This window comes from Marmota flaviventris, chromosome 2 (assembly GCF_047511675.1).
Source record: "Marmota flaviventris isolate mMarFla1 chromosome 2, mMarFla1.hap1, whole genome shotgun sequence".
NCBI classification, from domain to species: Eukaryota; Metazoa; Chordata; class Mammalia; order Rodentia; family Sciuridae; genus Marmota; species Marmota flaviventris.
The window spans coordinates 62,574,773-62,714,569 of NC_092499.1; the positions used below are offsets into that span (position 1 = coordinate 62,574,773).

Consider the following 139,797-nt stretch of genomic DNA (forward strand, 5'->3'; position numbering starts at 1 on the left):
AGTTTTTTTTTTTCTCTTTTGTAGTCTAGATGAGCAAACTTGTGATCTTCTCCTGTTTCCCCACAAGGGTCCCCTGCAACCCCTCTGTTTTCATCTCAGAACCTGGCTCCATCATTTGTCATTCACTTCAGAGACTTTTTTCCTCCTATTCTTCTCCCTCACATTCATTTCAGCAGCAAATTCTTGGGCCTTGATTGAAAGTCAGTCCTGAACCTATTTCTTCTCCTTGCCTTTACTATCTGTCATCCTAAACCAAGCCACGATCACCTTTCTAAATTCTAAAAAGCCTCTTGAATGTTCTGGTTTTCATTTTGTCTGCCTATATTCTGGCATTACCATGCCAGTCAGAGCATTTCATGCCCTGTTCTGATGGTTTCCCAGCCCACCCATAGCTATACATCACATTCAGAATATAACAACGATCCACAAAATTCTATCTGATGTGGCCCCTGACTACCTCCCCATCCTTATACGCTAGCTCTCTCCTATTTTTGCTTTCTCTTTTACATACATTGACCTCCTTGTGTACCTTGAACACACCCGCTAATCTTAGGGGCTTTGCAATTGATGAACCGTCTTCCCTAGATATTTGGAGGCCTCCCTCCCTCACTTCCTCCAGGTCTCTGTCCAAATATCCTTTCCTACGGGGAGACTTTTGTATTATCCTAGAAATAAAAGGCATGCAATTTTAGGAGAATGAACTAACTAGTTACAAGGGGTGTGTGCAGAGTTAAGAAAACCAACAGCAAGATCTGACACCACACCTCGGCTTGAAGGGGTTAGTGTTGTATCAGTGCAAACAGCTGCAGTCCTGAAGACCCATAGGGCTGCCCGGAAGAGCTGTGGTTTTGTGGAAGGAAACAAAGACCAGAGCAAAATGCTAAGGAACTCACTGACCTCACTTTCTGCCCATCAGCCAAACACAGATGGAAACCAGAGGCTGAAGGAGACAGGGTGATATAGTACTATTGCATAACAAAGTATCCCCTGACACAGTAGCTTGAAATAATAAATATTATCTCTTATGGTTTCTGTGGATCAGAATTTTGGAAACAGCTTATCTTGGTATTCCCAGCCCCTCTCTCACTTGAGATTCATCAGTCAAAATGTAGTTATTTGAAGGCTTGCTTGGGTTGGAGGCTCCATTTCCAAGGTGGTTTATATATAGGGCTTTCTGATGGTTGCTGGCTATTGGCAGGAGATACAAAATGCTTTCCATGGAGCCTCTCTGTACAGCTGCTTAAGCATCCTCCCAATATGGTACCTGGATTCCTCCAGAATGAGGAATCCTAGAGGCCAAAGTTGAAGCTATTGTACCTTTTTTAATATAGCCTTGAAAACCACACATTGTCACTTTGGCCACCAGATCAGAGTCAATGTGGGAAGAAATCACCCAAGGGATATGAACAGCAGGAGCTGAGATTACTTGGGGGCCATCTTAAATATACCCTGGACACAGAACAAAGAAGAACTAAGAATGAATTTTAAAATGTGGGGGAATAAGCAGATTAAAGAAAAAAAAATCAGAGAGTAACCAATATCCTTCTTTGATCATTCTACTTAAAATATTGTATGCATTCCTACCATGATGTTGCCTTTCCCTCTGTTTTGTTTTTCTTCATGGAGTTTAGTTGTGTATTTATAGGTTTATTGTATTATTTATTTTATGATTTCCCCTATTATGTAAACTCCATGAAATATGACTTTATTCTATTTTGTCTCCCACTATCACCTAATAAACTTCCAATAAATATTTGCATATTGAATATATAAATTATATCCAAATTAAATCCTATTTTAGAAAAAAAGCAAATGATTAATTCCAGTAATATCCCTACAGTTTTTAAAGTAAAAGTTTATTTTTTCCCCCGGCCCCCACCTACAAAAAAAAAAAAAAAGGGTAATACTATTCAGAATTAGATTTTGCTTTCTGGAGATTTGCAAGCAACATTTTTATCTCTTGGTCAATTTTCCCTCCTCGGTTTCTTTTATTTTCCTTTCAGGTTTTGTTTTGGTTTTGTGCTTTCTTTCCTTTTTCTTTAACTGAATTTAAAAAGCAAGTTGTTATATTTCTCCCCCTTAAAATAAAATTATATTAAATTGCCTTTTGTTTATATAGTTCTCATTTAAGTTATCCTTTTAGAGATCTTATTTAAAAATTGGCACTCATGAGAAAAATAAACCTTTCTTTCCTGATTTTCTCCTGTATATTTCCTCTTCTGTTCATTCCTGTGAAAATTTCTTGTCCTCTCTGGCACATATGAAACAAAAAATTATTACTGTCCTATGGTTATTGATGATCAGAGGAAAAGAAACAATCACAGTAGAAAATATCTCTTGGTGTGGACTCCAAACACAATGTGATTCCCTTTGGTTGGTTATAAGAAGGTGACGGTGGCCTTAGGAACATCTATACCCAAATCTAGTATTGGTGGAAGGGTGATTTTTCTGTTCTATCAACCCCCAAAGGTATATTACAAATTAGCATCTTCCATGACACCAAATGGGAAAAACCAGTCACTTACATCATGAAGCAGTTTCCCTTGGAATGGGGGAGAGAGCCTCGTCATCAAAAGATATGACTTGCTGGCATGCACACAAGCTTACCACTTCACACCAAAGGTACATGGAAGGCTTCATCATAAAGCCTGCTGTCAATGAGGGGCACCTAGTTCCACCATCTATACCACAACCAGAATTTGTGACTCTTAGTATTGATAAAACTCATCTTATATAATCAACAGGAGTAATGAGGTTCTGTTATCATAGTAGATTCATTCATTCATTTAATAAAGATTTAGTGAATCCTTACTATGTATCAGGTACTATCAAGACCCTGGCTAAATCCCAAAAAAACAAAGTCTGAATATTCTCTTTGATATGTGGATGCTAACTCACACTAGAGGCAAGGGGTACAGAAGAATAGAAGTGCTTTGAATTAGATAAAGGGGAATGTAGGGAAGGGAGAGGGATGGGAATAGTAAAGATAGTAGAATAAATCAGACATTACTTTCCTATGTGAATATATGAATACACGACCAATGTAATTCCACATCATGTACAACCAGAAGAATTGGAAGTTATACTTCATATATGTATAATATGTCAAAATACATTCTATTTTCATGTATAACTAAAAAAAAACAAAAAATATTTTTAAAAATGACCCTGGCTGATCAAGGTAAGCACTATTTACCTGCCTAGAAATTTAGTGGCATAAAGGTTCTTTTTTTCCCCATCTGATGATTGTTAGAGATGATGGATCTTTGAAGAATTTCCTTTGACTGTTAATACAGAGTAAGAAAGAGATACATCTTGCTAATATTTTGAGTAAATCCATCTGTGTTGAACATGTTATTTCTTGGGATCTTGTTTTTCTCAAGCTATCAGTATGAACATTTTATTCTCTTCCCTATATCACCTGTGGTTATTACTGCTACATCCTTCAGATATAAACAATTGTTACAGGCAATCCTTAAATGAGGGTATAGGTAACATAATTTTTCATTCTTTTCAAATTTGTGCCAAGTGTATTCATATGGTTTGGTTATTTTTTATTTTATTCATATTTATACTGTCAATTTTCAGTTAATATAAGTCTTTCTAGATGCAAAACTCTGAAAGCAGAGCATTATGAGGAGTATCATTAATATTTTAATAGTAAGCAAATGATTTGCCTGTAATCTGGGTGGATTTCAGTAATTCGGAGTAGGAGGGAGTCAATGACAATAACTGGTCTTGAGCATGTAACCTATTCTTCATTTGAAAACATAACCATAAATGGCAATTTGTAATTGATAATCTGCTACATTAACAAGATACTGTAGAACTTTATTCATGTTTATGATTTACAAGTTAACCTACAGATAGACATTTGGCTGATAGTACCCCTCCTGAAATTAATCTCTGTGCCTCACTTGTAACTTTGCGTGTATTTGCATATGCCACAATATTTATTACATGCTTATTATGTCCTGTGCGCTTGTACTGTGCAAGGAACCAGAGTATCACCTCTGCATAAGACATTACCTGTGTATTCTAGCATTTTACATAGGAGGATAGAGAAAGGTAAACAGGCAATAGTAATGCCTTATGATATGAGCTACAACCGAGATAAATAAAAGGTGATTTGTGGAAGAAGGAATTCCTAGCCCACCCATTTTCTTTTAGAAAACAGTAAAAATAGCAATTCACTAAGGAATCTTATTTATAGATAAATTTTGCGAAGTCAATAATTTCAGACTTCTAAATTTACTGTATATCACACAATTCTCTGTTGAACTTTCCCTATGCAATCACATAAGTAAGACTTAAAGAATGTTGAATAATTTCTTACTATAATAACTGAAATCATTTTGGCAACACTTCATGGGAAGTTATATCTAATGTTTTGCATTACTGAAAATGTACCTTCCAAGTTTACAGACTTGCAAAAAAAGCAATCAATTGAAAACACTTCCCTTTAGAAGAGCTTTTTACATATAGTGGGATTCATTATCATCTAAGTAAAGAACAGATTTCTTCTAATGGCTTAATATTATCACTTCGGGGTCTTTCTTTTTCCAAAATCAATATTACCTTCTCCTCCTTGCCACATCCTCTTCTCATTTTCTGACTCCTAAAGATATTTTTGGTAATATTTTAAGTACTCTTGGTTGGTTGCTTGCTAATTCTCTTAGAATTTTATCTGATTTTATAAAAATGAGTGTTCATGTATTTTCAAAATGATCAATAATACCTGACTTTCTTCCATGGGGCCTAATTGCTTAGATTCAGCTGAATATAATTAATGCATGTTGATCTCATGCAAAGTGTCAAGTCCAGGGCAAGGTGTTGAATATGCAGAGATGGGAGACCCGGCCCAGGAAGACAAGGACTCAGCAAGGGCTAAGTCCAGTTATTAAACTCTAGGGGGCACTGCTAGAGGAGATACATTCACCAGCCCACACTTACTCGGCAATCCCCTTGGATTCCTATGGTTCTGTTTCTGAAATTCTAAAACATAGGTGAAAAACAAATCAGGGGAGGGTCAGGAATCAAGGTCATAAGTAAATCTATGAAAATCGATTACCCTTTCTTTACAGTAGGGAAATCAACAAAGGCACAAAGATAAAATGCCTTCAAACATTTCCTTTAATTCCCTAGCCTCTTGTGCCAACCTATTTACTGTCAAAATATATCACCCTGTCTAGTCTGCATATTTGGCATGAAAAAAAAAATCAAGTTTTGCCTTTCTGCCTTTCCTGCAAATGATTGGAGTTATTATTGCATAGCTTTTCTTTCAAGACGCTTCAAAATGATTTACTTGTGTGATATTAATCACACTGATTTATATCCTTTAATTCTGACACTCTTTATAAAGGATTGTTTTTCCAAGGCTCTGCTAGTGCACAATGTTCTCTAACCTCTGCCACACTTTGTTGCTGACTCCCTCTTCTTGATCTTGTTACTCGTTTCCTGTTGTCCCTGAATTTCTATATTGATCTTCAGAGACTTTTTAGAGGGGACAAGTTTCAGTTCACTGAATTACTGTTTCTGTTTTTATGATGCATTTGCTTTAAATGTTTTCAGCTGATTCTACTCAGTAGACCTGCTCCCATTTCTGCTGGTGGATAGAGGGTTGGGGACATTTCCCACTTAGGGGAAGTCTAGAACTTTAGACACATGGCAGGAAGCCCACAGGTGGGGAGCATCTACCCCCTTGGATCCTCATTCATGCCTCAATGGCTCTCTTATATTTGCAGCTTAGGTTCTGCCTGCCTGCCCCTCTCCTGCCTTTTGTCTTATTATGTCCCTCTAAGTCCAGTGCCCTTTTCAGCAAGACCTCACACTTCATACTCAGTTGTCCTCTAACCAACTTCCATCAACCCATGGACTCCTCACTCATTCCTTCCTTTCTCAACTGCACTTGTAATTATTTTCCCCTGAGATGTTAGAAAAGCAAGTTTCTTGAGCTCCTTTATCACTGATCCCTCCCTAGGGTTGAAAGTATGCAATACAATACACACATGTGTGACATTCAGGCAAAAGCAGAGAAGAGTCTGGGGGCTCCACAGTCTTCCACTTAGCCCCCTAGTTAGCCCTAATGGATAGGAGAACTCCTGGTTCTAACACTCTTTCTGGAGGAAGAGTTGGCCCTCATTCCTCACACTCCTTGTCCTACCAACTTTTGTAGGACAGAAGCAGAGAATGACATTTTTCATTAGTAAAGGCCAGCAACTCACTCTCAAGAAAGATTAGCTCGGCCCCAACCCTCACTCTCTTTAAACCAAATATTATTCAGTCTTCTTGGCTCCTGACAGCTGGGGCAGGCTCAGATGTCTAGAGGAGGGACGATCCAGTGACACAGATCAAGGCAATGATGCCTTTTTTTTAACTCTTGAGAGGGGCTTCTACTCCCTTTAGGTGATGCAAGAAAATGCCTGCAAGTCTGTTTTTTGTTTTTTTTTTGGTGTGTGTGTGTGTGTGTGTGTGTGTGTATGATAAAATGACAATTTAATGATTAATTTATTAATTCTTCATTAATATGGTACATCAATTAAGCAAGTCATTAAGTGTATCATCAATGTATATGAGTGAACAAGATTTATTAGCATATGAACTCTTATTCCCATTTTAGTCTTACTTCCTTACCACCATACATGCACAGAAGGAATGGGTTTACTGGCACCATTTATGGTTCTTTTCTGAGACAACAGAATGAAAAAGGGAGAGAAAGACCATGATTGAGATGTGGAAGGAAGAGTGGGAGGGGATCACATAGACAAGGCAAGTCAATCAAAAGAGTAAAGAACTAGCTGGACATAACTGGGGGAGAGAGAGAAAAGGGTAGGGAGGGGGAAGATGAGAATAGTATTGCCAAAAGATTAGAGAGAGAATATGAGTTTGGCATAAGAGGGGTTCTGGGACAGCTGTGAGGTGACAAAGATTGGAGAGTACAGAGGAGATGTGAAAAAAAGTATTTCTGGCTTATAAATTGGCCTCTTTAAATTTCCTCCATAGATGCAAGGAAAGACTAGCTTTTTATTTTTTTTTTTATTTCTTTTAAAGCTTTTTTTTTTAAATTACCTTTCTGTTGTGAGACTGTGCTTGTTTGTAAGCAATTTGATGCAGAAATGCAGCCAGAAATTGCCCCAGAATTCTGTAGGGTTGCCCAAATAACAAATATTCAGAATTGGGCATGAATGTGGCATAGTTTTCTTCAGGCCATTTGCAAAAAAAAAAAAAAAAAAATAGAGGGATTATTGTTTCTTATCCCATGACCAACTTCTCATTTTAGACTTCCTTTTTTTCCTGTTCCCTAGGCACCCAAAGAAATACAAAAGCACTTTTGGAATTTCTGCCAATTATGTCTTTTCAATATATAAACATCTGTGAAATATTATGTCAGGTAGGCACACACAGCAAAGGTGAACAACACATGGCCCTTACTTCCAGGGGATCAAATACTAAAGGGTGAGATGGACCTATATCAAATCATTAAAACAATTGGTGCTGAAATGGAGGGATAGTCAAGTAGGTCACCATGTGCTTACAGAGGTCAAAACTGGCTCTGCTTACGGGTCAGAGAAAGCTTCTGAGAAAAGCTGAGTCTTGAAGGATAGTAGGGGTTACCAGCAGACACCATGGAGGAACAAGAATAGCATGTGTTAAGGTGCAGAGGAGAAAGGAACATGGATCTTACCAGACCCTGCTGTGAAGATGGACATGGGGTGGCAGCAGTCAGTGAGGCTGGTGTATAGATAGGTGACACATGGAAGGCTCTCCATACCAGGCAAAGAATTGAGGCTTGCATACCAGGAGCAATGGGGCTGGAGAAAGGGAAGACTTATGGAGAAAAGGCAGTGATATGACCAAGCTTCATTTTTAGGAGTGTACTTTTGGTGGGAATGGCTTGGAAGAGAGACTGGAGGTAGGAGGGAGGTAGGGAGTGTCACAGTCATGCAGGGAAACCCAAAGCATTCTGGAATTAAGACAGTGATGAGGGGAAGAAAAGAAGGAGTTTGGGCCAAGAGATAATTTGGAGGTGCTAATAAAAGGTTGAGGAACCACACTGGGATAACAAAGATGAAAGGTTCTGAGATTATTCACATATTACTGCTGTGGGCAACTGGTGTATATGCTTCATAAAGTAGAAAATATAGAAAGAGGAATAGACTTTGGATGAAGATGATGTTTAAGACTTAAGGAATAGAAATGTAAGAGCTCCAAAGAACATCCAGCCAGCATTCTCAACAACACAGGCAGGACACAGGCCAAAATGATGTTCTCTTCTTACCAACATCCTCCTCTACTGGGTAGATGCAAGAAATGCAACAGCTATTAATGCCTGCAAATAGAGGCACTGATGAATGCTAGAATTTATACAGGCTTTTGTCTCTGGGTTGACTAGAGATCTAAGGCTCATGTCTAGTAATTGAAGGCATGAACTTTAAATATTTTTTTTTTAGAGAGAGAGAGAGACAGACAGAGAGAGACAGAGACAGAGAGAGAGAGACAAAGAGAGGATTTTTAAAAATATTTATTTCTTAGTTTTTGGGGGACACAACATCTTTGTTTGTATGTGGTGCTGAGGATCGAACCCGGGCCACACGCATGCCAGGCGAGCACGCTACCGCTTGAGCCACATCCCCAGCCCGTGAACTTTAAATGGTGAGATGAAATTCTATCTTTTTTTTTTTTTTCTAAAAGAAATGACCATTTTTTCAAACTTAGTACTTACCATGTTTGTGTTAAGAGCTATCAACTGGATTCATCATCTCTCCTGGCCTGTCTATACCCCCACACTTTACCTTTCTTTCCTGAAAAAGAGAGTGTTAGAACCAGTTGAAAGCAAAGAGGACAACCAAGGAAGAGAAAAATTTTAAAATCTACTTTTGAGTTTTGAAGAGAATTTGGTTGGCACCTCCTGGTGATGGCCAGATTAACCTACTGTGAGTTTTATGGCCAGAGCTGAAAGAATGATTAGAAGGCAACAAGCTAAATTTCTAGCAATTTTATTGTTCAAAAGAAAAGCTTTCCTTTATAGGTTTAAATATCAAGTACCTACCACTTTCTGATGTGGGGTAGAGGGACAGAAGAAAGAAAGGATGTGACAATTATTTTTTTAAAAAATCTGTTTGAGTCCAAAGTTAATACCAGAATCCACAGATCTGAAATTACCCTAAGACATATTTTTGTAATCTTTCTAACCATTAACAACATGCTTTTGTTTTTTAAAAAACTTGGCATCATGTATATTGAAATTTAAATTTAGAAGCTCCCATTAACCTTTGGCACCTGGATTCCTGATTTGGTAGTAACTCACATTACATTGGATCTTTGAGCAATCCTCTTCTAATACTATAATTCTATTTGTTGATGGTTCAAAGGTGTTCCTCAGCTTTAATCTTAAAAATCTATTTTGTGATGTTTAGATGTCAGTGAGTTCACAGCAGGGTCCCGTTGAACGAAAATTTTCCAGGAAACAATAAGCAAACTCTGTTCATAGAACATCCAATCAAAACAAAGAGCATCATAGGACTGTCTCGGAACATTTCATAGAAATAAAATTCTGTACCTACCAAGATAATGTACTCTGGTCCCCAAGGTGTGTTAGGAAGACTCACTTGGTGGGTTATCCTGCATCAACCCTACATTTCTAATATTTTCTGTAGGTTTATTTGCTAGAGAGTTAAGGCAAGACTGAATTTTAAAAGGTAGAGTTGGGAATTACTCTATTGCCCAGAAGTTTAGCTTTCCAGGCACTGATTCCAAGTAGGGGTCTCTTAACAGCATTCCCTGACCTCTAAAACAATCCTGTGTTTAATCTGTAGCTTCCCCAAAGCATACTGTTAGTACTTGCGGAGGATGACTCACAAGTTGAATACCAAGAGTACATTAGTGATAAACGGTAAATATACTAACTGTAGGGATTTGAAAACCAACCATTATCCTGGTTTGGTTACTGACAGCCCAGGTTACTTGCCACCTCAGAACTCCAATATCCTCTAAAAATAATAAGAGCTAATATTTGTTGGATATTCTTATGTTCCTGGAACTATTATTAGCATCTTGTGTTTGGTCTTATTTAATGCCCAGATTTCCACTGTGGGTTATGACTACAATCATCTCCATCCTGCAGATGAGGAAATTGAGGTGCACAGAAATTAAAGGATTTGCTCAAGTTCATACAGTCAGGAATGGCAGCTTGGATTGAAACTCTGGCAGACCCACTGCCCTCACTCCCTACCCTTATCCATGACACTACCTGAAATGAAGGGACTGGAGGGCCATGAGGGTCCTCTCAGCCCTACCAGTGTGAGTCTATGTAGAGGTGGGGGCCAGGGTTCTATTGCTGGGCTGGGAATCCACCTCAATCTCTAAGAAAGCCTTTAGAGAATATGTGTTCACATTAGGTCTACAGGCAGCACCACAGGACTTGGTTTAGCTATTATGCTCCACAAGAAGGCTTACCATTCCTTTCTGAGCATGTGAGTTAAGTAAACTCTCAGTGGTGGTGAGACCTTGGAGAAATGAAGTGTCTGGAAAGTTGGCCACAGAGGAAAATGCTGAATCAAGAAACTGCCAGCTCCCAGCTGGCGAAGATAGGAACCATTGTAAATCAGGGAACAGTTTAGAGTGGTGCTGGATATCAGGGCCAGAGCCTGGGCAGGGGCTGTTGACCCAATAAAAATAGCAGCAGCAGCAGCAGCAAGAAGATAAGAAGCCAAGTTCGGCTCAGAAAGCAGCTTCGATGACAAAGAGGGGGCTGCTTGGGTCAGTCTGTGGAAGCAGTTAGCAGGTGAGGAATGAGGAATGAAAAGGGGAAGGAAGGTACAAATAGCACCAGAGGGACAAAGGGGTCCCCAGGATTACAGTCAGATTACTGTCAGTAGCCCAGAGCAGGCAAAAACCACTAGAGTAAGTCCTGAAACGGAATAAGAGAGAAGCAAAGAAAAAGCTTCTAACAGCTACCAAAAAGAGGAGGAAGTGGGAGATGCACTGCTTCCTGTACGAAGAACGATGATTGAAGACAAAGCTGGGTGGGGACTAGTCCCTGGGCTGCAGCCGCAGCTGCTACACATACACACGACGCTGCTGCTGCCGCCGCCGCCGCGCTCTGTGGGCAACTCCTACTACTGCTGGGCTGGGCTGGGCTGGGCGGGCCGCCGCGGTGCTCGCCTACACAGATCAGCTCCGGAGAAGGGAAAGCCACTCTCCTCTGACCGAGCCTCAGGAGCCAAGGTAAAGGAGACGTTTTTTCCATGTTGCTCCTTTTTAATTGAGGAAAGTGACCATTTGCCTGTGGATTTTAGGGCAGATTTCTAAGGGAAGCTGAGAACATTGCTTCTCGATTAGGGGATGATCAGTCTTGGTCTTCTAAAAGGGCTTTTAAGAATGATGGTCAAATTTGTGACACATTTTCTTAAAACAACAACAACAAAAATCATCCTCTAGTGCTTACCTTGGGTGACTCGCCAGAAAAAAAAACGCGCTAAATGTAAGGAGCGGTTTGCATAGTTCTCTTGAAAAGAAAACAGGGCTGAGTTGAAATCAACCGGGGCTATGAAGCTGTGGTTTGGTCATCACTGTTGCAGTCCTCTTGTTTAGGGGTGTAAGCTGTGGAAAAAAATGTTAATCTGCATTTTTCTTTCTTACATATTGCACGGGGCTGTCTTCTGCTTTGCATTGTAATGGCTGTGATTTGGCTTTTTGGGGAATTAGATCCTTCTGTACCAAGAATTTGCCAACAAAGGCTCGAATTGCGAAGGTGAGGGGCAGTATTTACCATTAAAAAAAAAAAAAACAAAAAAACGGTGTCTTCCTCCCTCAGCTCTGTGCGGCTGCTTTCAGGGTAACCTCAGAAACAGCTTCCATTTGCCTGTAGGTCTTATCCTAAAGTTGCATCCTTATTCAAAGAAGCGTGGCGGGTCTGGGGACCGTAACTTGTCCAGAATCTAATACTGGCGTACATATGGATTTTATGTTTATATGGATTTTATTCATCTCTAGGTCATGCTAACCTCGGTCAGGGACAAAATATAAAAGTGAGCTGGGTTATTTCCTTACCTGTATATACTGTTAATAGACTGAAGTAGTCCAAGCAGGAGATAATTTTTATTCTTTAATTTTCCTGAGCAATGGATGCTATTAATGAGAGCCTAGGGCTGTGACTTGTTCATATTTATGAATGATATGTAAAAGTGCAGTAAATAGGTCTAACGAACTAGAACTGAGATTGTGAGGTTCCTTTGCAGGATATGTAGGAGAAACAGTTTATTACCCTAGTGTAACATGATTTAAAAAAAAAAAATCAAGCTTTGTTTCTTCAACAAAGTGGGTTTAAGCAATTGATGGTCATTGATAAAAGGGTTTTTCTTGGTTTTATTTTTCACAATTAAGGGTGATAATTTTTCAAAGGAAAGAAAGAACTGCTTATAGTAGAGTAAAAATAATAAAAAGGACATGTTTTAACACTCACAAATTTTTAAAATACAAGTTTTTCATAACCAGATATACCAATTGAGAATGTATATGCCTCCTCCTGGTTCACCATTGCCAGTTGTAAATAGCTAAAGGGTTTTTTGTTTTGTTTTGTTGTTTTTTGCCATCTTCATGAAATTGCTTTGGCCTCTCAGAATTTGTGGAGTAGAAACACAGTTTCAGAGATAGGAAGCTTTTCTTGGTACTAAAGAAAAAAATGTCTATTTTTCTGAGGCCACTTCTCATTAAAGTAAACCGGCACCATGTCTAAGAGACAAAGTATTGCTGGTGTGGAAACCATGAAGCTCATCTGAGGATTCAATGAATCAAAGCTACAGGCAAAACAAGTCATGTCAGGATTCCACAGTTCCACTTCCAGTTTGCATCCTAAAGTCAAAGATGTAAGATAATCTTCCTAGATAGAATGCCTAGTGTAGATCTTACAGTCCTATAATCAAGCTGTAGTCATTAAATGAAATAGAAAGTTGGGAATCTGAGCTGCATGAATGAGGGCAGGGCTTACCCTCTGGTATTGATCCATCTACAAGCTGTAGTCGGCAGATAATGCCAACACCCTGCTTTGTTTGGGAATGTATAGAAAATGCGTGTTACCCCTCTGTGAGTGTTTCATCCAACAGTAAGAAAATGAAACCCTGGCCAACAGACATAGTGGAGTCAAGAGGCCCCTTCTCTTCTGAAAACAACTAAGAGCTGCCTGTTTTCCTCACAGCACAAAACATTTCCATAATTGTTAAATTCCAGCTTGAAGCAGAACGTTAGTAACAGCAGATCAGTAATTAGGATGGTGAGATGTTTAGGAAAAATATGAATATTCTCCTACGCTGCAAAATGAAAACTATTTCCACTTTTTCTGGCCATATGGGATATTGAAGATATATTGCTTTTGCTCAGGGTATTCAGTGGCTTTTGAGGGAGTCAACCAACATTGAAATTTTAATTGTATGCTTCCTCCCCACCCCCGCCATATGACCAATGGCTGAATGGAAACGTGACTCCATTATTTCATGGCCAGCCCTGGGCCTCATATGGTGGGCATGTAGTGAATGTGTTTGGTTGACTGGCTTTTTTAGCCTATTTCAGAAGACAGGCCCAACTTTTAAGTCTAAAAGCTCTATAGTCAAAGCAGAAAGCCTGCTCACAAAAGATTACTGTGGGTAGAAGAAAAGAACACAAAGGAATAAAAAGAACACAGGCTTTGGAGTCGGGCAGATCTGCCTTTGAATCCTACCACGCTCTTACTACTTGACCCAGTACATTAATTTATGAACCTTAATTTTTTTCATTGTAAAGAAGGATTAGCAGCACATAACCAGGCTTTTTGTTTGGTTTGTTTTTGTTTTTATGTGTATGATAAATGAGTGTATGGTACACTGAAGAAACTCAAGTATTATTTTTTCTTCCTTGGAGGCATAAGAAAAAGTTAACATTCTCTTTATCTTTGTCACTGCTTCCAAAGGTGGAGAAGACTTTTTCTAATTTTGAAAAATATTCATAATATAAAATATCCCATTTTAACCATTCTTGAGTGGATTTTTCTGTAATCTTAAGTACAGCACATTGCTATGCTATTCACCACCATCCACCCATGGAACATCTTTTAATTTTGCGAAATGGAAACTCTGTACCTATTGAACAATGACTCCCAGACCCTAGCAATCATCTTTATTCCACTGTCTCTATAAATTTGACTAAGTACTTCATATAAATGGAATTATACAATATTTTTCTTTCCTAAGAAAAATATTGTATGATTTTTTATTGTCTTTGATGTTTATCCATGTTGTCACATGTGTCAGAATTCCCTTCTTTTTTAAAGCTAAATAATATTAAATTGTGTGTATATACCACCTGTTGTTTATCCATTCATCTTTCAATGGACACTTGGACCACTTTTTGATTATTATGAATTATGATAGTACAAATACAGGTATGCAAGTATCTGTTAGAGTCCTTCTTTAACTTTGCAGACTTATAGGACTTTAGTAATTCTTTTTAATTTTTTGAAGAACTGCCATACTGTTTTCCACAGTAGCTACACCATTTTACATTCCTACTAGGGTTACAGTTTTTCCACACCCATACCAACATTTGTTATTTTATTTCTGATTTTCTGGTTTTTGTTTGTTTTTGATAATAGACATCCTAATACATAGGAAGTGGAATCTCATTGTCCTTTGGATTTGCATTTGCATTTTCTTAATGATTAGTGCTGTTGAGTACCTTTTCATGGACAGACTGGCTACATATCTATCGAGCAAAGTATCTATTCAAATCCTTTACTGATTTTTCACTGGATTATTTTTGAGGCAACATTTTAAAATTTCTTAACATTATGTCATAATGTTTGTAGTTAATCTCCTGCATACAAGTCTTATTCCTGCCCAAATATAATACTTCTCTCAAAAGTAACTTTTAAAATCAAAGGAGAAAGTAAGAAAATATTCATAGCTTCTGTGAACTGGTAATGTCAAGAACCTGACAGTGAAATTCCTTATTGTTGGCAGTCACACATACCAGTGACCGTGCTGGTCAAGTGGTAGGCCAGGCTACTCTCAAGGAGTCACTGGAGGGAGGCTGCTTCCGTCTTTCTGGTCCCTACTCATTAATGAAGCTACTGGGGATAAGAAAAATGTCCAACAGGTATCAGAGTCAGAAAAAGAGAGAAGAAACTGAAGTATTGAATTGTTCTCAAATCCTTTATGATGGAGGGCACTAGTCTCTGCCACAGGCTATAGCAGTGAGACAGTACAATGAGTTTCCGAGACAACAAGTTTCTACCCATGAAATATGATTCCAATCCAAATTTCACTTTTAGAAATAGAGAACATTTCTGTTTCATTTTCCACTACAGATATCACTCCTAATCCTGAAACCAGTGAGGCAGGATGTAGATATGACTTAGGAAAGCTGAGGGAGGACCCTTGAATAGCTCCAATATCTGAGCTTCACAGTGTGGGTGCAGACATTGATTGACCTTAAAGGGTTTGAAGTGCTCCTAAGTGACAACTGTCTATTAACTTTATGCATGGGCAGGTGTGTGCGTGGGGTTGGGGGCTTGCAGATAATGATCCTCAATTTTATTTAATTTGAAAATCTCTGTTCTATAATTACTGGGAGAGCCCATGTGCCTAGCTTTACTAGAGTAGGTGGATAGGAGAGTTATAGAACTATATTGAGATTCTGCCCCTAAAGTGATAGATATGTTAATTAGCCTGGTTTGATCATTTCATGTATGTACTCAATCATGAATGGAAATATCATATAGTAACCATAAATATGCAAAATTATTATTTTTCAATTAAAACCTAAAAAAATAAATAAATAAGACTTAGTCCCTGGCCTTGGACATGGTAGAATGGCAGGAACTGAAAATGGCCTGGCATGACCTAGCTTTTATCAACCCCTTCATGATGGATAATGAAATAGGCCTGGAATTGAAAGTTGTACAGTTGATTAATCCATCATCTCCCAATTCAAACTCCATTTTTCTTCCTGCCATATTAGGGCAAATGGATAGAGAAAAATCTTTATTCTCTGTCACTCTTAAAATTATTTGTAAGACTAAATTATTTTGTTCAGAAAAGGGGGGTAATGTTTAAATTTAATGCCTTATATAAATATGCAATTTTTGTGTCCAAATTTGTTGTAGTATAAGGAAGGTACTGCAGAATAGAGATTTAATTTTTCAGATAAAAGTATGAGAGGTCTCCTGAAAGCTCTTTATGTTAAAAGAAAAAAGTTGTGTTTAATGAGAGTCAGTGTTCAGACAAGCTCTAGAGAGCTTCATTAAATCTTTAAAAAGAGAGTGCTCAATCATCAAATTTTAGTGCTAACATTTTTCTTAGAAGTGGTACCACTGTCCACTGAGGTTTGAGATAAGGCAGGACCAGCTCTTTTATCTCCTGGCAAATAGCTATAAATAGTTGAGCTCTTAATGGAAAGACTGTGAAAGAGCAGTCTTTGGACTTCCTTTCCATGGCCTCCCTTTCGCCACAGCATGCCTGGTTGGTGGGGCCAGCCATCCCCCTGATCTTCTCCCAGGTGCCATAGGTAATAGAGAAGGGCTGGAAGCTGGGTAGGTTGGTTTCACTCTGGATTCATTGTTATGTCAGCAGGGTCATTCCTGTTCCTTGAAAATCCTTTCCTACTTTCTTTTGTATTTCACTTTTCACTCTCCCCTGCACATTTTCAATGAAAACCATTCAGACCAGGTCGCTACTCCCTTTATTCATTATTGGTGACCTCACCTTCTCATTTTCTGATAAGGTATAAATTTCAGGCTTTCTTAATCTCCTATCTTGTCACTTCAAAATTTCTCTGTCTTCATTTATCTTAGTTCATTCAGACAGCTCTAACAAATTACCTGGCTAATTTATAAAGAATAGAAATTTATTTCTAACAGTTCTGGAGGCCAGGAAGTCCAAGATCATGGTGCCAGCAGATTAGATGTTTGGTAGGGGCCTATTTCTCATAGATGATACATTCTTTGTGTTTTTATCTGATGGAAGGACTAGCTAGCAGCCCCGAAGGCCTCCTTTTTAAGGGCACACCACTCCCATTCCTGAGGCGATTATGAGCTAATCACTTCTCCAAAGTTTTCTTCTCCCAATACTAATTGCATTGGGGAATAGATGCCAATATATGAATGGGGAGGAGAGAGGGGAGCACAAATATCTAGATCATAGCTTCACTAATTCCTTCTTTTAGGTCAAATTAACATAACATTCCTTTAAACCAAGAGAAGAACATCTACATGGAGTCTCCATCCGATTCTCTCTTATTTTCTAAGGGATTGTATCATACATAATTTTCTCTTTGCTACATATTTGGTTTCTTCTCTTGATTGGTCCTTTCCTCTTTGCCTATAAACATGCTTACTTTTTTATACACTCATAAATTAGTTACAAATAAAAAATAATAAACCTGCTGCCATCAGTTTCCCCTTAACTTTTGTAACCTCTGCTGATTCTCTTGTAAGTTCTCTTCCTACCTCTATGAAGGCTTCTTCACTAACTCCAATTCCTGCTTTCTAATATTAGTATTCTCAAGATTTGGTTCCTCTTTGGTTCACTTAATTACTCCCTCTCTCTCTTAATTACATCATTTCCTGTGATTTCAATCATTGCTTTTCATGGGGCAGTCCCAAATCTGTTCTCTCACCTACTTTCTGAGCCTGCCCACCTGGTGAGGTGACTGTAAACTCACCAGAACATCCAACCCACCAAAGGTAAAGCTCATGCATCCAAGATGGTGCTCAACATTGCCTTTTCCACACCTCAAAACCATCTCCTCACCTAATTCCATGATTATTAGTGACACCTTCCTCTTTCAGTACCTCAATTACAAAGACTCAGTTTCACTATTTTCCTTACTGCGTGACTGTGTTGTGGAATGTAGCACAGCCCTTGGCATTGCAAATTGGAAAACATCCTGATGCTATCTCTTTTCTGTATTGCTAACCGGTGTCTTATTCAGGCCCTCCTGCCGGTGTCTTATTCAGGCCCTCCTCACCTCCAGCTGGGCTGATTTGTGGGTTGTGTTTTTTTCTCTCCCTGGAATAGCTTTTCTGCTCCAGAGAGACACCCTATACTTGACCCCAGCTTACCTCTCCAAGTAGACGGATTCCATTTGTCCTGGAAAGCTGAGTTTGAATGTTACCTCTTTTGTGGTGCCTTTCTTGGCTTCTTTCCTTTTTTCCCCACTAAGGAATTGTCTTTGCCTCCTTTGAAATTATCCTTTGGTCTTTTATCACAGCATTTAACTCATTCCTCTATATGACTAGGAAGTAGTATGTAGAATGTACTTCTGCATGCCTTTTCTTTTTAACCACATGGTAAGATCTTTGAGGACAGCAGTCACATCTGGTTTCATCTTTGTCTCACAGTGCAGTTTGTTTATCATCCATTTATTTGATGAACTTTCTTGAGTGACTCATTTTTGGATTTAGAGTGAACTAGACACAGTACTTGTCATTTAGGAGCTCACAGACTACTGGGGAAAACAGACAAATACAGAAATTATTATAATTCAGTTAGTTTGTCTCTCTGCAAGTCTTAAATGAATGTCTGCAATGTGCCCTGCACCCTTCTAGATGCCAAGGAGACAAACAATGAACAAAACAAGCCAGTCCTTTGTTTGCTTGGAACTTACATTCTAGTTTTGAGATAGACTCAATAAACACACACACCAGTGGTTTTTAGATCTAGTTGCACATTAGAAATCATTAAGGGTACTTTGAAAAATTTTTGTCTCAGTCTCACTCCAGACTGACTAAATTAGAATCAGCCAGGACTGGAACCCACAGACAGAAATTACAAAATGACAAAATATTTGTAGAAATGGATGGAATAATAGAGATTGTGCGTATGATCGTGGTAGTCAGTGGGACTCAGCTTTGTTGGGTGATCTTGGAGTTAATAAGATGACCCTGGAGTTAATAAGACCTAAATGATGGTAAGGAGTTGGCCATGTGAATTTCTAGGGTGGGGAGTTGTCTCCAAGCAGAAGATGCAAATACCTTTCTGAAGTAAGGCTGAGGTGAAAGGCCCAGGAAATGTGACTTTTGAACATCCATGTATGGTAATCTAAAATATGTCTTTCCTCTACAGAAAGCAGCTTTTCAATTAAACTAGGTGGACTCCGAATGCAAAACACTTGGCCCTTCTGTTGAGTACTTGCTCTGGGTTAGGTTTTTTAAGATCAAATTGACTTACACAGTCAGGAAGACTACTCCATTTAATTATATTATTTTCCTACACTGCAATCAGCTCTACAGGGCTTGTTGTCTGAATTAAACACCATCCTTATTGTTTAAAATAACCTTAGGTCCTTGGTATTATCTCTTGGGTGAATAAAGAAAGGAAAGCAATGATTTATGTCCTTAATTTTGTTTAGGGGAACCAGGGAAAACTTTCCAGAAGAGTCATTCTAACCATACAGATTAAAGTACTTGTGTTAGAAGATGTTTTGAGAATCAAGTTGAGAATCATTATTTATTGAATTTTGAATTTGTGATTGATACTTTATATACATTACTGTTTTCAGCTAGTATTTTTCTACGAGAATACTTTTGGCTACTCATGGGGGGAAAAATGCCCTACCAAAATGGCTTAAACAATAGAATATTATCTCAAGACTTGAAAGGAGGGCAGCTTCAGAGCTTGTTATGTGGTAGCTGGACAATGTCCTCAGCAACCTAAATTCTTTCCTTTCTCCCTCTCTGACATCCTCAATGGGTTGATTAATCGAGCTCCCCTCACTGTGTCAAGATGACTACTCCAATTTCAGAATTAAAGGCAGATATCAATATGTAGAAGCATAGTACAGGGCTAAATTATTCTCTGCTGCTCTTAGTAAAGTTATAGCAAAGCTGTCTCCAGCAGAATTCCCCTCCCAACTCATATGACTTCTATGTTAGTGACCAGGTAGATCAAACCACTGGGGTTTAAGACTCATTTAAGAGTCTCCTCCTGAAGCCATAGAGCAGCCCCGCATCTCTAAAGAACAAGGTCACCAGACCCCAGGAAAAAAGGACTATAAAAAGGTTCTATTAGCAAGAAAGAAGGGGTTGTCGGTTGTTTCGTAGCCAGTCACCACTACTAGTATTCCCATTTTATCAGTAAAGACACTAAGACTTAAAAAAGGTTAAATAACTTAACAAGATCACACAACTTTGAATGGAAGTGTTTCCATGCATTCCCCTTTCAGAGAAACACACACACACACTTTGTTTTTTGTTGGTGGTAATGATCTAGTTTAGATAAAGATTCCTTGAGGAAAACACACAAGGCTGAAGAAAGACAAAATAAGGAATATCTTTCTAAATAGAATATTCCAGAAAGTCCTAAAAAAGCAATAGGAATGGCATTTAATTTAGACAACCAGCCCTGTGTTTCTGCAATGTCAAAAATATATATATAATTAAATTGAGTCTTCTTGCCTGGTCATTTAAATCAATTTGATCTAAATAAAATTCACCCTGGGCTGAGTAATGAGCTTCAAAAGGCCAAGGTTTCTATGACTGGTATCTGTCTGACATAAGTGAAAACCTTGTTTTCTCTAGAGAGGACTGTATTTTGGTGATTACAGCACCTGGAAGAGAGGAATCAATAATCTCTGGGATTCCTGATCATGAACTGTTTAGATGATAGGTTTCCACTTTCCAACTCGGAGGCAGCACCAAGTAGTGCTGCGTTTCCAGTGTGGCTCCTGCTTCCTTCTTGGGCATTTTTTTCCGAGGCTGCCTGGGTGAGGCAGCAATCGTGAGGAAGGGAGAGTTCAGTGCAGTTGCTGTCATTAGTATTTTGACTGCTTTGTCTCCAAGGTGCATTTTCATCGTAACAGGCTAAGGAGTACTTTTTCTGTAATAAATGACTGAGCACCTCCTACTCTTATATTTGCATTTTTAAACAGGAAAGTAAAGATAATTTCTAGGCTTTGCCAACAGAGCTCTGTTTAAGGTGAGTATTTATCTGATCTGTGTAGGACAGGAAAAAAAATGTAAAAACATTTAAACAAGAAAAAAAAAATCTGTCATTTGCATGGCTTTCCTGGGAGAAATGAATTGATCCTTTGCCATTTTTCTTTTAAACTCATGAATGTGGATTGTATTCTGGGGACATTCTTGTGCGCGGGCATTAAGCCATTTCCCTAGCAGTGTTATTATTTCTTTCCCTTTGGGGAGAAAAAAAGTGGATATTGAACAACTCCAAGACTTTTAAATTAAAATAAGAAAAGCTTAACTAAGAAAAGGTGAGAATTTCTAGGCAAAAAAAAAAGTCTTACATTATAAGCCTTAAAATATACTAACAGAAAAATAATAATCCTAAGGCTTAATTGATAGAAGAGCAAAGTAGTTGGAGTCACAGTCACTTAGACAAGTTGCTTAAACTTTCTGTGCCTCAGTTTCTTCATCTATAAAATAGGAAATAATGATGATACCTACTTTGTCTGGAGAAGATTATATGTATATAAAATTTTATTTAGCATGGTACCTGGGTTAATTACTAACGAAAGGTAGCTATTACTCTGTAATTGTTACTACAGATCTGCACTGGAGTTTCTTTTATTTTATTCAAAGAATTCTTGCCAATTTCTAGCAGAAGCGATTGCTGTGGACTAATATTAACCACAGGGACTCAGACCTTGGAGTTGGACAACTAAGGGTGCCCATTTTCCTGGAATAGTCAGATGTCCATGTTTTCTCTTAATGAAGTGCCAGTCTCAGACTTGCACTGTTTGGAAATCCACTGGACTTACTCATAAATATTTCCAGTTCTCCTTCCCAACTGGTAAGAAGTTTATACAAGGTATGGCCATGTGCCTTGCATCAGCTAAGGCAATGTAAGCACAGTGGTGTATGTCACTTCCATGAGGAAGCTATAGACCAAGCTGCAAACACATTCCTTGGAAATCAGCGGTGTTGTGAGAACAGTATTAAGTCAGTTTATTTGTTACCACAGTATACTCCAGTTTATCCTGATCGTCACTCTGGTTTTACCTTTAAACTCTAGAGGGAAAAAAAAACACATTTTATTGTCAATGTACATAAAATGTGTAGCTCTTCAGAAAGTGTAATTTCTAATGACTAGGTATAGGTGTGTGTGTGTGTGTGTGTGTGTGTTTGTGCGTGCGCGCATGCATTTGTGCACAAAATGTAGTATGTTAGAATCAAGGAATTTAAATAGCTTTATATAAGTAATTTCTACTTAAATTCTTTTAAAATAAAGTTATTTCCGTTTCATACAGAAGAAATCAACAGACTAAAATTATCAGCATCTGTTTTCTTTGAGCAAGTCAACTATTGTACCAAAGTCAGGACTCTGAATTTCAGGCCTGATATGATCATCAGGTTATGATTTTTAGGTAATGAAAGATCTACCCAGAATGGTGTCTTGAGCAGTGAAGGAGTTTCCTGAGAGAAGAGAATGCACCCAGCCATGCCCATGGCCTTGGTCTCCACTAAGACAATAGTCTTCCTTAAGCCCTATTGTGATATTCTGGTTATAAACAATATGCATAGTTCATAGATGGTATTAAATATATTTGTTGAAAAAAAATAAATGGAAGTAGTTCATATTCTTTCAAATGTCTGGATTCTTTCATGTTCAGATTGATTAAATTAATGATTTTATTTTGCACCTTGGTTTTAAAACATCTTGTATTAAGATTTACATATATTATTTTGTAATACTTTACATTTGACCATGCATATACCCCCATATTTGGGTTATTTTATTTGATAAGTTTTTTTTACTACAGATCTTATTTTGCCTGATTATTTCATTTGGATTTCTAAAACTACATTATGAAATACCTTAATTATTTAAATTAGGAACAGATTAATTATCTCCAGTGTACAAACTCAAATTAATTTCATTATAAACCTGAGGTTTAAATTGATTAATCTTGTAGTGTTTAAGGGACCACGTGTTTTTTTTTTTTCTTTTTCTTTTTTTATCCTTAAGGAAAAGAGTATGTTTGATTTGATGGATCACTCTCCATTGCACCAGATATGCTAATAGGAGCAAGAAATTTGCAAGAAAACTTTAGATGCATTTCATAAGCCAGCCAGAAACCTGTGTGTCTGGGGCTTCTGGGGGAACAATCTGTGAGTCATTTTAAAAAAACAAACACACTCATAATCAGAGTGCATGTTGTTACCATGGCAATTAGGCCTGTTGAGTTGGCTTGCTTATGTTCCTGTAGAGGGAAGAGTGGGAAAGAATTCAGAGCTTTGACTATCAGCTCTGGTTTGCCTATTGCGGGAGAGAATTTAGGGGTTTTTTGAGAACACACTGGCATAGTCATCCTGACTATAGCCTGGCTTTCTTATTGAATATGAACTAGCTATATTAGTGTTGGGCATTGCAGTTCACAGGGGAGAAAAAGACCAACTGGCATTCCCTTGAGAGAGGGGAAATAGTTTCTTTTTCTGATATATAATTACATGTAAGTCTCTAAGGTCAACCTGGTAGAGCATCTGTGTGCCTGTGCACAAGACTAATGATCCTCTAACAGGCACCAAATGCTGCTGGCAAAACATTATTTTAGATTTAAATGATCCTCAGTGTATTGCCCTAATACAGTTACAGACTGCTTTTAATGAGACTATTGTTCTGATCTGATTCATAAGTAGACCTGGTGCCTTTATTTTGTGGGCTGGGTATGACTCTGTTATCTTGAACAGCCATCTTATAATGCAGACCCATGGGTCACCTGGGAGCCTGGGGAAATTATGGGAGCTCTGCCAAATCTGTCATTACTCTAGGAGAAAATAAAATCAAAGCACACGCTTGGTTGATGGGCATCCAAGTGTACTTGGGCCAGTGGATTGGCCATTGGGATTTTATATAAACACCAATGATTCACTGAAGTACCGGTGTGAAGGCACACACACAACTGTCAAAAATGTTTCTAAAATTCACTTTAAGAAGTCTGGGCATACTTTTAAATATACAACTGTTATACAGTGGCTGAAATTTATTCTTTAGAGCATACATTAAGCAGATTTTATTAGAGTTGGAACAACTTTTCCTTAATAAAACTTTTTTTTTCAAAAATCTTTGAATAAGGTGAGTTTTGATTAAAGGGTAATTCAAACTCAGAATTTATGTGTGTGTGTGTGTGTGTGAGTGTGTGTTGGTTGTATCCCAGCGTATGAAATAATAAGAAATTCTAAAATACATATTTTATTCTTATATGTATTCTTATAGGTAGAAGAAGGAATATGTTGCCCAAATTTCATTATAGGTTGAATTTTTTTTAAGATTATCACATATGTATTTTTCCCATACACCTAGCAGCAGAGAAGCTGGGAAAAATAGGTATTTTGATATATAGCTTATAGCATAGCTTAAAATTCTATTAAAAGTATAGAAGAAAAGAAAAGCATATTTTGGGGCATATCTAGAAATTTCTGCCATTTCTATAATCCTATAAAAGAGAGGAAATGTGTGGTTTACATTTTTATGTATTTTCTTCCAGTCCTTTTCTAAACAAAAAAAATGTGTGTATATGTATACACAAACATACATACATACATACATATGTATCAGAATGAGAGATGTATATTGCATACTAGAAAATATTGTTTTCACACTATATATTATAGTATGTACATATCATATTTATAATGTTATATGTTAGCATGTATGATATATTAGAAAATATTATATATTTAAAAATCATAGATACTATGTGTTAAAAAATATGATGTACTGGAATACACCCTTATCCTTGGGGACATGCACCATGGCCCCCAGTGGATGCCTGAAGCTGAAGATAATATCAAACCCTGTACATACTATGTTTTTTTCCTATACATTCATACCTATGGTAAAGTTTGATTTATAAATTAGGTGTAGTAAGACATTATCAACAATAATAAAATAGAACAATCTTAACAATGTACTCTCATAAAAGTTAGGTGAATATGGTCTCTTTCTCTCTCAGTTATACTATACTCGCCTTCTTGTGATGATATGAGATGATACAATGCCTACATGATAAGAGGAAGTGAGGTAAATTGTGTAGGCATGGTGAAGCTGTGTTGGTCTCGATTATTATATCCACTGTTGCAAGATATCATAATTCTTGTGTCCAATTAACCCATAGGGCTCACACCTATGAGTTAATTGAACACAAGAATTATGATATCTTACAACAGTGGATATAGTAATTGAGACCTTTACAAAGTGACTAAGAGTGGGTAGCATATACAGTGTGGATACAGTGCACAAGAGGATGATTCATGTCCTGAGTAAGATAGAGAAAGCAAGGATGAGATTTTATCATACTTCTCAGAATGACCTGCAATTAAAGCTTATTAATTATTTATTCTGGAAATGTTATATTTAATATTTTCAAATAGTGGTTGACTACAAGTAACAGAAAGCAAGGAAAGTAAAACCTCAGATAAGGAGGGATTAGTCAATATACAAATTTAAATTAGAATATTAGTTGAAGCTACCTTTTTGATAACATTTTATTATGTCTTATTTCACTTAATTGTTTCACATGCATTTTCATCATTTAATTTTGTTGTGTCCATTGTTTGTTCTACATGTGGAGAGTCTTATTTTACTTAGAAGAGTGTATTATTGTTAATAAGATTATTTCTAATGTCTTCATAATAATTCTTTGTCTATTTGTTTAATTCAAATTAAGGAGTGATGTCACTAAAATAATGATTGAGAATATATTTGAGACTTTTGATAAATAGTGCTAAACTATTTCCCAGAGAAGCCATGCCCATATATACTATCAGCAATAATATATTGGTCACAGAGCACCCTTGAACAGATTTATTTTGCAACTCAGTCATTGTTATCCCCAGGGTTCATTCTCTGAAAATAGGTTGCTTTTTGCCCTTGGCTTGTTTTCTTTTCCTTTGCTGTCATTAATCATGAGATAATGGGTTTTTAATAACTTTGATTCTTTAAAAAACATGTGACCCCTTATAGTAGCCTGAGAATAGTGTTAGTTGTGTTGAGATGTAGCCTACATGCCAGTCTCAAGCAGTGTGAGATCTCTAGAGATGCTGCTGTTTATTTGGCCCTGAGACCCAATCTGAATTTGATTTCCACCTTCAGTTGTAGTACTCTCAATATGAGATACCTCTTTGTGCTTGCTGAGACTTTGGCAATTCCCTTTAGACTGAGCATTCTGTAGTTGGAAGAGGAAGGAAGCTCCTCTATATAGGATATGAACCACACCAGGCAGTAGGCACAATTAGGCCACCTCTGTTCAACATTAACAAGACACATTAGTGACTAAGGGCATAGGTGCCTTTCACCTCTAAGCAGCCTGCATGAAGCTTTGGATGCAATAAATACTTTCATAACCACTGGCTTGTCTTAAATTACCCTTTTATAGAGACAGATGACACAAACAATATGGACTCCAACTCTGTCCCTAACACTGGAGCAGGAGTGTGCTTCCTCTGCTGCCTTGGAGTGTACAGGTTAGGTCAGGAGCAAAGCTTGTTCTTATTCATCCCATGGTGCCCAGCCTCTGTTACTAAGCTCTGTTTCTCCTAGGTCCCTAAGTGGACTTTTTGTTTTCATGCTTTCGTGCAAGCTAGTGAATTTCACAAAAGAGAAATTCTTATTTCACATACTATATATCCTTCTTAAAGGAAAGAGTTTACAAAATGTTTTTAGGTCCTGAAATGTAAACCTGTGAGACTCCTTGCCCTTCCAACTATACTGCCATTAGCATCAATTCTGATTATGGAAACATTCATTTGCTCATTTAGCTCTTATGTGTTTTGCTATTTCTAATTTTCTTTTCAGAATTTATTAGCATAAATTAAATGATTTCTTCTCTTTTAATGTTTCATTTGTACATTATAACTCTACATAGTGGGGTTCATTGTGACTATTCATATATGCACAGAAAAGGGAAATAATGAGGAACTATATTGAAGGAAATCATTTTATTTCTCATTTTCTTAAGAAATACATTTTCCTCTGTTTTCTCAACAGCCAGATCTGCCAGTGAGCCTCAGGCTTTGGAAACTGAAGAGGTAAGAGTTATGAAATATTTTTTTTTAGGATCTTCTTGAATTTTACCAGAACTATAAAAGGGAAAAAAATCTTAAGTATGTCTATAGATGAAATCATTTAGACATGTTATGTTTTATGGAAAAGAAATATTCATACACTCTTAACAATATTGACATGACTATGGGATTCAAAGGAAAAAATGTTTCTCTTTAGTGATAGATAAAATTGGATTTTTACCCCAAGTTTCCCATTATCTAAAAATCTGAGCTAGAAAACCTTTGAAGTTGCTGCCTTGACAGAATATGCTTATGGTATCAAACATGATTAATGGTTTGCAGACACTGGGAACATACCCTGTGCAAGACAGAAGCTCAAAGGAGATTAGATCAAAGAATGTAAACCCTGCTCTTAGCAGATGGGTCGTAGACATTGGAAAGACTTTTCTTGTACCAATAACAGTAATAACAGAAGGTCAATCTCAGCTGGTGGCTATTCTTCTGGAAGAAGCACTATTAGCTTTTGAAACTAGCTAACACCATTTATATCTAGTTGTAGACTCAAAAGGGTCTCCATAATTCTGAGACAGATGATAAGTGTTTGTCTGCTCCCATGAAGGTAATACTTTCCTTTAGTCAATGAATTTGGTTTTACCCCCCCCATTTTAAAAGTTAACTTCACTATGAAGAATTTCAAGCATATACCAAAGCAGAGCTAGTACCACAATAAACTCTGATATCCTCATTACCAGTTTCAGCAGCTGTCAACTCAGGGCCGGTATTGCTTGATTTATATTCCCATCCACTTCTCTTCTATACCCATTGAACCGTATGACAGCTTGAATTTAACTGTTGGATTTCTAATTTTTATTTACACTGTCTAATGGCTACAGAAAATGCTAATAAAAAGTAAACCTACTTATGGCTCAGTTTACTAGAACTAGTCATTCATTTATTTACTCATTCAACAAATATTTATTGTTTATTAGGTAGCAGACCTTCCTTAGAATTGAGGGTCAGTTTTCCTTTTCTCACATTTACAAGGTTGTCAGATTTGGACTTTTGATATCTGCAATGAAGTCATCTGTTAGACACTGACAGGAGGAAAAGTCAGCATACATCCTACAACTGTGATTGTTAAGGTAGACATTTTAGAATATGCCACAATTCTTTGGAACCTGTTTTTGACAGTTTTTTATTTTCATTTTTTAAATTTTTTTTTTGTGAGAGATGGAACCTAGGGCCTCATGCATGCTAGGCACGCACTCTACTGAGCTACACCTCCAGCCCTACTTCTTCACTTTTTAGTACACTGGGAGTGTAAAAACAACACAAAACCAAACTTATCCCAGTCCTCTAAACAGTACCTTTCTGTTTCATCACGAATGTTCATCCAGCTGTCCACCTCCCTTTTAAGAAAAGCTCTGAGAGAGCGGGTGTGGTTTCTAACTTCTTAACAATTTTGCCTCCAGCATGTAGCCGGCATGTCTGGCACTTGTTATAAATTTAATAAAACCGTTGAATGAATGAACAAAAGAATGAATGCCAGATGCTGGGCATATAAAGATGAAAAATGCACAGACCTGGCTCAATTGCTTAGTCTCCAGGAGGAGAAACTGGGCCCAAGGAGGCCTTTGTGGTCAAACTGTGAGCAGAGAGCACACATACAGGAAAGGGCCAGGCTGAAGGCAAAGTGGGGAAAAGCGCCAGGCATTTGAGCAGTGGTATGAAGTGCCATCAGGCAGAGGAGGGAACAAGTGATCACATGTGAAAGTACAGAGAGGCCCCAGAGAGCATAGGGCACTCTGAGAACCTTCTAGAATTTAGAGTGGCTATGGCTGGAGAAGCAGGCCAAGGAAGCCTAGGATGGACCCGCATGTGCTTTACTCCTGTGTCCAAACTCTATCTCCAGGGTGGGAAGCCAGGAAAGGGAACCTGATCAGAATTTTTCTTCGAAAGGATAATTCCTTAGGCAGCAGGGTAAGTGGAAAGGGAAATCAGTGGGGTTTTAGGTCTGGAAATGAACTGGATTTGGGAGAACTGATGGAATTGTTGTATAAAGTGAGAGGTAACCGAGAGGAAAACATCAAGAATCACTCCCAGATTTGTCTTGTGGAAGATCAACTGAGGAATTAGAATGGTGCTATAAAAGCAGGAAGAGAAGATGGCATTCAGATCTGAGGAGTAGCCTCATCCAAGTGGGTATGTCCCACAGAGTGCTCCCTGCTGGGCAGAGCAGAGCGTGGGCTGCAAGCCAGAATCTCCAGAAAAGCACTGATGCTCACACCCTACCCAGACCAGTGGAGTAAGAATCTTGGGGACGTGGTGGGGAGGGAGGTGGGAGGGTGAGGGTGGGAGTCTGGACAATAGTAGTTTCTAAAAGCTCTTTGGGTAATTTTTGAAAAGTAACCAAGGTTGAGAATCTCTGGTCTAGATCTGGTTAGAAGTAAACCATGTGTGCACATACATGCATATACTCTCTTAAGACTGTATAGCTGTACTTAACATCTTTTAGGTGAGGGCCAACACACCCCTAAATTCTACCAAATATTACTAATAATTAAGACTGTTTTAAAAGAATATGATGTTATTTGATGTATGTGCTGATTTTTATTCATGCTAATAAGTATACTGAAAATTTTCAAATCAATCAAGCTGTTTGTCAGTGGGAATTACCAGCCTGTTTAATGGGATAATACTTCATTGTGCTTTTTGATGTACTGATTCTTGGCTCATAAAAGGCCAGTGGTGTCTTCCAATCACTGTGACATCCAGAATGCCCTAAGGATATTGAGAACTGTCGTTTCTTAGCATATAACTTTAAGGAGGTTATTTGTCGCTTTCCACTCTCATTTAAAAGCATTTTTTTTTTGAGAGAGAGAGAGAAAGAGAGAATTTTTTTAATATTTATTTTTTAGTTTTCGGTGGACACAACGTCTTTATTTTATTTTTTTTTATGTGGTGCTGAGGGTCGAACCCAGCGCCCCACGCATGCCAGGCGAGCGTGCTACCACTTGAGCCACATCCCCAGCCCTAAAAAAGCATTTTTCCTTCATACAGAATTATTGGTTTCAGTTATGCTCAGAGGCTCCTTATGTAAGTAGTCTCTGGGCTAACAAGCTGAAGAGAGAAACTAAACAAAGTAGACAACTAAAAGGAAGTATTGTTTTGTATGGTCAGAGGGATTTGTAGTATATTTGGTCTAGTACTAAGTCTGTTTTTTAAAGTCTATACAGAGGAACAAATTAAACACTAGTAAGAAATGGTCAAATATTGAGGTCTGAAGCAAAATACTACTAAGGCATTTTGCAAATTGCGCAGCAGCAGTGATGAGAGATGTATTAGTTTTCTGTTGCTGCTGTAACAAATTATTATCAACTTAGTGGCTTAACACAGTACAAATTTATCTTACAGTTCTGTGGGTGAGGTTCTATAGGGATTTCACTGGGCTAAAAACAAAGTCTCAACAGGGCTACATTTCTTTATGGAGGCTCTAAGGGAGAAGCCACTTCCTTGTATTTTATAGCTTCTAGAAGCCCCCTTCCTGCATTTTCAAAACCAGAAACATTGCATTTCTGTGTGTCTTTATACTGTAGTCACATCTCCTTCTGACTCTGAACTCAGACAGACAAGGTTGTCTGATTATAAGGGCCCATAAGATTGGACACAACTCAATAAACCAGGATAAACTCCTCATCATAAGATCCTTAATTTAATCATACATTCAAAGTGCCTTTATCCAGATAAGGTTACCTATTCACAGGTTTCAGGGATTAGGACATGAACATACTTAGGGCTGTTGTTCTGCCTACTATAAAGTGAAGAGATTAATGGTTCAGAATGGTAGAAACTTCACACAGTACAGATAGGATCATCTGTAACATTTAATCACATAGGATTAAATGTAATATTTAATCACACAAGACTGAGAAGGTCCTGGCTTCCCAAAATAATGAAGCAAGTTTTTGTCTTGATTCTGTAATTCCTGTTTTATAGGTTCTGGTACTGAAGCCTCTTGGTTTTCTTAGAGAATTTGGCAATGGAGCAGGTAGACAGGTTGAAGTCCAATGGCCCCTTTCGTGGCCTGCTTTTCTGGTACTATAGGTGTGGCCTCTGGAGTTTGCTACTCTTGGCATTTCTCCAACTCTGGAGTTTGTCTACTGCACACAGGATCCAAAGTCTTTGAATAGGACCAAAGAAATGTGAGGTTTGTATTTTATGCTGTTATGGCTGCCTGTCATTATGCATTATTTATTAGATTCTAACTGTGGAAAATGGGGTGGGGGATAATATTTTAGAACCTCACTCTAGTGGCATTTATTATAGTCAGTTTCTAGGTATGGTTTTATTTTCTCCAAGCATTAGGTGGGTCATTCTTACAAAGCAAGAAACCATTTCTTCCCTGGTGAGTGAAATAGATCACTGGATTATTTTTTGAAAACAATCTTCAGAATGAAACATGGCTGGAAATTTTTGGTGGAGATTTTCCGTTTTTCAGCTATTTTTGCAACTACTTCCCTTTCTATCCACTTTTAGACACTCCAGCAATACAGATCAGAAGTCCAGGCCTAGGGCTAGCAGGAGGGCACCAAACTGTCCTGATTTGCCCAAGACTGAGGGATTTTCTGGGACAGAGGACTTTCAGTACTGAAACCGAGGGAATCTCAGGCATGTTGAGATATTTGTTCACCCTAGATATTTAACAAAATGGCTCCAGTAGAAAGTAACAGTCAGTTTGATGAATTGTTAAAATATAAATATAATATAAATTGTTAAAATATAAATAATGAAGTAACCCTCAAAGTTTGGGTTGAAACTGATAGTGAATTCAACTCCTTTGGAAAACTCTACATCTACACATAGTTACTAGGTCCTAATTGTATTCATGAGTTCTGCATCCATGGATTCAAATAACCATTGTTTGAAAATATTTGAAAAAAATAATTGCTTCTGTACAATACTCATCACTATTCCTTAAACAATACAGTATAACAGTCATTTACATAGCATTTGCATTGTATTAGGTATAGTAAGTCATCTAGTGATGGTATAAAGTACATAGGAAGAGGTCCAGTAGGTTATTTGTAACACTACGCCATCTCCAATAAGGGACTTAAGCATCTACAGAATTTAGTATTCACAGGGGTCTTGGAAACAGTCTTCCATGGATACTGAGAGACAACTGTATATGTTGGTCCAAACCAACTTAAAAAGAAAAACAGACTCCCTAAAATTCATATCTAAGGAAAACCAATGATATTTGTGAAATCACAAGTATCAGTTAAGAAATCTAGCCATTCAGTTCTCCAGTGTTACAGCACACTGCTGTGGAAGCTTTAATAACTCTGCTCCTAGGTGACCACAGGACCTCCCTGAACCTTTTTCAGCATGTCAACATGTGTGGAAGTTATAAAACCCATATTTGCGCCAGCAGCATAGAACTCCTACAGCTTCATCCCTTGCATTCCTGGCTCTTATTTGGAGATTTATACTGTCTAAATAATTGGGACTAAACAAAGAGAACTAACTCTTCACTGTACTTGAAAGAGCAATACATTGGCTTCTTCAGAATAGGCATTTGACTTTTAGGAGTTGGAAGTCTTTTTTTTAATATATTAATCTTTTTCTATCTTCCAAGCTGTCCTAGTTGATAGATCCAAGGAATTCTCTTTCTATTCTTCTCTCACCCGCCCCCCTCTCCCCCAAAAGATTTAGCACTATCAGTCATTGAGGTAAGATGTGGGTTTCAGACAAGGAGCAATCATGAACAGAACTGTGAATTATTTATTTTTATTTATTCTTTATAGTTATACATGACAGTAGAATGCATTTTGGCATATTATACACACATGGAGTATAACTTCCTATTCTTATGGTTGTACTTGATACACTTGTGTATTTACATGTGAACATAAGAAAGTTATGTACAATTCATTCTACTGTCTTTCCTATTTCCATCCTCCCTCCCTTCCCTTTGTTCCCCTTTGTCTAATCCAATGAACTTCTGTTCTTTCCTCCCCCTCCCCTTATTGTGTGTTAGCATCTGCATATCAGATTTCTTTATCTATTCATCTATTGAAGGGTACCTAGGTTGGTTCCATAGTCTAGCTACTGTGAATTCAGCTGCTGTAAACTTTGATGTGACTGACTCACTGTAGTATGCTGATTTTAAGTCCTTTGGTTATATACTGAGGAGTGGAATAACTGGGTCAAATTGTGGTTCCATTCCAAGTTTTCTGAAGAATCTCCATACTACTTTCCAGAATGATTGTACCAATTTGCAGTGCTACCAGCAATGTGTAAGTGTACCCTTCCCCCCCCCCCATATCCTTACCAACATTTATTGTTATTTGTATTCTTGATAATTGCCCTTCTGACTGGAATAAGATGAAATCTCAGTGTAATTTTTATTTGTATTTCTCTAATTGCTAGAGATGTTGAACACTTTTTCATATATTTGTTGACCATTCATATTTCTTCTTCTGTGAAGTGCCTGTTTAGTTCCTTTTACCCATTTATTGATTGGGTTATTTATTTATTTATAAAGTTAAGTTTCTTGAGTTCTTTATATATCCTGGAGATTAATGTTCTATCTGAGGTGCAGGTGGCAAAGATTTTCTCCCATTGTGTAGGCTCTCTCTTCAAGTTCTTGTTTGTGTCCTTTGCTGTGAAGAAGCTCTTTAGTCTGAAACCACCCCATTCTTGATTTTACTTCTTGTTCTTTAGGAGTCTTGTTGAGGAATTCGGTTCCTAAGCCAACATGATAGAGAGTTGGGCCTACTTTTTCTTCTAGTACATGCAGGGTCTCTGGTCTAATGCTTAGGTCCTTGACCAATTTGAGTTGAGTTTTGTGTAGGGTGAGAGAGAGAGAGAGGTTAAAGTTCTTCTTGCTAGATATGCATTTCCAGTTTTCCCAGCACCATTTGTTGAAAAGGCTATCATTTCTCCAATGTATGATTACAGCACCTTTGTCTAGTATGAGATAACTGTATTTATGTGGGTTTGTCTCCGTGTCTTCTATTCTGTTCCCTTGGTCTACATGTCTGCAGAACTGTGAATTATTTTAATTCTTTCTCCATATCATTTAAGTTTTCTTCTTTTTAGGACATCCAATCCTGAATATTCAGACTAGCTTCTGGGCTGAGGGTGTTGCTTCATGGTAGAGTGCTTGCCTAGCATATATGAAGCCCTGATTGGATCCCTACCTCAAAAAAGTAAAGGGGAAAGAAAACCTCACTTCAACTTCAAACCTCAACTGATATTTGTGAATCAACAAGTTCTACAAGAGATTAAAGCAGATTGAATCTTTATGGTGTAATTTAAACCCAGATTATTTTATTCTTTTCCAAAAAGAAATTAGAGAAGAAATGTAAATAAGAGATCAAAAAAGCCTATGTCTCTGGGTACAGAGTTCTCCGTATGTGTGATAGAAATGTCTTGGAATTAGATAGCGATGGCACTTGCACAACATTGTCAACATACTAAATGCCATTGAATTGTACACTTCAAAATGTTTAATTTTGTTATGTGCATTTTTGCCTCAATTAAAACAACCAAAACATTGACTGAACTTGGAGAAAGAGAGACAAAGAGAAAAGCTGCTTCTCCCTTTCTTCAAATTCTGGATGAACGCTATGTGCTTTTCATATATGCGTATTAAATTTCTAGACCTAAATTATTGTTCTGTTCTGTTCCATTGTTGGGAGAAAATATTTGAACATAAGTATCCACAAGACAGACCAATGAGTAAGCTGTTGAAGGGGTAGAAGAGGAACATCACCAAGAGTTAAGAAGCTAGTAGCATATTCTAAAGTTATGTAGTTTTTGTTCCTAGGTTGTGGACTGACCTATCCTTTGCAAAGTTGATGACAACAAAAAAAGATTTTTTTGTTTTGTTTTGTTTTAAGTTTAACAATTTAAAACACTGGACTTTTTCTACATGTTGTGGGATAGGAGTTGTATCAGCTAGGTTGAGTTTTTAATAGCTAGTAGTAGCAGCCTATAATTGGAAATGATAAAATGGCGAGTCCATATGTGATAACTTTAATGAAGTAAAAGCAAAGTAACAAATCTCATTTATAAAAATATCTTTTATTAAAATCTCTCCTTAGAAATCCCAAGGGCCATCACCTGATAGGAACATGTTTCAAGGGGTGACTGCATAAAGGTTCCTAAATAGTTCTTGGTTTAATTATGAAACTTTTGGGTTTTAAATTTCTTTTGGATTTGGAGACAACTATTATAACCTTTCTATAGAGATATAAGTAGGCAACCAATACAGCACTTAGCCAAAGCACAGTATCCAAAGATCCTAGCATTTGCACTGTTTTTTAAACAAATACTATTTAAATCTTCTTTAGCTTTGGCATATGTTGCCATGTAACCTTTATTTTCTTAGAAAATATTGTACAACCCTCTACCCTGCTGTAAAATGGTACAGTTTTTGGAAGCCCAGCAGGCTCTGATGGTAATAAAGAAGTATGTCCACAAGGGCAGTAATGTCGTTGAGAGGGAGCCACATGTACTGTGTCTTGTAACTGAGAATTAAGGTAGTGGTTTCAGTTTTGATATGTGAATGTGTAAGTGTTTAAAACCATATCCTCAGCAGGTGGAAATGAGCAGTATGATTCTTGAAAAAAATGTACATTCACAGACAAGAAAACTAGGTTTTATTTTAGTGAATCTGATTTTACTTTCCTGAATAGGTGGTAGCTAGAACTATGTAGTTTGACTGATAACCAATACCATATGGAAGCTTTTAGTGCTCAAAATACTACACTAAGTTTATGCCGTGTTCCTTTTCTGCAATAACCAATAATTTATTTCTAATTACTTTTAATTGTGAAAGAAATATAAGGAAAAAAAATTTTAAATTCAAGTAGTAGACACAGGCATAAATGAAAAGTGAGAGTCCAACCCCCACCACCAACTTGCAGTCTCTCTCCCTGAATTTAACCACTGTTAATAGTTTCTTGTATGCATTCCAGAAATTTTCCATCTCCTGGTTAATCTGTGTTGAAAAGGTGAGTACGTTAAGTGTCATTGAACCATCTGTTCATAAGCTCCTCTTCTGAGCTAAGTCTTTTAATTTCAAAACACTGTTGATGTTTCCTTTTGAACTGTGCCTTTTAAAATTGAAAGAGTAGAAATGTCAGAACCAAAGGAAAGCCAGTAGAAAGGGCTGGTGGCATCTAGGACTACAACTGATGAATGTGAATGTGTGATTTTAGCCTCCATAACATTTATGGATGAAACAAGTAACGACCCTCAGTGTAATTCTTTTAAGATTTTCAAGTCATCTGGAGTACATTATCTCCCTGTACCCTTTTGATGACCCTGCAATGCAGGATCTGTTTATTTTACAAAAAAAGGAAGTTATGGTTTCCAGAGGTTAAGTAACTTGCCCATGATCACACAGCTGACTAGAGAAAGGATCAGGACTAGAATCCAAGTTTTTTTCTAAGCTTTAGCCTCTATCAGACCACCTTAGTAACTGAAGACAAGAGAAGCTCAGTAGCATTTCTGGGGCTTCTGCAGTGACAGACTATGAGGGGACAGGTACAGCCTCAAGATCTGGTTACTCAGTCCTGATGCTGCTTCTTAGGCAAGTTGTTGAAGGCAGCACACAAACTAGGGTAACAGGCTCTCTGCTCACAGTTTCCTTGTGGCTGTTCCTGTTTCCTTTGTTTGTTTGTTTAGGTAATACTGGGCACAGGGGCAGGACTTAACCCAAGTTGAGGAAGCCATAATATTTCATCCCCAGACCACAGTGGTGGGTTCAGATTGTGGACATGTGACCATCCGGGGCCATCGGGTTCTTCCTCTGGATTATCCAACTCAGGCTGAGGGAGGAGAGGTCCCATTTTTTCTCTCATCTTGAGGCAGTGGGGATCATGCAAGGCCATGTTTCAGTCTGCTGCAGGGATGAATCCAATGTGCAGAGAGGGAGGGCAGAGAGGGCGGTGGGGAGGGAACTCAAGTGTGCCTAGAAACAATTAGGGTCCATAAATCCAGTCACTGAGAGACAATACATTTCCATCTTTTACCTAAGCTAATTCAAATTGTTATTGAAAGAGTCCTGACTAATAATCTCCAGGTCTTAGTTTCATTATCTGTAAATAGGGGATATAATATTTTCCCTGACTATACCTGAACTATTGTAAGCATCTGTTGAGATAATGAATAGGAAATCACTTTGTAAATTGTACAGTGTGACACAGATGTAAGATGGTATTAATCATTGATACGTTACATTGAGTTAGGAAAAGTTGAAAGAATGAAATTACCACTCATTTGGAAAATAAGAAGCAAGAGCTTTGTGAAAGCCATCTGGTCTCATGCAGAATTAAATGGAAGCTGCCAGAGTTCCCTAGATTTTCTTTTCAGACCTACTTTCAGATGCTTCTAAGTTCTAGTAGATAGCTATAATGAATGAAAGCATAGATCTTCCTTTGCTGACTCAGGTTAATTGAATGGGTTTCTTTCTCTTGCCTTATTCTGTGACACACATGCATGCTTACACACAGAGATAAATAAAACATCATATTATATATTATCATTTAGCTTTTTCACTTAAAAAAGAGCTTTACAGATTCATACTAAGTAACAATTTAGCCTTATCAAAGAAAAATCATCAAGGAAAATAAAACAAAGTAGTTATTCTAATTATACTTCATTTGGGAATGATACAGTTGAGGTTTTTCTGGGAATGGGGATTTAGTTGTTTTGGATTTAAATAGGATCAGGATTCAACTTTTCCTTAAAAGATATAGCTTTGATATAAGCTCTAAGTAATCAAAATCTACTTGACCTTATGACTTATTCATGACACAAGAGACATCACTTCCCTTTTATAACCTTTCTCCCTATATATGATAATACCTCTCCATGAAGGAAAACAGATGGTACCTCTCTGAACCTTAGATTTGCCATGTAGACAGTTTTTATTGTAGCAAACATCACTTTCTTTATATTTGATAATTAAAACAAAAAAAAAGTGATTTAAAACCTCAATCTAAGAATACCATATGCAAAAACAGTGGAAGGCACTATGGAAATATGATTTATAAGCATGAAGAAACATGATCTTTCAACCTGAAAATGTTTTCCATTTCTCACATTTAAAAATCTGTGAAATGTATCCATTGCTGTGACCATTTTCATAAGGTAATGCCTTCACTTTCACAATTGCCAGTACAGGTTGGTGTGATTCTGTGCCTCTCTTAGCAGGTGGTTATCTTTGCATGGGATCTGCACCACTAATGTTGGTGTTTTTATATTAACAAAGGACTTATAATAAGCTCATAATCTGAATAAGACATATTCTGGGTTCTCCCTCAGAAAATATCTGTGGTACTGAAAATTATTGGCATCCTGAGATTGGTTTATTTCAGCAGAGCTTAATAAAGAGAATGTTTACAAAGACTTGGGCAGAGTAGGGGACCTACCTGCAAGGGAGAGAGGAGTTCTCCAGGGCTGTGTGACCTGATGCAATGAAGGAAGTAAAGAGAAGCCTCCTGAATGGAATGGAACCATAGTCTCCAGCAGATTATGACAGCCCTGTAGTCAGGGATCCCAGGAAGCAAATAGCCTGAGTTGATGTCTCTCCTGATCTGCTCATGCTCCCCATTGGCCAAACCCAACTGGAAGGCAAACAACAAGCCAGTCTGCTGCTGAGTCCACACAATTTGGTCTCCAGGGGACACTGAGCCAGGTGGAACAGTGGGGAGAATGAATTTGTTGTGGCAAATGGAACATATCCAGTGCACTTAATCTTCATTATGAAAGTCTTTCATGAAAGAAAGGGCAGCACTCCCTTACCAAAAAATTTGTTTGAGCCAACTGTCTCATTTTCGTTTTCATTAGTTTTACTTAATCGGGATCATAGCCCATGTTCAAATGGATGCAAATGCAGCGGTAGCATTTAGACACAGTTCAACTGGTTAAAGATGATCTGGAGGAGGTACACAAAGAAAGAAAACCACCCTCTTGCTTGCCCTATTTAGAGAGAGGATGGCAGCTTCAACTTACAGTTCAAGTTGGCTGTAAAAAGTAGCCAGGCATCATGGAGCAACTTTAGATAGCTCACCTTCTTGGGCCTCCCATATCAAGGGAATAACTGTTATCCCAAAGATGTCCAACACCCAGCTAAGTGGGTTGAATGCCAAGGTTTGCATTTTTTCTAGCTGGATTTTAATTTCAGATGAATTATTTTCATTCCTTTAACCCAGGGAGCAAGATTACTTCCCTCAATCTATAATCCAGATTAACCACTCTGATCCACTGAACATGAATAAATCAACTGAATCAGATGAATCTCACAATTAGGAAAATGTTTGCGGCAATATAAAATGATAGTCAAATGTGGAGTACCACACTGAAGTAGAAACCTCTTCTATGGATCAGAAGATTCTGTGATTTGGGAAATACGGGGAAGAGTTGGGTCTTTGACCAGAACAGGCCAGTTTGGTATAGAAAAATAAGCATGGATTTGGGGGTAAATAATTAGAGACCTCAGACTAAGACTGACTGTGATCACTTTGGAAAATTACTGACCTCTCAACCTCAAATTTCCTTATATGTAAAATGAGGATAATTTCACTTGCTACAAAATTAATTGAAATGTGCAAAATGAAGGCAGCATTTTCCATGCAGTAGTTATGCAAAATGTTTGGGGAGGGGGATTATATATATCTTTCTTAAATAGCTTGATTGGAGCACAGTTGATAGACCCCCCCAAAATTTTTATATTTAATGTATATAGTTTGATGAGTGGATATATTCACTTTTAAAAAAAAAATACTTCTTGCAAGAAAAGATGCTGCATGCCTTTAATCCCAGCAGTTTTGGAGGCTGAGGCAGGAGGATCTCAAGTTCAAGGCCAACCTTGGCAACCTAGACTCTGTCTTAAAAAATAAAGAGGACTGAGGGTGTAGCTTAGTGGTAGTGCACCCCTGGGTTCAATCCCCAGTACTGTAAATAGTAATAACAATAATAATAATTTCTTAAAAACTTTATTGAAGTATAATTGATATATAATAAATGACACATATTTAAAGTATATGATTTAATGAATTTTGACTGCATACACCTGCGTAACCATCACCACAGTCATGGTAATGAACATATCCACCATAAGTTTCCTCATACCCTATGATAAATCTCTCCCTCTCATCCCCATTCCAGCATAATTACATTAAGATACACCCATGTCTTATGTACCAACAGTTTTTTTTTCTTTAATTGCTGGGTGGTATTCTGTTATAGTTGAGTTTGCTCTTGTGTTCATGGACATTGCTCAATTATGTTTTAATTTCATTTTCTCTTCTTCCTTCTTCATTAATAGTATAACAAAAAAATATTCACAATTTTATGTAACCACAGCAGACATCTCTGTTAACATCCTCCAGGAGCAATATAATTTATAAGAATCTGGCACACATGCAAATCTAATAGCAATTGTGTTTACTAATCCCTGGTTTCATTTGAGTTCAGAGCCAAAGTCCAGTTTCTTCTGCTTCCTAGATTTTCTTTTTTTTTTTTTTCCGAAATAAGCAAGCTGAAGGAAAGAACCCAGATGTCTACCAGCTGATGAACAGTTAAGGAAATTGGGGTAGATCCATAAGATGTATTATTCAGCCATAAAGAAGAATGAAGTACTGATACATCCCACAACAAGATGAACCCTTAGAACATTATGCTACATGAAAAAAAAAAAAAAGACACACCAAATCATGCATTGTGTGGCTGCATTTATTGAAATGTACAAAAGAGGCAGAAGAGACAGCAAGTTGATGAATGGTTTCAGGAGCTGTTGGAAGGGAGGAGAAAATGGGGATTGGCTGATAGTGGGGATTTGGTGTCAGAATGTTCAGAATTTAGGAATAGTGACGAACGTAATAACTGTAAATATGCTAAAAGAGTTATACTTCATGGCATTGCCTTATAACTCAATAAAGTAATTATTTTTTTAAAATTACCTGAAAAGCTTTGCTTGGCAAAAAACATTCAAGAACAGTGACTAATTTCCCTCTTTTCATTGGCTTAAAGGAAATGTCAAGCTGTCTATCTCACTGGTTGTGCTGCACCTGCATTCCCAGGTCTTGAGCACAAAGTGAACCTTTCTAGCAATAGGAAGGAAAAATATGACATCTGGAAATAAATTGTATTTGCCCATATGAGGTAGTTCGATATTGTTTTGGTTTACTCAGGAGGATAAAGGGTCCGAGGCTACTTTGACTTTTTTGTCTTTTCCTTTCCTTTTAAAAATAACAAGATTGTCTAATCACCCTTTCCTCCAGCCTTAGTGAACTAGATACAGGATATCCTGGCAGTAAGGCATCTTAGTTCAATAGGATTATTTATTGAACTCCAAAAGCAGTAGAAAGAATAGGGAGAGTAGAGTCCAGATACTCAGTCTGTGGAGAAGAGAAGAAGCCAGGAGATCATAATGAGCAGTCAGCAGTACAACGTGGGTTTTAGCCGGCTGCAGAGGGTAGAAATGAGAACAAACTTCCTGCCTTTCTGACTGTCTTCCTTCACCTGGTGAAACACCGACCTTCTTTAAAATGCTTTTAGCTGCTGGGCTGCAGAACTAGGACCAGTACTGTAGTACTTGCAGTTAGAAGCTGGTGTTTCCTGGGTATTCATGGTTTAGGAAAAAAGGCATTTTTTTTTCCTACTCTTGAAAATCATACTAGCCAAGGTTGGAGTTTTGATATCATTTATCATAAACCTTAAGGTGAATGAACAGGAGGTATTATTAACTCAGGGTAAATAGAAAACCTGTGTAACTCAGACATGTTAGCTTTGCTTTTGGTGTAACTTGGCAAGTTGTGTTTTTCCAAGGTAACTTGAAAATTTTTATATCAGGATGTGATTTAACTTGGGTTTTCTCTTTATTCTCCAACATTGAAACACTATAAAAAATTGCATAATTTTCCATTTTACCCCTGTACTGGAAAAATGATTCCCTGGGATGCTTCTTTGAATATCACTTTAGAAAGCTATCCATTCACCTATGTATTAAACATTTAGAACACAAAGTACATCTGAAAGATGGCTAAGTGACTTCTCTAGTGAGAGGCTGGGCTTTATACATATGAATAGACACAGGCATAGAGATTTTCCTTGTGTGTGTAATGTATCACATCAAAAGAATTCATGATGTACACACAGATGTTAAAAACTATTAATAAAACAAACACACATACTTCCCCCTTTTTCTGGGGGGGAAGGTTACCAGGGATTGAACTCAGGGGCACTGAACCACCAAGCCACATCCTCAGCCCTATTTTGTATTTTATTTAGAGACAGGGTTTCACTGAGTTGCTTAGGGCCTCGCTAAATTGCTGAGGTTGGTTGGCTTTGAACTTCTGATCATCCTGCCTCAGCCTCCCAAGCCACTGGGATTATAAGGGTGTGCCACAGCGCCTGGCCACTTCCCCATTTTTTAAGTACTATTCAGAGACTCCTCTATTTCTCTTCTGATCCCATCCTTTTTTTTTTTTCTTTTCCAGAAAGGCATAGTCTCAACTCTTTACTTATTTCCCTGCTTACTTAGTTTTGCCTACTTATAGTCTTTAAATAAATGGCACCAGCTTTTTCCATGGCTTGAATTTTTGCTCAACTTTATGTGTGAGTCTCAAGCAAGTGGATGTTCTAGCTGTAGTTCACTCATTTTCACTGCTAACTAGTATCAATTCATTCATGTATCATTGTGGCTCTTCCACTATATGAAATGTGCCACTCATTATCCATTCTACCCTTGGGTGCATTTAGGTTGCATCCAGCTCCTTGCTGTGATGAACAATGCTGCTCCCTCTGTTCTGAGTGGGTCTCCTGGTCTACACACAGTTGTTTTTCTAGGACACACAGTTTGGAGATCAGTTGCTAGGTCCTAGAATATGCATATGTTCATCTTTTTAGGAGAATTACAAATTATTTTAAAGTGGTCATGCCAATTTAGCAGTGCAAATGAGTTATTATTCTGCTGTCAACACTTAATGTTCTCTGAATTTTAATTTTTACTAGCTTTGTTGCAAGTATGTTCCAAATTCTTCAAAAAAGAACAAAAACAAAAACAGAAGATTACTTAGAGTACATTTGAAACTATTATGATGAAAGACAGAGAAATAAATTGGTTTTTTTATTTATTACATTTGATAAAGTAAAATTGACCATTGCTGTATTGCAATGTTTTCAAGCACAACCCAGCCTGAGAATTTTTTAAAGTTTTTTCTCCAAACTGTTTCTTTATTAGATATTTTGTTTTGTTTATAAAAGTAATATATTCTTGTTTATATAAGGAAGACAGTGCAAAGATGTATGGAGAAGTTTATCTCCTCTTCCCTCATTTTCTCTTCCTCTCCCAGGTAAACAATGCAAATGTTAGGGGAAATCATTCCACATTTTTGTTCCTATTCATAAATATGTAACTAATATATGTTAGGGAGACATGTGAGAGATTATCATTTTTTTTAGATCAAAAGCAGTTGATACCAGCTATTTTGTGTAATTTAATCATACAGGTGCCTATCTTATTTTCTGGGGATTTAAAAAAATATTAGCATCATCAGTTGTGGTGTGTTCTAGTTATCCCAGCAACTCTTGAGGCTAAGGCAGGAATATCACAAGTTTGAGGCCAGACTGGACAACTTAGGGAGAATACATAAAAAGCGCTGGGGATGTAGCTCAGTGGCTAAGCATTCCTGGGATCAATCTCCAATGCCACACATACACACACTAAATAAATAAATAAATAAATAAGTACATACATACATACCTACATACATAAAAATAAATGAAAGAAAAGAAAAAATATCATTATCATGCCAATAGATATGACATTATAAAACAGATATCATAGCTTTTCATCTAGCTTGTAGACATAATTCTAACTCATTCGTGGTAATAATTGCCTAATGTTTAATCCCCTCCCCTCTATGGAGAGATTTCAACAATGTTTCCCTTGGTTGTGGTGTGTGTCCCCTAAATAACCTGTTGCTATATACCAGGGCCTCATTCTAATTGAATCCCTAAAGAGGGATTGTTGAGCCAAAGTTCCAAAAACATCATCACAATTCAGACTCCAGTTTGCAGATAAGAGACTGTCTCCTATATTCCAGTCCTCACTGTGTATTGCCACTCTATTGGGTGAAGAATGGTGTTCTGTTTTATTTTGCATTTCTTTGAATTCCAGTGAAGTTGAGCGTATTTTCATGTTTTTATTATCTTTTGCATTTCCTCTTCTGTGAACTGTCATTTCGTATGTCCTTTGCTTATGTTCTGTAGAGTTGTTTGACTCTTTCCTCAATTTGCAGAGTCCTTAATTTATATTGATAATACTTTGCTCTGTGTGACATGGTTACTTGTTTCTCAGTCCAGCATTTTTCTTTGGTTTTGTTTGTAGTATTTTTTTTTGCCATATTTGTTGTTGTTTTAGTATTTAGTCATATATATGTCTTTGCTTTTATGGTTCTTGGTTTCTTGTCTTGCTCAGGAACATTTCCTTTATCCAAGGTAATATAAATAGCCTCATTACTCTTTTTCTAATATTTTTAAAATGTTTTCCATATATATATATATATATATATATATATATATATATATATATATAAATCTATGTTCCTATGATTTGAATATGATTTGTCCTCCTGAACTCAGGCAGGAGTTTAATCCCCAAAGTTATGTTAATGGTATTAAAGGTGGAAATATAATCCCTTTATAAGATATAAGATCACATCATTAGGGCAAGCCCCCATGACTGAATCTTGGTGACCAAAAGTCACACACACACATATATGATCCCACCTTGTGCTATAGCTGTGAGGGGCCCTTGCCAGAGCCTACTCTTTGCCATTTGCACTTTGACTCTCAAAAACTGTTATGCTTTTAATAAAGCAGCATATCTCAGGTACTTCATTATAGTAATGAAAAGCTGACTAATACACATATTTTGCATGTAATGTGAGGTACAAGCACTATTTTGTTACTCCAAATATGTTGCATGTTTGACAACACCATTTGTTTAAAAAAAAAAACCCGTTTTATCTACTGACTTAAAATGCTATCTTAGTCATATATTAATGCACATATACTTAGATCAATCTCTGTATTTTGTATTATATTGTCTTGTTCTGTTTTTCACTTTTATGTCCATATGATGCCATTATGTGTGCAATAAGTTTCATCTTAGGTTTTAATGTCTATAAAAGTAACTGGGTCTCATTTCACTCTTCTTTTTCGAAATTTCTTGTGTTTGGCATTTATTTTCCATATAAACTTTGAAGTCATCCTATTATCTTTGAAATAGGAAGAAACTACCACTAGAGATTCTAATAACCACTGCATTAAAATCAAGTGTTATTGAAAAGGATCAACTTTTTTTTTAACATTCTATTTTATCTATCCAGAAAGTCTTCCTCTTCAAGTCTTTGTTTTATATCCCTTAATAATATTTTATAGTTTCTAAATAGGTACTATAGCTTTCTTTTAAAATTATTTTCTAGCAGATAACATTTGTTTCTTTTAGGTCTCCATCTCTCTCTCTCTCTCTCTCCCTCCCTCCCTCCCTCCCTCCTTCCCTCTTTGGCAAAATGGCTGGAAGTAAGATAAATCTAAGAAGAAACAGATTTCTTCTCTTAATGCTGAAACTTGTTCTCAGACTAAAATGCAGTGGAATCCCTAGTTCAGATCCCCAGGGACAGACTGATAAGATGGATTTAAGAAATATGGAAGAAGAGCTTTGTCCCACTTGACCTCATCCCATGTTCACTTCTGTGTGTCAAAATTACGATGGAAGAAGGCAGTGCTGTGAGCCTCCTGTAACTGGGCATGTCGTTTCTGTGTTTAGTTCCAGATTAGCGGCAATTTGGTTGAAAGTAAAATCCTAATAGAGATTATTACATTTAAATGTAAATGTCCTTTAAAGCCTAATTTTATCTGTTGGATAGAGGCTCATTTTAAGATATTTGCTATTGGATAAATTTTTCCGTCAGTCTAAAAAAAATCTGTGTCACTTTCATAGGTACTCACTTCTAAAGGCTAAATTTTATAAGTGGAAATACTGGTGCTACCTCTGGGAAGCTAGTGGCCTGAGTAGCAGGGTAGCCTTCTCCACATGAAATCCATTAAAATGCCAATGAGAATGCCTCAGGGAGTCCTCAACAGCATAACTTCAGCACCCACAAAACAAGTCAAAGAAAGATTATTCTTTAAAAGTCAGATTCCAAAGAAGAAAGCTGTATAAGAACAGGGGAAAAAGAACAAAACACAGAACAACCAAAAAGTCTTAATCCAAATTAAAAAAACTACTCAACTATAGCTAAAAGAGAAGAAAGATAAAAGCCATGTAGTAAAAATTAAGGAAATTTCTAGAAGTGGTTGAGAAAAGCATTTACATGGAGAACTACTAAATAGTTAAATAGAGAAGCGTATTTATTAACTGCAGAATCAAACAAAATATGAAATAACTTAAATAAATTTGTGAAAAATAACTCCAGACCGAGGAGATGAACCATTTCGAGAATGGAGTACGGTATCTTAATTTAAAAATAAAAGAATAAACACTTAAGCCAATAGATGAAATAGTCAGCAACTTAAGGTATAAAGTATTTCCAGAATTGATTAAAAAAGTGGGTTACATGTATAAATTAATGTCCAGGGAAAAATGCCAATACATGTACTTAGAACATTTTCAAACTTCAGAGAGGAAGAATCCTGAAACATCTGGAAAGAAAGGCCAGATGACATTCCAAATACTGATTTCAGCTGCAGCCACTATTAAGCCCAGGAACCCCCCAAGGAAATGAAATAACATCTGCAACTGTATTTATGGAAAAAGTAATCCAGGCAAGAGTTCCATTCATTTGGGAAAGCTGAAGAAGGATTTTTCACATATCCCACCAACCCTACTCATTGACCTTACACTTTGGGTCCAAAATGGGACTTTCTTCACATTGTGGACTCCTGATCAAGGCTTCCTCTCAGGATAGGATAGTGAAAACCCTAACTAAAGTCTGACTGGGGTAGGTATAGGAGGGAACAGCACAGAGCTGGCCAGGAGAAAGAGGGTTCTCATTACTCGTCCCTTTTAATAAAAAATGGAAGACCTAAGTCATGAAACAAAGCCTAAAAAGATCTCTCATTAAAGAGAGAAAGAGAAAATTGTCAAAATAACAGCTCCAGCTAAAGCCCAATGGAACAAACAAAATAATCACAAAGGACCAGAGAAATTTCTTTGTCTGAATTAAAAATAACTAAAAATGGCAGGATGTGCACTGAATACAAATGTGGGATTCACTGCAGAGCACTCAAGTTCTGTCACTTTGCAACCTCTGAGATGAGGGATGTCTCTACCACTCACAGGGATGAGCTTCCCAGCCAGCTGCCCTTAGGAACAGGTCATCAGCTCCTGCTTCCTTCAATAGCCAACTACAGCCGGTGGCCACGGTCAGCTCTCCTTCGATGTTCCTGCTGCAAACCCGGGAGGATTTGGTAGAAATAAAATGATGGATGAACCAGACCACTGATTGATGAAGACCTTAGGAGGCTGGTGTACTCCCCTTCAGCAGCAGTGAGGAAAGATGGGTCAAGGGGGAGCAAGGGCAACTATGAGAAAAATCTCCATGTCCGATAGGGCCTTGTTAAGCTTTTTAGAAACCCCGTCTCTACTCTGCAAAAGACCTTCTAGGATGCATGACGAGTTTGTGACTTTCCCTTTGTATGTCCCCATGTCTCTACAACATACTTCTGGTCCTGAACCCTTGTAAAATAGAATTTAAAAGTGGGATTGTTTGAGGAACCCATTTATTTCCCCCTCTCCCAGCCCATTCCTGCCCATCAGCTCTTGATTGGCCTTGTGTCTGCAAGTTCCAGCCATTCTCTGACTAAAGCCACAGATGGAACCATACCCTCCCCCAGGGCTCAGGCCCTCCCCAATCCATGCCTTCCTTGGAACTGAAGTAAGAAATAATGACAATAAGCAGAATTGTGATTCATGTTCCAAATTGAGAGAATAAAAAGGAAAATAAAAGTTTTGAGTTTTTTTTAAAATGGTGGTAAAGTACACACAACATAAAATTTGTCCTCTTTACTATTTTAAGTATACACTTCAGTTGCATTAAATATATTCACATTGTTGTATAATCATCACCACCATCTACTTCCAGAACTCTTTGTTTTGCAAAACTTTGAAACTATACACATTAAACATCAACTCCTTATTCTTCGCTCCTCCCAGCCCCTAGCAACTGCCCTTTTACTTTTATGAACTTAACTACTCTGAGCACCTTATAGTAGAATTGCACAAAAAATGTCTTTTTGTGACTAACTTGTTTACGTGCCATATCGTCTTCAGAGTTCATCCTTATGTATGCTGTGCCAGAATTTCCTTCCTTTTTAAGGTTGAATAACATTCTAAGTATATTACACATTTTGTTTATTCATTCACCCATCATTGGACACTTGGGTTGTTTCCATGCTTCAGCTGTTGTGAATAATGGTGCATGAAACCCTTGGTGTGCAAATATGTCTTCAAGATTGCTTTTAGATTTCTGCTGGATCATATGATAAATCTATTTTTAATTTTTTGAGGAACCACTATATTGGTTTTACATTCCTATAACAGTGTACAAAAAGTTTCCAGTTTCTCCATGTGCTAGGTAATTACTTGTTTTCTGTTTGTTTTTTAAATAGTAACCATTCTAATGGGAATGAGGTGATCCCTCACTGCTGTTTTGATTTGCATTTGCATATCACTAATGAGTAGTGATATTGAGCATCCTTTCATCTGTTTATTGGTCATTTTTATTGCATATCTTCTTTGAAGAAATGTTAATTCAAATTATTTTCCCATTTTTGAATTGTGTTGTTTTTTTGTTGTTGAGTTTTCTGGATATTACCCTTTATCAGATATAGGATTTGCAAATATTTTCTTCCATTGCATGGGTTACCTTTTTTCTCTGTCGATAGTGACTCTCAGACCACAAAAGTTTTTAATTTTGATGTAATCCAATTTGACTGTTCCTTTTGTTGCCTTTGAAAGTGCTTATCTAACAGACATAAAAAGCTATAAAAATGTACTAGTTGAGCACATGGAAACTTTCAGTTAGAAATCAGAAATTATACCATTATATATCAAATTCTATGGCCATAGCAAACTGGTACAAAAATAATGATAATTAAGAAGCTACATTTAAAATGATTAAGTTGAGCTGGAGACGAGACATAGTTCAGAGGTTGCTTAGCATGTGTGAGGCCCTGGTTTGAGCTCCAGAACTGCACAACAACAACAACAATAATAATTATTGTATAGCAAACAGTACAAAGGGAGAGATGTATTGCTCTCAAGATTGTTTTATTCTCAACTGCAATCCCAGCGACTTGGAAAATTGAAGCATGAAGAGTTTGAGGCCAGACTCAGCAATTTAGCAAGACTTTAAGCAATTTAGCAAGACCCTGTCTCAAAATAAAAAGGGCTGGGATATAACTCAGTGGTAAAGTGCCCCTGAATTCAGTTCCCAGTTTAAAAGTTTAAAAAAAGAGAGAGAGATTGTTTTATTTTTTCATTTCTTCCTTGAATGAAGATAACTGTTAACCAGTTAGAGAAGGGATTAGCAATGTTTGAGAGTGGGAAGAAGAAAAAAGGGCAGTGGCTTTTTGGAGCACCTGCAATCTGTCAGGTGATTTACATGTTATTTTGTTAATTTCTTCCTGTGGACCTGAGAGGGAGGCTTTGATTCCTATGCCATTTCCCTGGCCAGGGCTTCCATCTTGCCCACTCACAGGCTCACTGAGCAGCAGGAAGGGGTTGGTAGCCCCAAAGCCTGTGTTCTCCGAACCTGCCACCATGTTTGCTAATATTAACCAATTTAACAGTTTCAATTGAAATACTAATAGGGCACTTTATAGAATGAAACAAAATTATTTCAAAACTCATTGATAAGAACTAACTTTCTAACAAAGAAATTAGTTAAGGAGGATCAAGCTCTACTACATGTTAAAAATATAATACCTCATAATTCAAATGGTGTGACACAGAATTAGACTTGGAAACAGTATTGTGACAGAATAATTAGTTAAGCACCTTAAGTTTATGAGTTTTTAAATATATTTTGGATATTAGTCCCTGTTGGGAGAGTAGCTGGCAAAGATTTTCTCCCATTATTTAGATTTTCTCTTCACACTCATAATTGTTTTCTTTGCTGCACAGAAGTTTTAATTGGATGTCATCCTACTTATTGATTCTTGGTTATTGCTTGAGCTTTTGGAGTTTTATTAAGGATGTTGGTGCCTGTGCCAATATGTTGGGAGTGTTGACCCTATGTTTTCTTCTAGAAGTTGCAGTGTTTCTGACCTAATTCTTAGGTCTTTGATCTGCTTTGAATTAATTTTTGTGCATGATGAGAGATAAGGATCTAGTTTCATTCTTACAGATATGGATATCCAGTTTTCCCAGCACCATTTGTTAAAAAGGCTATCTTTTCTTAAACATAGACTATTGGCACCTTTATCAAGGATCAGATGACTGTAACTATGTGGATCTGTCTCTGTGTCTTCTATTTTGTTCCATTGGTTTTTATGTCGATTTTGGTGACAATATCATGCTGTTTTTGTTATTATATCTCAGTAAATGGGCAAGTGTTCCTAATAGTCATTTCTCAAAAGAATAAATACAAATTGCAAAAAAAATGAAAAAATGTTCAGTATCCTAGCAATCAAGGAAATGCAAATCAAAACTACAGTGAGATTTCATCTTACTCCAGTTAAAATGGCAATCATCAAGAATACAAATAACAATAATTGCTGTTGAGGATATGGGGGAAAAGGTACAATTATACATTGTTGGTGGAACTGCAATTAGTATGACTACTTTGGAAAGCAGTATGGAGATTCCTCAAAAGACTAGAAATGAAACCACTATATGACCAGATTTCTGTTCTTATGAAACAGAAATCAGCACACTATAATGATACATGCATACCAATGTTTATAGCAGCACAGTTCATAATAGCTAAGTTATGGAACCAGTTTAGGTGCCTGTCAACATATGATTTGATAAAGAAAATGTATTATGTATATGCAAGCAAGTTTTACTCAGCCATAAAGAAGAACAAAACTATGTCATTTAGAGGTTACTGGATGGAACTGGAGAACATCGTGCTAAGTGAAATAAGCCAGACTCAGAAAGTCAAGGGTCAGTATTTTCTTTATATGGAACTGGAGACAGAAGAAAAAGGAATTTTAAAAAGGGATCTAATGAAAGGGGATCAAGAAGGAAGGTGAACAGGAGAGCATTGGTATGTATAAGGGAATGAAATCTAACAAAATATGCGATTTCCAAGAATGAACATACCACAATGAATTCCAATTATATATATAATTATAATGCACTAAGTAAAATAACAACAACAATAATAGAAGGAAAGTCAGGAGGGTAGAGCAAACAGATCAGGAGGGAGGAGAGGAAGGCAAGGGAAAGTACTGGGGAATGAGATTGATCAAATTATGTGCAGGAACAAATACGGCATAATGACTCCTACTATTATATATAATTATAATGCACCAGTAGAAAATACAAAAAAAAAAGAGTTGAGGATAAATCTTCACACAATTAAGATTTAATATATATTACTACAAACTTAAACAAGTGACAGGAAAAAACAATTCATTGGTTTATCGAGACTAAGATTATATTAAGTCTATATCTAGAAAAAATAATAGGCTGGGTTACACACTAGCCAGTGGATTTTATAAAACCAAAGAGAGGTGTGTGTGTGTGTGTGTGTGTGTGTGTGTGTGGAAGGTGTATGGGGAAGGTGCATTTGAAAGCTTCTGTTGCTACTTAAGACCGCAGTTGCAGTTTTCCAGGGAAATTACCATTCCATACTATCTTCATCTTGTCAAATTTGTGTTTCTGTACCTGCTTAGCCCTTTTGACATTTGAAACTATGACTCTTGCTTTATAATCATTCTTCATGAGCAATTCTCAAAATTTAACATACATTAGAATCACTTGGAGGTCTTGTTCAAACAGACTGCTGGGCCCCAAGCCCAAGATTCTGCTTCAGCAGGTCTTGGATGGAGCCCAAGAATTTACCTTTCTAACAAGTTCCCAGATGAAGTGAGTATAGTTTCTGGACCTGATTTAAGTACATAAATTGAGAACAAGCCCTTAGAAGCTATTATATTTTTATTTTTTAAAAGAAACTTCTGATTTACAGGGTAATTCGGCTTCTGTTAAATCTAATAATGAAAAGATTGGGTTTGAATTTCCTGTACATTTTTAAATTTCATTTTTCTAGTTATATATTTTAATTAGATTTTACAACAGTTTTGGTCCATAAGGCATTAGAAAGTCAAAACTAACAATGAACAAAACTGCATTGCTGCTATTTCCCTTGCAGATTCATGTGATCTGGAATAGGTCACAGCCTGCAGACCCAGAAACTTGATCTAGTAGAAGAACCAGAGTTGATTTAAGTACAACATAGACACATGCTGTCAAGTCCCACAAAGTACTGGAATGTAAAACCATATGCCACTGCCAATTTATTCATTTACCAGGAAAAATGAAACCACTAGCTGGACGGGTTACTCACGTTGTCTTGGGCAGTGAATCACTTCCCTGCTGGGGAAACCCACTTATACCCAGGGGTTACTTAGTGAATATGGAGAAGAAAAAGGGAGCTAGTTTTATGAATTGTGTATTTAGAGACATCAAGGGGGGTACCTACACATGGAACCTGTATATACCTGCCAAGTGGATTCCACATCCTCCTGTTAGTTCTTAGATGACTGGACATTTGCTTTTGAAATTTCCATTGCTGAATCACCAGTTTCCCCTTGCTCACTGACCAACGAGGAACATAATTCAGTCAAGTTATGACCCTATCTGGAAGTAATCCTGTCTCTTTGATGATGTCTTTGCAAATCTCCACCACAGCTCATTGGCTCGTGGTTGTCAAAGTCAATTTTGAAAAAGTTAAGATTCATACTTGTATGAATCTCATACAAGTATGTCACAAGCACACATGTCAAAGATTTAATTAACTTATGGAAATGTCAAGTGAAAACCCTGATTTAAAGAATGGAAAGAGATTGAAATACATCGTCCATGAATGAAAGAATGCTGAAATAGGATTGCCAAATGACACACAAAATGGGCTAATGTCCTATGAGACAATAAAGCTATAAAATTGGGTTATTTTTTTATCCAAATAATTTTTATCTCTGTGCAACAAAAATAATGTATAATCTGTTAATCTGAGTGAACGTCTTTATGGAGTGTATGCCCTAATATAAAATGGTCACTGTTATATCATATGTTATATTAACTTGGTCTCTTATATAACACTGAAAAGGGCTGGGTGCAATGCCTCATGCCTGTAGTCCTAGAGGCTTGAGAGGCTAAGGCAGGAGGACCACAAGTTCAAAGCCAGCCTGAGCAAATTAGTGAGACCCTAAGCAACTTAGTGAGATCCTGTCTCAAAACCAAAAATAAAAAGGGCTGGGAATGTGGTTGAGTGGTTAAGCACCCAGGTTCAATCCCTGGTACTCCTCACCCCCCAAAAAAGAAAACAAGGAAAAGAAAAGGCACATAGGTATATTTCTGCCACATTTCTGAGCTTTGGAATTTATTCTTAATAAACTTAATAGTTTTACTTATAGAGAGTAATATTACTTCCTTGTTTCCATGTTCGCCAAAGAAGGGTAGTGATAGGTTAGGGAGGCAGAGAGGAGAGAAACTATCACTTTTCTAACTTCTTCTCAACTCAAGTTTTGCATCTATTTGTTGTGGAATTGCCAGAAAGAGTAGCCCAGTCAATGGAGGTTTACTCAGCCATAAAGAAGAATGAAATAATGACATTTGCTGGAAAATGGATGGAACTGGAAAATATAATGCTAAGTGAAATAAGCCAAGCTCAAAAAATCAAGGGTTGAGTGTTTTCTGTCATATGTGGAAGCTAGAGCAAAATAAGGTAATGAAGGTGGTTGGGGACAGCGTGAAATAGCATAAACATATAAGGAAGATCAGTGGAGAAGAAGGAAATCAAGAGTGAAGGAAGAAGAAATGGAAAGGGGAATAATATGGAATGAATTCAACAAAATCATTTCATATTTGTATACAAAGGAAATTTCAGCTTTGTGTGTATGTAGAAGAAAGGAAGTTTAGTAGAGAAGGGAGAATAGGGGGAGAGAGGAGGGGAGAAAAGGTGGAATAAGGATTGAAATCAAATTCCTTGCATGTATGATTTTGTCAACATGACCCCAAATACCATGAATAATGCTCTAATAAAAAATAAGAGTAGTTCAGTATCATGATTTAATAAAAGCAAAGGTGTAACTCTACCTACAGGCACTGAAATGCTCTCATCAGCTGACTTTGGGTTTTATTTATTTAGGTAGATATTCAGTATATGCAAAGTTCAAATGTGGGACGTGATACCAAGGTGTTCCCACACCTGCCATGTAAACCATCTAAAATATTTGAGAATACTTAGGGCCAAGCAGACAATAGATCTGCAGGCATTGTTTCTCAATTACCATTTTATATCAAACATTCATTTGGGGGTAGCCAGGCTGGTATGTACCAGGAGAGTTGCAGTGGGTGTTAACATACTGAAGTGTTTTTGTACCTGTTGGTAAAGAGAATTTTCTTCCTTGAGATTATAAGGTATCTAATGACATCACCCCTCAGTGACCATGAGAGTGCTAATGGACCTGGGAGGAGTGCCAGCACCCAGGCTGGTGGCCCCTGGCAGCCACTGAGTGGCCTGGGAGGTGACAGTGGAGATGTGTGCAGTGACTTCCACCTGCCCCAGAGTTGCCAGGGGCAGCAAAGCAGGCAGTGGAGCAGGTAGCACTGGTGGAAGGTGTTTGGGGGAGGTGAGAACGAGGGGTGGAGGAGGAATCAGGAGGCTTAGCCTCTAGGAAGCTCTGGCATCCAGGTTTGATGTTGTGAAGAGCCTGGGGTATGCCCATTGCAGCAAAGATAAGGGAGTTTTAATGTCAATATGACACTGAAATCATGGATATTGTTCTTTTATGGTCTGAACAGGGACATCGCTTAGCTAGATAACAGCTACATCAGCTAAGACCACAACAGCAATTTTGTAAAAATCAACAAATGATTTGAGAATGTCTAAAGTATTTGGGCAAATAATTTTCTCCATCATATATTGTGTGCATATATGTGTGTGTGTGTGTGTGTGTGTGTGTACTCATTACTTTCTGAAAGGACCTACTTAATTTATACCTTGCTATCAGGGACACTCACATATATATGTATATATGTGTATACACATGCACACACATACATTCACACATACACACACACATATATATATACACACACACATTTTTTACAATATAGTTTATTCAGCAAATAAAAGGGATGTTGAATATATTTTGGCTTGTTACATTACATCTTGACATTTTACCTTGCCAATTGTTAAATATTTTAATTTTCAGTGTGACTCTTTTTTTAATGGCTGTATAAAAATCAAAATTATTTAACCAAGCCATCAGAATTAAGAAAAAAATGATAATAGCAATATGATAGAGAAGGACTCATTGTCTAAATTTACATAATATGCTTATTCAAAACTGAAAAGATGGCACAACCCTCCAATAAGCAGATGGTTGAATTTTAATAGGCAGTTTGTATAAAAGTAATCACAGGTGGTGGGGAGGTTCCTGAGGGCATGGACTGTGGCTGACCCAGGCCTGGCTTCCATATCTACCTGGAAGGGGCTTGATAAATGTTAATTGACTAAATGAATAACTGAATCAAGATATGAAAAACTCTTCAACCTTACCAGTAATTAAGTAAATGCAAACTAAGACAATAATGAGGGATAATTTCACACCTGTTAATTTAGTAAAATTAAAAAAAATGTTTTCAATGATGGAGAACCATTGGGGAACAGCAAAGTTTGTCATTACTTTCTGAAAGGACCTACTTAATTTATACCTTGCTATCAGGGACACTCACTTTCTTCAACCCATTTTATGGATTTAGCCTTGGGAAATAGGTGATTAAAATTGTTTATAATAGAACTATTTTTAAATAACAAAACAGAAACACTCTGGTGAAACAATTTGGCAGAACATGCACTTGTTTGAAATAATACATGTAGAAATTATATAGACAAGTTTAGAAGATACAGTAATAAATATGCATATTGCTTGCAACCATGTTAAAAAATAGCACAACATCTATTTATTGAATGAAAATGGAGTGGCATTGGAGAGTATCTAGATATAAAGATAATTGGTTTATAATTCTTATTGAGTTACTTTGCTAGTGAATGACCAGTAAATTTTAAATAAAAATTTACCTCCTTACAGATTGCTAATATAGAAAGCCACTGCAGTTATTAGCCCATTAGAATTTATTGCCATATTTTCCCAAAATGGAAGATTGTTTCTTCTCTACAATTTACATTGCTTCTCACAAATTTATGATACAGTATGTGATAGAAATGTTTAAAAGTAGTTCATAGCATCCAGCAAGATTTCTGTCAACAAAGTACAGTTGACCCTCATTATTTGAGATTCCATATTTATAAATTTGCCTTTTAGCTAAAATGTATATGCAGCCCCCAAATAAACATTCATGTACTTTTGTGATTATTCCCAGACATATGCAGACAATGGCAAAAAAAAAAAAATTAAGTTTTCCAACATCTGTGTTCCATGTTGAATTTGAACCAAGGTGACAGCTCTCATACTGCAAAAAAGTATTCCTTTTGTGGTCTATTTATTGCCATGTGTTTTGGTTTTTTATGTTTTTTTGTTGTTGGTGGTGATAAGTCTGCTATTGACAATGGTCCCCAATCACACTTCTGAAGTATTGTCTAGTGTTCCTAAATGCAAGGAGGCAGCAATGTGTCTTACAGAGAAAAACATGTATTAGATATTTTGCTCAAGCATGAGTTACAGAGCTGTTGGCCCCAAGTTCAATGTAAATGCATCAATGATATATATTAGATATATATTAAACAAGGTATCTTTAAACAGAAATGCACATAAAACAAGTGTAGGTATTGAGACTCTCAGGACCCCTAACTCCTAACCCCTGAATGCAATTATCAGTCTTTTCAGCAATATTACAGACCATATCTACCTTCAGTAATGAGAATTATCTCTATTAAATGAGAATCACCTCTATTAATGAGATTGACCTCTAGTTGGAGACTTAGACGTTCACATTTGAGTCAGTTATTTATTAGTAATACTCAGTCTTGAGCAAGAAAAGGGTATCTGTTTTTAGGTTAGTGTATTGTTTTTAAACTCTCTCATACCGGTGAACATAAACAAGTCCAGTTCAAAGTCTATTTCATGTCTTGGCTTTCTGTCTTTTGTGGAGTTTTCAGATCTCTAATTCCCTTTTTTCCTCTAAGATCAACAAGAATACCATTATTCAAGCAGCAATAGAACTGCACATGAAATTCTTAGAAGATGGCAAGCATTTTTGGAGAGATAGATAGATAGATAGATAGATAGATAGATAGATCTAGATCTATCTATAAATATCTATATCTATATATATCTATATCATATATCTACATATATCTATATCCATATATCCACAAGGTCATAAAGTGATAACTACTCCTAATTCTTTGGTTTGGGAATAAACCAGATAGTAACGTGGTACTTGTGATCCAAATCCTAACCAGAGAGCTTAGCTGGAAATAACAAAGACTCAAACCTCAGAGAACTCTGTTGCTTCCCAGGTCTAGCCATGGTGGGCATTAGTTATAAGCAAAGTAACCAGCTTTGGTGAAATTTATCATAGAAAGAATTGATCAAAAGGTTTTGACTGCTCACAGAATTTCTGGAGAAATGGAGAATCTTCAAATGTGAAAGATGGATAGTCAGAAACAGCACTCAAATTGCCCCCACAGTGCTGGTCACAGAAGATGCCACCCCCACTTCTGCTGGATGCCAACAGCTCGGCTCACACAGACAACCCTGACACTGGGTACTCAAAAACTACTGCTGGAATTTCTGCCACAGATGTCTCTGAAAGCCAAACGAGCGTCTATCACACCACATCACCATCCCTGATTCTTCACACAACTAATTTCCAGTTCCCAGTGGGGACAGGAGCCCCAATAGCATGTCCTTTTACACTAATTGCAAGGAATCCTGGGAAATGAATTTAACCTCTGCCTCAAAAGTTTGGAGGAAGGGGTAGAAAGGAAGGGAGAAAAAATTATGAACATTCCTTACAATCTTGTACAGTTTATTGACAGTTCATTACTGGAAGGACTCACTTGTTACTTGGGGCACCACAGGGAAATGTTATTGCAACCATTAACTGCTCTGGCACACCCATATTGGTACCTGGGCTGCTTCTGCTGCTCTAGATGCTCCATATACACCCTCCTTTCAATTTAGGATTAGGAGAGGGGCAGGAGACTCCAGACAGTGATAAAAAAACAATTTTTAGTGAAATGCCAAACTTTAAGCCTTTTGACTCACCCATGTGAAAAAATCATGCACAAAATTAAGACCCTAAAGGTTTCTGCCTCCCCATCCAACATGAGATTCAAATACAATTTCTATTGTAATACTTGGATCTTCACAAGTTTTTCATCAGCTGCCGCTGCTGCTGTTGCTGCTGCTGCTGCTGCTGCTGCTTCTTCTTCTTCTTCTTCTTCTTCTTCTTCTTCTTCTTCTTCTTCTTCTTCTTCTTCTTTATTTTTGGTAGTAGGGATTTAACTTTACCATTACGTCATATCCCCAGCTTTTTTTTTTTTTTTAATTTGAAATAGGGCCTTGCTAAGTTGCTGAGGTTGACTTTGAACTCGTGATCCTCCTGCTTCAACCTCTTTAGTGGCTGGAATTACAGGTGTGCACCACCACGCCTAGCTATGAGCTTCATTTATTTAAAAACAAATTATTCCTTAAAAGACACTTTGTCCCCACTGATATACAAAACTTCTGTAAGCTGTTTCTATGTCTGCCAGGTTGTCCAGCTAGCTGGAAATACAGAACAACAAGGTTCAGATAGGATGGGTTTTAACAAATCTGGACTCCTAAAACATTGCACTTAAAAGTACTTTTCTGAGGATATTTTGTTTAATATTTTTCTCTATAAATGTAAATGTTTTGTTCTGTGAGGAAGGGGTGGGGGTCGTGGGTGGTGGGGCAGGTGGTTCTCTGGGTACCTTCCGCAAGGCTGGCTCCCTGCCTCCTTGCTCCAAAATCACCCCCTCTCTCCCAGGGATTGTAGGTAGTTGGTCCCAAGTAATTTTACTGTGACCCCAATCTTTAGATAACACTAGTTTTGCTTCGCAGCCAGGCATTTGGGATTCAATAATATTTCATTTGAAAGTGTTTTCTTTGCAGAACATGGTTTAACTATTTTATATTTTCATTGCGAGACAGCGTGGTTTTTCAATTTTTGAGAGGTTTTTGTCCTTTTGGGATAGTTACCACATCCGTGGAAACTATAGGAAATAGGTAGCTTTAAAATAAAAATGGCAGTCATCTTGGCTAAAACTGAATAACATTTTCATCCTAAATACTTCTTCTGCCTCCATCAATTTAATTTTTCTGAACATACATTTAGATAAATGAAAAAACAAGCATGTGGTATTACATTATTATGTACAATGTTTATGTTTTCATGTATCAGTTGAAAACTAAATAGAAAAAGTAACACAATAAGAATAAATTTAGAGAAGTTGAATCCATTTCAGTTACCTTTACCTTTCCAGTTTAAGTGGTAGACAAATTTAAAAAGAATAGAACCAAATATGCCTTAGAATTAGGTCACCCAGGGTGACAGGGTATTCTTTGACAGGGTGCCATCAAATATGACTGAGACTTGAGACAATAGCATTATAGCCAGTAAACTCAGAGGGGTCTGTTGCTGTCACTTTATTTCATGGAAGCTACTAGAATCTGGGCTTTTCACAGGAGGTAAGAGCTACTACTTTCTGCTCTTCCTACCACGTGACTTTCAGGGGCCCTGCTCTGTTCCTTCCTTCTTCCTTTCTGCTTTGTTTTACTGTTTCATATTACATTTTTTACCAAGTAGGAATTAAGACACTCTGGTGCCTTTTTATGTAGCATACTTAATGAGGTACAATGAGTCTATTCACTTTTGTTTAAAATGCATACTCTGTAAATGTAAATTATGCATAAAGCATGATTTGGTTTAGTCATCTCACTGGCCCTGCCTGTCTAGGAAGTGGCTGAGCTGAATGAAGGTGCCATTACATCTTGTAGAGAGCGGAACATTTTTTATCTTACTATACAGCATCTCTAGAACAATGGTTCCCAACATTTTGAATTGGAAAAGTCTTCCTTTTTAAATAAAATTTTGCCAATCTCAGTATCTAACTGACAAGAGATAAATTTTTGATGTCCATTGTTTGAGAAAGCTATTAATTAAAAAGTGGTTTTAAACTAATATGCATTTGATTTATCATACTACCATCTATCTATATTCAGGAAAATAGAAAAAACATATGTGTGTAGAATATATATTACATGCAGCCTGTTGGAGACTCCTTTGCAGAAACTCCATGACTTTATTATTAAGCTGTGCTTGGAGGCACAAGTGTGGCAGCTCCTGGATTTTATTCAGGCTGGTGACTGCTGCCAAGTCTCCTTGGACTGAGCTGGCAGCAGATCGATAGTCTAGACATGCTGGGCATGGTCCCCTGACCTCTCATTGATTTTTCAGGTGCTGATTCATGCACATATTTTTTTTTTCAGTTATACAAAAATGTACGATCCATGTGCAAACTATTTTAAACAGAAAAGAAAAGCCATCCCAGAGCTATTTGAGCAGAAGCTGATGACTGGATTCAAACCCATCAAAAATAAGGGTCTTGAGTGAAAACATACCAACCATCGTAACAGAGATTTCTACAATAATGAGACTTCATTTTCCCATCTGCACATGGTATTAAGGAAAATTAAGCCTACAGACAAAAGGAGTCCATTTTTCCTTTCATCAGAGATCCCATTTAGCAAAGAAATAATAGCAAAGGAAAAAAATAGCTTTTTTCCAGTGTTCTGTCCTTTTTTCCTTTGTTAGCTGGTTCTCCTGTGACATTTAATTTAAACCACTATTTGACTCAATAATGTAACAGTTAGATGGATCACAGAGAAAAGGTAGACATCTTCCAAAAAGCACAGGACTTTAATTTGAAGTTTTGATAACCAAATCAGTTCCTGGCTCCTGTGACACCAGTGACCATCCTTGGATTTAGCCCCTGCTCCCTTCATCCTTACTGCTGTCCTCCTGAGGATAGAACAAAATACTGGACACTAGCTTTGGTTGCTGGTCTTAACCAATTTGGTGTTGGTGGGAAGAGGGGACCAACATGAGACTGTTTATTATGTAAAGATGGTATGTTGGATAGGGAAACGAGCACTAAAGCACTAAAACTTAGAGCCAGTTGGGTCCTAATTATAATGGACTATGTAGCAAATTAGCCCAAACTTGTGACTTAAATCAAAAAACATCCATCATTTCACAGTTTCTATAGGTTGGGAATCCAAGGGTGATTTAACTGGGTGGCTCTGGGGATCTTGGAAAGCTGCATTTGAGGTGTTGGCTGGGATGGCTGTCATCTGAGGCTTGACTGGGTCTGGAGGATCTGGTTCCAAGCTCATTCATGTGGTTATTGGCAGGAGGCCTCAGTGCCTCACAGCAGGGCCCTCTCCATAGTCTGCTCAGGACCTGGCTTTCCCCAGAGCAAGTGATCCAAGAGAGAGAGCCCAAGATGGAAATCATGTTTTGTTTTTTTTTAACCAAGTATCAGCAGGCAGGAATTACTACAGATCGCCTGGGAGGCTGGCTACCACAGGCTCAGATGACTAGCTTTTCTAGAAACCACGGATAGCTGCATTCTTTCTAAGTCTAGTAGTTTATCTAAAGACAGACTTTTGATCAATTTAATAATAATGATTTATAATTTGAAAACAATTTTAAACCTTTGTTTTCAAAAGGTATAAAATTTGAATGTAAATTTGAAGCATTTAAGTAAAACACATTTATAAAGTCTATAAATACTAGAGTATAATATAGACATGAAAGGTTCATGTAGACCCCTTATAACCATAGCTATGTATTTATATATCATAGAATATATTTACTTGAAAACTATACAGTATTCTAAATCTTGTTTTTTTATACTTAACAGTATATTGTAGACACCTTTTAATACCATTTGATAAACCCATTCTTTTTACCAGCTGATTAATATTACATTGAATGACTGTACCATATACAGTGACCACCAGAATCATCTAAAAAACAGTTGTGTCTTTCCCATCAGCTTTTTGATAAAATAAGAATTGTGCTTTTACCTATCTTTGCATGCTTTGTGAGAATTCTTTTGGGGTAAATTTCCAGAAGGTTAATTATTGAGTGAAAGCGGTTGTGCATTCAAAATCTACTAAATAGAGCTGAGTTATCTGCTAAAATTACTGTACTAAATTGCATTCTTTCCAGTGGTGACAAAAGTGCCAATAACATCCACCTTTCTAGAATCTATATCACTTTACCTTGATATACCTTGCTGTGCCTTTAAGAAGGCGTGATGTTGTACTTGGCAGAGAAATTTTAAGACCAAAGGTAGTGGGTGCTGCAGTAAGATCAGAGCAACCACCAGAGGAGTGGAAAGGGTTCTGGGAGGTGCTTCCTAGGTCGGGCACTCTCTCCAGAGTGCTGCTTGCAGCTCCAGAGCACAAGAGTGGTTTCTCTGCCTGGAGCCTGAACACTGGGGATGTTTTCCTGGCTCCTCTGCTAATGAGATGAACTCTGACGTCTCTAGGCCTCTGTCTGCATGTTGGTGAAGACAGTGATGGCTAGAAGTGAAGAGGTGTGGATTGTAGAAAGCCAGCTTCCCTCAGTTCTTCCCCATAGCTGTCACCATTCCTTCCTGAAAATCTTCCTACCACTTTGGCGGCTACCTCAGACTCAACACAAGTTGTCTCGAAGAAACAATTTGTTGATATTGGCCACTATGTATAAGCAAGGTTAATATTTGACAATAGTTGAAGAGATCAGGACTCTGAAAGAAAGGGATTCATTTGTTTGTGGATTTATTTCAACAGTGGATAAACTTTGAGTACCCACTGTGGGCTATCAGGAAGCTCTAAGGGGCCCTAGATATATAATTGTGAGCAAAAATCAGATTCGACATGGAGCTTCTTGTACAATGAGGGAGAGAGACAAAAATCAGACAGTCACAAATATGTATTTAGAAACTATCATTAAGTCAAGGGAATAAATAGTATTTCAGGGGCCAGGAAAGTGGAGATCTAAAGGGTGAGTTTGAAGCCAATGAGAGATCTGCTGGGAGAATCATTCCAGAAAGCAAAGTAACTGATAGCATGCACACAGGACCCTAAAGTAGGAAGGAGTTGGGCTTTTTGAGAAAGTGAAAAACACTTCTGAGGCCAAAGAGAATCATAGCAAGAGAAGAGGCTGGTAATGGAGCTAGGAGCCAGAGTGTTTGGGACCTACACATTTTGCTGGAAGAAATAGTTTGAAAAAAAGAAACTCAGGGTATGGAGATGTTCAAAAGGCAGATATAGGAGTGGGAGTAGTACTTGCCATTGGACTGGAGGGGAGAGATCTCAGCCAGGGAAGAAGGTCCCATGAGTTCTATCTATCACACATCTCCTGAACTCATTGCCCACCTGGACTTCATGAGCAAAACACTGTTGGGCTGGGACCCGTTATTGTACATGGCACACAATCCAAGGGCTGAGCAGCTCTGCCAGGCCCTTTCTACCCTCATGGACTTCAAAGTCTGTGCCCCACTTTGCCTTTCAGCCGCTCTGGATGATGCCAACAGAAGTCCATGCCTGCTTCTGTTAATTGAATTACAGAGAAAAGGCCCTGGTGCATTCAGCAAGCCGTGATCCATCTCCATATTACCCTAAAATGTTCCGTGTTGTAAAAAGCCTGGGCAACATGTCTCTAAAGCAACACTTAATTGACATAATATGGGTCACCTGTCTACATGGAATTCGCTGGCTGAGCTTCCAGAACAACCTACTTTCCCTCCTTTTTGCCTTTAGCTTTTGAACCTTTGAAATGCATCACTGCTAGTCAGGTCAGTTTTGAGCCATTTTTTAATAAGGAGAGCTGTGCTGCTAACCTCAGAATTTCCCTCACAGTGCTCTTGGGAATGCAGAAGGGATGTAGCCAGAGCCTGTCTGTGCCACTCACCCAGCTGGTGAGTCATAGGGTCAGCTTCAGCATTTGCAAGAATATGAAATAAAAATATAACATGATTTGGTGCCATACTTTAATGTGATGTGCTTTTTAAAACCTGTGTGTGTGTGTGTGTGTGTGTGTGTAGGAAAACATTTGGGATAGGAAAACAAATAAATGAAATCTATTATGGGGAGGGGAAAGGAATGCTTATTCCAGCCTAAGAGAATGAAATAGTCTCTGAGCACTAACTTGTTTTTTTCTGTCCAGACTCTGGAAGCCACAGGATTGAATGGCCAAGAGGTGGCCTTGGCTATTCACTGCCTTAGTTCAAATCCTGACACCATGCTTGACTGTCTGGGAACTCTCTGGAACTGAATGAACTTATCTGGGCTTCATTTTCCTCATCTTTAAAATAAACATATGGATAGTCTTTCCTCATAGGGTTTTTATTAGGCTCACAGGAGTTAAGGCATGAAATGACCTTTATATGAAGTAGTTGCTTAGTAAATAAAAAAATAAAGCCAACAGTGTCAGATGAGGAATGGAGGCATGGAGGCAAAGTAACTTGCCCCAAATCACATAACTAATAGATGACAGAACTGAGACTCAAACAGTTGGGCTCAGGATCCTCACTGCTTTGCCACACACCTCTCAACCACATAAAAGTGTTAGCTTTCATTGTTATTGCAAGAGGAGGGAAAAATAATGGGAGAAATATGGTAGGTAAACATTCAGGCAAGTTGCAAGAATAAAACAACGAACACCCATATACCAACCACCTGGTTTTAATAATGATCACTTCTTTCTCTGTCCTCTTTCTCTCCTCGCCATTTGAAATTGGGAAAGACTTCATCCCGAACATTGTAGCAGTCATATATCTTTGAAAGCATAACTCTAATATTATGGATTCAAAGACCAGCAGAGATGAAGAACTCCAGCATTTTAAATTAAGTCTTTGTTTTAGCTTTTCCTGAGTGATCTCCTACCTCCAGGAAACAACACAAACCCCAAACCAAGCCAGGTTGCTAAAGTAGATGTTGTGGTGTTGAGACTCTATCTCCAGTAGGATGAAAGATGATAACACTGATTCCCAAAGACACCTTTGTACAGTGGGTGAGTCCTTCCTACCCTCTGCCCCCATCTACTGATGCCTGCACACAAGCCCCAGCAATCCCTACATCCTGGTGAGTCATCCTAATGCCGAGTGTGCCCTGATAATGTTCTACCCTCAGAGATTCCAGTTGGGTGGGGAGAGACTATCTCTTCCTGCAGTTGCTACAGCTGCCCTGCCTAGTGGAGGCTGTCTAGGGGTCTTTCCTGGGGTATATGATCCACCTCCAGGGTAGAGCCCCTCTTACACAAGGAGGTGTGGGATCCTGTCTGCTTTTAATACCGCTGGGCTTCTTCAGACAAACCACAAGAAGAGTCCAGGGGTGAAATTTCCAAAACAGAACTGTAGGATTGACCCAATCTGACACTCTTGAGTTATTCGCCGCAGGGTGGCCAGTCTGGATTCTTTCTTCTAAGATGTCAATGAGTCCAGAATGAGCCTAAAGGTACCACACAAGGGAACATCATGTGGGCAATCTTTATAATATAATGCTGCAACACATAGTACTTCACTGTATCCAGGGTAAAGTTCAAGGTTTTTTGTTTACTTGCTTATTTTTTTTTCATGTTTTTGCAGACGGTACTTAAGTTGCATTCATCTGATGAGTTTTAGGAATTTTCCATTTTGACTTGTGTGTATGTCTGTCTCCACTTTTGTACCAGCCAGAGGTTGCTGGACATGACTGTGCCATTGGAGAGGGGTCATTAGGCAACATAAACTGGATAAGTCAGAGCAAGGCAGAATAAATGAGGACTGCCATCTTAGGCCACTAAATTTGTCTGACACAGTACTAATGGAGGAACACTGGCACAGTAACTATGGCTCCTTCATTCTTTCTTTCTAAATTGTCTTGGGGAATCCTCTGAGCTGATGGTGCCCAGCATGGGAGAGGGATTAGAATAAATACTAGCTGTTTAGATAAGAGGTTTGGTAAACCACCTTGGGTGTTAAGTCCCATGTAACAGGATCTGATCGTAATGTGCTGTCAGCAGTTTTTATCTATTTAAAGCTTTGAATAGACCACATGAGTAATGTGCTGCAGGTGCTTATCTCTAATTAATTAATTCATTTGTAAGTGAAATACCTAATTAAAACAGTCGCAGGGAGCTCCTTTGCAGCCCTGATCTGGTGGGTCCGATAACAAAGAGAGATCTTTGCTGATGAAACACTTTGAACTGATCCCCATGGTCTAGTTTGCTTTATCCGATGTCAGTTGAAGAGTATTTTGTTGTTATTTTAAGTGTAATGCAGGTTTGAACTGGCCTTCGGTATTAACCAGAATCACTCAGTTATTTATAGATTGGGAAGAAACCTGAAGATGGTATGATTGGGTTCTCTCTCAATAAAATGGGAGAGATAGACAAAAATGCTACATGCCCTGATATCATACCCACTGCCATGCCACCACCCACCATAGGCAAGGGGCAGAGAGCCTGTTTCTTCATGGCTGCTTGCTTGAGTCTAACTTCAGGGGCATTTCTTTCTACTTAGAAGCTTGCTTTGCCTTTACTTCATCACTTACTGCCAGGAGTGGTGGTGCACACCTGTAATCCCAGCAGCTTTGGAGGCTGAGGCAGGAGGATCATGAGTTCAAAGCCAGACACAGCAATTTAGTCAGGCCCTGGGTAATTTTGTGAGACCCTATCTCCAAAGAAAAAAATAAAAACAGACTAGGGATGTGTCTCAGTGGTTAAGTGCACCTGGGTTCTATCCCTGGTACCTGTCCCCCACCAAAAAATAAGGAAAGAAAAGAACACTGAGTACTCCCAAATGTTTGCCTCAGCTGTTAAGAAACATTGGCCAAGCATAGAGCCAAAGGGTATAAATTAGTTCAATTGTCTGTTCCCTGTGCTCCCTTCAATCTCTTTTGTTCTTTTCCTAAAATAAGGATGCATCCTTAATCGAGAAAAGCCAGTTCCTTGGAAAAGCAATTAACTAACTAGCTCAGGGGTGAGAATGACAACTTCTGTTGGAGAAATTTCCATTTTGTCATATTGCCCCTCTGATCCCTAAGAGGGGAAAGGATGCATTTGAGTGTAATAACCATGAAAGACTTTAATGTGTTTTGTGCCTTGTTTACTGTTACTACACCAAATAAAATGAATAGGACATCAAATGTAAATGAATTCTCTAGACACCACAGGCTTCTCTAAGGATAAGGGAGGGGTTTAAAAAGGCAGAAGGAAAATAGATTGAACTTGGGGTAAATGAAAAATTAAGGGGGGCAATGAGTAAATATGAAATAGTGGAGAACCTTCTGTTCTCTCCTATAGTTAAAATGACTTTATTTCATAAAAAGCTTCTTCGGGGCCCTTTAAATATATCTCCTTGTCAAAAAATTGATATTTTTCTAAAATGTTTTATGATAAAATGCTTTTGGGGGTGGAATGCCATCATTCTAAATTTGTGCTTTGAAGGGGGCATACTCAGCCTGAAAGAGTCCCTTTTGCCTCCACATATGAATTAAGGGCCATGTGTTCAGAACTTAGTAAACACACGCTGTGCTCCTTCATCAGGCACAAACACACCACAGAATGCCACAGCGGGGTTGATGGCTCTCCCACAACTGTGGCAGCAAGTGACAGGTAGCAGTAATTGGCATCAGTTAAATCTATAGATGCTGTCATTTTCAGAGAGGGAGACATTAGAAATAAAAAGCATACAGTTGGACTATAAAAGAATATAAAGTTGACCTTAAAGATAAACTTCTTGAGAAAAGGAGCTTCCTCCTGTGTGTTTCTTTGTCCCCTCCTGCACACTGTAGTACATGCAGTAGGCACCAAATGCACAGCGATTTAGTGAATGAAACCACGCATTGTTGTAACTATGTAATCATTGTATTTCCCTGTGAAATTTCTTTGCATTAATTGGTAGCTGAGAGTGTCTCACCAATGGCTAGTTTTAGAAGGAAAATCATATTTGAGATCTATTACTATTTTAGCCAGAAGAAAACAGAGAAATTGAGTGGGTGCTGGAACATATCCACTATTTGCCCCCTGGAGATAGATGGAATAGTTGGGAATGGTGCGCTGTGGGCAGAACACAGTGGGAGAATTTGCATGTTAGCATCCCATGAGGGACTGTTTGAGGCTGAGTTATTGCATATTCAGTCTTGAGGATGCCAGTGTGATAACACCTAACGTGCTGAAATTTCTCCACTGGAATAATTGTAGGGAAAAAAAGACCAGTGGAAATTAATCCAATTAAACACACCCTCCTGGGAGAAGAGGATTTGAGGATTTATATCTGGTACAGCTGGTCAGTGAGAGGGGAGCCAGGAGCAGGACAGCCAGCCAAGGAGAGCTGTAGGGGGACAGAACAGACCTCCCTGGACCACGCTCAGGTGGGGTGGGGGCTCCAGGAGTGCAGATGACAAGAGGTATATAGTGTCAGGGCCCAGGGCCATCTGCCAGCTTTGAAGCTATCTCCCACTTAACAGCATTTGTTAAGATTCAGGGAGAAGGAATGGCCACTGGAGGTGGAGGCCTGGCAGAAGGCCCAGCTAAAGGGAACTTTATCTGGGTGCCCAGGTGTCCCCTGGTCCCTGGTTTTAAGGCTTAAGGAAGCAAAATCTATTCAGACCCATTGATAGAGAGCTGATTTTTTTAAATTCTTTCTTTTTCTTTCTTTCTTTTCTTTTTTTCACATAATAGTACATGGAGTTCTGATGTTATATATTCTGACCAGGTTTGTTCAGGGATGGTTCAAGTGCCAGTAGGCAGTCTGCTGAAAGCCAATGGGGAGGAGGTGGCACCTCGAAAAACCAAACACAGGAGTCCATCTTCAGCTGATCCTCACCCTTTCACAGTGTTTTCTCATTTCTTCCATAATAGGGAAAATAGTCCCCAAGTGCTGCAGAGTCAAAATACACAATAGTCACCACACTCCCCAGTGGAACCCAGACACTGCCTGGAAGAAGAATTTTCCATAGCTGCACTTGTGGATCTTCAGGAGGAAAGCAGAAGAAAATTGCACCCCATTTGTTAGAGGCAGTGGCATGAGTGACGGCCTTTGTGGTATGATCACCTTTGTGATCATCGGAAAGATGTGGTGTCCTCCAGGGGATTAGAGTCTGCACCTTAGCCTAGAGCCCAGTTTATTAGAACCAAGTCTTCTCAATCACTTAACATCCAGCAAACAGAATAAATCCTGCACACCCGAAATTCTCTGTGATTAAAGGTAGTTAGGATTAATCAAAGCACATTTGTTGTTCCCAGAAAGTAAAAATCAAGTTTTTCTTAAACCATGACATTGAGCTATGTAGTCATGATTATTTTAATCACAAAAGGCAATCTGAAGTTTTGATAATTTCCCTATTAATCATCACATACTCTGTATTAAAAACTAACAAATGAACTCCTCTGAACCCCAAAAAAGGGAAAAAGAAAAAAGCTACAGGATAATGAACCAGAATTGATAGGGGCAGAACAGTGGAGTAGTAGCATTTTTATTCAACAAGGCCAGAGACACCCGGTATCTCAGGAGCCTTGCCATGTCCCCAAAATATCATGCAGCACAACCTGTGTACTGCAATGAGCAGCTTTCAGATAATTTTGTTTCTTAGTTTTCCTTATGTATACACAAGCCTTAACAGAGCATTTCTCAAAAATCTAAGGTCAATTTTTATCCCTATCATTAAAAAAATAAAGGAGAAAATTTTGCAGTTTCATTTTGATAAAGCAGAGTGTTAGGTTCAAATTTTAAAAATATCCACCTATCCCAACTTACACAAGGGTATTTTCTTAATCAAAAAGGGCTGTTATTCATCTCTTGCAGGGTCCCACAGGAATGCTTTCCTTGTGCTTCCAATGTCTTGCATTACTCAACACAGTTTTTACTTGGAGACCAAAGTACAGTGGGTTATCACTTGGGCACACAAACTACTGATTTGCCTCTGTGTCCTTATTATCGTCGTTATGAAAGAGTTAAAAACAAAATGTTTGTTGTTTTTGAGAAATTCTTATTTATCATCAAAGAAATAGAATTTAGAAAACTTGTTATAGTTCAACTAGAGTAAGAGCTTCATTAATTTAAATTCTATTTATTCACTGTTTTACTTGAGTGATGTTTCATTTTACTCAAGGAACCTATTCTTTGTAGATAGCAGAAGTCATAACAATGCAGTAGTGTAAACAGGATTGTAATGACAATGTTTAAAATATTAAAGTAGTAATTTCTTTTTAAACATCTTAAGAAATAGCTCTTTACAGTTAACAAGTTAACATACCAAGCAACAATCCTTTTATCTAGTCTTTCAAGCAAGACCCCCAAAGAAGCCTCTTGTAGCAAACTCTGTTCACATATTCTGAGTTACCTTCAGAACTGAAAATTAATGCATTTATCCCTGATGTAGTCCATCATTTAGATGTTTTATACTGGTCTTTTTCCCTCTACTTAGATAATTGAAGTTTAACAGCCTCAGTGGTCCCACTGACTGGGTTCCTAGTGCATTCCTGTACCCTGAATGAAAGGTAGATTTATAAGCTGGCTTATTCTGATTGATACCTTGTTTGTATATTTTCTGCTTTAGTGATGTATGTGGTCCAATGACTGGATCAAGATACCAATCAGTGGACAATAGTTGTTAATAAGGCAAAATGTGGAACAGCAAAAGATTGTCTTTAAACTGTGACCGAGACTCTAATATGAACTCATTTAACAAATTTTAGTTGAACACCTATTTCGTGCCAGGTTCTGGATATTTATAGACAAGCCAGACATCACCCTTGCCCTCATGGTGCTTACAGTCCAGTTGGGGAGACAGAAACTAAATATATATGTCATTGGCTTTGTAATTACTCTGAAGGACAGGAACAGGATGCCATGAGCCTTGACACACATTTGGGAGGACTTACTTTGGATAGAATTTATAAATGAAAGGTCCAGGTGAGCATTAGAAATCTTGAGCTCTTGGGATAATGCGTGCATGAATGGTTCTAAGTTCCCTTTCATCCTGTTTAGGCAGTGGAATATGGCAAGAATGCCCCAACCATGAATTTCACCTGGGTCATGCCCATGCCAATGTTTCTTAAACAGAATATCATGAATTTACATATGTCTGACCAAAGACAATCATGGAGGGCCTGGAAACATGGGAGATGGGTTGCTTAGGAGGACATGTTTTTGGAAAGGGATGTGCATTTACATGTTTTGTTAGGATTAGAGTGATCTTGGTTCTGCTCTGGACTTTGCCAGGAACTAGCTATATTTTTCTGGAAAAGTCACCTAACTCCATTGAATCTCATTCCTTCTCCTCTAAAAGGAAAGAATTAAGGTGAGATAATCTCTGAAGTCCATTTAGATTCGAAGTCCTAAAAGGCTGTAAATAATACAGTGAAAGGAGTTCTGAAACTCTGGAACTGGATTGCAAGGGTTCAAATCCCAGCTGTGTAACCTACCAGCTGAGTGACTAGCTAAGTTACTAAACCACTCTGTGTATCTGTTTCCAAAAGTGTATCATGCTGTGAGAATCTGATGAATTAATCTAAATAAAGTCCTAGAATAGTGCCTGCCTTACTACTCTTACTATACCCTGAAAGGAGGTCACCTCCTTTAAGAATTCCAAAAAGGCAGAAAAGGTTTGAGACCCAGCAGTGAACAAGTAAGTAAACAGGATGGTCTGGGGGAATGAAGAGTTTACAAGGCCACAATTCCTACCAAAACTCCCTTGGTTTTTAGACATGTTTTAAAGATGCAAATTTTGATTGGTAGAAAAAGGGCCATACTCATGAAATGTTTTATTTTATGCCTGCAGGGACTCTTCTTCCTCAGGTCATAGGTAGGTAATTAAGCCCCTGGCCTGGTGTGTGCACAGGATATTAAACTAGGGCTTAGTTCTTATCGCTCTCACACCTGTGGCTGGAACAGCAAAGCAGCTGAAATGAATGCTGCTATCTTAGACGCTGAGGGTGGAACTTTAATGTGGTGGTTTTTGTTCATTTTAAGCAGTAGAATGAGGCTTCAAATATTAAATTGGGGAAGATATTTCAAATGGTGAAAAAAAAATATTTAAAAAAATGTATCAGCCTTAACTTCAGCTGGGTTCTGTCTCCTGTAGACATCCCATTTTAATGAAGCTCATGCAGATTTTCAGTAGCCAGCACTCTTTTCTCTTTTTTCATGCATCTGAATTTCTACATTCCTGGGGTTTTTCTTTGTATTATTTTCTTTAGTATCTTCATGATAAATGGTACCACCTGGACTCCATTATATTACAATAAATTACTGTTTAATTAGTAAAGAAGAAATTAATGAGGCTTTCTATAATCTCTGTGTGTGTGTGTGTGTGTGTAATTTTGTCACAGCCAAGTACGTCAAATTATAAAACTCTAGGGTTTTTCTGCCTCCTCCCCAGATTTAGGATGTTTGAAATAGTTTAGGTTATGCTTCTATAGGAAACAGAAGGAACTACTTTCTCTGTGGTGAACCAGTATAGGATGATAGGAAGGAAACAGCTGTAGGCTCCTGTAAAATGTAGCTTTTTGGGTAAAAGAAAAATGAGGGGGGGGGGGGTGGAATCAAGAAATTAGGTCTATTTAGAGAAAACCTAGTTCTATGAAATTTTGCTGGAGAGCAGAGCACAAGGGTCTTCCTTAGATGTTCCTTGCTATGGATGACTCTCTTTCTGGGGGGATCTCAAGTAACCCGGTTGGCCCTTACAGCCACCCCCTGATCCCGCCTCCCTCACCAACCATGGAGCACTGAAGCTTTCCCCTTGGAGAAGGAGAGAGAGCTCACTGCCTGACAATCTCCACTGCCCGCCTTGGTCCCCAGCCCTGGACCATCCTCCCCCAGCCTCCTCCCTGCTTCAGCTTCTCCTCCCTCTCCCAAGACTTCAGGGGAGCTCAGTTTTTCCTAAAGAGTAACAAACAAAAAAGTCTTTATGTGGGAGTCTGTTGAAGAAATAACGGACAACGGCTTATAAAGGCCCCTTTCATTCCGCTTGCTGGTATGTGCTTCCTGAGCAGCCGGGGGTGGCGAGTCTGAATAGAGTCCGGTCAAAGATCGCAGCTACTCATTTCCAAGGCTGCGGGGTCGGGGTGGAGGAGCGGGAGGTGTGGCGCAGGCTGCCGGGTAGACACTTGGTGCAGGACTTCCTCAGAGCTGCTCCGGGAGCTCCCTTTTAAACAAGCCAACCTACACTGGTTAGCAGGGCCTTTGCTTTCTGACAAATAACGTTCTTGGTGGCTTCCTATGGACAGGATGGCACTATTTCTCACAGAATATCCTTATTTGAAAATAACAGCTAAGCCGAGAAAATAATAGGCATTAAGTAGGCAGTGGTTGGAACCTGCCTAAGGTCCCCCTTCTGTAGTAGGTTAGCCAAGGGCTACCAGGGAGAGCTGATGTGTGGCATGTCCTGTGGACACCTTCAAGATGGAGGCTTACTCTTCTCTTCCAACTCAGCAGGTACTCTGGGACACCTCAGTTGAGAAGGGTTGGTCATGCAGGTCAGCAGGAATGGAGAACAAGGATTGGAAAGATTCTCTGCTCAAAACAAACAAACAAACAAACAAAAAACACCTAAATCCCCAATCCCTGCCCCTATCTTCATTCTGTAATTATGAATCTATTATCGTTTTCTAGGTTTCTCTTTTAAAAGCAGCGCTCTCTTGAAAGGTTCAGGCTACTGGCCACTTACATTTTAGTATGATTTACTTTAAGCAAGGAGCTTTCTGTTTCAATTGGCTTCAGAGACTAAATTAGAAGCTTTGGGTTTCTAACCTAGAGTCACTTAACAGTTTTGTGGATTAGAATAAGCCCTGTGAATTCATTTGAGCTCCAGTTTCCTAATCTGAAAATAAGAATGATTATGCTTGCCTAGGCATCATAGAGGGGCTATAAAGTCAAATGACATAATGCAAATGGAGAACCTCTATCAAATTATGAAGTAGCATTCAAATACTGGTCACCATCACTATGGATCATTACGGTTGAAATAAGTAGTACACCATTGTGCCTTTTCATTATTTCTAGTTGAGTTGGAAAAGATGCCACAGGGAGAGGAAGCTTTGAAATATAAGACATTTAGAGAGATCAGGCCTGTACATGTTCATTCAGCGTGAGACTTTGGCACCGCAGGTCAGAGGACAGAAGGAAGGGGAAAGAGTACGTAAATGCTAGAACCCACTTCTGCTCTGCAGTTCAGTGAGGAACCGTGAGGTAGCAGCAGTCCTGCAGACCTAGGTTGCTATTCTGGTAGAGTCCCTAGATGAGATTCATGTTCATGTGTTAGGTAATTCCCAAGACAGAAGAGAAATTCTGACCATAAAAGCAAGGATTGACCAAAAGTATCAATAACTGAAGGTCAGTCCTGGCCCCACTTAGCATTCAAAATATGTAACGTCCACTCCCAGTGGTGCTGCTTGTCCTCTCTTGCCTCCTCTTCATCTTCCTGATGGTAAACAGCAGTTGTTAAGCTTGTCCTGTGCATGGGGTACTCTTCTAAGCACTGTATATGAACCATCTTATTTAATCCTTACCTCAACCCTAGGAAGTACATACTTTAGCACTCCCATTTTATACTTGACAAAACTGAGGCTGCACATTTAAGTAACTTGACTAGTTAGTAGATGGCAGAGGATCCAATTGAGGCAGTGTAATCAGAACTGGATATATTCTGTGAGTCTTTAGTGCACCTCCTTCCAACCAATGGTGTGGCCATTACAGGTAAAGGTAATTATGATATGCATGAGATGGAAATGCTCAGAACCCACTCCTCTGAAATTCAGAGGACTCTCTCTTTAGAAGTCTGGGGCCCAAATCCTCTTGTGCAAGACTTGACAGTAAGGCTTGAAATATACCCAGAGAGGCGTGGATGAAGCAAGGCCAGAGAGACAAAAGGTTTCCAAGGAAATGATCAAATGTGGTTTTGTTTCGTTTTCCTAAGCCGATAAAGATCTGAGAAGGATCTAAGGGGTCTAAGGATACTGAGAAGGTTAAGTGACCATTTTTGTTAGGAAGTGGTATTTAGGAAGTTCCCAATCTAGCGTTGTCATTTTACTGGCTTCTGAAATCTGAAACCATCAGTATGACATTAAGTTTGCTTCTGACACCCAACTTCACAAAGTCACATTTAAGTTTATTTAGAAAGAAGCCCTAAAAAGCAGAGAACGATAGTGAATTTTATATCTTAACTTTAAAAAATATCCCCTCTCTTCCCCTCTAAACAAGTCATAGAAATTATAGGCAAACATATATTCAATGTAATTTTAAAAGCGGAGGGTTTATATCTTCAGCTAGAATGAGCTTTGGTTCATCTTTCTCAGGAGTGAGGATACGAGGGGCAGAAAATGTAGTCCACTCAATGTCCCGCCATGCCATAATAGACCCCAACTGACCACTGACACATGATAGCTCCAATACTGTTGCTTATCTGAGATTTCTCATTTTTTGAATAACTACTTTAAGGCCCTTTACCAACTGTAATATTTTAAGGTTTTAATAAAAAACAGATTGACATTTAAAATAGTCTAGGTATTAAAATTACCAGACATTAATCTTCTTGAGAAAATTGTATTTCTTTATTCTCAGGCTCATTCATGTAAAATAATTCTTCACTTAGGACCTGATCAGAAACGTGGTCCATAGTGTAGGGCACCCCTAACCTATGAAAGGTAACTTAAGTACGCACTTCAATGATGGAAAGAGGTCCCTGGAGGCACATAGGGTGATCTGAATGGAGGCTAGTCACCAGGTGCACTTCAGATGGTTAATCAGCAATTAATTAATAAAATTAAGAATTTCCCCACATTTGGGAGCTGTGCTTGTCTTTTTATTTCTTGTCTCCCCTGACCATTAGCAGTACCATTTGGTCAGATAATTCCATTTAAGAGGATAGTCAGTCCAGCAACACGATAAATAATTTTGTCTGGGATCAGATTTCTATTTCTTTTCTAGGGCTGTTGTCATTTTGAATTATAATCACCACGCTTCTTTCCTCTGATCCCTCTCCCCAATTTAACCATACTAAAATTCTTCAAAATCAGATTTCCTAAGGCAGGTTCTCTAGCTCAGTTAAGACCCAGCTGCCACTGAGTGGCTAAGGTAAACAATGCTAGGCCTCCAGGCAGGGGGTGGGGGTGGGGGTCTGATTCTTTATTTCAGAGGCTCAAATTGTGATTCCAACCAGTATGTCTCACTCTTGTGGCCAAGGATGAAAAATGTTACTTCATGTCCAGAGCCGGGAAAAACTGTTCACATCTTTGTTTCTCTGCTTCCACTGTCAGCTCTTCTCACATCTTTTTTTTTTAATATTTATTTTTTACTTATAGGCGTACACAATATCTTTATTTTATACTTATGTGGTGCTGAGCATCGAACCCAGTGCCTCACGCATGTTAGGCAAGCGCTCTACCACTGAGCCACAACCCCAGCCCCTCTTCTCACATCTTTAAATGAAGCTCTTCTACCTTTCTCCACGTTCCCTTGGCCTTGAAATATAGGACTTGGTCAAGTTGCATACTCATGTTCTGAAGGAGCGCCCTGAGCTTTGTGTTTATTAGTCAGAAAAAAAATCCTTTTAAATCCAACCGATCTCAATATCTCACTCTAGTACTATACATTAGACTTTTCTTTCTCTCTGGGGGAAAAAATGGGTTGGGGTGCCCCTCAGAGGTGCCTTTTCTTCTATTAGAAATCACACCACATCAAAATCACTTGTTTGTGGATTTGTCTTTGTCCTGATCTTTAGCATAGAAGCTCCTTGGAATCAGAAGCTATGTCCTGTTTGTTCCCTGTCCCACCCTGGCTCCCGGTACTGTCTGGCACATCAAGCCTGAAATCTCTCCATTACATGGAGATTTGGAAGGAAAGTAGCTCCAAGAAGCTGGCAAGATTTCTGATCTGCTGCCCAGTAAATAAGCCCACCTAGATATTTAGGAAGAATGATCTGCTAAGTGAAGGAAGGCTGAACATTTTTTAAACGGTCTTTTGGTGTTCTTTGCAAAATCAGAAGAAAAGATCAGCCAGTCCCCTCGTTAATGAGAGCCCCGAGGTTTAGGTTTCATCCTGACATCACATGCCAATGGAAACACCAGGTCTCTTTGGCAGCCCCTGTTGGGAGTTTGCCTCTTTCCAGCTTTTGTGTCATCACAGTGACTGGTGTGAACTGAATAATGGCCTTTTCTAATGATAGACTCTCTTTGTTCTCACCAAACCATAACTTTGAGAATTCTAAAAGACTTTTATTATTAATCTTCTGTTCTGTCATTAGTGTACATGTGGAGCTCAGGAATAAGGACTTTATGAGCAAGTGGTATTACTGACATTGGGGTTTTTAAGACCAAATCCTAGGAACTGGTGTTGAGCAAATGACTCTACGAATGTGAACATGTGAGTCAGACCTCTGTAAAATGAGCCAGGCTCATTTGTTTAATCAGGAGTCACCTCGGTGACAAGCTCAGCAAGTAACCTGGCTTAGATTCACAGCTGTCTGTTGTTGCTTTCCCAGCTATATTAAATAGCTGCTGGAGTGGGGCCACTGGCCATTTCTGATCATCCCATTCTGTCTACCCCCAATGATGGATGCGGTTCATATCTGCATGACTCATCTAATATTTACTGACGACGTGAAAAGAATGTGAAGATGCTGAGAATCAAGAGTCACCAAGCAGCCTTTCAGGACACACAGGGGTTCTGAAAATGAGTATCCATAAATCACAGAATCCTGTAGCTGTGCCAGCAGAATGTGTTCATCCAAGCAAGGCAAAAGGTACAGAGAGAATGCCAGGCATTAGTCATCAATATAAGCCTTATGTACCTAGAGCCCAAAGTGATGGAGGGTGTTGAAACTAAAAGTAATGCCTACCTTTCCTCCCCACTCAGTTTTGGTTTAATTTTCATGGAAACATTCTTTAGGATGAGATAAGACTGAATCCATTTATCATAGATGTTTTCTTGTGCCTTCTGTGCTTGGTAGGGTAGAAGAAACAAAGAGAATATTAGGCTGGTGCTGAGAAAAAAGGCTGGCGATAGTCCTTGAGGCTCTGTTGCCAGCATGACAGACAGATGAAAAATTTTATAGGAGATTCAGTGCCTCTGCAAAGCTGTTTGCTGAGATGATATTATCTTTTCTTGTCAGCCAGAAAAAAAAGTGTTTCAGCCTCATTTTAAATATACCGGTAATGAAAGCATCTATCTCTAAAAGTTCTGGAATATATTTCTCTATAAACCACCCGTCACCATCCCTCCCTGTGAAGTGCCTGTTCACATTAGTCTCAACATACTTGACACCCGGAACTACTCAGCCAAAGTGAATCCTGCTCTGACCAGGCATAAAGTGGTTTTCTGATTCCTTTGTGTGCACTTCCCGCGGTGTGTTTGGTTAAGCACTGTACAAATATGGTGAGAACACTTTCTTTCCTTTTAGCAGAGTCCACTTTGCTTGTTCAGCTCATCCTGTCATGTTCCTTGGTGATTCGGGCACATGGTAACCATGAGCCTAATTCATACCCATGAGCAAAGTGATTGGGAATGTGAGCTCTACTCTTGGTTCCACTTTATGGAGGAAACAAATCATTTTCACAGGAAAGGCCTTGCCTGAGAAAGGATTTTTCTTTTGGGGTTTTCTAATGCAAGTATTATTTCTCAGACATGACAAGGTCAGCTTCTGGTCACCATCTTTGACCTTGGTTGGTCACCTGATCTCTCTATTGTTTCTTCAACTGCAAAAAAATTGTTTCTGGTTCTCCTCAGAAGTGTTTACCCAAAACACAGGAAAATACAATATGAATCTTTGAAGGTGACCTTTCACATGATGCTTATCTTTCCATAAAAATTTCCTAAAAATTAAATGAAAGAAATAAACCCCAGAAATATCACATAAGTTAGCATCAAATCCCCTAACCTGTAGGTAGGAGCAGTGTTTAGAGAGACCAACAGAAAACCTGTTCTAAAGCTAACTTCCAAGTATGCTTTTTAAAAAAAATAAAGTTCCAAAGTGCCAAACCTCTCTAGGCCCATCTACAAATGAACAACAGATGCAAACTTCCTTTCTGAAGAATGACTCTTTGACAAAAGCATTATGTGTGCTTCCATCCATCCATCCATCCATTTACTCATAGTACAATGAGTTATGAAATTAAAATAATTCTTATCATTCATTCTACTGTGAACCAGGCCCTACTCTAGACACCAGCAATTCAACAATAATCAAAACAGACCAGGGGGCTGGGGTTGTGGCTCAGCAGTAGAGCGCTCGCCTAGCATGCGCAAGGCCCTGGGTTCGATCCTCAGCACCACACAAAAATAAATAAATAAATAAAATAAAGCTATTGTGTCCAACTGCAACTGAAAAATAAATATTTAAAAAGAAACACAGTAGTTCTTTGTTCTCCTGGAACTTATATTTTACTGGACAACACAGACAACTAAAATAAAGATAAAATATATGTCACATGGTGATAAGTGCTAAGAAAGAAAGTAAAGGAGGATAAGGGGACAAGAACTGCAAGAAGGGCTTCAGTGGGCACAACTATAATCCCAGCTACTCAGGAGGCTGAGGCAGGAGGATCCTCAGTTGAAGGTCAGCCTAGGCAACTTAGTGAGATGCTGTCTTAAAATAAAAATCAAGGGCTGGGGATGTAGCTCGGTGGTAGAGTTCTTGTTTAGCATCCATGAGGCCCTGGGTTCAATCTCCAGTACTGCAAAGGAAAAAATAAAAGAGGTGGGGTGCTGTTTTAGACATGAAGTCCAGGGAAACTTCTAAGTAAATGTTTGAGCAGACACCTGACTGAAGTGAGGCAGTGAACTAGAAGAATATTCCAGAGACACGAGGAGATGCCAAGGCCCTGGGACAGGAGCATATTTGCCACGTTCCAGAAAGAGTAAATTGACATTATTGCTGTACTGGAGCAAACACCATGGACTAGCAAAAGGTCAGAGAGATGCCCATGTACCTCATCATTCAGAGCTTGAAGACTATTTGAAGGACTTGTACTTTGTCTTTGAGTGAGGTGGGAAGCCACTGGAGAGTAATGAGCAGAAGAGTGACATCATTCTGACATAGCTTTTAAAAAAAGAACACTCTGATTGCTATATGAAGCATAGAGTGAAAGAGGCAAGGGCAAAATCAGGGAGGACAGGATGCTATTGAAATGTTCAACAAGAAATAAAGTCAGCAGGAGCAGTGAGGAGAAGGGGTGGGATTCTGGATGTATTTGAAGAAGAGTTCAGGAATTTGCCATGGATAGAGTGGAGAAGAGAAGTAAAAAGAAGGAAAGAAGCAAGAATGCCCTCGGTTTTTAATCTGAGTGACTAGAATAGAGCTGCTGTTGACTGCTATGAGAAAGAATGCAGGAGGAGCAGGTTTGGGGGAGACCATTGAGAGTTTGGTTTGGGACTTGTCAAATGGGAGATGCCTGTTTAGGTGTCCAAGATAGGTAGGTGATTGGATTTATAGGTATAGAGGTCACGGGCAAGATTTGCGTGGAGGTGCAAATTTGGGAGATATAAGCAAAGAGATGATATTTACCAACGGGAAGGAGTGAGATCACCTCGAGCAGGGAGGGTAAATTTGGGAAAGGGCACACATGCTGAGACCTGGGAGTGGCAATGAGGGAGATGGTTAAAAAACAAGGGAAGAGGCCTGGCATGGTGGCACAGGCCTGTAATCCCAGAGGCTCCAGAGGCTGAGACAGGAGGATCACGAGTTCAAAGCCAGTCTCAGCAATTTAGTGAGGTCCTAAGCAACACAGCAAGACCCTGTCTCTAAATAAAATACAAAAAAGGGCTGGGATGTGGTTCAGTGGTTGAGTGCCCCTGGGTTCAATCCGTGGTAGCAAAAACCAAAAAACAATAAGGGATAAATGTTTAAGGCAAAGAGAGGTTGTAGCAGGCTGAATAATGGTCCCCAAAGATACCAGGCACTAATCCCTGGAATCCATGTTACCTACAAGGGAAAAGGGTCTTTGCAGATGTTACTAAGGCTCTTAACATGGAACAATTATCCTAGATTCTCCAGTTGGGCCCTAAATTCACTCATAAGTATCCTTACAAGTGAGAGGAACAGGGAGGTCACACAAAGAAGAGGAGACTGCAGTGTGACCACAGAAGAAGAGATCAGAGCTATGTGGATACAAGTCAAAGAATACTGGTGCCACTACAGGTGGAAAAGGCAAAAAATGGGTTTACCCAACAACATCGGGAGGGAGTGTGGCCCTGTTGGCACCTGGATCTCAGCTTGGTGAAACTGATTTCCAACTTCTAGCTTCTAGAACAACTAGAGAATAAATTCCTGTTGTTTGAAACCATCCAGTTTGTTGGTAATTTATTATAGCAGCATCACAAACTAAGACAGAGGTAAAGTAAGATTAGGGCTGAAGAGTGACCACTGGATCTGGCAAACTGGATGTTGAACCTGCTGGTGATTGGGACAATGGAGTTTCAGTGGAGTTACTTGATGGGATGGTATTTAAAGTGGTTATTAGAAAGAACTGGGAGAGAAGAAATGATAAGCAAGTTTAGAGAATTCAAGTTGTCGATTAAGAAAAAAAGCAGAAATATGGTATTCTGCTGGGGAGGGAATTCAGAGTCAAGGGTCAGGTTTAATTTTTGTTGTTTTTTATTTCTGAAGATGGGAGATGTTTTAGCATGTTTATATGGTAGCAACATTGCTCTAATAAGGAGGGAAGGGAACTGATGAAGCCAGAGAGAACAAAAAGGCAGGGTCCTTTAGTCGGCAAGAGAAAATGGAGCCAATGCTCAAGGGAAGGGGCTGCCCTGAGACAGTTCATCCATTGTAAGAAAAAAGAATCTGTGTTTATGAATACAGAAGGGCAGGTGCAGGTAAGTTGGTGGGATTGGTCATGGGAGAATGTGGACTTCCTCTTCTTGTTGCTGCTATTTTGTTAGTGAAATACGAAGCAAGGTTACCAGCTGAGAATGAGGACAGGGAGGAAGGAGGTGTTAAGAGGCTTAAGGACAGAAGACAAGGTGTGGAAAAATCATTAGAAGGTGGCTAAATAAATATGCATGGAAAGCTGGATCCACTTGAAGTTATTTGCAAATTTCAAATGAGACCAGCCCCCATGGTGGTGTGTATATTCAGTGTTTTTCAGATGCCCAGAACTGATTAAATACTGTGTCCAACCAGGACAGGGGATTTTATCAGCCGGTATGAGGGAGGAAGAAAGAGGCCATTGTAAGCGACAAGGAGGTGACCACTTAATAGATTATGGAATCCAAGCCTGGCAAGTCAGCCTATGAGGACATGATGGTTTTAAGGGACAGCAAAAAGGCAGCAAGCTCACTAGATTAGAGTCCTGGTGGAATCAAAGGATCATTAGAGTCAGGGTACAATGAGAATCTAGTAAAGCCAGGAAATGGACACCCCAATTGGGGTCCAATTGGTCTTAGAGCTGTTCTACATTTTTTTGTCTAGTTTCTTTGTGTACCTAATTTTGGAGTATGGGCTGGAACTTAACTGTGCTGAGAAAGTCCCAGAGCTGTGGGACTCCTTGATAGTGAGTCGACTACATTAGTCAATAAAACAACTGGCAAAAAAAAGAACCAGAAAGGAATCCACAAACACCTATTTCAGTACTCTCATTTGGCAAAGGGGGAAATGGAGGCCCAGAAGGGTGAAATGACTTGTATGTGTTTACTGAGCAAAGTTGAAACTCAGATACAGGCTTCCAGCCTCAGCATTCAGTACTGTGTGTGGTACCCCATGCTGATGCTCTCATCCTCTCATGAACATCAGTTGGGCACCTGGGATGCCGAACTGCCTGCTCCTTAAGCCTCCTTGTGGCTCTGCTATTTCCACATGCCTTTGTCTTTCCCTTCAAATTCTCACAGGCTACCACATTTATAAAAAAGAAATGTCCTCTAAAAAATTCCCTGGCGATCCACACAATTATCTATTTCTCCCTCTGTACAACATTAAACCTATTTTATTGAAGTACAGAGACCTGCTTAGCAAATACTAGTTACACACTAATCAGGGAGCCTTTGAAGTTGAATTTGCTCCCTTTTAACAGATTGTAACAATAAAAGGAAAAAAATGCTGGGAAAATCAGGCCCAGTTCCTTTATCTCATTGCATCAGAATATCTCACTACTGCATGGTGATCAACATTGGGAGAGACAGGTCAGCAGAGAGAGTAAGGTATTATTTCACTCACTCCTGTCCTTCCATTTTCCTAATAGAGGCCATACATTTGGAGGGAAGAAAAGACAACTTACTGAGAAACCTGAACCTAAATCCAATTTGAGGGGTTACAAAATGTTTAAAATAAATTCAAGATTGCTAGTAAATGGGTGGAACTAGAGAGTATCATACTAAGTGAAATAAGCCAATCCCAAAAAACCAAAGGCTGAATGTTCTCTTGGATATGCAGATGCTAATACACAATAAGGGGAGAGGAGGTAAGAATAGAAGTACTTGGATTAGAGAAAGGGGAATGAAAGGAAGGGAGGGGAAATGAGAACAGGAAAGATCATAGAAGGAAGCAGACATCACTATCCTATGTGCATATATAATGCAATGCTACATCATATACAACCAGAAGAATGAGAAGTTATACTCCATATATGTATAATATGTCAAAATACATTTTACTATAATGTATAACTAATAAGAACAAATAAAAAAATACTTTAAGTCAAGAAACAGTAAAAAGTATATCTAATGAGGTTCTGACACTTGGTTATAGTTATGGTTTCCGGAGCAATTCATGTAATCATTCTGTCCCTTATGTTTCTTTTATCTATGAAATAATGGTCCCAGTTCAGTGGATTTCAAATGTCTCATCTTTAACCCCTGTTTAAGGGTCAGTGGCATAAATTTGCAGAAGAGCCATTTTCTAACTTGCTCATTCCTAGAAAAATCCTCACATCCAATCCTGGAGAGGACCTTCTTTCATGAGCCCCCAGGGACCACAAAAATAGGCCCAAGCTTGTTAAAAGAGAACACAGTGCCACTCTGAGCTCTGTATTTTGGGAGGAATTTTCTAAACCTGAGTCACAAGTGATTAAAGTGTTTCAATCAATGGCAATTAAAGAGATTTCTCTTTTGGAAAGATTGTTCTCCAAGACAGCTTCTGGATTCTGCAAAACTCTAAGATTTAAGAACTTCATCAACCTCATGGTACATTAAGGTCAGTAAGGGCCGCAGCCTTTGCTTTCTCAGAATGGCCCTGAATACCCGAGGACCTCCTTCTGTGAAGGTGGGCTAGAAAAGGAAGCAGGTGAGCAGAAAAGTGGTTAAATAGCTCCTTAAATAGTATCTGCAATTATGGTGACACCCTAAAAAGGGTGAATGTTGATACATAAAATACTGCAGGTTAAGTGTCCTTAATCAAAATGCTGGGGACTCGAACTCTTTGGGATTTTGGGTTTTGTTTTTGTCTTTTGTTGTTGTTGTTTTGGTTTGGTTTTGGTTTTTGGTATTTTGTTGTTGTTGTTTTGTTTTTGGAACAGTATAGGTATATACTTAATGAGATATTAAGTATATCTTAATTACAACTGGCTGGGACCCAGTTGTAAACACAAAATTTAATTTTGTTCATATACATGGCCTGAAGATAATTTTATATAGTATTTTTAGTGTGCCTGCGTTTTGACTGCAGCCCATCCCATGAGGTTAGGTGTGGAATTTTCCACTTGTGGCATCATCTTGGTGTTCAAAAAATTTCAGATTTTGGACGATTTCAGATTTCAGAATTTTTTATTGGAGGTGAGGGAGTTTGGGGGGGTGGGGCTGGTACCAGGGATTAAACCCAGAGGGTGCTTAACCACTGAGCTACATTCCCAGTCCCCCCTTTTTCTATATTTTATTTATAGACAGGGTCTCACTAAGTTGTTCAGGGCCTTGCTAAGTTGCTGAAGTTGGCTTTGAACTTGCAGTCTTCCTGCCTCAGCCTCCTGAGATGCAGGGATTACAGGCATATACCACCACACCCAGAAAAAATTTCAGATTTTTGAATTAGGCATATGCATCCTGTTTCTATACGATTGAATTCTGGTTCCAAGTCAAAACTTAAAATAAATGTCTATCACCCTTTGGAGATAACAAATAAACAGCTGTCCTAGAGAGAAGCACCCTTTCCCTGGTTCTCTACCCCACCAACCCTGAGCATTTCTGAGCCTGCAAGGACAATAGATATCTATACTCTTACTTAGTGACATTGTTTTTTGTTTTTAAATATACTCTTCCTTTCCTCTTTTATTTCCCACACTTTTTCTCTGCTTTCTCCTTATAGAGAGTATTGGGTTGGCAATTTATCTTATGTACATAGAGGAGAAATTTTAAAGGCAGTATTGCTTGAAAGAATAAAAGGAGCCTCTGTACCATGCAGAGGAGTATAATCACCTTAAAAGATGTAACATAAAATTATTTGCTGAATCATGGGAAAAAATTAAAATAGCCTTATTCTCCAAAGGAAGTGCAGGTAGCAAGAAATTATCCCAGAGGTCAACATTCATGCAGGATCTGGCAAAGGATTATGTATATTAGTCAATATTACTTTCCCAGCATGGTAGTACACAAAAAGAGATAAATACTCCAAGTTGGGGAAAAGCACTTGAAAAATACTGCAGAGGTTGATTTAGATAGATGTCCATAGGTGGTAGGATTATAGGAGATTTTTGTGCATCTCTATGTTTTTCAACTTTCCAAAAGTAGCTATGTGTCTCTTTTATAAGAAAATAAAAAAGTCTTTAAAAAGGGAACTGGGAGGAAATGTGCTATCCACTGTCCCTAACAGTAAACTTTTAAAAAGAAGGCAGGGCCTTTGATGCTGCATTTTCAGGGACTATGGCCTCATACTGGGACTCTGTCTCAGAGGAGTAAGTCGTCCTGAACTGATTCAGGGACCAATATTACAGAGACGCTTATAACATCAGACTGATGTCTGTGCTCCTAAGATAGAGTATTTGTGTAACTTCATAACTGGGAAAAATTATTAGGGTTTATGTGTTGCCAAAACCCAACCCAGATCAAATTGAAGCACTGTCCCTTTTCCAGAAGTGGCCAGCAAATGATAAGAGGGAAGATAAGTCTTAGACTTATATTTTGCCCCAAGAAGGAAGAGGTACTCAAAGATTAGATGAGATCAAGTGAGAATCTGAGAGGTGTCCTTTTGGGGAATATGCTACATTAGCATTTTTGCTACCAAAAAAGCCATTATAAGCAGAATGCATCCAGGAGCATACTTTAGGTGGGGTCGGGTAAGAGGTATGAAAGATGCTCAGCTTATCCTCAGAAGTGGCACATAGGCAGAAGCCAGGTGCAGAAGATGCTTTAGAGGACTGTCATTTATTTGACCAGTATTTATTGAGCATCTACTGTGCACACTACAAAGTTACTGTTTTTACAGTTTATATTTACTGGAGGTAACTGATGATAACTAAATTAATTTGATATCATAATGCACTGAAGATTATTATAATGCATTAAAGAAAATAATTATGGTGATGTGTCTGGAAATGACAGGAACTAGATGGAGGGCACTTTAGAGAGGGATCAGCAGGGAATTTGGCATTTGAACCTGGGCTGCAGGGAGAAAGCTGCCAAGGGCAGTGCCATACAGGGACAATGTAGCATTGCAGGCAGGGGACAGAGCATGTGCAAAGCCATTGGGTGAGAGCTCAATCAGCCTGTTTAACTAGTGAACACAGACAAATTTATAATCACTTTGGAGAGATTAAATGGCAGAATTTATAAATATCTATTGGACAAATGGCTGCACAAAATAATGATAATTAATAACATGACAGCATGCAAAAGAAAGAAAGAAAGACAGCCCAAGCAGTGGCTCAGATTACCCTTGCTGAGGCTTGTGGGCTGGTGTGGGCTCTAGGGGCTGAGGAGGTTGCTGTGATCACTGAGGAACGATTCTTAGAGGAAAGGAGGCTGGCCCTGGGCTGTATGACACAGCATTAGTGACAAGATGAAAGAAAAGCATCAAAATCAGGGCCACTGTGGGCATGAACTGTGTTGGGAGAACAGAGAACAGGCTGGTTTGGCTGCAGATCAGGGCTAGTGGCAGCCAGGGTTGGTCTTGAGCAGAGTACTTATGTGTGCTCTGCAGGGGTCTTTGCATACAGCATATAGGGCCCAGGAGACAAAGGTAGCAGTCAATTAAGCAAGCCTGTGGTGCTAGGCTTGCAGGTTTATTCTGTGGCTACAGGAAACCTTTACAAACACAACGTCTGTGGATGTGGGCTTTTCCCTGCAGAAGATAGCAGTGAGGGAAAGCACCTACTAGAATCATTGAGGAACCCAGGGCACTCTCACATCCTCAGCAGCTGGTTTCCTTAGAAACCTAGTGGAACACGTTCATGTTGCTTCTGGGTCACACATATTAAGTAAGCACTCAATAAATCCTTGCTAACTGACTGTAAATCACAATCGATTTACAAATAATCACCATCTCGTTAATAAGTTGCCCATGAAAATTAGAAATTTCAAAATTGGATGTAAGGATTTATTTATTGTCTTCCTCAAAACAGACTTCCCCTGTTTGAATTGTTTGTTAAATTCTTGTTTATTATTTAAGTGCTTGCTGAATAGAGTCCCAGTTAGTTGTGCCTATAGATTTCCTTGCTTTGCCCATCTTATTCCATGATTCCTTTTCCACATTCTTTCTTGTGAGGAATGAAGACTATGTATGTAATATTTTTAGGCCATAAGTGCTTAGTAGTTACTCAGTAAAGATCAGTGGTCAATCTTTTCTCTTCATCCCTGCTCCTCGGATAGCACTCTGTGATTTACAGTGTGTTGTCCCAAACATTAGGGCCATGTATGCGAGTCCCACCTTATGGCCAACTAGTTGAGGCCCAGAAAGAGTAAATGATTTTTTTTCAAACAGCTGGGAGTGTGACTATGGACTAGCATTCAGCTCTTCTGTCTCCTAGTGCAGATTTTTCCACGGTTGTACAAGATGATGTTGTACATCACTGGGAGTATCCAGACAAGACAATGCTGAAAAACAACCCTGAACTGAAGAGGTCCAGTCCTTATTTGGGGAATGTAGTTGGGGAGCTCAGCATCTCTTTGTTCACCAGCAGACTTCTTGTGATATCATTTTGTAAACCAGCAGGACCACTGAGCAGTGGCAAGAAAGCTCAGGGAGGGACATCTCCTGAACTCCAGGAGTTGCTTAAGGTTTGAGATTTTCTAAGGATTTAAGATTGAAGCAGTGATTTCTTATAAGAAAATTAATTAACCAATAGATAATTCCTTACAAGGAAGCAGAAGGCCACTGCCTGTCAGATCTCCCTTGCCTGCTGTTACACAGTATTAGACATCAGTAGGTTAACAGAGCCATTTCTATGGAAACTAGCTCATTATTTCTTTTTTTGTTAGAACCCTACTGGTTCATGGTCTGAGTTTCCATATTATTAAAAATATATATATATTCAGCATATACCAAACAAAATACCAATCTTCTTCTCCTTGCAGTGAACAAAGCCTCCCTACCATCTAAGAATGCCAACTCCCATTTATGGCTATAAGCCATTTCCTTATCCAAGCCTCAGATTAAAAACTAAAAGCATGTGTATCATTTTTAAAATTGCAAGACAGCCTATTCATTTGTTTCATTTTGCAAAATCCATGTCTTTGAAGTCAACAATTTTCAAGGGCTGTGGTTTTTTTGTCAAGGTCATTAAAAGCAGCTAACCAATGACCTCCTTTCCAAGAGGAAGGCTGAATCTTGTAGAAGTTAATGTTCTGAAAAGCAGGAGTTTGCTGGAAAGCACAGAGCTGTCATTTTAAATACTGGTCTCTGGCACCAGAGTGAGGCAGGGACACTGCAGGTCCTACTCTCCACCTATACAGCGTAGATGCTCCCGTGCTGATTTGAAGGAAGTCAGACTCGATTTCATCTTTCCCTCGATTGGTAAGTGGCGACTTCCCAGCAAACCCGCATGGAAATAGTAGAGTGCGTTTTAAGTTGATATGGTTCAGTTTCTTCCCTCTTGGCCCAATAGCAGGCTTGGCTGTTAGGACTTCTGTGCTCATCCTCATCCACTTTAGCTCACCCTACAGCTACACAGACCCACACACCGGAAGAAATGGCTATTGTGTTTGTGAAAATGGCTAAACATATACCATAGACCCCCAGATTAGGATCAGTCTGGTGCCTTTGAAAATGTGAATTGGGAGAGGCTGAAAGAAAATCTTTCCCTGGAGAGATTGCTGCAGAAACTCCCTTCTCACTAATGTGCTCACTTAATCTGAGCCTCAGTCTCCTCCAAGAGGCAGATAGCGCTCGCCTTCGGAGTTGTCATGAGGATTAAATAGGATAATGCTTTGAAGCGCTTGGCCCAGTTCCCAGCACATGACCAGCTCTCAGTTCTATAAGCTAATACTCGAATGAGTTCCTGGTCCTCTGGTGAAAGAACGGAGCATTCAGCTTGCAAATGAATTCCCGGAAATAAGAAGCACTAAAAGATGGAGAGGAGGGAGAGGGAGGTAGAAGCTCTTGGAAGGCTCTTTTTGTTTTGCTTTGTTTACAGATCCATCCTCCCCCTCAGCCAGCACTGGGTTGTCCAGCCCTCTGTATTCTGGCCCTCCTGTGAATTCCTGGAGGCTTCCAGGGGTGGCTGTCTACCTGTGCTGTCCCTCTATCCTCCCTCCTCTCTCCCTTTCAAACATAAGCCAGTGATCCATGGAGTCCAGGATTGTCCCACACCCTCCATCTCCAAGCTCCTCCATGCCTGCTGGTGCGAAGCCATCCTACACCTGCCCTACCCAGTCTATCCTCATCTCCTTTTTCCTTCTCCATCTCAAACTTCCACACTCCTGCTCAAAAATGAGCAAAGGCAAGTGAAGAGATCTTTATGATGCACCCAATTGTCAAAAAATATGATTGGGAGCAGGACGCAATGGTGCACTTTTATAATCCCAGCGGCTTAGGAGACTGAGGCAAGAAGATCTCAAGTTCAAAGCCAGTCTTGGCAACTTAGTGAGGTCCTAGGCAACTCGATGAGACCCTGACTCTAAATATAATATTAAAAAGGGCTGGGGATGTATGTGGCTCAGTGGTTAAGCACCCCTGGATTCAATCCCTGGTACCAAAAATATATATATATGATTGGGGAAGAGTGAACATGTGAGGTGCATTCTAACATGGCTACTCTTGATTTGAAAGTGTTGCTGGAGCATCAATGGGCTCACAATAAATCCCTTATAAATTTCAACTATCTGTAGTTGCTGAGGAACCAAAAGAAATTAGTGTTTTCTGATCAATGCACTATTTTGGAATTTGGGGGTCCAAATGGCCAATGGTAATAGAAGGAGATGCCTGACAAAAAGCCACCTGAAACCTGGCAGACTAACACTTTACAATTATTATTTGATTTACACTGCATCTACTATTCATAAATTCACCAGTGTTGAGATTATGTCTTCACACAGATGAAAATTAACTGTACTCTTGGTACATAATCTAATGTTAGCATACATACTAACCGATGTGTGTGCATATATATTTAATACAACCAATTTGATGGTGTGCATATACTTAATTTAGCATATATATACTCTAACTTATTTATCAGCATAGACAATATCAATTTGATGATGGTATACTTAGTTGCTGTTGAATAAATCAGAGTAGAGCTTAAAAAATAAAGTAACAAAAATACCCAAACTTGGGTTATGGTATGAGCAGTTAGTAAAGACATATATCCAAATGACTAATTGTGGAAGCTCTGAAAAAAATTCTAAATTGGGATACTTTGAAATTAGACCTCTAATTCAAAGCCAACCAACAACCAAACACTGATGATGTGTCTAACTGACAAATGAGAATAATAAAGACTTTATCAAGTGACTAGGAGGCTAATTTATATTCCGGATCTAGAAATTGTTTGTTTTATTGCTAGTGGGATACATGTAAATAGACAAAACAAATAAATTAAAACTTCTCAGCACCTACTGCAAATACCAAAACAGTGCCTGGAACATACAGTTTTAATTAAAATTAAAGGTCCTAGGGAAGTCTGTCTGGGTGCTTTGAAAAACATCATTAAAGGATGAAAAGAATGGAATCTTTCACAATTAACCTACCCTCTCTAAGGCAAAGATCCCATTATCAAAACATTTATTTATCTCTGTGCAGCAGAAATAAGGGGTTATATGCCTCTTGTAAAGGCTAAATGACAGGAAAATGTATGGTTTCTTAACAGAAAAGTTCCTCCTGGAAGAAATTAAAACACTGCATTTATTTTTAGAAAAAGAAATCTCATTGAAGGGTTGTTATTCCACAACAGGCCTATTTCTCATGTTCTTCGTGTGGAGGTGGGGGACTCTCATAAAAAAGAATAAAATGCCTTCTGTATTTTGGAATTCAGGTGGGAGAATTAAGACATTTTTGAATAAGTCTACCAACCTCTCACATATAATTGTTCTAGAGGTTTTTGTTATTTGTGTTCTGCTTGCTTTCTGGCCAGTATAATGCAGCATAATCTCATTCTACCAGTACAATACACAAAGGAGCCTCAGCTCTGTTATAAATGATCAGGAACCAAATATCTATAAAGCATAATGAGAATCATGAGCACTAGCAGTATTCATCACTGGAAAAATAATAAGGATTATAAAACCTAAAAGCCAATTAGTTTGAAACTTTCTGCAGGTAGTGCTTTCTTTGAGCAGCTGTTTTGTGCATGCCTTTGTGGCTACTTTCTGGATATCTTTTCTATTTCTCATCATGGGTACCATGGGCCTTTAGAACAACACAATTCACTGTTGCCTGGCATGCTGTGGGGCTTTGAAGTCTCCACTACTGCACACTAAATGCCAAAAGCACCCACGGTTCCTGTCATAAGCAAAATCACCCTCGTACATTTCCAAAGGTCTCCTAAGAAGTCCTACCTCCCTGATTGGATATCCCTGCCAGTGGGTCAAGTGTGAGGCATGGAGAAAAGATTGAATCCCATTTGGTATTGCCAGAGGGTAGATGATTTGAATTTTTAAGAGACTTTGGTGGTAGAGTTTTGAAAAAAATAAACCTTCAGCACTGTAGTTCTCTGATACGAATACAGAGAATGTAACCACACACAGAGTCCATGCTGTACCTTGGTCACAACAGATGATCTAGCCCTTGGCAGCTAATAGACACTGCGAGGCTCAGGATGGCTTGCTAGGCCAAAGAAAGTCGCACTAGCACTATCCAAACTTAGGTCATCACCCCAGAAGATGCCCTCAAATGTTCTGCATTCTCAGAAGTGGCTTCTGAAATCTCATTTATTCAAAAGAACCTGAATCTGGCTCTGTTTCCTCTGCTGCTCTTAAGAGAGGTGGAGTCCACCATTGGGAACATCTCTGGAACAATCTTTTCAGGGCCAGGCTAGGCTTTGCCAAACTTCAACTCATCACTAATCAGAGTGTCACCAAAGGCTAGGCTAATGGGGTAAAGGAAGCAGTATAGAGAATTGAATCACCTGTCTTTTTAACTAAAAGCATTTTTGTCATTTGAAGAGACATCTGTGTTCTGAAGCTTTGTCTAAATGAGCTTTTTGGCAAAGTTTTACTTTTAGAGCTATTTCAATGATTAGTGTATTCAAATCATTTCCTTCCCTCTTAAACAAGTTCTGCCCAACTTGGGTTACATGTAAAATGAAACAGGAACATTGGCAAAGAATATCTCTGTGTTTTCCTGTTGAAACTCTCAGTGAGACTCGGTGGTGGAGCTCATGGTTAGCCTGTTCAATCCCCAGCACCATCCTCTCACACACACAGTAGGATCAAAAATCTAAACGTTAGAGCTATAAGCTATAAATCTCTTAGAAGAAAATTAGGACAAAAGCTTCACATCATCAGATTCGGCAAAAATTTCTTGTATATGACACCAAAGACACAGGAAGCAACAGCAAATAGACAAACCGGAATTCACAATCATTTAAAACTGCTGTGCATCAGAGGACAACATCAGCAGTGAAAAGGCAGCCCATGTAATGGGGGAAAATATCTGCAAACCATTTATTTGATAAGAGGTTAACATCCTGGATATATAAGCGCCTACGCCTCAAGAACAGCAGTGTATGAGGGAACCTTTTCCCCACATCCTTGCAACATTTTTTGATACTTGTATTCTTGATAATTGCCTTTCTGACTGGAGTGAGATGAAATCTCAATGTAATTTTAATTTGTATTTTTCTAATTGCTAGAGATGTCGAACATTCTTTCATATATTTGTTGACCATTTATATTTCTTCTTCTGTGAAGTGCCTGTTTAGTTCCTTTGCCCATTTATTGATTGGGTTATTTGTGGTTTTTTGGTGTTAATTTTTGAGTTCTTATTATATCCTGGAGACTAATGCTCTAGCTGAGGTGCTGGTGGCAAAGATTTTTCTCCTATTCTGTGGGTTCTCTTTTCAGGTTTTTGATTGTTTCCTTTTACTGTGAAGAAGCTCTTTAGTCTGATACCATCCCATTTATTGATTCTTAATTTTATTTTTTGTGCTTTAGGAGTCTTGTTGAGGAATTCGGTTCCTAAGCTGACATGACAGAGATTTGGGCCTACTTTTTCTTCTAGTAGGTATAATGCCTAGATCCTTGATCCACTTTGAGTTGAGTTTTGGGAAGGGTGAGAGATATGGGTTTAATTATATTCATGTGGGTTTGTCTCTGTATCTTCTATTCTATTTCATTGGTATTCATGTCTGTTTTGGTGCCAATACCATGTCATTTTTATTATCCTGTAGTAAAATTCAAAGTCTGGTATTGTGATGCCTCCTACTTCACTTTTCTCACTAAGGATTGCTTTGGCTATTCTAGGCCTCTTATTTTTCCAAATGAATTTCTTGACTATTTTTAGTATATATATACACAATGGAATATTACTCTGCCATAAATAAGAATGAAATTTTGACATTTGCAGGTAAATGGTTGAAACTGGAGACTATTAAGCTAAGTGAAAATAAGCCAATCCCCCCCAAACCAAAGGCTGAATGGTTCTCTCTGATATGTGGATGCTAACATACTATAAGGGGAGTGGGAGTGGGAGGGAAGAATAGAAGTTCATTGGATTAGACAAAGAGGAAGGAAGGGAAGGGAGGGAAGATGGGAATAGGAAAGACAGTAGGATGAATTGGACATAACTTTCCTATGTTATATATGAATACACACCCAGTGAAATTCCACATTATGTACAACCACAAGAATGGGATCCTAATTAGAATAAGTTATACTCCATGTATGTATAATATGTCAAAATATACTCTACTGTCATATATATCTAAAGAGAATAACAACAACAACAAAACCAGGAATAAAAACCCAGTTCAAAAATGGAAAATGGAGCATTGGTTGTGTATGCCTATAACCCAGCAGCTTTGAAAGCTGAGGCAGGAGGAATGCAGTTTCGTAGCCAGCCTTAGCAACTTAGTGAGGCCCTAAGCAACTTAGCAAGATCCTGTCTCAAAATAAAATATAAAGCCAGCTGGGGGTGTGGCTCAGTGGTTAAGTTCCCTGGCTTCAATTCCTGGTACCAAAAAAAAAGACAAGAATAGAAAATGAACTTGAAGACATTTCACCAAAGATGATATATGAATAACCAATAAGCATTTTAAAAAGACATTCAACATCACTAATCATTAGGGAAATTCAAATTAAAATGACACATCATACCCACTAGGATAACAAACAAAACAAACAAACAAAATGCCAGAAAATAGCAAGTGTTGGAAAGATGTAGAAAAAACTGGAACCCATGGTGGAAAATAGTATGGTGATTCCTCAAAAAAATTAAATAGAGGTTAACCATATGAGCCACCAATTCCACTTTTGGATACATACTCAAAAGAATTAAAAGCCAGGTCTAAAAAAGATGTTTGTACACCAATGTTCATAGCAGCATTTTCATAGTAGCTAAAATGTGGAAGCAACAAATGTGTCCATCAATAGATTGAAGGAGCTGGGCCCACTGCCACACACCTGTAATCCTAGCAGCTCAGAATGCTAAGATAGGAAGATTGAAAGTTCAAAGCAAGTCAGCAAAAGTGAAGTGCTAAGCAACTCAGTGAGACCCTGTCTCTAAATAAAATCCAAAATAGGGCTAGGGATGTGGCTCAGTGGTCGGGGGCCCCTCAGTTTAATCTCCAACATGCCCCCCCCCAAAATAGATTGATGGATAAAATATAATATATACATACAATGGAATATTATTCAACCTTAGAAAGGAAGAATATTCTGACATGTTACCACATGGCTAAACCTTGAAGATGCTATGCTAAATTAAATAAGCCAGTCACAAAAAGACAAATGGTATATGATTTTGCTTGTATGAAGCAACTAAAAGTAGTTCAGAATTAGAGACAGACAGTGGAATAGTGGTTGTCAATGGCTCGAGGGAGGGAGAATGGGAAAATATTGTTTAATAGAGTTTCAGTTTTGCAAGATAAAAAGTTCTGGAGTTAGATGCTGGTTGTACAACAAATTAAATGTACTGAATACTACTGAACTACATTCTTGGAAATTATGATCATAATTCATTTGCTCTGTATTTACCACAGGAAAAAAATAGGGGGAAAAAGAATCAGTACTTCAGAGAATCAGTAACGTAGAGGTCTCCTTTTAGAGGAAGGAGGAAGGATTGGAGGGAGGGATGGAGGAAGAAGAGAGTAAGGGAGAGAAAAATAGTATGTGTTAGAGGTATACTGCCCAAATAACTCAAGCTTAGAAAACAGCTTTTACTTACTTACTTACCACAGTTAGATATGAAAATGGCTTTTCTCTTCCTCCTCTCACATAGTTTTGTTTGTTTGTCTGTCTGTATTTTAGGGCTTTTTTTTTTTTTTTTTTTTTTTTTTGCTTTTTGTTGTTTTGCAGCACTTGGTTCTACAGGGTTTGAATAAATCCACATAAGCCAGAAATAGAGACATATCACATGGTGTTTCAGGAAATAGCTGGAAAGCATGGCTGCATATATGTTGCCTTTCATAACATTTACAAAGGCACTTGCTTTTAGGACACTGTGGGGTTTGACATTTTGGGGTGTAACTTTTCCTTTTATGACCTTCAAATTTTGTCTAAGTCACAACATGAGTGAAGAGCTTCCAAGGAAATGAACTTCAAAAAATGATGACCTGGTTCTTTGAAGATCTGTCAACATAGTATTCTGAGTTTGAATGTTGTGAGGCACAGTTGGGGTGGGGTCCTATTGAGGACCCACTCCAGGATAGATCAGAGTCAATCAAAATGATTAACCACTAATATTTGATGTTGTTTGATGTAGGGGGAAAAAAAGAGAAGAAAGAGAAAGCATTCAGAACATGGAAGGGAATCCAGTGAATTCCAATGAATATACAGACGTCCATTCTATATTATGACCAGTTTCAAAGAGAAAGAAGAGACTGGATCAAAAAAAAGAAAAACTACTGGGGTGGAGAGAGTAAAGCACCCAAAACATGCATGGTGTGAGAGAAGGGAGCTGGAGCCTCAGATCCCACTCCCTGCCCAACCCAGCTCTGCGCCAGTGTTTCCAGCTCCTCTCTCCTCCCACCCCAGCTCTGGGCAGCATTTCCTACCCTCCAGTCCTGCTCCTTCATCTGTGGATCCCACCCTCTGTGTTTTTAGCCTGAGTGCCTCTTTTTACCTTCCAGTTGGTGAAGATCCCCCCACCCAAGTGACTCTAAGCCTAAGTGGATCCAGGGTCCTTGCTACATGATTCTTACTCCTCACCAAATGCCATAGTTAGTTTTTAAGAAATCGAGTGCTTCTTTAGGACACTGGTCTAGAACTCTAGAGTTCTTCCTGGCTCTTCAGGAGGGGGATTTTTTTCCCTTGCTTTTGTGGAAATGCAGCTGAGTGTGAAGAGGGGGAAATGTACTAAGTGATTCCAGAGTTGGCACGGGCCTTTGTCTGGGTCATATGGTAAAACAAGAACCTAGAGGATGTAGCTGCCTAAAACTAGAAACCCAAAGCCTGTGTTTAACTTTTAAGTCTATTTGGGTTTCAAATGTGTTCCCTCTCCAGCATTTTTAAACACCTGCCCCTTCCTTCTATCCCCACCTCGATTCCCCTCCTCCCTACTTCCCTTCCCTACTCCTGCCAAGGTCTCCTTTCAGGACAGGCAGAATGGCTTTCCCACTCCAAAGTTGGTCATGTCCCAATTCCTGGAACCTGTCAGTACATTATATTACCTGGAAAGCGGGGGTGGGGTGGGGTGGGGGGTGGTGGTGGGGGGGATTCAGTTTGCAGATGGAATTAAGGTTGCTAATCAGCTGACCTAAAAGAGAGACAGGAACAGAAGACGAGTCAGAGGGAGATGTGACTTCAGCGGAGTGATGTGATGTAAAAACTCAACTCACTTTTGCCAGCTTTGAAGAAACTTTGGAAAGGAAGGGGCCAAGTGCCAAGGAATGCAGGTAGCTTCTAGAAGCTAGAGAAAGAAAGGAAGCAGATTCTCTCTTAAGAAATGAATTCACCCCCAGAGGGAACACAGCCCTGCTCACACCTGGATTTTAGCCTCAGGGTACCCCGTTTTAGAGTTCTGATCTCTAATGTTTAAGTCACTAAATGTGTAATGGTCTGCTACAGCAGCACTAGAACTAACACACACTCTCCATCTCAGTCTCCTCAGGACACTCACGGCTTTTCCAGGCATTAGGACACCAACTTTCCTAGATGCATTAATGGAAATAATGGAGCATTTTAATCAGTTAATAGCATATCTGTTGGCCAGTGACAGAAAACCTCTTACTAATGGTGGTGTATGCAAGATAGGCACTTATTCCTCTCTCGTGTCAAAGCGGGCCAGTGCACGGCTGGCCTGGTGTCTCCACAAAGTCATTAAAGACTCATATCCTTCCTGCTCATCCTAGAGTGTTCAAGATGGTCACCAGCAGAAGGCAGGAGACACAAGGGGTTAACTCCTTCCTTCAAGGGCACTTCATATATATATACAGATGGACACAACACCTTTATTTTATTTATTTATTTTTATGTGGTGCTGAGGATCGTACCCAGTGGCTCCCATGGGCTAGGCAAGCACTCTACCACTGAGCTACAACCCCAACCCCTTCAAGGATGCTTCTGCTTAAATCACATTGGGCAAAATTTAATCAGATAACAATATCTACTTGCAAGGGAAGCTGGAGAATGTCTTTCAGCAAACTATACCCTGTTAAGATTCAGGGTTATTATGATCTCTGGTTTTGTTTTTTTTTTTTAAAGGTCATTATTAGTAAGAGGAAGGGATAGTGGGAGGCAAATTGTGGTCTCTGCTACAAGTTACTGTGTGATCTGGTTTAGATTCGAGAGCTGAAGAGTATTTGGACAGACTCCCAAGTATTCCACAGGTTCAAAATGCTGTGATTATATGCATCCATGTAATGAATGAATACTAGTTTGTCAAAAACATTAGCTTCACAGAACCCTGTCCAGGGGATACATTATCCAGATACCAACTCTGGATGAATGGAAGGGTTAGGCTCCTCTACAGAGTAAGTCACTACTCCATCTCCATGCTATGATGTTTGATGGACTATAGATGTTGATTTGACTGTGGGAATATCATTAGCTGTAAGGCTGAGGTGACTGGGTTCCTAACCATGCTGATAAAATCAAAGTTTTTGTTGTGGTTGTTGTTTTAACATTCGTTTTCCCCTCCCTTGATCTCCAAATGTACGAAAGTAGAGTTTGGGGATCTTTGAGGCTTCAAAACTCCCATCAGTCTTCCCTCTCATTTGTTTTGTCTCCAAACTCTTTGAAAATGAGTCACAGGAACAGTTAATTATCTTCTAATTTATACTGCAAATGCTGTTGGGTGGCTTATTTTGCAGTATTCATTACAAAGTAACATTCTCTATAAAGATACATGTGTGTTTACAGAAAATTATATATAATTTCTTCTTTTGTCTTGACGAATTATATATCAAGAAATAAGTGCCAAAGGAAGTAGTTTTTTGACTTTTGCACTTTTTTGTAATTAAAACAATTGTTTTTTGGTTTTAGTGGGGAGGTGAAACTTACTGGGATTATTCTTCCTTCCCTAAGTTTTCTATGTGTCTTCTTTCCTTCTTGAGATGGGTAACCTCATCCTGCTCCATCCTTAAATAAAAAGATTTCCCAAAGTTAGCAAAGGTCAAGGCTTTTAATATAATGTCTTCGGAACAAGATTTTCCTAGTGTTGACTGAAGCAGTGTTTAACTTTTCTCATTTCTTGGGTCATGCACTTCTAGCTAAATTGAAGCTCTCTGATACTGCTTCAATATTGGGCATCAGTGACCTCAAGAGCCATATTCACACAGTTGGTCCTGAAATAGCATAGGGCACCTTGACATGGAGCAAGACCCAATCAGAACATGAGGGAAATGAGCACTGAAAAGAAAACAGGAAATTTTTAAGATGAACAACAGGAATAAAGGGAGATGATATGTCAATAAAGGATTAGAAGACAAATGACAATGGGTAGGGCTTGAAGTGGGTGCAGGCACACCAGAGGAGGAGGTCTACACCGCTGAGCAAAGACGTCTTCTCGTGATCTACACAGTTGGCAGAACTCCACTCTCAAAACATGTGTGCTCCATTCCATGTTTATAAAAGAAGCAAGTCTTTTGTACTTAATTTAGAAGAAACAATGATAGGCTAATTGATGTATTTAACAATTTAAAGATAGGCGATCCCTCTGCCCTGACATTATTGGTGTACTCCTAAAGAATGATGAGAGTAGCAAATAGTTGTAAATCGAGCTGTAATTCACACAGAATAGGGAGGAATGGCTATTTACAACAATGCTGGGTGAAGTGACACTGAGAAGCCAGCCCTCCTGCTGCAGTGTTGCTGCCACAAATAGATTGAGGTGTCACCCTTAACCAGCAGGGTGGGTTTTGAGGCCATTTGGAGAACATTGAAAACAATGTCTTGAGTCCTAAAGGAACATAGAATTTACCCACCATCCCTCTGCTCATCTTCCCCTCCTCATCCTCTGAACACACTTACCTCAGAATCTAACAATATTAGGATTCAATAGACTACAGCAACCACCACAGTAATAATGCACACCATCACCTTATCATTTGGAACTTATAAATCAAGATAATTTGACTATCTTGTTTTCTTTTTTAAAAAAAATATTTATTTTTTATTTGTTGTTGGGCACAATACCTTTTTTTTTATTTATTTTTATGTGGTGCTAAGGATGGAACCCAAGGCCTTGCATGTGTAGGCAAGCGCTCTACCTCTGAGCCACAATTATTTTCTTATTGCGGAAGAATATCTTATTCTACCTAATTTGATGAACATTCTCCCCCACCATCACCCTCCAAGAAGTGGCAGTGTGTGTGTGTGTTAAGCGGGTGAAGCATTGCAGAATGAAACCTCATCTTCTGGTCTGCCTGCCAGTCGGGCGTAGTACTAAAGGGAATGCAGAGAGCTGGAGGAGCTGGGCCTGGCTATAACCACGGTTTTAGGATCCCCTGATTGCAAAGAACTTGCCCATCTGGTGGCTCCTTCTCTGATAGTCTTCCTCTTTGTGTTTTCTTCTAGACTGTCTGAACATCCCATCCAGCACTCCGATGGCTAGCAACAACACCGCCAGCATAGCACAAGCCAGGAAGCTGGTAGAACAGCTCAAGATGGAAGCCAACATCGACAGGATAAAGGTGAGGACCACTTAACCCCCACAGTTCATCTGCCTGACGACAAGGAGCACAGTTTGCAGCCATCTGTCATTTGACTACTCTTCCATAGAGAGGGATGAGAGCAGAAATGATAGTACAGAAACTTAATGATTGGGTAAATGGTCCTTTTTCTACTGTGTCTTTGCCTTCTCTAGATTTCTCTAGTATAAAATAATAGCATAAACCGCTACATCGATGTTCATAGCAGCACAATTCACAATAGCAAGACTGTGGAACCAACCTAGATGCCCTTCAATAGACGAATGGATAAAAAAAAATGTGGCATTTATACACAATGGAGTATTACTCTGCATTAAAAAATGACAAAATCATAGAATTTGCAGGGAAATGGATGGCATTAGAGCAGATTATGCTAAGTGAAGCTAGCCAATCCCTAAAAAACAAATGCCAAATGTCTTCTTTGATATAAGGAGAGTAACTAAGAACAGAGTAGGGATGAAGAGCAGGAGAAGAAGATTAACATTAAACAGGGATGAGAGGTGGGAGGGAAAGGGAGAGAGAAGGGAAATTGCATGGAAATGGAAGGAGACCGTCAGGGTTATACAAAAGTACATACAAGAGGAAGTGAGGGGAAAGGGAAAAATAATACAAGGGGGAGAAATGAATGACAGTAGAGGGGGTAGAGAGAGAAGAGGGGAGGGGAGGGGAGGGGAGGGGGGATAGTAGAGGATAGGAAAGGCAGCAGAACACAACAGACACTAGTATGGCAATATGTAAATCAATGGATGTGTAACTGATGTAATTCTGCAATCTGTATATGGGGTAAAAATGGGAGTTCATAACCCACTTGAATCAAAGTGTGAAATATGATATATCAAGAAATTTGTAATGTTTTGAACAACCAACAATAAAAAATTAAAAAAAAAAAACTAACTCAGCCACATTTTGAAAAAAAAATAATAGCATAAAATAAAGCTGGTTCTTCTTGTCAAATTAAAAACAAAACAACACTAAAACAGAGCAAAAAGTAAAACACAGGCTCATGGCTGAATTCCAGCTAGGAAAATGGAATGTGTGGCAGGTTGGTCCACCGGTTCACCTCCCTGACTTTTTAGAGGTACTCTTCTCATTTGGGTTCTTACTTTTCTGTCCTTACTCAGGTTCTAAGACTCTTTCTTTTAACCCTTCTATTCACCCTTGTTGGTTCATTTTTTCTTCCTTATACCCTCTTGGATTTTTTTCCTTTAACACACAAAGGTGAAACTTGATCTCCCTAAGAATAAAACAACAGGGTTATGAGTTTTTTTGGTTTGTTTGGTGGGTTGATGTGTATAGTGGGGGGTTGGTACTGGGGATGGAAACCAGGGATTCTCTCCCACTGAGCTTCATCCTCAGTCCTTTAATTCTTTGTTTCGAGACAGGGTCTAAGTTGTCAAGGCTGGCCTTGAACTTGCTGTTCTCCTGCCTGAGTTGCTGGGATGACAGGTGTGCACCACCATGCCCAGCCAACATAAGAGTTTTAATGAAAGTTAATAGTCTACTTCTTTTTCTTTCTCTGACTCCTGAAACTCAACCTGACAGCTTTGCCATATATCAGGGCTGATATTTGAAGCAAGACTTCAAATCCAAAACCTTTGTTGCCAGATTTTGAATGTGAAGGTGGCCCCACAGCTATCTTTTGTGAATAGACAGCCAGAGGAGGATAATCAGAAGGATTTGTGTCAATCATCACAACTCTACTTCCCTAGGAACATTCTATAAAATGGAACACAGAAATGTATCTTATTGTTCTAACAAAAAAAACCCAAAATACTCTTCTAAATGCCTTTTTAAACTAGAGCATTCATCCTACTTTCCAAACCTAAGATATTTACCCTCTGGCCTATTACAGAAACAGTTTGCTGACTCTGGTTGAAAGCCAATGGTTCTCAGCCCATCTGTATATTCACATTACCCAGACGGTTATACAAAAGGACCAATTCCAATACCATACCTAAACCAATTGGAATCTCTTGGGTATGGTCCAGGCATCAGTATTTTTTCATGTTTTTGATTTATTAATCAAAACAATCATGTATAGCAAAGTTTGAAAATTGCTGTCCCAGGGGAAGGGCTTTGGTCCTTCTGGATCCCATCAGATATGTCTTGGAGAGTGAAGGGAAAGCTCATCTTTCTCCATAAGTTAGCTGAGCAAATATCCAGGGATGTTTTCCCATCTGTCCTAAACCCCCTTTGTAAAATTTGACTAGTGGTCATGGGCCATAAGGTTTAATCAGTGCCTGCTCTTCTTTCGACTGCTTTAATTCTTCTTGATCCACGAATGAGGTAAATAAAAGGTCCCTTCCTCTGCCTCGCTCCTTTGCCATTTTCTGCTGTTCCTCCTTCCTGGCCTCTTCTTTTCTGTTCTCTTTCTGGAAAAGTACAAAGTGACAAGTTGGGCATACCAACTGCTGAGAGAAGCAAGGTGGCTCAAGGACGGTGGGATCAGAAAAGGACATTTGGTTATTTTAGTGGAAGGAGGGTTCTGCCTGCAGGCATTCTGGAAAATGCCACTTTGCCTTTTGGGCTGCCCAGGGAAGATAAAAGTTCATGAAGCTCTACTGTGGTTGGCATTTGCGGTTTCTGCTCAGCATCCCCAGGCACTGTTCCTGAAGGAGGTGTACTGACGGCTGGTGGAAACTGACAGGAGTGGGAGAAGAACTGAAATAGACATTTTTAGTGATAGGTCAGACCTTCATCATCCCTCTCCTGAATGACTGACTGACTGCAAGGGGTTCCTACCGGATCTCTGCAATCCCATCTCAACCCACCTCCATTGCTATCGATTACCTGTCACATTGCCACCAAAGTAAACTTTACAAAAGAAAATCCCATTGTGTTCGTTTCCCACTGGAAATCTCACCATGATTCCGCATCACTGGTTGGATACAATTCAAATTCTTTAGCAGGGTCATGAGGTTCCTCTGGTCCCCAGTCACTACTTCAGCTTCATCCCCTTCCTGTCACCCACAGGTCTTATTAAGTCACTTTGAATTTTCTTGATGGCAATTTCAAATGTCTAGAACATTCTTTCTACCTTTCTGCTTTACTAATGCTTAACTGCATTGACTCCTTGAAGAATCAGACCAGTCTTTAGGTCCTTTAAGAAGCTTTCCTAGAGCTGAGCACAGTGGCACATGCCTGAAATCTCAGCAGCACCGGAGGCTGAGGCAGGAGGATTGTGAGTTCAAAGCCAGCCGCAGAAACTTAGTGAGGCCCTAAGTAACGCAGTGAGACCCAGTATCTAAAAAAATATGAAAAAGGGGCTGGGGATATAGCTCAGTGTTTGAGTGCCCTGGGTTCAATCCCGGGTACCAAAAAAAAAAAAAAAAAAAAAAAAAAAACCACTTTCCTAGACTTTCCTCATAAAGTTTTGCTGATTGCTCATTCATTCATTTATCTAATATTTTATTGGGAGTTTTCTAAACTGCTAGTACTTATTAGGTTCCAGAGATCTGGAGATGGATAAAACACAATTCTTGGGGTTGAGGGTATAGCTCCATGGTAGAGTGCTTGCCTAATAAACTCATGACCCTGGGTTCCATCCTCAGCCCCATAAAAAAAAATGTTTTTTAATGATTGTTTTCCTTCAAATATCTGTAGCCTAGTAAGATTTATATTAAAGAATTATGAACAAGACCTGTTATCAACACAAATAAAATATCCCAGAAGCACAATTACCATTGTGAAAGAAACCAACCCCATGTCCTTATTGTCCTTTAAAGAGACACAAATAAATCACTACTAAAAGATATACAGAGCATTAACCTTCTAAACTGAGCACCAAATGGTTGCCTTCCTAGGTGATCTGCACTCAGATCTCTGGCCCTTCTTGACATCATTCGGCTTTACCTTGCTGGAAATGCAGGAGCAGCCTCTATTTTGGCATTTGTTCTGCACTTCAGAGCCAGGCCTGCATGCTGTGGTGAAGTGACAGAAAACTTTTCGTTTAGCTGTTGGATAAAACTACAGTTGGGTTGACACAGTTATCAGTTATCAGCTGGTTTGGGGCTTGGTTATCAGGGCTTCTGAGCATTCAGTTTCTCCATCTATTTTCTGTGTATGATGCTGCCAGCAGGAAGGGGCTTCTCTCCGAAGGTGCCAGACTTGTGATTTTTTTTCACTTAGAGTCATGACCCCTTTGAGCTATAAAGGACAACAATACTTGTATGTACAACCGGCAGAACCTACTGCAGCTTGGTGACAAAGAGGAGGACTCTTAATAAGAGGAGATGGAGTTCACTGGAGCTGCTAAGGGGCCCTTAAACAGGGAGTAGTCTTGACCCTCAGGTGACCCCAGAGTAACTCAGGCTGCAGAGAGTAGTCCTAGGAGATCTGAATAACATTTTTGCTTTTCAAGTTTTTTTGTTTTCTATCCCTTTGCATCACAGGTCCTGGGAGACTTGGGCTAATGAAACCATTATCTGTTCATAAGCCCCAGGCATATACAGATTATCCTCCCAGCTTTTCTCTTTGTTATCATTTCATTCAAGGACAGAGAGTAAAGAGAAATAAAAGAAAAATGGGGAGGGGCAGGTTGTGAACTGTGACACTTTGATTTATGTAAATACACCAATATGGAGCAACAACAGAATAAAAGAGAGCTTGACCTTAGAGCATTAGTGAAGGGAACATGTACCAAAGGGGAAGAGAGGAAGGTTCAGCAAATGTCTTCATTCATCATTGCATTAGAACTCGTCAGGCACGTAATAACAAGAAAAGACATGGGGTGCCTCAATCTGAAAGCAGAAGTGTAGCTGGGTAAGGGAGAAGTGAAAGGCCACTGGGAACTGTGAGAGCTCTGTCACATGTCTCTGTTTTTATGTCTTCTATCTATGTAGTTCCTTGGAAGAATGGATTTCTCAGCTGCCTGGTTGATGTGGCAGATGCAAGATGGCCACCCATAGCTCCAGGGTAGCACTCACAGTTCCAGCTCCATGAAGAAAGAGACAGATTGATTCAATTAATTCCTTTCAGTCCCAGTTCCATAGTTGTAGAGTAGCATCTCTGTTCTAGCAAGAATGAGACATCTGTGGTTTCAATCAACTGGCATTAGAATAGAACGACATTATATAACCATGGCTCCAAGGAATTAACCCATCCAAATAGATAGGAAAGGAGCCAGGAACTACTGTAAGCTGGAAAGAGGATGTCTGACAGAGGTCACTGTTAGTATGAATAAAAATACTTTGCTGGGGGCTGTGGCACACACCTCTAATCCCAGCAACTCAGGAGGCTGAGAAGGAGGATCACAAGTTCAAGGCCAGCCTCAGCAACTTAGTGAGAACCTGTCTCAAAATAAAAAATAAAAAAAAAGGGATAGGGATGTACCTCAGTGGAAAAGCAACCTTGAGTTCAAGCCCCCCAAAAAAAGAAAGAAAAATAAAATTTGATGTAAGAGAAGAAGAAAGTCAAGGCCAGGGAACATGGGGAAAATGATAACCTCTTAATACCAGTTGGGTGTACCATTATTTGACCCCACATAAAAATTCCAAATGTGTTTCTCATTTCTCCCCATATATTTCCAGTAGACTTTTTCAACTGGTTTCCCTTACTCTTTAAACAATGTGCTATGTAAATTCCTATTTCTTTGATTATTCTGGGTCCTTCACTAGGAAAACCCTTCCCCTTATATTTTACCTATCCAAATAGTCCTCAATGATAGGTCAGCTCTGTCTCCACTTGTTCATGAACCTCTTTCAATTCTGACAAAATTTATTAATTAATTTCACTTTCATCAAATAAACTTTTCCAACTAGATGACCATAGTCCTTAAAGTCAAAGGCCATGTTGTCCACTTTTCGTCCTTCATGATGCTGGGGAGCACAGGCATTCAATAAGTACTTTCATTTCAGTAGAGAGCTTAAAATTTGTGTATCAGAAGTATCATATATATGTATATGTACATATGATTCACATATATAATTATCATATATGTCAGGAACATATATTCCCTCATGACATTTCCAATTTCATTTATGAATTTAGAAATTCCAAGCATGAATGTAACAAGCTAACTGTGGTGATAGGAGAAAACTTAAATATAATACAAAAAAAGAAGGGTACAATTAATTATCTAAAAGAAAGGTTTCATGTCATTGATCAAAAGTACCTAGTTTTTAAAATGATTTGAAATAAAAATAACAGACTAATTTTTATAAGGGATAAATATATATAAATGAGTGAGCCAATATGAACATTTCTTATGATTAAATCACCATTCTGATGATTGACTTATAATATATTGGAATTGAACTTCAGGGAAAACAATAATAAGTAATGAGCTAGTTAAATATCATGCTTGGACTGGGTGCAGTGGTGTACATCTATAATTCCAGAGACAAGGACACTGAAGCAGGAGGATTGCAACTTTGAGGTCAGCCTCAGCAATTTACCAAGACCCTCAAAAACTTAGTGAGACCCTGTCTCAAACTAAAAATGATTTTTAAAAGGACTGGGGATGTAGCTCAGTGGTAGAGCAATCCTGGGTTCAATTCCCAGTAGCAAAAGTAAATAAAATAATATTGTGGTTGATACTAGAGAGTGAAAAATCCTAGATCCAGGAATTTGTAAGCATTTTTCCAGCATTTGAGTTGAAAGTTTTAACATCTCTTCCCTAAAATGCTTATGTTAATTTTATTAGGAGGAACAAGATATAATTCCTTTTTAGACCGATTGAGACTATTTACAAGGATGATAAAAATCAATCAAGTAGACCAATGAACTTACAGAGGAAAGGGATGTGTTCAAAGATACCCAGTACTAATTCATTTAATTTCCTTAAAATGAAGCAAAATGCTTTTAAATTAAATTGTGGTATACAGTAATAATTCAGCATGTAACTTCAGTTTCATGAGGGTTGATATAATTTATAACAACCCAGTAGATATTTGTTAAACACCAAGTACATACTTAGCCTCTATATTGTACCTAAAAGCTATAGAAGTAGTACAAGTTGCACATTTATACCTTCAAGGTCCAAAATCCAAAATTCTCCAAAATCCAAAAGCTTTTTGAGCACCAACATGACACCACAAGTGGAAAATTCCACACCTGACTTCATATAACAGGACTTAGTCAAAACATAGGCTCAAAACAAACAAAACCCACAGGCTCACTAAAAATATTGTATATAATTACCTTCAGGCTATGTGTATAAATTATGTATGAAACATAAATGAATTTTGTGTTTAGACTTAGATCCCAACTCAAAATATCTCATTGTGTATATATGGATATTCCAAAAATCAAAAATTCAAAACACTTTTGGTCCCAAAGATTTTGGGTACCGGATATTCAATTTATACTCTAAAACCTTGGTAATTCAAATCCTTGGGAAATTAATTTTTCTGTAAATCCTAGTTTTCAGGGAAGAGAGAGAGAGAGAGAGAGAAATTTTAATATTTATTTTTTTTTTAGTTTTCGGCGGACACAACATCCACACACATGCCAGGCGAGTGCGCTACCGCTTGAGCCACATCCCCAGCCCAACTTGTAACTTTTAAAATGACAATATTAATGCCTTTCTTCTTTTATTCAATAGAATAATGTAAATATGATGTACTTTTCTTGAGGACTTTTGTTTTGACAATTAATTATTTTGTTATCTTTTTTACATGGATCTATTGATATGTGCCATCAGTTTAGTATCACCTTAGGGGAGCAAGGAGGGGACAACATCTTAGAATAGTCGCATATGATGTTACAAATAAAAATAGTAAATATTTATTCATAAAATTATACTTTCTCTAGTGTCACAATCAAAGTTTGATCCTGGGCACTCTTCACAATCAGAATAGAAATATTTAGACTCACCTTTGACCACTAGCAATTATGCAGCAATCATGGTGATTACAAGCATCATAATGATACAGCCATCATGGTGATGCAGGTGGTCATGGTGATGCAGCCATCAGAGTGATGTAGTGATGCAGGCGTCATGGTGTTGCAAACAATCATAGTGTAAAAATAATGGTAATGAGCCATTGTGATGATGTGGGCATCATGGTGATGCAGGTAGTCATAGGGATATAGGCATCATGGTGATACAGCCATCATGGTGATGCAGACAACATTTGATGCAGCCATCATGGTAATGTAAGCATCTTGGTGATGCAGGCATCATGGCAACTCACTGATTTCCATTCTCTGTGTTAGGAATCTTGCTCTACAAAGCACCTCTCATTTTTTCTGTATAATTCCAAGATATACTAAAGAATCTTGAGGTTTCTTCTGCATTTACTACTGCTTAACCTAGATGTGTTGATATTTCTTATTAAATCTTTTTAAAATGTGTTCAGCAGCTTTCGATTAAAGTAAAAGACATCCTTAGTCAAATTTTAGCCCAACATCCCCTAGTTTGAAAATTCTGTGCTGTCTTCCCAGATGTTTGGCAGTTTCTTCTGCTTTCACCTACATTTCTTCTGCTTGATGTTGACAATAATTTGCTGTGGAATTGTGTGTGTGTGTGTGTGTGTGAGAGAGAGAGAGAGAGAGAGAGAGATCTTCCACAGATTCCCAACATAGAGCTCCCAAAATCCTTTAGTTAGAGGTTCTAGGGAATCTTTTGCTCTAATATTTTATTTTTGACCCTGGTTCCTAACACAGAGCTCCTAAGACCCACGTCTTTTCCCAGGTGATAAAAGCATCTTTTGTTCCAATAAGGTGACTCATGATAAGCTCCTGCATGGGAGTTAGTTAGCAGAAAGACCAGCCCATGATTAGAGGTTGGGAACTTTCAGTCCCACCCCACATCCTCCATGGAGAGGAGAGGGGCTGGAAATACAGTTAGTAATGTTTCATGCCTAAATAATGAAGCCTCCATAAAAAAAAAAAAAAAAAAAAGTATGTGATGCAGAATTTCCAGATTCATGAATATATCCACATGCTGGAAGGGTGGTGCATCCCAACTCCATGGGACAGAAACACTGCATTTGGGACCCTTTCAAACCTTGTCCTCTATGTCTCTTCATCTTACTCTTCATTTATATCTTTCAAAATATTTTTTGTAATAAATTGGCAATTTTCTGTTTTCCTGGGTTCTGTGAGCCACTGTAGCAAACCTCAGGAGGGAATCATGGGAACCTCTGATTTATAGTCCAGTGGGATAGAAGTTGTGGGTATGCTGAGGCCCACTGCTTGCAGTGGGTGTCTGAAATGGGAAGAGGGGAGCAACTATGTGAAACTGAACTTTCAGCCTGGGGGATCTGATGCTGTTTCCAGGTAGATAGTGTCAAAACTGAGTTAAAGTGCATGATGCTCGGGTGATGTCAGAGAATTTCTTGGTGTGGGGAATATGGGTTACATATCTGTTGTCAGAAGAGATGAGTTGACAACGGTTTGGGTATAGAGCAGGAGAAAGATGATATATTTTTTCTTTATGCATTTCCATTGCAAGCCTCCATCCAGTGTAATCTTTGAAGTCCTTTTAAGCAACACTTAAAGTCAAGTCAACCCTGGATGGTTCCATGAACAAGCACCCCAACTGAAAGGGTGATTTTATGACTGGCACCCTTACACACACCTAACTCCCCTGTGCACAGGCTATTGGAAACTCCTCAGTGTTCATGTCTTTGCTTGATGGTTTGCACACATTTTGTGACATCACTTTAAAAAATGTGTCTCAATTCCCAGATGTAATGAATGGAGCTGTATCTTTACATTCCATTTAAATTTGGGGAGGTCCGGTTTTTATCCTGACTTTTCAGAACTGTCAAGGTGTCTGCCTAGAGTTGGTTCTTATTTTTTTCAGAGCCCATAGTCATGGTCTGGTGCCTTTTCTAAGGTCTGTCTAGAGTCCCCCACTGCTTACTCCCTGGTTCTAGTTTGGAAAGATCTCTGAATGACTGGTTTTCAACAGTTGTCAATCTGGGAAGATCAAAAGTGAATTCCTTCCTTTGTGCATCAGAACCTGGGTCTTCTGAACCAAAGAAACTGCTCCAACACTTTGCCGGCCTTCCATGTCCACCCCTTGCTCATCCTGCATCATCAGTTTTTGGTTCTCTACTTCTTCATTGACATCAGCGTATAAACATAGCATTATTGCTTCATCTTAAGTAAAGTTTTTGTCTTGACCTATCCACTTTTCCTCCCATCCACTATTGCATTTGTCAGCTTGCCTTTCTAACTGTGAAAAAGTTGTCTTTATTCACTGTCTCTGATTTCTCTTTGCCCTTTCTTTTGGAAAGTTTGGGGTTTTTTCCTACAAATAATCTCTAAGTTACAGAAGAATCACAAGTACAGGGCAAAGAATATCCTTTTCCCCGAATCATTTGAGAAGATGTGAAAAGATGCCTTATCACCTCCAAAAACTTTCATGTGCCTTTCCCTACAAGTGAAAACATTTTTCTACACAATCATAATGCAGTCATTAGAATCAGAAAATTAACACCGATACGTTACTACCTTCTAATCCTGAGACCCTGTTTAAGTATTACAAATCTTCCCAGTACTGTCCCTGTTAGTAAAAGGATTCAGTTCAGAATTATGTGTTGCATTTAATTATCCAGTCTGACAGTCCCTTAGACTTCCTTGGCTTTAATGAAATGTCATGACTCTGACATTTTTGAAGATTATAGTCTATTTATTTTGCAAAATGTCACACAGTTTGGATTTCTGTGGTATTTCTCTATAATTAAATTCAGGAAACAAAACTTTGGTGTTAATATAGAATCAGTGGGTATTCAGAGTATTTTATCAGTGGAATGTGGTTTCAGATAGGCACTTGCTAGTGTTATTGATTTTTATTATTTGACTGCAGTGGTTTCTTCTAGAATTCTATCCATGGACCCTATGGGGAACCCAGGTTAATCACTTTTTATTTAAGAGGTTAGTAATCATGGAGAAAGAAAATGGAGACTTGAATTAGGGAGTTGCAGTAGAAACGATAGTGAGGGGCCAAATTTGAGGTATTTTGGGAGGAAGAGTCAACAGGACAGAAAAGGTTTTCTAGAGTTTGGGGGGAAATCCCAATGGAAGAACTAGGCCTAGGAATATAAAAGATGACTATGTGAAAAATGTTAGCAGGAATAGGTAGAAAACAAGAGATCTGTTAGGGAAAATATTCCTGTGAATTATTGTAAGATAAAGTGTGAGGATGATAGCCCCAGGTTAGAAAGGAGGAGTGTTCATAAAGATGAAGTCAGGAACACTGAGACTCACAGCAGGCTGCTTCTGAGCCAAGACCTGGGCAAACACTGATCTAACAAAGCCTAAGCTTCACATATTCAAGATGATCATATTTTACTCATGTTGTTGTACAGATTAAACCGGATATTGTATGTGAGGTGGTTTGCACAGTTCTGACACATAGCAAGGGCTACGGATATTATAATTATTCCAGTTACTACTAGGATTCTGACATTCTGACAATGGTCCTGTGGACCATCATCCACAGGAGGTTGCAATCTAGTCACAGAAACAAGATAAAACACATAATATGCTTTGAGAAGGAAACCATTCAGAATTCAATTGTTCAAATAGAAGAGACTCAAATTACTTATTTGGCACAGGATAGTGTTTTCTGTGTCATGAAAGGGGATTTCAAAAATTCACACCACATCTTTGCATATGAGTGCTACAAATGAGAAGGAATAGACAACGCTGGATCTCTCCTTAGCAGGAGAGTTTTCGAAATTACTATTTTATAGTCTCTGCTGCTTACCGGCTAAGCTGCTATGTGGTACAATAATGAGTATTGCTAAGACATGAAATAAAGTGGTCATGATTCAGTCTGAAAGTCTGACCTTTGCTTTCATTCAGGGGAGCTAACACAAAAATAGACTATTTCCTTTCATTTTGCTATGATAGCATTTCGTAAAGGTGCAAAACGAATTTCAGTTTCAACCTTTGAAACAAGCCACACTTTTGAGATGTCTACATATAACAGTACAGTAGTTTATATGCAGATAGTTGTGGCTTAAGGCAAAAACATCAGGGTTCAAGTTCTTTTTCTGACACGTGCTTTGCTGTATGCCATTGAACAACTCAAGTTTTCATCTATAAAAGGTGGATAATTCCTTCAGAATTGTTGTGAGATACAAGAGAAAATTTAACTCAATTTCTAAAACAAAATACAATAAACTTTTTTTTAAATGCTGCAATGTCCTAAAGAACAAGCATAATTTTTGCACCAATATACTATACTAGACTGAATAGTTTCCCCTCAAATTCAGGCCCACCAAGAATCTTAGAATGTGAAATTATTTGAAAATAAGGAATTTGTAGATATAGTCAAGTCAAGAGAGGGTCACACTGGATTAGGGTGGACCCTAATGCAATGACTGATGAGATGGGAAATTTGCACAGACGAGAATAACAGGTATAGACAGAGGAGCCCAGGAGAAAATGCCATGTGAAGACCAAGACAAAGACTGGAGTGACAGTGCTACAAATGGTTTGCACAGTTGCTGGCAACCAGGTGCTAGGAGAGAGGCCTGGAACAGATTCTCCTGCAGTCTCTTATAGGGACCAGCTCTACTGACACCTTGGTTTCTAGTACTAGGAGAGAATCAATGTTTTGTTGTTTTAAGCCACTAAGGTTTTGGTGATCTGTTCAGATAACCAGAGGAAACTAATACCCATAACAATACCTATGCCTCATTGCATCAGTGAGGTAGGCTAATTCCATGGTAGTAAGAAATTGTCTCCTGCCTCCATTCATTGGAGCGTATAATAGCAAAGATATACATCTCAGTCCTACCTCAGATCAAAAGAGAAGATTTAATCCAATGTTAGGAACAAGGTAAGTTATGATTATAGAGCCACTGTGAGATCTTAAAAAAAAAAAAAACCGATCTGCTGCTGCTCCCCTACCATGTCACATTTATCAGGAACTCTGGCATCTGAGCACCTTCTAACAGGAACAGTGCCTTTGTGCATTCTGTGCGAATGGGAACAGAAAATCCAAAACTTTAAAGATTTATAGGATGAGAGGATGAAACTGATTTTCACGCTCAACCAGGAAATAGTAAAACTGACCTTCCTTTAGGCAATGAGAGGTCCAATCAACTTAGTCCTAGGCAAGGAACAAAATTCAAGGGTGTGGCCACTATGCCACTCCTTGAAACCTCTGAATCAATGAAGGGCTTTCCTAGTTAACTATTTCAGTTGGACAAAGTGGCAAAGGAAAAAGGATATGACAAATTATACATGGACTCCTGAGGCTTCTGCCCCAAATCCTTCTATGGCAATTCTACTCACATCTCATTGGCTAGAGCAAGTCATGAGTGACATGGCCAACTGAGGTCATTGTAGGGATTTGTATACCCCACCCCTTGGGAGGGGCAGTGAATATTTTTAGCAATAATATATCTACCTAATTCTTCCAGAGGATTATGCTTTCAGAAGTAGCTTTGGGACACTTATAGAAGAACAGTGGTGTTATTCTCATGTGGAAAAGTCTTTTGGAGTGATGTTCAGAGCAAGTGTATTATGTCATAAAGAAATTGACTCTTGACCTCCACATGGCATTTTTCTGATTGGTAACCTGACTCACCCCCTGATATGTTAGTTTCTCAAAATTAAATCCATCCCCTTAAGTAGTGAAAATTTGCCACTGCCAAAGGAAGGTACTACAGACAACTCCTGACAACAAGCTGTGAAAGTGTGAGAAAGGATAGCATTACCCAAATCAGTGACAGTCTACCAATGAAGCATCCCTCAAAGGTACAAGGCTTGGCTGAAGTCATAGGTGTCATATTGCAATATGTATATATACTCCTGCACTCTGTAACCTTCTGTTTGTGTGTTCAGATGATTCACACATACTCATATATGCCTCCTGGTGTGTTCAGTTGAAGAGGGGGCGTCAACAGCCTCTCCAGCACCATTTCTGAAGCAGAGAATCACAGCTACAGAAAGATAACAAGAGCTAGCTTGTGTGGAACTCTTACTAAATGACTTGTATGGATTATCTCATTTATTTAATCCTTGCAATCAGGGATGGGACTAGAGTGGCACAAATGAGGTATGTTGGGTATACAGTTGAAGCCAACTTGCCCTCTCAGGGCTGGACCAGTGCAGGGTTGATACCAGCATGACCCGGACAGTGAGTGCCTCCTTCACTTTTGGGCCCTAAGTGACCCTCTCACCTAACCCTAGCCCCAATATCTATTCGTGGTAATCCTTTGCAGTCAACATCGTTGACTCCCTTACTATGGAGGTTGAATGTCTGCTGCACTTGCACACTAGTGGTGGAATGAGGATTGGAGCCAAGCCATTAGACCCCAGAGCTGGGCCTTGACTGCACCAAACTGCCCCCACAGTTCTGGTTATTTCTCTTTTCCCTCCAGGTCTCCAAGGCAGCTGCAGACTTGATGGCCTACTGTGAGGCTCATGCCAAGGAAGATCCCCTGCTGACACCTGTCCCGGCCTCAGAAAATCCATTTCGGGAGAAGAAGTTCTTCTGCGCCATCCTTTAAAGTCTCCAGGAGGAGGCTGAAGAGCCTCAGGGCTCCCGGGACATTGCCGTAGAGTTTCTAGCAAAGTGGGCACCTTTCTTGTCCACAACATTTAAGGAGAGGGAGGAGAACCATCCTGGAAACTCCAGGCTGTGCATGTTTAATGAACTGGTCCCCTTGATGAAAATGAAAGCCGATCCTGACTTAAAAGAGATCTGATTCTGCAGACCTGCCTGGAGGAGGGAATGTATAAAAATAAAATTGGTGTCACTTCTTTTCTGCTACCCTCCCCCAAGCCCTTACGTTTCTGCTTCATATTTAAAATATATATATAAATGTTAAAACAGACAGCTGTACTAAGCTGTGTATGACCTTCTCGGAATGAATATTGTCATTAGAATTCCCTTTGATAAACCGAGTTGTCCAGTGTATCCGCAGTTCGGTTTAATGGCATCGATGTTTAGTCTTTGTGCCTTTTTCTGTTTTCCTTCTCTCCTCCACACACCCCTCCCCTTAGAGTAGTATGAAGATAAGGCTGGACTTCTCTGTAAGACTGAACTCCAAGAATGAGCACCCAAAATGTCTAGGGAGATGTTCCTTGTGGTATATTCTCATGGTAATAACAACAACAAAAAGCCGGTTGTCTGTGTTCTCTTATCACTATTCCTAATATTTGTACATGATAGCTTTGATTCTGCAAGTAAACCATGTGTTGTGACTGGTGCTTTCTTATCTTTGTGACAATTTTTGAGTAATATTGCATGAAAACATCCCTATGTTACATCCATTCAGAAGTTTTGTTGTTTTACTATAAAGTTAGGAAAAGAAATGAGAGAGAGAGAGAAAGAGAAGATGCTGAGGAGGAGAAACCTCAGTCTTCTGAAAATTGACATTACTTCAGAGCCTTAGCCATGCCTAAAATACCTCCTAGTGAACAGTGGAACAAGCGCCTCTGTAATATATTTTTCAGAATCCAAAGCGTTTTGATTTATCCAGGATCCAGGGCAGCACAGATACCCCAAGCAGCATCGTGAGGGATTCACTATGAGTTGGAAGGTGCTTTTACTAGAGGGTGAGCATTTCCTCTTCTCCTGAATTACAAAAATTCCAGACTGAAAGAATGCTTTTTGCATGCTTAACAAGAAATCCATGGCCCTCCTTCATTAAAGTATCAGAAATGAGCCAAGAGCTCCACAGAGGGTGATCCTTTCTCGAAACACCAGCCTTTCACCCACCAGGGAGAAGGACCATGAAGCCCACTCTTTGTGTGGCAGGCATGGTCCCCAGAGCTGGTTCCACCAGGAAAGGGTCTGGCTCTTTTTTTCCACTGTGCTGGTTTTCAATTTTCACTAAGTTTTCAAAGAAACCTTTGTTTTTGGTTCTCTACCTTGTTTGTTAAAGTCTCTAAGTCTTTATTTACAACTTCCTTGCAGCTAGAGCTCCCTCTTTGCAAGATAAGATATTGGGAGTGATTTTTCATTGCTGCTGTAGTTCCATCAGTAATGACAGACCCTGGAAGCCTCTGTCACTTTTTTTTTTTTTTTTTTTCTGTGTCATTCCCAGCCAGAGAGGGCCTCTCTTACATCTTGTATGCTTCCAAGTCCCAAAAGATCATTAATTCCAAAATAGTTATTCTCCTCTCTTTCCTCACCATTCTCCTATTTAAAAAAAAAAAAAATTACTAAGAGGGAGAAAAAAGAAGATAAAAATACCACACCAAGGATTGAAACAGACTTGGTAAATATTTTCGCTAGCTCCTTTCTGGGCATGCTAGTAAAAGAATTAAAATGTCCAATTAAAGCTTATGCCTGGGATGGGAAGAAGAGGATACTGAAATATTCACAAAATGAATGAACCTATTTCTGTAACTAGAAACTTCTGATCAAATCTTGGGATTTTATTATAGTCAGTGGGATTCCAATGAAGATTGAAAAGTGAAAAAAAATCTGGCAGAGTGTTTATTGAACTGCATGCAGTATTACACAATGAGATTAGGGGTACTGTGAAATCAGCTAAAACTGAATCACACTTTTAAGGCAAGCTAAAATGTGAATTGAAGATATAGTTATATGAAAACAACTGAGCAAAGCACTCTTTGGGGGTGTTGGAAGCATCATTAGAAGGCCCAGATCATTTCCACAATCCATACCAGTTCTTTCTCTAAGAAGGACTCTTGTTATTTCCATGTAAATTTAGATCTTTGGAGCAATTAAAATTTCTAGGAAGCACCTTAGTATAGATCTGGCAATGAAAAGTTAAGGAGGTTCCAAACTATATGTGACTGTGCCTATAAAAGGAGAGAGAAGGCAGAAAATACATAGCGTCTGAAATTAAGTTTAAGGAAAATGTTTCGGCTTTTTTCATAATTTCATGTCTTTATGTAGTTATAATACCAGAACCTTTATATGAGTTTTGGTTTATTGGTATTTGTATTTATTAAGGGGAAATTGGTTTTTTGATTACATAGGGCCTCTAAAGAGCTTAATTCCTTTAGAAATTCAACAATCATTTTCACCAGCATAATTTTATCTTAAGGATAATAGAAAAATTCAGCTTAATTATTTAAGGCCCTAATTTCTATCTACCTGTATAATAATGAAATCTTCCATGGAATTAGTTCATAAATACTAATAGTAGACTTCATGTTTAGAATGCAAGCTCTCTAAAAGAAAAAAAAAACAATTTGCATCATTCTCAATACTAACTCCAGTTTAAATTTTGATATTTTATTTGAAATGAAGTACTATTTAATTTAAATCAAAGATTTAAAATAAATGCTTTGATCTGAGTCTGATTCTGCTAGTAATATTGGAAAGAGATTGCCTACTAAGAAAAAAATCCAACAATAAAAAAATTTCTCCATACACTCATATTCATGTAAGGAATTCTGAGAAAATCAAGTATGCTCTCTTAGAGGGGTTTTATTTATTTTTTTCTTAATATTTGCTTCTAGCTGCTCCTGGAAATGGTGGATTGTTACATATACATTACTGTTTCATAGCCCAAGGATTGTTCACATTTTTTCCTACATAAGATCTATAGAATGTGTCATTCAAAGAGAGGGAAATACAGAAGTGTTAAAACAGGAAAACCTGAATGTGATGTGTACATTTTCATCCCACATTGACAATGTATTTGTTTTAATAAATGGAATTTTCAGATTCATTTCATTTGGAGTCAATTTCATTGTGAAGGTCTGAGGGCCACCTTCCCATCGATCGATTCCTGGTTAATTTAAAAAGGAAATACAGATGATAAGGAAATACAAATCCATTAATTTGCCTTCTTTGTTAACATAGGTCCTAAAGAAGGGAAAACTCACCTGGGACTCCTTAAAAGCCTTGTTCTCTACATCTTAGAGCCACTGGGAACAAAGAAAGATGGGGGTGGGGAAAGAGTCCAGGACTCTGGCAGGCTGGACCATGCACACAGATGAGCTGTGGGTATACCAAGAGAGATATCTTTCCTTTATTATTATTTTTTTTAACAAAAAGTGCTATACTCTGTAAACTACCCATTAATTAAAAGGTGTACTGGAGAAGATAAATCCTTAAGACTGTAGCAGCAACTCCTGGAAGATCTTCTTGGTCCAGAAAAACCTTCCTAATGTCCCTCAAATAATGCCAGTGAGTAATAGACCCCTTTAGTAAAGAAAGAAACACTGGACCTCCTAGATCCAGTGCCAGCAACAGCAGCATCTTTAAACCATGGATGAAGGGGCCACTTGGCAGAGTGCACCAGTGCTCCATGGATATCACAATATCTTAGACAGTGGTCCACAGACCACCTGCTTCAGAATTACCTGGGATGCTTCTTTAAAAGGCAGAACCTGAACCCCACCACCCACCCCCCGACCCCAGCAACCTCTACTAATTCAGAATATCTGGCAATGACTCTTAAGAGTATAAATTCTGTTGCATGTTAGGGGTCTGAGGACCCCTAACTTAAGTACTTAGGACATCTAGCTTTTCATAAGACCTAACAAAGAAGGCACAAACAAATAATAAACACACTCACTCTTTTCCCCACAGTGCAGTAAATGACTTCCTGAGAGTGAACACATAACCATGGGTGAAAACCCAGCCAGGCCTGCATCTGAGACACTGGGAAGAGGATGCCAGTGGGTTTTAGCTCTGTTCCTGTTTCCTGGAGCCCCTGTGGGAGACCTGCCTCCAGCTCTCATTCTTTAATAAGCTGGTCACATTTTAGACAGCGTTCACAATGACAGAGGGAATTGGAGCTGGGTCAGTTCCAATCCACAAATTGCAAATAATTTGCCAAGGGAAATCCCTTTCCCTTCGGTTCTGCCCCAAATCTACATTTTCTTCTATTTAGAATCAGGAGACTTAGGCAGAATTTATTTTAATGAAGGGGGCCATGGGCTCCCAGGCTTTTCCTCAGTGAGAACTCCTACTATTTCTTCAGGTCAATAAGATAAGCTGAGGGAGGACATGCAGCTCTACCCTAAGGTGCAGAAAGACAGCACCTGGTGACCTCAACTCATACCATATCCAAGCAATAGCTGATTTGGCATGAGCCCGGGAATCAGATCTAGGCTCCAGAGTTCCCCTGTAACCTCAGGCCAATCCTTTCATCTCTCATCTCACCATGCTATAAAATAGGGACAAGAATGTCTGATTCACTTGTCTCACAAAGTTGAACCCAAATTAAAGTGAACAAGTCAAACATGCAGTCAGATGCAGGCCTGGCTGGATTTTCACTCATGGTTACATGTTCACTCTCAGGAAGTCATTTACTGCACTGTGGGGAACAAAGAGTGTGTTTACTATTTGTTTGTGCCTTCTTTGTTAGGTCTTATGAAAAGCTGGTTGTCCTAAGTATTTAAGTTAGGGGTCCTGAGACCCCTAATATGCAACAGAATTTATACTCTTAAGAGTCATTGCCAGATATTCTGAATTAGTAGAGGTTGCTGGGAGGGGGGTTCAGGTTCTGCCTTTTAAAGAAGCATCCCAGGTAATTCTTGAAATGAAAAAGAGGATCATGAAAAAGAAGAGCTAAAAGAATCACTTCCACTAACCCTTGAAGGGAGGAAAATACAAATTCTTCCTTCTCGTGTTTTGACTTGCCTCCCTCTAGTCCCCAAGTCCTGGGTTCAGACCCTCACTGCCTCTTGTCAGAATTCCTGCCTTACCAGCTGGTGTGGCCACTCTAGACTCTCATCTCCTGCACTCTCAGCCACCCTATGTGCCCGAGTGTTCATTCACTCACTAGGGCTTCCCGGGTTGCCAGAGATAGGAACCTCACCGCAAATGCCCGATGCCTGAAGAGCCCAGAAATAGGACCTACTTCAAGTCCAGCTGGATCCAGGTGCTCAGCTGATGTCTTCAGAGGACCCTCTCATTCCTTGACTCTGCTTCCCTCTGTGTTGGTTTACTTCTCAGATCTTTCCCTACAGCATCATGATACTGTCAGCAGCTCCAGGCTGACATCTCATCAGTTTAGCTATCAGAGGAAAAAAAACGAACATGATAACCCTGGCAAAATCCTCTGCCCATATCCCTACAATACTTCCTCAAACTCTTACTGTCTGGATCTGGTTCACATGCCCACCATGGGAATAGAGAGAGAGTCACTAAGGCCACATAAGGTAGAATGCTGGTCTAAGAAACCTGAAGTCCTTACCAGACTTATCCATGTTACCACACTCAGAAACCCAAAGTGCTCTGCTTCATGGTGATCCTGTCTACCAAACATGGTCCTCACATGACTGCCTGACTCTCAAGACCCCAGAGAGTCAGGTCTCACTCTGCTAATCCTCTTCTTTTTTCCTACTGTCTCTTCTGGCTCATCTGTCTCCCTCACTGCCCTGAGAATTTATCTACCTTCGCCCTTTTACATATGAGGTTAGCCCCTCTGAAATGTCATTACACAACTCCTTGAGCAGCTTGATCTTCCCTGGATTGAATCTCGTGTTGTCTATGAATGATTCCAGGGAATACTAATCACTTTCCTCTCTTCACTCCTGTTGCCCTTATTATCACCTCCAAACCAGTTGGTATTTTACTGTGGTTGAGGCATTGTGTGAGGGCAGACAACACGATGCCTCTTTTGTAGAGTTTGTCGTTTAATGGAGGAAGCATACAAGTAAATTGTCAGTGACCAAAGTGATAAATTCTAGGATATGGGAAGCCAAGCGGGGAGCAACGGTGGATTATCAGCCAGTGGAGGTGATTTTGGTATTAATGGCCAACTATACAAGAATTGGTAATTCTCTTAGGTAATCTGTAGCCTTCTAGGGAATAGAGAATACCAGTTAGGTAAGTATTCCTTTAATCATCCTCCAGTCTCAGGCAGCTGAGAATTAAGGTGTCTTGCTTACAATGGTCAGCAGCCCACTGTGCACAGAACAGTGGAGCAAAGATGAGGAGAGATTGTAGCCTCCTCCCGCAACCTGCTCAAGTTCCATGTCCCCTCCCCATATGGCAATACAGATGTTCTCTTATCCAGCAATCCCTTGGCCTCAGTGATACACACTTCCCAGCCTGGGATGAGATCTTGTGGCCCCCAGCCTAACCAGACATTGCTATCTGAGTTTGTTTAAATTTAGCCCCAGAGAAAGATCCTTCCACTACCCACTAAGTACACCATTAGTAATTTTCCTTCACTGTGTCTGCATGTAGCCATTTAATTCGATATAAATTAACTAGATTTCCTTAAAATTAAAAATTCAGTTCCTCGGCTGTTAAAATGCCCCATAGCAACATGTGGCTAGCAGCCACTGTATTGAATAGCATGGAAATTCTACTGGACAGTGCTGATCTACAGCAATGGTTAGCAATATTTTTTCTACCCCAAACAACTGACAGAATACACCTTCTCCTTGTGCTCAAATTTGACAAACCACACACACACACACACACACACACACACAACACAACACACAAAGGAAGAGCAAAAAGGTAAAAGTACAGTGGCTCTCCTGTGATTTCCACATCTGCAAATTCAACCAATAGCAGATTGAAAATATTTGGGGGAAAATTTGCATCTGTAATGGACATGTAAAGAAGACTTGTTTCTTCTCATTATTCCCTAAACAATACAGTATAATAAATATTTACATAGCATTAACATTGTGTTAGTTATTATAAGTAATCTAGTTATGATTTAACATATTAGAAAGGATGCTTGTAGGTTTTCCACAAATACTATGTTCCTTATATAAGGAACTGGAGTATCCAAAGATTGTGGAATCTGCAGGGGGCCCTGGAACCAATCCTCCTCCAATACCGTGGGATAATTGTGCTACAATAATCCATAACAATCACAATTGGCCTTGGGCCATGGTAAGTCATATAGGCTATGAATGATATGTCCTTCCTGGAAACTTCTAAGCTACGCAATTACCCTGGTCTCTGTCACTCATCAAAGTACAATGATCACGTTGTTGTACCAGCAACAATAAATACTTACTGAGTACTTAGCTATGTGCCAGGCACAATGCTGAATACTGTGGACAACATACATGGAATCCTCACAATGTGACATGGACTTTATTTATCTCCTGAAACAGCTACCATTTATTTATTCATTTATTTATTTATTTATTTATTTATTTATTTATTTATTTATATATGGGTGGACACAATATCTTTATTTTATTTTTATGTGATGCTGAGGATCGAACCCAGTGCCCCGCACATGCCAGGTGAGCGCGCTACCACTTGAACATCCCAGCCCAAGCAACTACCTTTTGTGCCTCATGACACATCTGTGACCCACTTCTGAAAGCAGCCACAGCTGCAGTGAAGAATTTGTTGGGCAAATTCCTTTTTCCCAGAGGAAATTAGCATCCTCTGGGACAGTCCTTAACCCACCCCACCCCCACCCCCCAGGGATGAGGGTTTAGAGAAATGTCTCAGACTCCACCTTTCAGAGGGATAATTCTGAGTGCATTTTATATAGTTTTTTTTTTAGATTGATTGATTCTCAATTATCAACATAATAACCAGCTTCATAACACACCATATTGGTTTCGATTTTTTAAATCTGCCTTACTTTCTATCTTTCTGTATTTCTGCTTGCTGAGATCACTCTTGCCACCTTCCCCCTAACAAGCTACCTGCATCCCAGTCCTTCATTCAGGCTCTGCTTTGCATGTCCACTGCAGACTCAAACTAAATCACTCTATTTTAAAAACAAAGAATCTGAGATTCAGAAAAATTGACATTTCCCCAAATCCCCATTGGAGAAGTGGCAGATTAAGGACAAACCCCTAGATCTATCTAGATTCCAAAGACTTAACTCTTTTTTTTTTTAAGAGTAAGAGCTGAGATGAGCATTTATTTTTTTTAATCTTTTATTGATTTTATTTTTAAAAAATACATGACAGCAGTGGAAAGCATTATAATTCTTATTACACATAAAAGCACAATTTTTCATATCTCTGTATTAAAGTATGTTCACGCCAATTTATGCCTTTATACATGTACTTTTTTTGCATTACAATTTTTAATACACATATATACCACAATTTTTCATATCTCTGTATATAAAGTATGTTGACACCCAATTCAAGTCTTCATACATGTACTTTGTATAATGATGTCCATCACATTCCACCATGCTTGCTAATCCCTTGCCTCCTCCCTTTCCCTCCCACCCCCTTCCCTATCTAGAATAATTACTATCTTAGAGTGTAAATTGGAATTCGTGCACATAGAGGGAGTTTAAAAGAAAAGTTCTGAACCTGTTATTATTTATAGAATAAGCATATTATTTGCAAGCTTCAAACCTCTGAATTACTCTCCTAGAATGAAGAAACTGTTATGCTCGAATTCGGGACCCCCAAAAGACCACAAGAGACCAAGATTGATGTAAGCAGCAAAGAGGTGTTTATTGCGAGTAGCTCGGTCCTCTGCGCGCACACAGCAACTGGTGATGCTGAGAGGCCCAGAGCCCAGGGTTTGCAGCAATTTTATACACTCTTTGGGGAAGGCAAGGACTTCTCATACATCATAGCATCTCTTAGCAAATCATCACACACCACGGGAAAATCATAAAACAACTCTAAAACATGATTAGCACATTCACTGGCGGGAACAAGTTGGGTAGAGGTGATTGGCTAGTACAAGAGGGGGATTCCTTTGAACTGATTGGTTTAAGCCAAGAGGGGAGTATGTGCTGAACTACATGGTTTCCCAACATGTTATCAACCACCATAAACTACTGGGAGGGTCCTCTGGCATCCCAGGTATTTTCCCTGTCTCATGTTGATTGGTGGTTGCTAGGGGGTTGCTATGGGTCCTCACCTAGCCTGACTGAGTCAGGTACACCTGGCACCAGCAGGATCTCTCCTGTTATTTGTAGATAAACAATTTAGCAGGGTGGGAATGTGCCTAGGAGTGCTCTGTGGGTCTTTCCAAGGATAAGGGTCACACCCCCTTCCTTGGAAGGCTTTGCTCTGAGGTAGAGGCTGGTTTTTCAAAACCAGTAAGCTCTTTTTTTTTGTCAGCATTTTCCTTTTCTTTGCCATCATCATTTGGTATGAGAAAGTATAGGCAGTAGCTTTCAGGTTCACCATGCACAGAAAATGTTCCCTGGTATTTAAGAAAATCCAGGAAGAGGATTTGTAACAGGGAAGGTTCAAAGTGTTCAGAAGGGGAAAATCAGTAGTTTCCAATTACTGTTCTAACAACTCTTTCCTTGTCATCTCAGAGCCGAGCCCTGCCCCCCACAGGTCAGAAGCAAGGTCATCTGAGTAGCAATGGTTGCTTTCAGGAGGTTCACTCTTTTTTTTTTTCCTTAATTGGTTTTTTTTTTTTTTTTTTTTTTTAGTATACATGACAGAAGAACTCATTTTTATATAATTAAACAAACATGGAATGTATCTTTATTGTAGATAGGACCCCATTCTTATGGATAAACATGATGATGGGATTAAAATCATGTCAGATTCGTTCCACTGTCTTTCCTATTCCTATCCCCCATTCACTCTTAAAACCATGATGTAAAAGCCAGGTATGGTGGCACATACCTATAACCCAGAAACTTCTGAGTCTGAGACAGGAGGATCCCAAGTTCAAAGCCAGCCTCAGAAAATTAGAGAGGCCCTCACCAATTTAACAAAAGTCTGTCTCAAAATAAAAAGGGTTGCGGATGTAGCTTAGTGGTGAAGCTCCCCTGCAGAACCAAAAAAATAAAAAATAAAATTAAAAAAATAAAATGAAATAAAACCAAAGCCCTGATTTGAGAAAAGGATCAGGAAAGAACAGCATGACAAAAGCCCTTGAAAATGCAGTTTTGCCAATAAAGTCTTTCAACTGAAAAAAAAAAAAAAGAGCTTCTTGGAAAAGATAAGAATGGTGCTCATTCCTCCCCCGTCACCTCCACCCTGCTTCTTATCCCTACTCCAGCGACATGCAAATTCACATTCATGCTTACAATTGAATACCAGCACAGATCAACATACGCTGCTGCACTCATGTGCACACGCATGTGTGGGACACACACATACACACACACACAACAACAACAAACATACACAGAGTAAAGCTGTTCAAAGACTTATCAAAGCAAACTGTCACTCTCAGAAAGGGATCAGCATAAGATATTGTTACATCTCATCATCAAAATCACTCCTCCCACCTACAGGTCATCTTGGTTTACTTAATAACACTAGTTCTCAAAGAGTCCCAGACAGTCCCTGAGACACTTTCAGGGTGATCTATAAGGCAAAGCTGTATTTATAATGATATTCTGATGTTATTTACCTTTTCTACTCTCTATTTCTCATGAGTTCCATTGAAGGTTCAGAGGCTATGTGATGTTGATGTCACAACTAATTCAATGTGCACGCGAATATGAGAGTCCAGCTGTTTCATATTAAGCCAGACATTTAAAAGATTTGCAAAAACTGTATAAACAAAGCCACTCTTCTTGACATATTTTTTTGTTTGGGAAAATATAATTATTTTTCATAAAAAATATGTTAAACTATAATGGGTTTTTAAAAAATTTTCAACAAATTAATAAATGCATATTTAAATTTGTTTGCTTTAATTTCTAACATGGCAAGTGGAAATAAATACAACTCCCATAAATCAAAGTCCTAAGAACTTGAGTAGGTCCTCAATAGTTTTAAAAAGCATAAAGGGGTACTTAGGCCATAAAGTTTGAGAACTGTTGCCCTATACAATGCCTTCAAGCACAACCCTTTATTTTGCAAATGGAAAAACTTAAGTGTCATTCAAAATTACATAGCTATTGGCCCAGTCATGAATAAAACATAAATAGAAAGGGAGATGATGCAAACAGGCAAGGTAGAACTGTTGTAAATTGTCCCCTAGGATACTTTTCAAACATTTTCTAGGAGAACTTTCCTGAATTCACTTTCACAATTAAACAGCAAGTTAAAAGATAATTTTCTATATAGAAAAGGTAAAATCATGACTGATACGGGTATTAAATGATTATGTCAAAGATTTTATTTAACTCATTATTAATAAGGAAATTAACAGAGACATTTATAGACTAGGGATGAATTTGCAAAAGGATGCAAAACTGGCTTATTTCACAAAGGGGGATAAATCAGCAGAGCCTCCACTAGGCAGAATTTAGTTGCATGTCTAAAGCAAGAAGCATTTTGCAGTTCTATCAGTTATGTACAGTGTACAGGGCTTTAAAAAAAAAAATCTCGAAAGCAAGAAAAGGTACAAAGTTCCCACAGAATCTGAATTAGATAACCCAAAACAATGTGCTCTAACAAATGCTCAATTTTCCATTGAAGCACCAGGTTTTTCCCTACCACTGAGATCCCTTGAGGTGTTGGGCACTGAGCTAAGTTAAATGAGTAAGAAAAAGAAGAACTTGGTGTGCATCCTGAGCTCAAGGATTTTGCAATCCATTCCACTACTTATGTGGGAGAGTACCTGGTTCTCATAGATAGGCATATCTTAAGGTCCAACCCTATTAGTTACATATTAAAAGCTACTATGGATTTAGGGGCTATGTTTCAGGTTCTTGACATGCTCCCTAAAACCTTTTCAGAGAATAATAGCCCATCATTTTACATGTGGGTAACAGAAGCTAGGGAAGTTAAGTCACATGTGCACAACCTCAAGGTTCCATTCGGATTCAAACCCCAGTGTATCCAGCTCCACCTTCACTCTGTCTCCTAATTCAGTGCCAACGCAGCAGAGGGCCTGGTGGAGCAAGAAATGCCTTTTCCAGTCATGGGTCACACCAGAAAAAGCAATTAGTTTTGTTGACCCTTGAGAATGGTGTGTTTATCTTCACTTATTCCATAATCTTTTACAGCTCTCTCTATTCAGTATTAGATGTAGGAGCGCCTCAAAAAAATGTTTGGGTTCCTTCTTCTTTCTTGGAGGATTACTATTTCTAGGTGGTCTCAGGGAGAAATTTTTACAAAGATGTTGTCTCGGACAAATGTAGACATTACAAACGAGGTTTAGAGATTGGGCTTAGAGCAGAAGTTGGCAAACTACAGCCCTAGGGACAAATCCAGTTGGATTTTGTATGGCCTCCAGGCTAAGAATGCTTTTTATTAGTGCTTTTTAAAAATCAAAATAAGAATATTTTTTGACATGTGCAATTCAAATTTCAGTGTAAGTCTTTATTAGAATACAGTTTCGCCCATTATTTTCATATTTTCTGTACCTGCTTTTAAGCTGCAAGGGCAGATTTGAGAAGTTGTGACAGAAACTACATGGACCTGGGGGGGATGAAAATATCTATTAGCTGATCTTCTACAGAAAAATGCTGCCAATTCTTGGCTTAAAGGAACTTTCTGATTGAGAATAATTTCTCAGAAACCCCAGACTGGGTAGTTCTCAAGGACTTCAGCATGACATGTCCTAAGTGCCACTGGTTTCAGAATTACTTGGGAGGGAATTCTGTTATTTCAGGAGTCTGATAAAAAGGCCAAACCCCACCAGAAACTTGGAATTCCAGCCTGAAGAGCACTTTGTGAAGGTTCTCCGCTGGGTTTCCCGTGGTTTGTTCCTCCGTGGCTGTTCTGGTTTATGTCCTGTGGAAGTCTGCTTGAATTTACCATTAATTACAATAATTAAAATTAAGTGGTGCCTCCTGTGTGGGAATTTTCCAGTTCCCTGCCAGGAAAATCCTTCCAAACAGTTCTTTCTCAAGAGCGCCCTCTGCTGGTCAGTTCTCAGAAGGCGGCTTCATATCATCTTGTTCCCAGCTGCAGATGGACTTTAGCTCCAAGAAGCCCGAGGCTAATTTTGACCCAGAGACAAGCATTTTGGGTACAGTCCCCAGGCCAGGTCAAGTTTTTCACAACATAGGGGCATTAATATCTGAGGAAGTACAACTTCATCACAGAACTTGGTAGAACAAAACTCCCTTTGAATGGAAACAATCCCCCAGGCAAGCAGAAGCCCAAGTAAGCAAAGCCTTGTTGAATGTTGCTCCTGTTAAAGAGGCACAGCTGAATTTATTGCTTACACCCTAAGTAAGAATGATAGGACAAGAGCAAGGTCTGGTTTGTTAAGACTCAGGTCAGGTTTAAGTCACTCTTTTTGGGGGGCGGGGGGAGAGTGGTTACTGGGGATTGAACTCATGGGCACTCAACCCCTGAGACACATCCCCAGCCCTAATGTGTATTTTATTTAGAGACAGGATCTCACTGAGTTGCTTAGTACTTGGCTTTTGCTGAAGCTGGCTTTGAACTTGAGACCCTCCTGTCTTAGCCTCCCAAGTCACTGGGATTATGGGCCTGCATCACCACACCTGGCTTAAGGCACTCTTTTAATGTGTATATGGAAACCAAAAAGGAGAGGAAGGCCTGATTAGAACTGGCTAAGAATTGTGATGCAGCAAGGTTCCAGGAGTCTAGAAACATAAACTTGATAAAACTTTCCAGAAATTTCTACAGTGAAACAAGCTTGTAGTTTTGCTCTTCCAGAGCAAGTTTCTGAACTAATAAAGTTACCCTAATGGTGATAAAATATTAAACAGTGGTTTGGGTTCTGAGTCCTGAAAGATAGTGAGTTTTGTCTAGAATACCCAATGTGGATGTGCATAGGACATAGCCAGAGCCTGGTGACTTGAGACAAAATGTTAGGCCCACTCTGGTCTTCCAGCTTTGTTAGAAGTGAACAGAACTATGTTTATAATTCTCTGAATGACATGGACATGGGGACCCTGCAACTGTCACAAGTTCTTAGGAAGCTTTCTAGGTGACTGCAATTCTGGTTTGACATGGGCAGCTGTGTTATTCTGCAGGTTTCCAAGATGAAAGAGAGAGTCCCTTTCCCTCTGCCCCTACTTAGGAGGAGTTCTGCAGAGACATCATCAAAGAGCTGCAGAAGTTGTATAAAGAACAGCACCCAGGTGTAGCTGGGTATGGAGAAAGTCAGAGAACTTGCCCAGAGTTGACATCAGAGCTGTGATTCAAAAGGTGACAGGAAACTCATCAGGCTTGGAAAGGACAAACTTGGAGAGACTCCCAGGCCTAAGAAACTGTTCATCTGTGGATACAGGACAGCTCCCAATATGTTCTGGGAATGGCAAGCGGTTCCATGTTGCAGGAGCCCCGTGTGCTTTCAGTTTCAAAGAGCAGGAAAGAAAATTTGAGACCAGCTACAAGAATCTTGTTTTCAAAGATGTTTTGACTTATCCCAGAAGTTGTACTAAGCTCCTAAAAAAGTGTCAGCAACCAAGTGCCATGATTTGACTTGGTAGTTAGAATTTCACTCCAGCTGCCGAGTGGTAAGTGGATACCAAAAAGGACAAGCAGCTGTGGTTGCAATAATAGACACCAAGAGCCTTTACTAAGAAAGTGGCTTTGTGGATGGAGAAGAGAATCACTGTGCTTTGGTGACCCAGTGATTTTGGTTTGGATGTGAGGTGTCCCCCAAAAGTTCCTCTGTTAATGCAGGAATATTCAGAGGTTAAATGATTGGATTATGAGAGCCGTGACTTAATCAGTCCATCCTAGTTTGAATGAATTTATTGGGTAGTAATTCTAGGGAGGATATGGCTAGAGGATGTGGATCACACTGGGGGCACCTTAGAAGAATTCATCTTCCCTGATATCCCTTCTCCCCTCTCTCTCTCTCTCTGCTTCCTGACCAGTCATGAACAGAACACCATCCTTCCACCATGATGCGCTACCTCACCTCAGTTCCAGAGCAATGAACCAGACCCACCATGGACTGAATCTCTGAAACCATGGGCCAAAAATAAACTTTCCCTCCTCTAAGTTGTTCTTTCAGGTATTTTAGTCACCATGATAGAAAGCTGACTAATAAACCCACTGAATGTGGAGAGGAAGAACAGAAAAGGATTGCTAGTCGGATGATACACTTGACTTTGGTTCAATTAGCTGAGATGGAAAATGCAAGAGAATAAGTGGATTTATTGTAGAAGGTGACATGTTCCGTTTAGACATGTTGGCTGAGTCCAGAGGATGAGGTTATCTTAAGAAATGCAAAACTGGAGCTCCTCTGAGAAGTAGGGTTTGGACAAGCAGGGTTTGGCTTCACTGGTGGGTAGGAAACAGAGGCCATAGAATTGCTAAAACCACCAAATGAGAGAGTGGAAATCAGGAGTGGAGATAAAAACAGCTCTGAAGGAAATTGTGATACTTATGCTGTGATATCAATGCTTGAACAAAGCCAGCTGGCTTAGAGCTCCTGTATCTCCCTCCAGGGAAGAGAAGTGCTTCTCCAAAGAGCCAGTAAAAGCATCTTAGAATGTATTCACATATACTCAACATCTAGGGGCCCAGTGGAGATGGCCATGTGAAGGAATTTGCTTGGAAGAATAAGAGAAAAGACTCCCCCACCTCACAGGGCAGAACAGAGGAGGACAGAGAAGGTAATTAGTTTTTGTGGAACAGAGGATTTGGCCTATTTCTTACTCTGAATTTAATCAACTCAATGCCTGAAAGGTTGGGAAACAGTAGAAGTGGGAAAGAAGAAAATGTTATAAATGAAGCCTGCCTCTCTGGGGATCCAGCTGTGCAAGCTGCAGAAAAGCAGGTGTGTGCCTGGGCTGTGACTCAGGGCTCAGTGGTTGAACAAGAAGGAATGAATGGTCCTAGGGGGAGGTAGGGCAGAACAGAGGCCCAGGAACCAGCCTCAGCTGGGAACTCCTATGTAGGAGAGGTCAGCTCACAGGAAGCTCACACAGTCCTCCATGACATCTGTTCTCAATCTTGATCACATAAGGATCACCTGGAGGGCTTATTAAAACACAGACTGCTGGCCCCACCCTCAGGGTATCAGAGACAGTAAGTCTGGGGTGGAACTAGAAAATGTGCAGTTTTAATAAGTTTCCCAGTGATGCTAAGCCTTTTGGTCCAGGGACCAGCTTTGAGAATCATGAGTCTATAAGATCCCCGAAAGGTGGGCTAAATACCATTATCCAGAGTGATTTTAGGACAAGATAAATCTTATATTTTGTAACTGTTCTTCATGTATGTTTATGTATATGCACAAAGTACTAGTTGCATATCAAATTAGTTTTTGTGGAACAGAGGATTTTCAGAATATCATTGTTTAGAACCAGCTAAAGTGGGTATAAAAAGGAAGCCTATTTTAATAAAAAATCAGTAAAAAATTGTGTAGGGTACAGGAAAAACCAGATGTATGCTAATGATTGATATTTAGTAAACATGAAAATCAAAACAATTAAAAGAGAATAAGAAAGGTTGAGGGCTGGGGATGTGGCTCAAGCGGTAGCGCGCTCACTTGGGATGTGTGCGGCCCGGGTTCGATCCTCAGCACCACATACAAAGATGTTGTGTCCGCCGATAACTAAAAAATAAATATAAAAGAAAAGAAAAAAGAAATAAAAAAATAAAATAAAGTCTGGGTTTAAAAAAAAAAGAAAGGTTGAGTGTAGAGCTCAGAGGTACAGTGTCTGCTTAGCATGCACCAAACCCCTGAATTTGATCCCCAGCACACACACACACACACACACACACACACACACACACAAAATAGAGTAAGAGAAAAGAGATCTTGTGTTTATATTGACTAAGTAGTTAGGGATCAGGGGACATGTCCAAAATCAATCATTAGAAAGACACACGGACACAGGCCTATCAGAATGGGCACAGGGAAAGTCAGTACTGCTGTAGAAGTAAGTAAATCTTGTTCTAGTTGGAGCATTCACTATGTCTTTGTTTCACAAATGAGGAAACTGAAGTTAAAAGAAGTTTTGTTTTTTTAAGATCACAGGAGCAAATCTATGACTAGATTGCACAGGGTATTGAAAACACAGAAAGGACACAACATGTCCAAGACACTGGCATGAAAAGTAGGCATTGCTCTGTGAACCTTGCCCCTTCCAACACCACCCAGGAAACAGAGGGGCATCCCCTATTTTCCAATGGCCCTATACTAGGTCCTCCTTCCTCTTTGACAGATGACCAGACCCTCCACAGGGGTCATCAGCCCTCCAGCTATAAACAAACTCTGCCTATCAATTGCTGTGATGGTTTGCAATTATTCAACAAATATTTCTTGGACACTGATCTGTAGCAGAATACCAAGCTGATGCTGGGGATAACAAGAGCAATAAAATGCAGATCCTAGCCTCAAGGAGTTCCCACTTTAGTGGTAGGGACAGGTAAGAAACAATTACATGCAGTGGTGATGTGGTGGGAGAGGCATACAGGGACACCTACTGCTACTGACTGGAGAGAGGGTATTCCAGGGAACCCCAAGATGGTGACTTGACACAGTCCTGAAGCCACCAGAGTCAGCAAAGTGGAGGAAGCGTACAGGCTATTCTAGGCTGAGAGAGGAGAACTTGCAAAGGAGCAGAGGAGAGAGGTCATGGTAAATAGGGATTTGTTATAATTCAAACTTTGAGCATAAGAAAGGAATGATAAGAAAACAATGCAATGTGCTTTCTGTGCCAGGCACTGTGCCAGGCCCTCTGTCTACATACACACATATATACATTGTACATTAATTCATTACATTCATATGTGCATATAATTACATATATGTGAATTAATGTATGCACATATATAGTACAAATACAATATATGATGATGTATATATAAATTTAATCTTAAATCTTTACAAGTGGTGTTCCTCAGCTTTGGGTCACTGTAGCTTGCAAAGTACCCAACAAGGACATCTTAAAAGAGGGAAAAATTATTTCTGGCTCATGGTTTCAGAGTTTCAGTCTATGGTGGCCTAGTTCATTGTTCTGGGCCAGAGGTAAGGAAGCACATCATAGCAGAAGGGTGTGCTGGAGGAATGCTGCTCTGTTCATGGCTGGCCAAGAAGCAGAGAGAGAAGGAGGAAGGGGCAACAGGGAAGATGGACCCTTCCAGGGCATGCTCCCAGTGAACCACCTCCTCCAGCCACACTCCATCTGCGCAGTTATCATTCAGTCAGTTCATTCAAACTAGGATAGATTGATTAAGTCATAGTTCTCATAATCCAATCATTCTACTTGTGAATATTCCTGTATTGACACAGGAGCTTTGAGGGGACACCTCATATACAAACTACAACACAAGCCTATTATTCCCATTTAACAGATGTGGAAACTGACTTGACACAAATAAAGTTTTAATAGTTCCCATAGTCAGTCAGTAGTAGAGCTAGGATTTGAGCCCTGCCCATCTGATTCTTGAACTTGACTCCACTATATTCTACAGCACTGATAAGACATGAATGGGAAGAAATTTTGGTGGTGGCAGATGTGGAGAACCTCAGACACCATGCTAAAGGATGGAGATTTATTGTGAAAGCTGCCAGTTTGGAGGATTTTAAGCAGAGGATAGCATAATTCATTTATTCAGTCAACAGATATTTACTAAGTGCCTATGATATCACAGTACAATATACTAGGTGCTAGGGATAGTGCAGTGAACAAGGTAGAAATAATCCCTGTGCTCAATGAGTTTATATTCTAGCAGTGGGGATAGTGATTAAATGGAAAATACACAATTAACTCCTAACCATGGTGGTAAGGAATAAGGAAGGACAGATCAGGGTCTGATGAGAGTGTGGAATCAGGAGCCTGGCTTGTTCTGAGGAGTTAAAAACAGCTTTCTAGAGTAAGGGAGGAGCAGGCACAAAATAGGCACAGGGAATTGGGGAGGTGAAGGTCAGAGGGAATTCCAGGCAGAGAGAGCTGAGGATGCTACGACTTCTTGTATTCAAGGAATGAGATTCAAAAAGCATAGAAATTGAAGGAGATTTGGGAATGGGAAAATAAAAGGAAGAACAGTCAACTTTTGGAAATATTGAGGATAAGGTGCAAAGAGTATGCCCAAGTGGTAGTGTTTAGTGGGGCAGTGGGGTTTAACAGTTGGTACAAGGATCTGGGCTTCAGGAGCGAGGTCAGCCTGAGGTGACAACCTCAGGCATCATCGCGAGCCCATGACAGTTAAAAACCACAGGAATGAATGAGAGTGTTGGGGAAAGTCTGACTATAGAGGTAAAAAAGGCTGTACATACAATGTTGTATGTGTGTGTATGTAAAGTGCTAATTTGGTGTATCTTAAACATTTAATATATATACCACGTTCTTTATGAGGTTTTGTGTCCCTTCATTTAAAAACAAGTCTAAACCCTTGAAAAATGGAATGGTCGGTCTTCTTTCAATTTCAAGGAGGCCTAGAGGTATAGGCAAAATTTGGGGTATTCTCAATTTCCCTCCCAAATGGGCTGGTGTGTTCATTGTACCAACCCTTGAAGGCATTCTTTCCCAAAGACTCTCTCTTCAGCAGTCCCTGAATAGCATCTCTTTTGAGTCTCTCAGCTCTCTGCAGCCCCTCTCCTCACTTTGTTTTTGTTTGCTTCTGCAGTGCTGGGAATGGAACCCAGGGCCTTGGACATGCTATGCAGAATGATACAAAAAAAATTACCAGGTTTTGAATTAAGGGATACCAAGTTCAAAGACCATGTAGAGTTTAATTCCTGGGCATTTTCATGGGCTTCCTCAAGATGCCTGAGCCATTCTCTCTAATTCAGGTAAGATATTCAGACTTTTAATATTTCTTTTGGCAACAGTATGCAGAGCTGTTGCTTTTGTATGTGAATCGAGTTCCTCCTGTGGTTCCCTATAATCTAGAACTCGGGTTTTAAGGCTAAAGTTGAAAGAATTTGTGAGAATGAAACCAAGACACCAAAGCCCTAAGTTTTTTTTTTTTTCCTAACCTATGTCATTAATACTTTGTGACAAACCAATGGCCTCCTAGAAAATGTTTTTATTGAAATGAAAAAGAAATACAACTCAGAAACTGTATATTGAAAACTTACCACAAATAAAGCACTGTATTCATTGGCTTTGTGTCACTGTGACCAAAATACCCGATATGAACAACTTAAAGGAGGAAAGATTTATTTTGGCTCATGGTTCCAGAAGTTTCAGTCCATGGTCAGCTGGCTCCGTTGCCTTCCCTGAGTTGAGGAAGAACATCATGGCAGAAGAACATGGTGGTGGAAAGTTGCTCACCTCATGGCATCCATGAAGCTTATAGAGAGGAGCATCCAGGAAGCTTAGAAGGAGATCAAGGACAAAATATAGTCTTCCCCACAAAAAGCACACTCTCCAGTGACCTGCTTCATTCACCATACCTGTTATAGTCAACTCTTATGCTGCTGTGACCAAAACACCTGACAAGAACACTTAGAGGAGGAAAAGTTTATTTGGGGCTCAAAGTTTCAGAGATCTGAGTCCATAGACAGCTGGCTCCATTCTTCGGGGCTCAAGGTGAGGCAGAGTATCATGGCAGAAGAGTGTGGTGGAGGAAAGCAGCTCAGGACATGACCAGGAGCAGAGAGACATCCTCCACTCACCAGATACAAAATATATACCCTCAAAGTACATCCTCAATGAACCCTCCTCCAGCCACATTCCACTTGCCAACAGTTACTATCAAGTTAATATTTATCAGGGGATTAATATACTGATTGGGTTAATGATCTCATAACCCAATCATTTCACCTCTAACCCTTTTACATTCTCTCATACATGAGTTTTTGGGGGATACCTAATATCGATACCATAACAATGCCCTACCCTGCTATAGTTTCCACAAACTTGTAGTCGTTCATTCAGTTATCAATGGATTCATCTACTGATGAATAGGAAAGGATGGGAGGAATCCAGAATTTGTAAAATCCTTTGAGGTGTAAATGTAGATTCTAATTTGTTATCTTTTTACTTGTTAGTACGAATCAAACAAAACACATGTGAGGGCCATATGTGGGTTTATATTCTTTGAGGTAGGCAGATGGGGCTGAGCTGCTTCATTTCACAGACCACACTGAAGCAGACCATCAATGTCCCCTGGGCCCAGAGGCCACAGGAATGGAGTTCCCGTCTCATGGATGGTCAAGGACAGTGGCATATTCCCATACAACTGAGAGTCATGCAAAGCAGGCCAGCAGTGACTGTGTCGCCCCAACCAAGGACTGTGCAGAAGTGAGCACATCCCAAGGGATGCTAGTGTGGGTGGGTGAGAACCCTGAACTGACCTACTACTACCTGTCACCTACTCCTTGGCATTTCAGAAGTTCCCCCAAATTTAGATACAACCACTGGAAAAAAGAGATCATGGCCGACTCATCATGAAGTGATGGTGTGTTAGCTTCCACCTTTAGCATGTGGAGAAAGGAGGTTCAAAGCAGAAATTAGGTTCACATTGGTGGACTGTTCTGTATCACATTCTCCAGCAATGCTTGAAACGAACAGGCTGGGACCTACATGATTTCCCAGGGGCACTATCAAAAAGATCTATTACCAGAAGATCTATATTTTTTTGAAAACCAAATTCCAAATATTTCTCAGTATGAGGAAAGAGTATGGAAAATGGCAGCAGTTTTAGAAACATTCCATTGAGCTCTAAAGTCTTAAGACTTCCATAAAGTTGGGCTCATTGGGGAAATAACGCAAACCCTCATTAGCAATCTAAATTATTTATTCCTACACAGTCATTAGTGGGACCAATAAAGTCAGGTCTCAGTTTCCACCAATGCCATCAGGGAAACTGTGCATAATTACAGCTGGAAAGAAAAGGATGAAAAAGACTGCTTTTCCTCAATATTTGCTGATACCCGTCCCCAGCATATTAGGTACCGAGTGCTAAATTCCCAGGAGTCTGCCACTCTTGTTTGCTAAAGCTAAAGAAGAAATGACCCAGAAAACATAAAAAATAAAGAGAAACAAAGTGGTCAGATGGTAATGAGTAAAACCAAAATTTTTCCTCATTATTACTAAACCACATATAATAGCATATTTATGCTTTCAAAGGAGTTTTTTTTTTTTTTTTTAGAAGAAAAGATGCTTAGGGAAATCACCATGCTTTTCTGAGCTGAGAAGAGCTAAGGCCAGCATCTCAATGGAAAATAGGAAAATCTGTTTGAATTAAGAGAGTCTCAGTGGCAGAGCCGGAAAGTCTGTCTTGACTGATAGCAGTGATATTTCTCTCTTTCTAATATGTCTTAGAATTTACTTTTCTATAATTGAAATATTATCCAAATGGCTGTCCAAGTGGTCTAGCGATGCTGAACAGTTAATGAGAGGCTGAAGGTGAATAGTTCATACCAATGATTCTCAATCACCCACAATGACGACTGAAAAGAGGCCAACCTTCCACCCCAACATTATGCTCTGCTAAACAATGCACAGGGCTTTTTCCCACGGCCACTCACTTAAACAGCCTTCTAAATGGGCCTTCCAGCTCCTCTCTACCAACTACATTCTATTTTCCACAGTAACCAGAGTTACAACCCAAGTCAGAGTTTGACATCCTGTCAAAAAACTTCAATGGCTTTCTGTTGCACACAGAAAACCCATGGCCTCCAAGGCCCTACGATTTGCCCTTCCACTTCAGATTGTAGCATTCATAATTTTGAAAAAAGGACAAAATATAAATAAAAATAAAAAGTTCAAAAATGCTAAAAAAATTTGAAACTTTTTGAGCATGGACATGATGCCACAAGTAGAGAACTTCACACCTGACCTTAGGAGGCAGGTTACAGTCAAAATGCAGGCATGCTAAATGTACTATGTAAATATACCTTCAGGTTACATGTATAAGGTATGTATGAAACATAAATGAATTTTATGCTTAGATTTGGATCCCCTCCCAAGATATGCTTATATTATTCAAAAATTCAAAAACATCTGCAATCTGAAACACTTCTGGTCCTAAGTAGTTTAAATAGGGATATTCAACCTGTACCCTCAATTCCTCCTCACTTAACAGCAACACACCCACCACCTTGTTCACTCTCCTCCTACCACCCTGGTCTCCCTTAATCTGACAGTATCTACTCTTGCTGACAAAAGGATTTTTTGCTCATCTTGTGTTTTTTTTTCTGTCCTTTCCTCATTTACATGATGGGAATAGCTCATATTTTATGACTTAACATATTTAAGTGTCACCTCCTCCATGAGGCCTCTTCTTGTTATCAGAAAGTCACATTGTGTTCTCAGTTCTTATGTCTTGGTGAGAAAAGATTTCAAGCAAGACATGAGGCATGGTAAAAGTATAACACAGTTATTAGAAGAGAAAAAAGAAGGGAGAGGTGTCCTCTGTCAAGGAAGGACATCTTGAAGAGGAAATCAACAACTTACTTCTTGTGAGTTCTCATTTATTGGGGTAGGAGAGGAAGTTTCCAGAAGGTCCCACCTAAGCACCATTTCTTAGCTCTTGATTCACTGTACGTTAGTCAGTATTATATGATATCATCAACTCCTTTAGTGTATGTCTTACTCATGAGTGTCTATGTGAAACTTGGGAGTGAAAATTTATAATTACAACAATATTAAATAATACTCCAAGAACTAACGGTAACTTTGGTCATCATATCTTGTACAGGCCATTTTTGTCTGGAACTTGTTTTTACAAAGCTTGAGTCCATTAAACTCTTCAGCCTCTACGGAAAAATCTATCTTCCTCTTATCAAAGGAAGAGTCTTAGGCAAACCACCTCAGCTCTGTGAATAAAGGTAAGGGTTATTAAGTCAGAGCAGGGCAAGGGTGACTTTGTGTAAGTTGTTCCTTTAAAAATATATCGAGCGGGCTGGGGTTGTAGCTCAGTGGTAGAGTGCTTGCCTAGCGTGTAAGAGGCACTGATTCGATTCCCAGCACCACATAAAAATAAAATAAAGGTACTGTGTCCATCTACAACTAAAAAAACATTTTAAAAAATATTGAGCCAGCCATGGTGGCTCATGCCTGTAATCCTAGTGGCTCAGGTGGCTGAGGTAGGAGGATTACACATTCAAAGGCAGCCTCAGCAACTTAGCAAGGCCCCAAGCAACTTAGTGAGACCCTGTCTCAAAATAAAATAATAAAAAGGACTGGGGATGTGGCTCAGTGATTAAGCACCCCTGGGTTCAATCCCCAGTATAATAATAATAATAATAATAAAAATTGAGAATTAGCACATAGGCTCGATCTGTAGAATTAACCCTTGATCTCATGTTCCCACCCCTAATGTCTACCTGTTTCTTATCACTCTGACCACACTATCTAAAGTGTGGAGGCCCCTCCTTGTTAAGCTCTGTCTCTTTGCTTCATTACTTCCTATCTCC

At 39.1% G+C, this 139,797-nt stretch overlaps 1 protein-coding gene across 3 annotated transcripts; it reads left to right on the forward strand.

Annotated features, from left to right (window-relative positions):
- The first annotated feature begins 10,823 nt into the window (after positions 1-10,823).
- On the forward strand, positions 10,824-118,441 carry Gng2 (G protein subunit gamma 2). Of its 3 annotated transcripts, none has more exons than XM_071607908.1 (4): positions 10,824-11,226; positions 26,973-27,013; positions 93,724-93,789; positions 100,744-100,774. In XM_071607908.1, exons 1-3 carry the CDS (start codon positions 11,005-11,007, stop codon positions 93,749-93,751), a joined length of 291 nt encoding a protein of 96 aa, XP_071464009.1. In that variant the 5' UTR covers positions 10,824-11,004; the 3' UTR covers positions 93,752-93,789; positions 100,744-100,774. The 3 variants fall into 3 exon arrangements, with proteins under 3 accessions (XP_071464009.1, XP_027785616.1, XP_071464010.1); XM_027929815.2 differs by lacking the exon at positions 93,724-93,789 and adding an exon at positions 115,169-118,441 and having other exon boundaries at positions 11,076-11,226; positions 100,744-100,859; XM_071607909.1 differs by lacking the exons at positions 10,824-11,226; positions 26,973-27,013 and adding an exon at positions 115,169-118,441 and having other exon boundaries at positions 100,744-100,859.
- Positions 118,442-139,797: the final 21,356 nt, after the last annotated feature.

What these genes read in the sequence shown, in the direction of transcription:
- Gng2 (XM_071607908.1), top strand. Translation starts at nt 11,005, where the DNA reads ATGATTGAAGACAAAGCTGGGTGGGGACTAGTCCCTGGGCTGCAGCCG. An exon ending in ACCGAGCCTCAGGAGCCAAG is followed by an intron (nt 11,227 to 26,972) that starts GTAAAGGAGACG and finishes TTTTCTCAACAG; the next exon opens with CCAGATCTGCCAGTGAGCCT. An exon ending in AGGCTTTGGAAACTGAAGAG is followed by an intron (nt 27,014 to 93,723) that starts GTAAGAGTTATG and finishes TTTGTGCTTTAG; the next exon opens with GAGTCTTGTTGAGGAATTCG.